Source organism: Astatotilapia calliptera, chromosome 8 (assembly GCF_900246225.1).
Source record: "Astatotilapia calliptera chromosome 8, fAstCal1.2, whole genome shotgun sequence".
NCBI lineage: Eukaryota > Metazoa > Chordata > Actinopteri > Cichliformes > Cichlidae > Astatotilapia > Astatotilapia calliptera.
The window spans coordinates 2675671-2814495 of NC_039309.1; the positions used below are offsets into that span (position 1 = coordinate 2675671).

The 138825-nt window shown below is 41.7% G+C and overlaps 10 protein-coding genes, 21 non-coding genes and 2 pseudogenes across 39 annotated transcripts in view; 16 read left to right on the forward strand and 17 right to left on the reverse strand.

Annotated features, from left to right (window-relative positions):
• Positions 1-4002: 4002 nt before the first annotated feature.
• On the forward strand, positions 4003-7088 carry LOC113027826 (histone-lysine N-methyltransferase SETMAR-like). The gene is made up of 4 exons (XM_026177646.1): positions 4003-4180; positions 4534-4735; positions 5239-5475; positions 5861-7088. Exons 2-4 carry the CDS (start codon positions 4720-4722, stop codon positions 7066-7068), a joined length of 1461 nt encoding a protein of 486 aa, XP_026033431.1. The 5' UTR covers positions 4003-4180; positions 4534-4719; the 3' UTR covers positions 7069-7088.
• Positions 7089-9740: 2652 nt separating this feature from the next.
• Positions 9741-21320, reverse strand: c8h10orf88 (chromosome 8 C10orf88 homolog). Its single transcript, XM_026177842.1, has 9 exons — positions 21265-21320; positions 19848-20032; positions 19492-19689; positions 19301-19370; positions 19028-19219; positions 18671-18799; positions 17731-17854; positions 17385-17592; positions 9741-10804 (listed from the first exon to the last, which is right to left on the reverse strand). The coding sequence occupies exons 2-9, from the start codon at positions 19994-19996 to the stop codon at positions 10582-10584; spliced, it is 1293 nt and encodes a 430-aa protein (XP_026033627.1). The 5' UTR covers positions 19997-20032; positions 21265-21320; the 3' UTR covers positions 9741-10581.
• Positions 21321-21642: 322 nt separating this feature from the next.
• asb3 (ankyrin repeat and SOCS box containing 3) lies at positions 21643-28030 on the forward strand. Its single transcript, XM_026177841.1, has 9 exons — positions 21643-21858; positions 24172-24342; positions 24446-24558; positions 24973-25105; positions 25255-25432; positions 25511-25729; positions 25820-26122; positions 26735-26868; positions 26958-28030. The coding sequence occupies exons 1-9, from the start codon at positions 21657-21659 to the stop codon at positions 27188-27190; spliced, it is 1686 nt and encodes a 561-aa protein (XP_026033626.1). The 5' UTR covers positions 21643-21656; the 3' UTR covers positions 27191-28030.
• A 215-nt stretch (positions 28031-28245) lies between these two features.
• abca5 (ATP-binding cassette, sub-family A (ABC1), member 5) lies at positions 28246-49427 on the forward strand. The gene is made up of 38 exons (XM_026177839.1): positions 28246-28386; positions 29458-29627; positions 30724-30910; positions 31005-31178; positions 32457-32554; positions 32682-32908; positions 32993-33134; positions 33270-33458; positions 33758-33905; positions 34601-34778; positions 35056-35114; positions 35322-35608; positions 36559-36678; positions 36765-36903; positions 37401-37491; positions 37636-37775; positions 38344-38463; positions 38568-38769; positions 39081-39247; positions 39719-39846; positions 40064-40201; positions 40284-40397; positions 40557-40727; positions 40811-40924; positions 41071-41208; positions 41343-41411; positions 41500-41591; positions 41810-41933; positions 42103-42220; positions 42314-42405; positions 42521-42696; positions 42864-42939; positions 43253-43347; positions 43513-43632; positions 43720-43872; positions 44985-45064; positions 45149-45204; positions 45296-49427. The coding sequence occupies exons 1-38, from the start codon at positions 28374-28376 to the stop codon at positions 45434-45436; spliced, it is 5046 nt and encodes a 1681-aa protein (XP_026033624.1). The 5' UTR covers positions 28246-28373; the 3' UTR covers positions 45437-49427.
• A 1727-nt stretch (positions 49428-51154) lies between these two features.
• LOC113027986 (uncharacterized) lies at positions 51155-63404 on the forward strand. 2 transcript variants are annotated; one of them, XM_026177878.1, is made up of 6 exons: positions 51155-51377; positions 58977-59122; positions 59198-59272; positions 61508-62051; positions 62169-62338; positions 62511-63404. In XM_026177878.1, exons 1-6 carry the CDS (start codon positions 51257-51259, stop codon positions 63042-63044), a joined length of 1590 nt encoding a protein of 529 aa, XP_026033663.1. In that variant the 5' UTR covers positions 51155-51256; the 3' UTR covers positions 63045-63404. The 2 variants fall into 2 exon arrangements, with proteins under 2 accessions (XP_026033663.1, XP_026033662.1); XM_026177877.1 differs by having other exon boundaries at positions 58977-59272.
• On the forward strand, positions 59481-60708 carry LOC113027999 (zinc finger protein 429-like; annotated as a pseudogene).
• A 3421-nt stretch (positions 63405-66825) lies between the features above and the next one.
• Positions 66826-75258, forward strand: LOC113027983 (gastrula zinc finger protein XlCGF57.1-like). 3 transcript variants are annotated; one of them, XM_026177862.1, is made up of 5 exons: positions 67239-67299; positions 67880-68060; positions 68795-68881; positions 71702-71841; positions 72278-75258. In XM_026177862.1, the coding sequence occupies exons 3-5, from the start codon at positions 68826-68828 to the stop codon at positions 73726-73728; spliced, it is 1647 nt and encodes a 548-aa protein (XP_026033647.1). In that variant the 5' UTR covers positions 67239-67299; positions 67880-68060; positions 68795-68825; the 3' UTR covers positions 73729-75258. The 3 variants fall into 3 exon arrangements, with proteins under 3 accessions (XP_026033645.1, XP_026033647.1, XP_026033646.1); XM_026177860.1 differs by lacking the exon at positions 67880-68060 and having other exon boundaries at positions 66826-67299; XM_026177861.1 differs by lacking the exon at positions 67239-67299 and having other exon boundaries at positions 67306-68060.
• A 3993-nt stretch (positions 75259-79251) lies between these two features.
• LOC113027976 (zinc finger protein 135-like) lies at positions 79252-87578 on the forward strand (annotated as a pseudogene).
• A 3912-nt stretch (positions 87579-91490) lies between these two features.
• Positions 91491-98322, forward strand: LOC113027981 (gastrula zinc finger protein XlCGF57.1-like). Its single transcript, XM_026177859.1, has 3 exons — positions 91491-91856; positions 93105-93378; positions 94791-98322. The coding sequence occupies exons 2-3, from the start codon at positions 93117-93119 to the stop codon at positions 96395-96397; spliced, it is 1869 nt and encodes a 622-aa protein (XP_026033644.1). The 5' UTR covers positions 91491-91856; positions 93105-93116; the 3' UTR covers positions 96398-98322.
• Positions 98323-100270: 1948 nt separating this feature from the next.
• LOC113027978 (zinc finger protein 271-like) lies at positions 100271-109732 on the forward strand. Its single transcript, XM_026177855.1, has 5 exons — positions 100271-100483; positions 102884-102989; positions 103910-105004; positions 105456-106937; positions 108489-109732. The coding sequence occupies exons 3-5, from the start codon at positions 104017-104019 to the stop codon at positions 108932-108934; spliced, it is 2916 nt and encodes a 971-aa protein (XP_026033640.1). The 5' UTR covers positions 100271-100483; positions 102884-102989; positions 103910-104016; the 3' UTR covers positions 108935-109732.
• A 1037-nt stretch (positions 109733-110769) lies between these two features.
• On the forward strand, positions 110770-114738 carry LOC113027991 (gastrula zinc finger protein XlCGF57.1-like). 4 transcript variants are annotated; one of them, XM_026177888.1, is made up of 3 exons: positions 110770-111432; positions 111676-111809; positions 113286-114738. In XM_026177888.1, exons 2-3 carry the CDS (start codon positions 111707-111709, stop codon positions 114632-114634), a joined length of 1452 nt encoding a protein of 483 aa, XP_026033673.1. In that variant the 5' UTR covers positions 110770-111432; positions 111676-111706; the 3' UTR covers positions 114635-114738. The 4 variants fall into 4 exon arrangements, with proteins under 4 accessions (XP_026033673.1, XP_026033672.1, XP_026033674.1 ...); XM_026177887.1 differs by having other exon boundaries at positions 110771-111432; positions 111525-111809; XM_026177889.1 differs by having other exon boundaries at positions 110771-111284.
• A 3692-nt stretch (positions 114739-118430) lies between these two features.
• On the reverse strand, positions 118431-118503 carry trnav-cac (transfer RNA valine (anticodon CAC)). The gene has a single exon. It is a non-coding gene; the product is annotated as a tRNA-Val (tRNA).
• A 2165-nt stretch (positions 118504-120668) lies between these two features.
• trnav-aac (transfer RNA valine (anticodon AAC)) lies at positions 120669-120741 on the reverse strand. Its single transcript has one exon. It is a non-coding gene; the product is annotated as a tRNA-Val (tRNA).
• A 522-nt stretch (positions 120742-121263) lies between these two features.
• On the reverse strand, positions 121264-121335 carry trnad-guc (transfer RNA aspartic acid (anticodon GUC)). The gene has a single exon. It is a non-coding gene; the product is annotated as a tRNA-Asp (tRNA).
• A 151-nt stretch (positions 121336-121486) lies between these two features.
• Positions 121487-121558, forward strand: trnaq-cug (transfer RNA glutamine (anticodon CUG)). Its single transcript has one exon. It is a non-coding gene; the product is annotated as a tRNA-Gln (tRNA).
• Positions 121559-122032: 474 nt separating this feature from the next.
• On the reverse strand, positions 122033-122105 carry trnav-cac (transfer RNA valine (anticodon CAC)). The gene has a single exon. It is a non-coding gene; the product is annotated as a tRNA-Val (tRNA).
• A 614-nt stretch (positions 122106-122719) lies between these two features.
• trnav-aac (transfer RNA valine (anticodon AAC)) lies at positions 122720-122792 on the reverse strand. Its single transcript has one exon. It is a non-coding gene; the product is annotated as a tRNA-Val (tRNA).
• Positions 122793-123314: 522 nt separating this feature from the next.
• trnad-guc (transfer RNA aspartic acid (anticodon GUC)) lies at positions 123315-123386 on the reverse strand. The gene has a single exon. It is a non-coding gene; the product is annotated as a tRNA-Asp (tRNA).
• A 151-nt stretch (positions 123387-123537) lies between these two features.
• trnaq-cug (transfer RNA glutamine (anticodon CUG)) lies at positions 123538-123609 on the forward strand. Its single transcript has one exon. It is a non-coding gene; the product is annotated as a tRNA-Gln (tRNA).
• A 474-nt stretch (positions 123610-124083) lies between these two features.
• Positions 124084-124156, reverse strand: trnav-cac (transfer RNA valine (anticodon CAC)). Its single transcript has one exon. It is a non-coding gene; the product is annotated as a tRNA-Val (tRNA).
• A 614-nt stretch (positions 124157-124770) lies between these two features.
• trnav-aac (transfer RNA valine (anticodon AAC)) lies at positions 124771-124843 on the reverse strand. Its single transcript has one exon. It is a non-coding gene; the product is annotated as a tRNA-Val (tRNA).
• A 522-nt stretch (positions 124844-125365) lies between these two features.
• trnad-guc (transfer RNA aspartic acid (anticodon GUC)) lies at positions 125366-125437 on the reverse strand. The gene has a single exon. It is a non-coding gene; the product is annotated as a tRNA-Asp (tRNA).
• A 151-nt stretch (positions 125438-125588) lies between these two features.
• trnaq-cug (transfer RNA glutamine (anticodon CUG)) lies at positions 125589-125660 on the forward strand. Its single transcript has one exon. It is a non-coding gene; the product is annotated as a tRNA-Gln (tRNA).
• A 474-nt stretch (positions 125661-126134) lies between these two features.
• Positions 126135-126207, reverse strand: trnav-cac (transfer RNA valine (anticodon CAC)). The gene has a single exon. It is a non-coding gene; the product is annotated as a tRNA-Val (tRNA).
• Positions 126208-126821: 614 nt separating this feature from the next.
• Positions 126822-126894, reverse strand: trnav-aac (transfer RNA valine (anticodon AAC)). Its single transcript has one exon. It is a non-coding gene; the product is annotated as a tRNA-Val (tRNA).
• A 522-nt stretch (positions 126895-127416) lies between these two features.
• trnad-guc (transfer RNA aspartic acid (anticodon GUC)) lies at positions 127417-127488 on the reverse strand. The gene has a single exon. It is a non-coding gene; the product is annotated as a tRNA-Asp (tRNA).
• A 151-nt stretch (positions 127489-127639) lies between these two features.
• On the forward strand, positions 127640-127711 carry trnaq-cug (transfer RNA glutamine (anticodon CUG)). The gene has a single exon. It is a non-coding gene; the product is annotated as a tRNA-Gln (tRNA).
• Positions 127712-128185: 474 nt separating this feature from the next.
• On the reverse strand, positions 128186-128258 carry trnav-cac (transfer RNA valine (anticodon CAC)). The gene has a single exon. It is a non-coding gene; the product is annotated as a tRNA-Val (tRNA).
• A 614-nt stretch (positions 128259-128872) lies between these two features.
• Positions 128873-128945, reverse strand: trnav-aac (transfer RNA valine (anticodon AAC)). The gene has a single exon. It is a non-coding gene; the product is annotated as a tRNA-Val (tRNA).
• Positions 128946-129467: 522 nt separating this feature from the next.
• On the reverse strand, positions 129468-129539 carry trnad-guc (transfer RNA aspartic acid (anticodon GUC)). The gene has a single exon. It is a non-coding gene; the product is annotated as a tRNA-Asp (tRNA).
• Positions 129540-129690: 151 nt separating this feature from the next.
• trnaq-cug (transfer RNA glutamine (anticodon CUG)) lies at positions 129691-129762 on the forward strand. Its single transcript has one exon. It is a non-coding gene; the product is annotated as a tRNA-Gln (tRNA).
• Positions 129763-130236: 474 nt separating this feature from the next.
• On the reverse strand, positions 130237-130310 carry trnav-uac (transfer RNA valine (anticodon UAC)). The gene has a single exon. It is a non-coding gene; the product is annotated as a tRNA-Val (tRNA).
• Positions 130311-131284: 974 nt separating this feature from the next.
• Positions 131285-138825, forward strand: part of LOC113027977 (gastrula zinc finger protein XlCGF57.1-like) — a 16008-nt gene continuing 8467 nt past the window's right edge. For all 3 annotated transcript variants that reach the window (XM_026177852.1, XM_026177853.1, XM_026177854.1), the window contains exon 1: positions 131285-131616. In XM_026177852.1, the coding sequence (XP_026033637.1) occupies positions 131462-131616 (155 nt within the window). In that variant the 5' untranslated portion in view covers positions 131285-131461. The remainder of the gene's footprint in view (positions 131617-138825) is intronic.

Below are 138825 nucleotides of genomic sequence, written 5' to 3' on the forward strand. Positions count from 1 at the left end.
AGAAGACAGAGGGTCTCGTTCACTAATATGGGCAGGTATGTATGACCAGAATATTTATTCTTAACACTGCGTTTGTGTTATTGAATCAGTTTTATTCAAAATCCCCACACTTGTGTCCACTCTTGCATAATGTCATGCACCCAGTTCTATATTTATAAGGAAGAACAAATATCTCACGGTGCATCTGGGAGAAAGTGGTGGAGTTTCTCTGAGAGAGAAGCCCGCACAACTAAACAACAACAGCTGGAAGAAACTCCAACAAGTGTCTGAGAAGGACAGCCTAAAAGGCCAACCTTTCCCGAGCTCTTCCTCCAGAGTGCAGATGGCTTAAAAATCCAACTGACGCCGGACTGTGAACCGAGTTACAAACAAAAGACTGATTTGGAAAAAGAGGTTCGTGAATGAGGCTTTTTATGTTACAACAGTCTAGGAGCCCATCGGCAACTCTGCCTCCCTCTCTCTGGCCTCTGAGGACAAAGGTCAATATTTGAGCATAGGCTGTATATTATACTTGCAGAAAGCTAAAGGGATGCCACATAGTGATCTGTGACGTCCCAAAATAAAGCCATCTCCATTTTGGTGCTTTGAAACCACACATGACAAGTGACCACCCAAAACCACTGGATCCTGCTTTTTGGGTCTAATGAGGAGGCCAATTTACAAAGTCAACTTCTTTGTATATTTAATAAGAATTGTAGCTGTTATTTGAGCTCATAAACTCATAAGGACAGTGTTTACTGATGGCACAGAGTATAGCGTGAAGTGTACAGGTCTACAGTTTCTGCTCAGATTTATTCCTGCAAAACTGACTGAAGATAAAAATCTTCACAATGCAAAAGACAAATAGTAACAATTCCTTTGATGGCGCTGTCACTTGGTGGAAGCCGTGAGTCCACCTGTATTGTAAAGAGGTAGCTGGTATTATTATTTATTTTGTGAATAAAGTCGCTCCGAGACACACCTCTGCTATCCTGACGTTACTGGAAGGTTTGATTGAGATGATTTCAACAGGTCTTACTCTTTGTGTTGTTAAAACTAAATAGTCTCATGTATACTGTTTTTTGGGCAATCATGGCATATGTTTGTTTACTGTTTGCAAATGTTACATATATGATTGAATCTGTTAAGATATAAAGAATTTCCAACGGTAATCATGAGCAGATTAATCGTAGTGTTAACATTACTGCACAGAAATATTGTTGATGCTGGACAGCAGCAGAATTTATTGTAAATAAGGAGACAATCAGAACTGTTATTGTTCCAGGAAGCTGGACCCTGCCCCTCTTATCAGATACCTGCAGGGCGTCCCAGACGACTCAGAGCATTTCACACCTTGACCCAACAAACCCAAAAGGGTGAATGGGTGGGTCAACGACTCTGAGGCATCAGGAGAGGTTAAAAACCTGAGAAGTCATCAGAAGGTCTGCAGATGCTGTGCATTAAAATACTGTGACTGCTGACTTTAACTAATTTAATGTATGTACATGTAAATCTTCTGTGTATTTGTGGTGTGTAAAGATTGTAAACAGTGGTGCGTAAAATGTACTTGATTGATATACATTAAAATGATACCACATTTTCCTTAATGATTAAATAAACCCATTTCAGCTACTCAGATTTGTTGCTTCCTGTTGACTGAGGGTGAAGGATCATTGTTGAGTGTGTGAAACAAACTGCCTTTCACATCAGGACAACATTGGACACTTTTAAAATCTTCCTAAATGTCTTTTACTCGTCTAACTGTGGACGGTTTGGTTAACAGGTGCTGTTTCTTTTAATGTGCTTGAAAGTAAACTTGACTTGGCAACAAAGGAAAACCAGCAGCTGAGGTCAGGACCCAAAACCCCATCTGCACCTGAATGTAGAAACACATCAGAGCACAACAACTGGACCATTATGGCCTGATAAACTTTCACTCATGTGCCTTTAATGTCTCCCACTGCTGTTGGGTGCGTCAGAATTTAACACAAAGGCAAAATGAGAGAATCAACGACTCTCAACGATCCAATCAGATGATTAACTGCCGCCCTGCACCAGCTGTAGAGCCTTTGAGATCTGAGTTGAAAGGCTTCAGAAACTCAAGTCCAGTTGCCTCATTTCAGCACAGTGTAGACCCAAATTCTCAAAATTATTTAACAGATTAATTCAATTATGTTTTTAGAAGCTCTAATCAGCACATGTCAAGTCAAGTTTATTTATAAAGCACATTTAAAAACAACCAAGGCTGACCAAAGTGTTGTACAATAAAATACAAATATAAAATACAATAAAACACAAGTACATAAAACACCTCACTGATAAAACAATAAGTTAAAACAGTAAGTTAAACCTTGCTAAAAGCCAATGAGAAGAGGTGAGTTTTAAGAGCAGTTTTAAAAGTTCCTAGGCTTGTGGAGAATCTGATGTGAGGAGGTAAACTGTTCCACAGTCTGGGTGCAGCCACAGCAAAAGCCCTCTCTCCCCTAGTCTTTAATCTGTACCTGGGAAGATCTAAAAGCTTAAGGTCTGCTGACCTCAAAGATCACCTGGGGCGGTAAATGCTAAGAAGCTCTGCCAGGTAAGGAGGTGCAGTACCGTTAAGAACCTTAAAAACCAGCAGTAAAATTTTAAAATCAATCCTAAAAGCAACTGGAAGCCAGTGGAGAGAGCAGAGGACCGGAGTGATGTGGTCTCTCTTTTTGGAACCGGTCAGCATGCGAGCAGCAGCGTTCTGCACCAGTTGGAGGCGATGCAGACAGGAACGATCTAAACCAGCATAAAGGGAGTTACAGTAGTCCAGCCGTGATGTAATAAAAGCATGGACCACCCTTTCTAGATCGTTCCTGCACAGGTAGGAATTGACTTTAGCTAAAATCCGTAGATGATAAAAAAGATCCCTTGACTACGGAGCTGATTTGTTTATCAAATTTAAAAGTAATGTCAAAAGTAACACCGAGGCTCTTAATGGAGGAACCCCTAACTTTGGAAGTTAGGGGTCCCATAAAATCAAAGGAAAGGTTGGGGTCTTTAGGAAGCCCAAACACAATGACTTCAGTTTTACTTTCATTTAGATGTAGGAAGTTAAGAGCCATCCAAGTCTTAATGTCAGACAAACAGGAGAATAACGGCTGCAAAGAGTCCTTACAGTCTAACCTCAGAGGGAGGTGGATCTGAATGTCATCAGCAAAGGTGTAGAAGGACACATTAAATTTGCGCAGCACATCGCCCAGAGGGAGCAAATACAGAGTAAACAGCAGGGGGCCTAGAATGGATAACAGTATGTTGTGATCGACAGTGTCGAAGGCTGCTGTCAGGTCTAAGGTTACTAGGACAGCAGCACAACCAGAGTCTACAGTTAAAAGCAAATTAAAAACTCTCAATAAGGAGAGGTTAAAAACCTGAGAAGTCACCAGAAGGTCTGCAGATGCTGTGCATTAAAATACTGCAAATCTTCTGTGTATTTGTGGTGTGTAAAGATTGTAAACAGTGGTGCGTAAAATGTACTTGATTGATATACATTAAAATGATACCACATTTTCCTTAATGATTAAATAAACCCATTTCAGCTACTCAGAATTGTTGCTTCCTGTTGACTGAGGGTGAAGGATCATTGTTGAGTGTGTGAAACAAACTGCCTTTCACATCAGGACAACATTGGACACTTTTAAAATCTTCCTAAATGTCTTTTACTCGTCTAACTGTGGACGGTTTGGTTAACGGGTGCTGTTTCTTTTAATGTGCTTGAAAGTAAACTTGACTTGGCAACAAAGGAAAACCAGCAGCTGAGGTCAGGACCCAAAACCCCATCTGCACCTGAATGTAGAAACACATCAGAGCACAACAACTGGACCATTATGGCCTGATAAACTTTCACTCATGTGCCTTTAATGTCTCCCACTGCTGTTGGGTGCGTCAGAATTTAACACAAAGGCAAAATGAGAGAATCAACGACTCTCAACGATCCAATCAGATGATTAACTGCCGCCCTGCACCAGCTGTAGAGCCTTTGAGATCTGAGTTGAAGGGCTTCAGAAACTCAAGTCCAGTTGCCTCATTTCAGCACAGTGTAGACCCAAATTCTCAAAATTATTTAACAGATTAATTCAATTATGTTTTTAGAAGCTCTAATCAGCACATGTGACATCAGGCACCACAAGAGGTTGGTGGTTTTTAAGGTTGACCTGTCGATCAACAGACGATGGTGAGTTTTCATTCATTCTGTTGTCTAAAACAACTTCCTGCTCACATTAACACGTAGCTGAGGAAATGAAATATTGCTTTTGTGTAAATGATTTAATCACATTAGTACTTGGACTAGTTATAGTGGACAGGAAATATTTACATTCAATGTAATGTCCAGTTACGTTCAACCCCCTGCAGATTTGGAAACTAGGACACTGATACAAATGGATTCAACAGCATCTTTAGCAGAAGAACCTTTGTTCCAGTGATTACATTAACATTTAAGTGTTCACCTTCAGTTCACGGCTGTGGTGTGAAAGACGAGTGAAAGAAGTAACGACAGTTATGCTGGAGTAACTGTTATTGTTCCAGGAAGCTGGACCCTGCCCCTCTTATCAGATACCTGCAGGGCATCCCAGACGACTCGGAGCATTTCACACCTTGACCCAACAAACCCAAAAGGGTGAATGGGTGGGTCAACGACTCTGAGGCATCAGGAGAGGTTAAAAACCTGAGAAGTCACCAGAAGTCAGTCTGAACCGCAGGACGAGAGGAAAGATGTCTTCAACCATGGGTAAGTCCTGGCTGCCTGCTTTTTAGCACTTAGATGTTCGCTAAACTAAGTCATTCTTATTACAAATGTACAAAGTGATTCTTTTAATTCTATCACTGCTTTCATCATCATCTATTCCTGACCTAACCTTTCTTCCAAAAAACTTACCAAGTTCAGAAATAACCTTAACATTTATATTGTTCTGAAGGCTTCTTTTTAAAACAAAGTAGAAACATTTTATTTTTAATAGTTGCTGAGATGAAGTGATGCAAACCATCAGCATACACGTGATCTTGTCCTGTATCTTGGTGTTTACCAAAGAAACATCATGCAGGCGGCTTTGCTAATGACAGAAACGTCCAGTTTGAAGCTCCAGTCAGTGTACGAAACGATAACTAACGGCGAGAACTCATTTTCCTAATGAGTAAAGAAACTTTGATTGTGTTTCAGGGCCACACGGAAGAATTTAATTTTGTTTCTCATTGCATTGTTGCTCATACATTTGTGATGCTTGTACCTTTCAGATATTCAGCAGCTGTTACCAATCAAAGAAGAACCAGATGACTGGAGCCCTGATATGGAGCAGCAAGTCTCACAGCTCCTCAGCATAAAGAAGGAAGAGGAGGAGGAAGCTGACATCACTGATTTCCCGCTCGCTGCTGCTGCGGTGAAGAGTGAAAATGAAGAGAAAGTGCACTCACTGTTTCATCATGTTAAAAATGAATACAAGGACGAGGAGGAGACTCAGACCTGCAGCTCAGGTAACAAAAAATTAAATTGAACTATGAAACTGCACCAACATTTTTTCTCTGTGAGGAATCAGGTTTTATATTTTGTCTGCTTCTGTTGTGGCTTTGTTAGTTTCACTTCAGTAATGTTATTAAAATATGGAGGGTATTTTTAGGGCGAGATTTAAGAACAAGTGATGAAATCCATTGAATACAGTCACCTCACTAATTTGATTTGTTTTATTTTAGTTTCTCTTCGTTTTAACTTAGTTGGCTGTGATTCGATTGGATGATGTAACTCTGTGAGATGGGCTTTAGGTTAGAGTCCATTCTGCAGGATACTGGAAACCAGTGTCCCCATACACCCAGCATTTTGGCTTTTTTAAAATATGCTCATCCATCTGTGTGTACCTTGCAGGTGTCCATCATCTGTTTGATATTAAAGAAGAGGTTTCCCATGAACGGAGCCCGATTGAAGACTCGGACTTCTTCCAGGAACGCTGCATTGGCCAGGATGGACTGCAGGAGGATGACACACGTGCAACAGCTCCCAGAACCTTTCCGATGCCAATATTCAGTGTTGCGTCCCGCAATGCATTGCAACGCCTCAAATTTGAACAGAGAGAAAAAATCAAATTCTGCGTGAAAACCAAGATATCTGTGAAGAAAACCTTCAAAATGCTTCAGGAAGTTTACGGCAGCAAAGCAATGAGCCGATCAAGATGCAAGGATTGGTATTTGCGTTTCAAAAATGGCAGAACATCCGTCGATGATGAAATCAGGTCAGGGCGACCCAGCACGAGCACAACTCCCAAGCACATCCGAGAAATCGATCAACTTGTGCGCCAGGATTTCCGGATCTCTCTGAGGGAGATTTCTGCCATTCTCAACGTGTCATTCGGAACGGTCCAGGCGATCCTGACGTCCACTTTGAACCTGCACCAAGTGGCTAACAAGCTTGTGCCCAGGCTACTCACTCCCGAGCTGAAGCAGTATCGTTTACGAGCCTGCGAGGATCTCCGTCAACAGACGCGAGATGACCCAACGTTCATGTCCCGGATCATAACTGGCGATGAAAGCTGGGTGTACGGCTGCAAGCCTGGAAAAGCAAGGAGGGTGAATCCGACAAGGAGCCAGTTCAAGGTCAAGCTCATCGTCTTCTTTGACATTCACGGGGTGGTGCATCGGGAAGTTGTTCCCGACGGTCAGGCGGTTGATGCTCCGTTCTACCTCAGCGTTATGACGCGTCTCAGGAAGAACATCGAGGCCAAACGACCTGAACTGTGGCAGAAAGGCGACTGGCTGCTCCATCACGACGACACACCCGCCCACGACGCACTGAAAGAGTGCCATTATTTCTGCTACACCGACACAAATCTCATTCTTCACCCACAGCACTCACCAGATTTGGCCCCCTGCGACTTCTTCCTCTTCCCCAAAATCAACGCCAAGTTGAGGGGACATTTTTTTGACACAGTGGAAGAGCTCCAGCATGCGTCACTGATAGTACTGGATTCACTGGGAGAAGAGGACTTCCGCAGAGCTTTCAGAGCGTGGCAGCAGCGCTGGGTGTGGTGTGCTGCTGTGCAAGGCAACCGCTTTGCAGCTGATGGTGGCCAGATTTGAATTGAATACATATTTTTGTATATTTGTTTCATATTTTTTGTATTTTTATTTTTTTTTTGCATTAGCATGCATTTTTACTGATGTTTGATCTTGTTACATATAACTTTTTTTATTGTTTAAGTAGAGTGAAAATGGTAGGTGGTACATTGCCGTTGTAAATATGTCAGCATGTGCATATTTACAATTGGATCACTTTATAAAATGTAAATAACAACAGAGCAACAACAAAAAAGAGAAGGATGGGTCTTATTGTCATGATCAGAGCGATCCAATATTAATTCTCCAGATCCTCTGAATCTTTTGATGATAGGTGGTGTTGATGTTTAGATTGGCAAAGTCTTCAGTTTTACATTGATAGTTATTCTGAAACTGTTCCACAACTTTTAGATGTTTCTTGTTGTTTTTTGCAGACTGGTGAACCTTTACTTGAGAAATGTTTTTTTATTCCAGTCATGTTGTTGACCTGTTGCTGTAATTAGTCATGAAAAACTTCCTCCAGCTGTTTATTTTGAGTCCCTCTCGCAGCCTTTTTGAGATGTGCTGCTGCCATAAAAGCCAAACTGAGCGAATGTTTTTCATCTCAGGTCAAACATTTGATGTATTTTGTTGGGTTCTTTTGTGAATAAAAATATGGATTTGTGAGATTTGGAAGTCACTGCATTCAGTCTTTATTTTACACAGCATAGTTTTAGTTTGTAGTTTGCTGGGCTCTGGGAACGTAATAGAATATTAATAGAGGGTAGATTTTGCAAGAAAGTGCCTGCTCCCCTCACACTCTTCTTCCACATAATGAGGAAAAAACTCTCCAAACTGGACTAAAGTAAAAAACATACCGTAACTGAAACATGATGGACCAACACAGAAAGACAACCATTCATTCTCACACTCATATTGGAACTGCCAGGTATTCTAATCCAAGCATGTCTTTTGACTGTGGGATGCCCAGAGCCCACACAAACCCCGGACCCTGTGACTGCGAGGCAGTGCTGTTTACCACCGCTCTAACATGAGAGCCTAAATTACTGTCAGTACTTCTTTTCTGTTTTTTGTACACAAATAAAAATAGCTTTTATATATTATTTGCAAGATGATACTAAATCCTCTAAACTGTGTGAAAAATCATTTAAAAATAAGCAAATGTATCATGTAACCTGGTCTCATGGCAGAAAATACCCATATGTGAACAATCATATGCAGAGATTTTCTTCATGTGGTACCAAATCACAACAACTGTTGCCTCAAGGTCCTTTATATTGTGAGGGAAAGACCTTAAAACAATACAAAGGAAACCCCAACTATCATATGCCCCCTATTAGCAAGCGCACATAGGGGGCAAGGAAAAACTCCCTTTTACAGGAAGAAACCTCCAGTAGCTCAAGCAATCAGCCAACTTTGACACAAATGAATCCCAGCATTTTATATCTGCAGGCCATGTCTCCAGACAATCTGAACAAGGCTACAAGGGAAACAGCTCAGGGAAATAGGACACAGGTGAAGTCAGTCAGGAAAATAATAGAGGGGTAGCAAAAGTCAAAGCCACAAGAGACGACTATCAAAGCAAAAGAGGAAATAACCCAAAAGATAGCAAGAAAGCACAGAGCCCAGAAACTACCGCTGACCACGAAACACTGACGATGCAGGAAGAATAAAGAGAGGATAACTTACAAAACTGAGCGATTAAACACAAAGCAAAACTCAGTATTCCCAGGGATCCACAGCATACTGGAATTTAAAAGGGAACAAATAAACATGAGCCTAAAAATACAATAAACAGAAAAGTGTAAACCTTGAACACTGGAGACGCAGGAAAAACCCCAAAGAAGCTCAAATTCAAACATATAACCAAAAATGTCTAAACTCCAGAGCACAGTGAAACCCAGAGACCTGGTTTGCACCGACTTGCAGACATTTTTTCCCATCATTCTCCACTGCTGACTCAGTGTCTGTCCTCCACATTTCCAAGACAACATCCACACATCATTCTTTACTTTGGCATCCTCCTTATGTAATCTGTGACCCATTTCCCTTCTGCTGACTCAGCTCGCAGCTGCCAGTGGTTTGCTGCATACCTTGGCAGCGTCCGCCCGCCATTTCTTTTCCTTCTCTTTGGGAACCAGACCTTTATATCTGTCCTGGACTGGACCGGCAGCTTTGGTTAGCGTGGAGCCCTTTCAGTGACCTTCATGGTTAGTTTCTTAGCCATTTATGACTCAGCTACTGGAATCGCTGACGGGAAACATCGGCTAATTTGATTTTGTCTTTTGGGAACATCTTGTGCAACATTTTCCTTCAGCTATTGTTGTCAGTAATTTTGGGCGTGTGTTAACAGTTGGAAAATGCACCGCTGGAGCCCAAAGAAACCAAATCAACCACCAAACTGTACTGACTGTAATAGCTACCCCTGTATTCTTCAGTTTCCCCTCATTTTTATATCTGAAACTAGGTGTGTTACTGTCTCATGTCACCGACAGTCTGAAATGATTTATTCACATATATCTCTGGTGGTGGCACCAGAATGAGAGATGTGATCAGAGGGATGCACACTAACACATCTGGAGCTGTGGGCCTGAAGCAGCTCACAGGCCTCGCTCGGTGTCTTGCACGCAGCCTTCTCAGGATTTCATGAGAACTTGTTTGCTTTACCAAATTCTCCAGAAATAAGAGAACCTGCACAACGTTTTAAAAACTTTATTAAGCTGTATAAATACATTTACTAGACTCACATCAGTACAGGTAAACATCACAGGTCAGCACAGCCGTTTTAATAGTTTACAGACATGTACAGTACTTAAAACATTACAGTGCCGTATTAAAGTACAGTTACACGTTCGATTTAGTCTCCTTAACAGGAGCAAGTTTTAAAACAAACTGAGCCGAGCAGGTCAGGCCCGAACAGCCTTCACATCACATCAGTGTCGTTTAGTCGTTTCTAATGTAAACCATGTAATCTTCTCTGACACGTGAACATCTGCTGCTTTTCTGTTTTACTTGTTTGAGACAGCTGATTAGACAAACCGAGACTTTTGAAGATGACTTTGTTTTAGTGCTGTTCAAAGACCAAACCATTAACTGTTTAAATAACTGGTACAATGATGAGTTTCAGTGCATATACAGAGGAGAAAAGAAGAGCAGGGAGAGATAAGTGGGTTGCATTTCAACTGAACACTTCATGTAAGTCAGCTCTGCTGCACATCAACACTTTTTTGAAAGAGTCTCGTCCTCTTCCTGTACACTTCTCATGTTGTTCAAAATGCAGTGCAGCCATTGTAGTCGCGCTGACGAGACAGTCACTTTTTACAGGAGATAACATTTCTACAGAATATGAACTTACAGCAACACTGCTGGTTTTACATGTTAACCTCATATTTCAGGCTTCTAGTTTTATTGCTCCGTCTTTGTTGGCGTTTCTGTCCCGGCCTGCTTCCATCCCACGCTCGGGTCTGGTTTGAGGACGATGAAGAAGAGAATTAAGGCTTCCGGGGTTCAATGTTAGTCTTTTTAGTGCTTCTGGACTCAATGCATGGCTGGCGTCGGGGCGATCTGCTCCGCCGGTCCGGTATCTGCTGCTCCTCGTGCTGAGCTGCTCATGGCTCCGTGGTTAAGGGTGACCAGCGGCAAAGCGCTCAGCAGGGCCTTCTCCAGCTTCTGCTCCAAAGCATCCAAGCGGCGGTCCATGTGCTCCTTCAGCCTCTTCTCCATCTCCTCCAGACGGCGCTCCATAGCTGAGTCCAACTCCCTGAAGGGACATAAAAGAAACAGTAACACTTTTTGAGAAAGTTGGACTTAATAAAATCTGTGTGCATCAGCCGCTGGTGTTGCCGATTTATGAGGAGGTATACAGCTGAAGCCACTGTCAGACAAGTTGAAGTGTGCAAGCTGACACTGAATTAAAATAAAGGGGACTATTTAAGGTCAGTCAAACCTTTGCCTGATCATCACTAATTAGAGATGAAGTTTTTTGACCAGGTCGCTGGTCTGTATGTGTATTTCTACTGTGTGATTCTGACAGAGCGGAGTGACTGTGGGCGATTCTTGAAAATGAAGCCACATCAAGAGACAAAAGCCTAAACATAAGCTAAACCACCCACACAGTCGGTGCTGACCATCATCTTCCTCAGACCTCACAATCCTGCTGCATCCACACTGATTCAGCCAAACCACCAGGAGGAAACTTTCTAAACTGAAAACACTAAAAAGATAAATAAATAATTTTTTTCCACCTTAAATATTTTCAGTCTTTTTGCAACATTTCTGTTTTGGTGGTTTACATGCAGAGTCCAACAGCATTACTATTTTGCCCTCAATGATCCTGAAAAATCCACAAAATCCTCCATTTTTTTCTTTCCTTGATTCAGTCACACCAGTCTGGCAGCTCCAGTAACTAAACCAAGGAAACTCCTGTTCAGTCAGTGAGCGCTGTCTCTGATCCTTGTCTGCACACTGATGGTTACTGTACGACATCCTCACAGGGCACTCTCCTGCTTTATGAAATATCAGAAGGTAAAAGTATGACAGGCTTGATGTACTGCGCTTCCATATCGGTAATGAAGGCCTCAGTCATACAGGCCTAGAGGTCAGTTGCTGACAATTTAGCAACCAGGTGCTGGGAAAAATGAGTATTCCACAACAAGCTGGCAAGTGGTTGCTGGCGATTGCTGTTAAGCTAAAGCCCCTTCACACAGGCTTGGAGACCAGTCAGTCGCCGCCGAACAACTACTCACCACTAGAGAAAAGTGTGTATTCTGTGAGTGATCAGCAAATAGTTACTGGAAGCTTCAGGCAGTCTCTAGAGTGACATCCATTGTAAAGAGATATGCAGAAAACCTCCTTACATTTCTTTGGTCGCTAGCAGAGGGCTGCAGTAACCAGACGTTTGCATGGAAAATGGTAAAATGGTAAATGGCCTGCATTTGTATAGCGCTTTTCTAGTCCCTAAGGACCCCAAAGCGCTTCACACTACATTCAGTCATTCACACACAGGCGATGGCAAGCTACATTGTAGCCACAGTTGCCCTGGGGCGCACTGACAGAGGCGAGGCTGCCGGACTCTGGCGCCACCGGGCCCTCTGACCACCACCAGTAGGCAAACATGGGGTTAGTATCTTGCCCAAGGATATTTGGCATGCAGCCGGGAGGCAACCTGGGATCGAACCACCGACCTTCTGATTAGTGGCTGACCTGCTCTGCCACCTGAGCTACAGTCACCCAAACACCAACTTATCTGCAAAAACTCAAAAACGACTCAACACACAGCAGTGAATCTTTAACACAAACTGGAAATGGAGACAATCCACCTTCAATTTTAAAGCTGGCAATCTAATTATGCATAATGAAGACTAGTTAAAAATGTCTCTGTGAAACTCAGACTAAGACGAGTCTTAGTTTGGAGCAAATAAATGAACCCATCTCAGATTACAGCAGACGTAAAGTCAGATAATCTACAAACAAGCTGTTATAAAAAATGTTATTAACCTTCACGCTGTGATAAAAAGGCAATAAAAAGTAAATGTGCACGTGAACTCCAGACAAACAGCATCAGGGGGAAAGAATAAACAAAGGAAGTGAACACACAGAGAGAAAACACAAGGAGCTAAACTTCAAAATAAAACAGGAAGCAAACAGAAATGGAGACCAGGAATAATCTCACATAAACACAAATAAACACAAACACGTGAGAACAGAGGAAAAACTACAAAAACACAAAGGAGCAGAAAAACTAACAACAGCCAAAGACGATTATAAAAACCGAAACAATTAACATCTACTGTTCAAAGCAAGCAAAGCCTTTAAGTAATCTACACCATTTATTACTTGTCCTCGGTTTTCTGGCATCACGCCTGAAGTCTTAAACTCTTTAAATATTTTAGTCCGACGACTCGTGGGAAAGACGTACCGTCGTGTCGCTGTCCTCGATGTGGAGTCACGCTCTGTCAGCCCACATGTGCTGCACAGATCTGACAGAGAGCCTGATTTATTGTGCAGTTTAACTCACAGAGACATTTTTATTTGAAGAGTGACACTAGGGTCAGCTGGAAAGTTACTCCAGCCACAAATAAATAAATACATAAAGGATTCTGTTTGTTCTGATGCAGCTTTTCAGATATTTTAATGAGTCACACAAACAGCGGTCCTGATAAATGACCTCTATTGTTTCAGTATCAGCCAGCCTCTAACCAACGGCAGCGCCTTCTGCCTACCTGTGCCTGTCAGCTGTTTAACAGCCAGAATGATTTTTGGGAATCACCACAGGAGAGATCCTCCCAGCAGATGTCATGATATCCATGAATATTCCAGCATGTAGGAAATGTTTGGGCGTCTGCTCATTCTTCACTAACACTATCAGCTAGAAATGTGACCTCAGACAATCAAAAGCATTGTTCTGTTGGACAAACGAGTCTCTGTTTAATCCACACGCTCAGAGCCTCAACAACGTGACTGTGCAACAATCACACAGCTGTGGTAACCGAAACACAGCAAACACAAATGCTTACTGTTCCGATAACAACAGCCATACCTCGCAGTTTTATATCATTTACATCAAGGCAAGGCAAGTTTATTTGTATAGCACAATTCAACAGCAAGTGATTCAAAGTGCTTTACAGAGACATTAGAAACAAAAACAAATAAAAAGCATGATTTAAAATTGATTAAAACAAGCAAATAAACTAACTAACTAATTAACAAACAAACAAACAAACAAAACAGATAAAATCAAAACAGATAAAATCAAAACAGATAAAATCAGTAGTTAAATGTAAGTTTTGAAATTTAAGCTTAAAAGTGTGGATTTGGTGCTTTATTCAAATGCAGCTGAGAACAGGTGAGTCTTCAACCTGGATTTAAATAAACTGAGTGTTTCAGCTGATCTGAGGCTTTCTGGGAGTTTGTTCCAGATATAAGGAGCATAAAAGCTGAATGCAGCTTCTCCGTGTCTGGTTCTGACTCTGGGAACTGATAAAAGACTGGATCCAGATGACCTGAGGGATCTGGAAGGTTCATACTGGGTCAGGAGGTCATTGATGTATTTTGGTACTAAACCATTCAGAGCTTTATAGACCAGCATCAGAACTTTAAAGTCTATCCTCTGACGGACAGGCAGCCAGTGTAAAGACCTCAGAGCTGGACTGATGTGGTCCACTTTTTTGGTCTTAGTGAGGACTCGAGCAGCAGAGTTCTGAATGAGCTGTAGTTGTCTGACTGATTTTTTAGGTAGACCTGTAAAGATGCTGTTACAGTAATCAAGCCTACTAAAGATGAATGCATGGACTAGTTTTTCCAGGTCCTGTTGAGACATCAGATCTTTTATCCTTGAAATATTCTTGAGGTGATAGTAAGATGATTTTGTTATTGTCTTAATGTGTTTTTCTAAGTTTAGGTCTGCATCCATCACTACACCCAAATTTCTCGCCTGGTTTGTGGTTTTTAGATGTATAGATTGAAGTTCTCTGGTGACCTGTAATCATTTTTCTTTGGCGCCAAAGACTATTACCTCAGTTTGTTTTTGTTTAGTTGGAGAAAATTGTGGCACAACCAGTCATTAATTTCCTCAATGCATTTACCAAGAGCCTGTACAGGGCCTCGGTCTCCTGGTGACATTGTGATATATATTTGTGTGTCATCTGCATAGCTATGATAGTTTATTTTGTTGTTCTTTATAATCTGTGCCAGTGGGAGCATGTAAATGTTAAACAGAAGGGGTCCCAAGATGGAACCTTGGGGAACTCCACATGTGATACTTGTCTGCTCAGATGTGAAGTTATCTGTTGATACAAAGTATTTCCTGTTTTCTAAGTATGCTTTGAACCAGTTTAGTACAGTTCCTGAAAGACCTGCCCAGTTCTCCAGTTGTTTGAGTAATATGTTGTGGTCAACTGTGTCAAATGCTGCACTGACATCATTAACAAGAAGAAAATTTCACCAAGTGGCTCCACAGTGTGAGGAAAATGTGACAGGCATGTGGTGAGCAAACACAAGTGTGAGTATGTTTAATGACGCCAGATGCAGGAGGAGCTTCTGGGAAGAAAACAATTAAATCAGAAGAAAAGGTCCCAAACACAACAGCAGAAACGGGAACGACTGACAGATCTGTGCATGTGAAAGGCCACAGCTGATAAAGCTGTCCAGAAACACACATGTTAGGTTAGGTGTTTATTCTAAATGAGCTGGGTGAGGTAGACAGAAGTGCGTAAGATAAAGTGCTGTATAAATGAATGTATGGTTGAAGTGTTGAAACAGCTGGTTTAATGTAGGAAAAAGTACAATTATGATGCATTTCTGCATTAAAAAAAGAGTGTCCCTAATATTCCGTCTGTGAAGACTTCTGCAGCATGTACACACAAAAACTGAAAACTGAACACCTAGCAAGGAACGTGCATTGGACTCGTCCAATTTTAAGACACAGCTCCAGTTAAAAGCAGAAATCCTTGAGCCACTAAGAACCAAAGTCTTTAGTATTATGCAAAAAGCTGCTGCAGGATTCCTGTAATGATTCTTCATGATACTTCACCTACAACACCCCCCTCCTCACCCCACACAAAAAAGGATTTCACACCACCTCCTCCCACCACAACTCTTCATATTCATGAAGCAGATGTGAGGAAGCAGTTTAGGAGTCTGAATGCTCGGAAAGCTCCCGGCCCAGACGGTGTGTCTCCTGCCACCCTCAGACACTGTGCAAACGAGCTGGCCCCAGTGTTTTCTGGCATTTTCAACTCCTCACTGCAGGCATGTCATGTGCCTGCCTGCTTCAGGTCCTCCACCATAATCCCTGTCCCCAAGAAACCTAGGATCACTGGACTAAATGACTACAGACCCGTGGCTCTGACATCTGTGGTCATGAAGTCTTTTGAGCGCCTGGTTCTCTCCTATCGCAAGACCCTCACGGCCCCCCTCCTGGACCCCCTGCAGTTTGCATACAGAGCCAACAGGTCTGTAGATGACGCCATCAACATGGCCCTACACTTCATCCTGCAGCATCTGGACTCCCCAGGAACCTACGCCAGGATCCTGTTTGTGGACTTCAGCTCTGCCTTCAACACCATCCTTCCAGATCATCTCCGAGGCAAGCTTTCCCAGATGAATGTGCCTGATCCCATCTGCCGGTGGATCACTGACTTCCTGACGGACAGGAAGCAGCATGTGAGGCTGGGAAAGAATGTCTCGGACTCCCGGACCATCAGCACCGGCTCCCCTCAGGGCTGTGTTCTTTCTCCTCTGCTCTTCTCCCTGTACACCAACTGCTGCACCTCCACCCACCAGTCTGTCAAGCTAATCAAGTTTGCAGATGACACCACCGTTATTGGGCTCATCTCGGACGGGGATGAGTCTGCCTACAGGAGGGAGGTTGAACGTCTGGTGTCCTGGTGCAGCCACAACAACCTGGTGCTGAATGCCCAGAAGACAGTGGAGATTATTGTGGACTTCAGGAAGCACACAGCTCCACTCCCCCCCATCATCCTGACTGACACCCCCATCACCTCTGTGGACTCATTCCGCTTCCTGGGTACCACCATCACCCAGGACCTGAAGTGGGAGCCCACCATCACCTCCGTCATTAAGAAAGCCCAGCAGAGGATGTACTTCCTGAGGCAGCTGAAGAAATTCAACCTGCCAACATGGACGATGATGCAGTTCCACACTGCAATCATCGAGTCCATCCTCACCTCCTCCATCACCGTGTGGTACGCTGGAGCCACTATCAGGGACAAACAGAGACTGCAGCGTGTTGTGCGCTCTGCTGAGAAGGTGATTGGCTGAAGACTCCCATCTCTGCAGGACCTGTACACCTCCAGGACACTGCGGCGTGCAGCTCGGATCTCAGCTGACCCTTCTCACCCTGGACACAGTCTGTTTGACCTGCTCCCCTCAGGCAGGAGGCTCCGGTCCATTCGCACCAGAACCTCTCGCCATAAGAACAGTTTCTTCCCCTCTGCTGTTGGACACATGAACAATAACCGTATGACTGTTCCCACCACTAACACATGACCCTACGCTGTGTTCACTGCATCATTTCATGTCTGGCACTGATCACCACCTGCACTCATGTATATATCATGTATATATCTATCTACTTAGCACTTTTAATTCTTATTCTCATTTTTATTTTCATGTCTATTTAAGCTTAATTTATAACAGTATTTATAACAGTATGTTTGCACTGAAGCACCGCAGCAATTTCCTAATGTTGTAAACCCGCTCAACATTTGGCAATAAAACCCTTTCTGATTTCTGATTCTTTTCTAACACAAGGTGGAGCCAAATCATCTGATTCCAACATGGAGCTGCTGTAGGAAAAGTGCTCGCTACACTCGACTCACCACGTGCCGTTTCTCATCATCTTCTCCTTCTCTGCTGCAGCATCATCCAGTCTCAGCTGGGTCACCTGACCGCAGACGTTCTGGAGCATGGGCAGAAGCTCGGGACCGGAGCCGAACCCCTGGTTGACCCCCTGTTCCTTCAGGAAGTGCGACAGCATCTCTGTCAGCTGAGTGTAGCTCATCGGGCCGCCGTTCTCACTGGGACTCGCTGGAGATGGATAAAAGGTTTTATCGAGGTGTTAGAGAATTACCACAAATAAGTTTTTCTACAAGTAGAAGCCCAAATCCACTCCTTAGTGACTACCATGTTCATGTATGTGACCATAACAGACATGATCATCCTTACTAGTGTTATCAGTGCTGACACTGGACATTGGCAGGTCTACGGAGGAGGGGGTGGAGCCCTCCGACATCACTCCGTTCTGGGTCTGTGAATCTTCATCTGCAGGCCTCAGGAAGCTGTCTGGAGGCTAGCGACATTGAAAAACATCTGACTTACAGAGTGTTTAAACATCTTCTGAACACACATTATATCTGCGTCAAGCTGACAGAAGCATACAGAGATGCAGGTGGATTTGTGTGCATAGTCTCTAAAAGGATATCTGACTTTACTTAACTTTAGTTGTGAATCTGAGCAGCTGGTGGAAGATTACCTGATTCCTTCACTGCTTTAAGCTGAAATACACTCACTGCACATGTGGACAAAACAAGCTAAAGCCAGAATCTGACTTTCAGATGTCTCTCTTATCATACATGTAAACAAGACAAATCTGAAATAATACTGTAGCACAAAACTAGTCGGACTAGCTGAGCTTAGCTAAAGAGCCTCTGATCACAGTGGCTTCTTTTTTTATCTACCTTTAAATCACATTAGAATTTATAGCTGTGGCATCTAAAGGTTCCAAGAAAACATAAAAACCTCTAAACATCAATCAGCTTTCTTCTTTCTGTACAATTATATGCGGACAATTAGAATCACTCAAACATTTCACATAATAGAAAAACACGATCATCACAATCAATGAAGTGGTCCAAGGTTTTTCTTTGAGTTCATCAAACAGGCAGCATTAATGGATTAAAGTTCTGGCAGACACTCCAGACCAAACCTCAGACTCCAGCCAGTTTAGTTTTTCTGAACTTTCTTTGTTAATCCAGGCTTTCTGCTTCAGGCTCTGTTCACACTCACAAAATCACTTCACTGTTTTCTTCTGCACCAAACTGGTGTGGGCCGAGTTTTTAAATGGTCTAATCTAAGAACAAAGAACAGCACAAATGGGTTTTTGTACCTTAAATTCTGCAGGTCGAGGCAGAATATTGCCAGCTCCTGGACACATGCTGACTTCTCTCCCCAAACCAGAGAAAGCTCCACTGCCCATCAGGAGAGGCAGGAAACCAGCCAGAGAGCCGGTCTGATTCTGGAGAGACAAACACCAACACATGCTTCAGTCCCTGTTTCATTCTTTATGTCTGGTTAGTTCTTATGCTTTGGACACTCAGAGAAGCCGTTCCAGTTCCAGTAACAGTAAGATCTGAGACAGAGGCCTGACGAGGTACACAGAAACTCAAATCCATAAGGCATACTCTCATCAGCAGGAAACACCCACATTATAAATGTCAGAGAGAGCATCTCTGAGCTAATTTACCTTCTGCTGGAACTGCACCATTTCCATGAGATTCTGAGCTCCTGGCGACAGGCTTGTTCCCATCTCCTCCATCAGACACTGCACTCGCTGCATGTCTATGCCCGGGTTTGGGGCTGGGCAGGACTGCAGCAGCTGAAGACTCACGATGACTTTAGCCACCATAACACTGCTCCTACCTGCCAGGGAGAGTAACTGGGAGAGAAGCAGCTCGTTAGATTCTCATACAAACACGACTGTGTAACAAACTGCATAAACTAAAATGTTCTGTTTTACCTTCACTTCACAGGCAGAGGATGGCTCCTCAATGATCAGCTGCTTCTTATAGAAAGGCCCTCTGTCAGCACTGTGATTCACAAACAAAAGAAGAAGCATCACTTCTTAACATCAGACAATCAGCAGCGTCTTTATCAGAAGACCGAAGACCCTTTGCTCATTGGCTCTTCTGACCTGTGCAGCCTGTGTACCTGTCTAGCTGGATGCTGTCGTCCTTCGATCCCCGTACAGTCCCACAGTACTCTCCGGTCTGGCTGTAAACCTCCATGGTTCGAGCCTCACTTATAACGAGCAGGCGGCTGATGGTGGCAGGTAAGCTGGGGTTGCAGTGGAACTTCAGGACACAAGGAGACCCTTCCTCCATCTGCTCTAGCAGCACTGGATCACCACTGTGTGTGGCAGATAAGTGGGAAATGTACCATTCACTTAAATAAAAGGAAAATCCACTTCTCATCTTTGCCTTCTGTGCGACTAGACAAAGATTAATTGCAACTGCCTATTGATTATAGCACTAACTGCTTCTTAATATCAGCTAGAAGCTTCTTACCAGTGAGTTTCTTCTCTGTCCAACTCACTGACTTCATCTTCTTCTTTGGCCGTGTTATTGATGTGAACAGGAAGAACGACGTCAGCCAGTTGACGCCCCTGAGTGTGACAGACCCAAGCAGCTTCACTTTTCACAGAGATGTCCACCATAATGCTGCGGCTTGCTGTAACCTTTGAGCCAACGACCTAGGATACAAAATTGGAAACAATTAGGAGAACGGGTTACAGATTCAAGACAAGATTAAAGACTGAATAAAGCCACTGTAAGACAGAAACAATAAGAGTCATGTGCTTTTGTCTTTGGCAAAGATAGTGGATATATTGGAGCTGCAGCTCCAGTATATCCACGATCCTTCCTCTGCACACATCCAAACCATCCCAGCCTCACTCTCTCTGTCTCCAGACCGCTCAGCCTCAGCTGTCCCTCTGATGTACTCATTTCTAATCTTGTCCATCTTTGTCACTTCCAGTGAAAATCTTAGCATGTTTTGCTCGTGTTGTCTTTTTGTCTCCATCTTCTTCTTGTGCACTGTCCGTTGCTTGTATGGTTGACCCTAGGTATTTAAACTCATCCACTCACTCAGCCTCTTCCACCTGTCTCCCTCTCATTCATGCATGTATTCTTTCTCGCTTCTTCCAGCTCCCTCGTCTAACTGCGGATCACAGTGTCGTCTGCAAACATCATAATCGACAAACACTGCTGTCTGACCTCATCTGTCAGCCTGTCCATCACTACTGCAAAGGAGCTCAGAGCAGATCACTGGTGTAATCCCACCCTCAGCCCACCTGTCTCTCTTACCGCACACCTCACCACTGTTCTCTGCCAGAGTGCCAAAGTTCCTCTTTTGACACACTATTTTCCGCTTTCGCTGATCCATAAATAAAGAGTGAAGCTCCTTATGACCTTCTCTATATTTCTCCATCAGTACTCTCAAACATCACATCTCTGGAGTTCTTTCTCAGCATGAAACCATACTGCTGCTCACCGATCATCACGTCGCTGCCTAACCTAGCTTTAACAACTCTGTCCCAAATCTTAAGATATGACTCGTCATTTTGTTTTTACTCTCTGTAAACTTTTATTTCAACTAAAGTTTGCTTTTATGATCATTCTTTTTCTACTTTAAGTAATAGAAATGCTGTGCAGTCCCACACAAAGCGGGACCGCTGGTCTCCCTGGTCCACAGTTAGTCAGGTGGGCCAGATTTCAGATTTAAATGAATATGATGATGAATATGTGATATGTTTGATTTCTGACAGTTTGTTTTAAATTACAGGCACAAATGTTACTCTGAATGACGTGTAGTGCAGGAGTACACACAGTACTGATCGGTTGTATGTTGTCACATCCGATTCTTTGCTACAGCTGCAGTAACTCTGTGAACGTCTCGCCGTGACGGGAAATAAAGCGCGTTTACCTTCAGAGTGCCTCCTGAACCCGCTGAGAAGAAGCTTCCAGGCTCTTCTTCTTCACGTTTCTCCAAACATGTCTGAAAATCTGCTAATTTTAGCAACAATTAACGGCTAAACGATTAGCTGAAGCTACAGCTGACACGCGACGCTGGATCGTAGGATTGTTGTGGTGTGACGTCATCAACAGGCGCCGCTCGGAATGCCGTTGTTCCGTTCCTAACGTCTGTTTGGTAACTAAAGACACGTTTATTTCTTGATTTAAATTAAAAACTTTTCCGGACCCAACAGAAACGTGTACGTCGGGTTGTGCAAAATCATCCAGAGTAACTCTGAGGTTGTGTTTTGACTGTTAATCCTTGTTGAAGTTAAAATAACGAATGTCTCTGTGAACCTGGGCATGGACTTCACTGAGTGCTACCGAGACACGGTGTCCAGTGTGGCCGCTGCTGCTCGCTCAGGCTGCACTAGGCGGCTGAGGACGCTGATTCAGAGAGGCTGCAGTGTGGACTGTCGGGACAACCGAGGCTGGACCCCCCTGCACGAGGCGGCGGCAGCTGGCAGCAAAGTGTGCGTCCAGGAAATCCTGTCAGCTGTCAGAGGTAAGAGAGGCTGCTGCACAGGTATCCAGTACTACTTCCTTTAGGTGTCTCCAAAGGCGGATCATCTGCCTTCCTTCGTCTCACCCTATCCCAGCATCCTCCTCTGTCACACCAACCCTCTTCATGTCCTCCTTCACACGAACCTCCTCTGAGGTCTTCCTCTTTTCTTCCTGCCTGGCACCTCCATCTTCTGCATCCTTTGGCCACTGTCCGTCTTCTGCACATGTCCGAAAGGTCTCAGCCTTGCCTGTCTAACGTTGGATGCAAAGTTAGAAGAGACCCTAGTGTCCAACAGTCCCCATCGCTCCAAACAAGAAGGGGCTCAGAGCCAATCCCGGATCTTATCCCACCCTCACCTTCAACCCATCTGTCACTCCTACCCTCCTCCACCACTGTCTCACTGCCCTCTAATATGTCTTGCACCAGCCTCACATACTTCTCTGCCACTCCTGATGTTCTCATACAGTAACACAATATGTTTGGGCCCATTACAGTCATACTATGTTTGACTGGCAGATGTACCTGGAGCAGCTTCAAAGGGATGCGTGTCTACTCCCGGGATCGAATCAGGGAGCTTTCACTTGATAGAAAGTGAAAACTGAGATTATTTATTGCTTTTTCATAAATACATGCTCATTTTGCATTTTTAGGACAGCAGCATGTTTAGTTCAAAAAACATTTAACAACAACTGCCAAACTTTTGAAAAGCAAAGTGCTTTCACATTGTTGCTCGATGTGGTATTTCAGATGGACGACAGGTCGGGACTACTCAAGTACATTACACAAGTACTTCTTTACTCAAGTAATGGTACAAAAGTACACACTCTGATATGTGCTCAAACTTCCACCTTCCATATTAATATTATAATAAAATATTATTTATACAAACTTTATTTCAACTTAAATTCAAATTCTAATAAATTAACTCAGCTTGAACTCCTGATATGCTGAACAAAAAAAGAAAGGGAATTTAAAAAGCTCTCTTTGCTGCTGACTGCACTTTAGATGTGTGACTTTGTCGTGAAACCCAAACAGTAAGATGACTATAGTGAAAGGTTAAAGTGGGATTTTACAGATTTTGTGCACAGCCTGTCATCAGCCGGCCCGTCCTGCTCCTCTTTATGGATTTATCCAGCAGGATATGAGCTGATGTTACATGAGCTGTCGTTTTATTGATTTACATGGATGCTTCTTTGTGAAAAAGATGTACTTGTACTTGTATTGACAGGCAGAATCTGATACTGTGGAGCCTTTCATTGAGCCAGGTCAGCTTGACACTGAAAAGAGCAGAATCCTAATATTTTCCATTACATGGCGTTCCCATTGACAGCATAAGGCTAGTGCAAAGGTGGAATCCAGTGTATGAATCAGTTTGTGGCTTTGATGATATTTCTTAGAAACATTGCATTTAAAATGTCTATTAGAAAATGTTAGTCTCTCCTCCTCTTCTGTAGCACAAGCCGCAGCTTATGGGCATCTGCACCAAAGAAATACCGTTCCATATCATTTAAGCCAGGAGTGAGGAAGTCCAGGCCTCAAGGGTCGGTGTCCTGCAAGTTTTAGATGTGTCCTTGATCCAACACAGCTGATTTAAATAGCTAAATGACCTCCTCGACATGTCTTGAAGTTCTCCAGAGCCCTGGTAATGAACTAATCATGTGATTCAGGTGTGTTGATCCAGCGTGATATCTAAAACCTGCAGGACACCGGCCCTCGAGGCCTGGAGTTCCCCAAACCTGATTTAAGCCTGATTGAATCCCAGAGTATACTGAATAAATAAATGATGCAAACTGTATTTTTTTTCCTCTCTGATCTCTTCATGTGCGAGCACCGGGGATGGATATTGTTCCTTCTGCTTGGGGTCTGATTAGTTCGATGTCTGGAAAGTACCCAAAGACAGGAAATAGTAGCTCACATATGTTAAACCTAAACAAAATCAGCCTGGTTAGAAAATGTAAGAAGTAGAGATGTTTGTGTTAAAATGAAGAGAGTAAAATTCAAAGTAAATGGCCTGTATTTATATAGCGCTTTACTAGTCCCTAAGGACCCCAAAGCGCTTTACATATCCAGTCATCCACCCTTTCACACACACATTCACACACAAAGTAAAGTAAAGTACAGAAGCACAGTATCTGTACTTCATTACTTCCCACCTCTGAGGGTATTTCTACTCCTTCTACTTCTCTGCTGGACTCCAGATGGATGTGAATGATTAATGGATAAATCAGTCACTTCAGCAGCTGTTTTAAAGTTATATGTGCGTTTCTCTTATTTGCGTTTTGTTCTTCCTCTTTGGTTTCCGCCTGTGTGCAGCACGCTCCTCCAGCTGTAGTCGTGTTTATGTGAACCATCTGACGCATGAGGGTGAGTCTGCCTGTTACCTGGCAGCGCAGTGTGGACACCTGTCAGTGGTCCGACTGCTCCTCAAAGCACACGCTGATATCAACCAGCTCACTAACGACTTGTCCTGTCCTCTTTATGAAGGTATTACAACTGCGCTTCACTGATGTTTAATTTTTTTCTGTTTTTGCTTATCTAACCCTTTAAGCTCCTCTAACCAAATGAATGTCCCAAAATGTGCTTCCAGCTGTTAGCCACGGGCACACAGATGTTGTAGCACTGCTGGTAAGAAAAGGTGCTGAGGTCAACAGAATGCACACAGAGTCCGGCTGGACCTGCCTGCACCAAGCTGCATATAAGGTAGGCATTAGCATTAGCACTCACGCTCTTAAACGAACAGTTTTCATTTAACAGTAGATCATGACTTTTTGGTTTCGGTCAGGAAAGCATGGTCACATCTGTTGGGGATTTTCCCTTATTGCCCTTAAGTTTTCTGACTGGCTGCAAGGCACAGAGAGAGAGAGACTTTGTGCATGTATTAACCTTTTTATTACATTTCACTTATAAATGAACTCATTTTTTACCTTTGAACACCTGCAGAAAATGTGCAAACTGGCACATAAAAGTTCAGCAGAATGCAGGGATGCAGTGATTTCTTGTGATGCTCACTGTGAAGAATGTAGGGCTTAAACGTTCCTGCTCTCTGCTGCCAGCATTAGCTGTGGGGTCCTTGTGTGTTTGCTGATTGTATTTAAGATCATGTTTCTCCCAAAGGGCCACACTGAGATCGTGCGCATTCTTGTTAACAAATGCAACCTGGAGGAAGTAGATGATTACAGGATTTCCCCGTTATTTGTGGCTGCACAGTACGGACAGAGGGGGTGCCTGGAAATACTCGTTAACGCCGGTAAATATGATTTACTTTTAATGGTAGCTGTACATTTGTTTTCCTCCTTGTTAAAGGATCTCATGCTCCATGTCCTCTTGGCCTCTTCTTTAGGAAGTAATTAAGTAAAATAGATTACACAGTTAATTTTTAACCTGCTTTCACTTCAGGTGCCAACGTGAACACGCAGGCAGTTGATCTGAGTACACCTCTGTTCATCGCCTCTCAGGAGGGACACCAGGCCTGTGTGGACTTCCTGTTGGACCACGGGGCTGACCCTAACATGGTCTGCAGTCACGACTGGCCTCAGTTTGCCATTCACGCCGCAGCCCAGTTTGGTCACATCGGGTACTGACACATAAATTAACCTCTTTTAAAATAAGGCTGATTGTGTATTTTTGACATTTTGATATTCTGTCACTCCAGCATCCTCAGGAGCCTCATAGCTGTTACGGATCATGCGTGCGACCGTGGCGAGAGCATGGTGAGTCCGGTGTATGTAGCTATTAACAGCGATCAGACCAAGAGTGTGGAATTGCTGCTGAGGGAAGGTTACAGCCCAGACGCCCAGGACTGCTCACACACCCATGGCCTCCTCTCACCGCTCTCCCTGGCCTTGTATCGCACACCCCAGAAACCTTACAGGTGTGTAAGAATGCCGATTTTACCACCTTGCACATATTTGCAAGATAAACCAGATGGTTTATTTTAGTTTGATATTAAAATCTCTTTCAGTGAGTCGGTGAAACTGCTGATAGCTGCAGGAGCAAGGTTGAATGAGGAAGATTGGATTTATGCTTTGGCCACTGACGAAGCAGACCTGCTGCAGCTGATATTTGAGCACCGGTGGATACCTCGCCCAGAGGCTGTGACCAGCGACGAATCTGTACTGCAGCATGATGGGAAAACTGAGCTGAAGCTGAGAGAACTGAACGAGATGCTCTGTGTGGCTCTAAACCAAGTACATTTTGCTGGCTGCTGGCTTCCTCCTCTCCTGAAGGCAGGACTGGAACCATCTTTACTGCTTCAGCCCCACATGTAAGGCGCCACTCCACCTCTGTCTCCTTAGTTATCAACAAGCTGTAATAGGTTTGTTCCCTGTTCCCTGTTTGGGCCTCTAAAAATCAAAAGCTTGACTTTGTTTAATTTGGCCAGGCACAGTTTCAGGGTCACCCTCTCATGCACAGCTGCTGTTTGGAGAAATCACAGAGGATGTTCTAAGTAAACAGTTCTCTAACTTTCTGATTCGCCCACTTCAGAAGCCAAAATAAGGTCAAACCCCACAGTTAACAGGTTTTATTAGTCAGTGATGTTAAACGAGGATCCCAATTAAATTTTAGTGACATTAAGATTAGCACAGTAGCATTTGCATCAGCCTGTTTTTGCCTGCCAAAATCAAATTCACTCATCTTAATTGCGCTCCTTTTATTTTCCTACCTTCACTCACCAGCAGTGGCCGTTTCCCCCACCAGAAGAGGACTTCGGGGGAATAATCTTAAAAAAAAAAAAAAGCTTCCATATTTAAAGCTGTCTGGATATGCCTGAGAAAATTATTTTAAACAGGAGATCGGCTAAATTTAAGTCAGGATCCAAAGCTGGTTGATCACCCATCATCATTATCTGTTCCTTTGTGTCATCTGTCCTTTGTAGGTTGGAAGAGGCAGACAGCCAGGTGTTAAATTACCTCCTTGAGTTTGTAAACTGGTCGACTTTATCTCCCCATTTGAAACATATTCTGGATCGAAGGGTGGCAGAAAAGTCCTGGGATCCACATCCATGTTTCGGTACAGCAGTAAATATGCACTGCAGAGTTTAAATAACCTGCACGTGGAAACACTGCAGCGATTGATCTTTTCTCTCCACCTTCTTTCAGACTCCGTCCCCTGTCTTTCCCACATCTGCCGGCTGCAGGTCAGAGCACTGCTGGGACCAGATATCCTGATGAGGACCAATGTCGTCCAACAGCTTCCTGTCCCCAACCTGCTTCATGATTTCCTTAAATTCAGGGACATCCCAGAAGCTTCATACCCACACGCGCCACTATTGCCAATTTTACAGCGAATCGAGGAACATCGCAATACACACCAGCACAGACATGTTCTATGACCACATCGGTGTCTTATGTTCAACCCAAGAATCCATATTATTCCATTAAATGCAAATATTCAAGTCTGGTTCATCATTTTATGCACATTCCTATTTGGAGTATGGATGGATTGGAGGTTTAAACAGAAGAATGTCAGGTACAGAAGAGGGACAAATTAACAGAAAAACCAAAAAGCCTCTTACTAAGGTGTTGGACCACCAGAACAGCACTACTGCTCCTTTATGTTTATTCTTGAAATGTCTGGAAAGTCACTGGAGCGCTGGACACTATTCTTCCAAAAGATATTCCCTCATATGTTTTGATGATGTTGGAGAGGACCGTCTAATGGTCAAACATCTCCCACAGGCGTTCATTTGGATTGAAATGTTGAGACTGCACACGTGTGATTCACACCATTTTCATATTCTTCAGTGACCCTTGTGCCCTATGGATGAGGGGAATTCTCACTCTGGAAGAGAGCATACATTAGGATAAAAGCCAATCACATAGACAAACGTTGTATTGATTTGCAGTGATCCCTCCCCTTTTTGTGCAGGAAGTACAGCTAGTGTCAATAAACAGCTCACTAGTGGTTAAAATAACAAAGCAGCCAAGAAATATATATCATACAAATAGATGTAATTATCCAAACTCATTCATATACTTCCTCCGTTTTATTGGCACCAGATCATCAAAAGCTGTACGGGGACGATTAGATGGCTCGTACGAGTCTACGCACTGCAGGCGTGAAGGATTACGGGGTGTTTTTTTCCTTTGTCATCTATCCGTAGCTTACTTCACCTGTTACTTTCTAGAAATTGTATTGTACTTAAGTGATTTGTAATAAATTTTATGGCTAAGCCTTTGGCATTAATGCTATGATTTAATAAAATTATTTTTCTAATTAAAGTGAAAATTTCCCCAAACAAGAGATATTTGTTCGCTTCATTTATCAAACGACATGCTCTGTTTGTGAAATGAAAATAAATGCCTGCTGCTGCATTCTGATTGGCGCAGACTTGCGTCAGCATCACCGAGACCAAATCTGATTGGCCGACATCACATTTCGGGGCGTTGCATCTGACAGAAGGAAGTAGAGACGCAAGAAACCAGCTCGTTTAAGGGGGTGTTTACCTGATACTTACAAAATAAAATCTGTAATGTAATGCCGTTAAATCGCGAGCTGAGGAAGGATATGTCTTAATGTATTTCATACGTGAGTATGCTGTGCTTGTTTTTCTGGAGCGGACGTGTTTTTAGCCCGGCGTACACACGCTGGCAGCTGTAGCCTGTTAGCTCGATGCTGCTCCGTGTGCCTGTGTTGCCATTCAGCGCGTCAGATTAGAAAAATACACTCAATCAGCCGCGGTTAATTCTGTGAAGAGGCTAGCTCACTCAGCTGCCTACACCTGTCCTGTTTTCCGGTCCGGGTGAGGACGAAGCGGCGACGCTAATGTCTGTTGATTTTTTTCTTCTTCTTTAGCATATGGAAATATCAGCAGGTAGCAGGTTAGCGCCAGTTGTAGCTAACATCGGAGCGCTGTTGGCGAAAACAAGGAAAGCGGGTTTAATTTGCTTTATTAGAAACTTCTGACAGGTGTCATAGTACACCTGTATACACCGATACTGGGTCTCGGTTAGTTAACTAATATATAATACTATATATTACTGCAGCAAACTCTAAGCAGAGCGGAAAGTCCTTCAAATGAAAGTTTATTGTATGAATCAGTCAGGGAAAAAATAAATAATTTCCTATAACTATATATTTGTAACCACCAACATGATGCTCTTGTTGTCAGAAATCTTTTGTAAAAGACCCAGATAGGCAGCACTTCAGTCAGCAGTATTTGTGCAGACCAGTAACGTAACGAACACATAAACACCACGTCACTGGATTTTACATTCATAAAGAAAATCAAGAGTTAGATGGTAAAACATCCAAAATGTAAACAAAGTTTGGGAAACCTAAATCATCAGAATATGTTGCAGTTTGAACAGACATCCTTAAAGTAACTGCCTCCAGGTCACATACATGAATCCTCCCCCTGAGAATTTGTTAATATTTTTTGCAGCAGTTTGGAGTCAGAACGAGCTGAAAGTTTAATATTATTCCTTTCATCATCACAAAGCAAAGCAGCCTTTAAGATGCTAGAGGGAAATAAAGCATCAGTTAGTCTGCGGGATAACTGCAGACCTGCTGTATTGATTCACTGTCTTAAGTCCTCCTGCTCGAGTGCATAATGTCCGGGGCTTTTAATTTCTTCTCTGCCATCTATGTCCCTTGCAGCTGAGGCCAGGATTAGTGAGAGGACCTCTCGTCCGTACGTTATCCACATGAGGAATGCTGGGAGCATGCAGCCCATGTACAGAAGAGACGCTGGAGTCTGGAACCAAACGAGAAGTCTTCTCTACAAGAATCTGCTCATCAAATGGAGGACCAAGCAGCAGAGCCTGCAGGTGCAGAAACATTTTATTTAAATGTGGCTGCCATCACCAGTGTGTGAATGTGTGTGTGACTGGATATGTAAAGCGCTTTGGGGTCCTTAGGGACTAGTAAAGCGCTATATAAATACAGGCCATTTACCATAAATCCAATAAATAACTAATGTTTCCAGAGTTTCTGAAACATGCGATTTTTACCATAATCTAGCAGCCTGATGTCGAGGTGTGTTCTGGTTTCTGGGGAAGTCTCGGCTTGTGTCACTAAGTCATTGAAAAGGTCGTGTTTTTACGCCTGTGTGCTAAAAGTCGCTAAAAGTTGAAGCCACTCCATTGCTTCTTTCTGCTTTCTATTTCTGCTTTGTTAGACCATGCATTTTTTATTCGGCTTTAAGTTGCGTCTATGCATTTTTTATGTGCCTGTGTATCAGCTTTTCTTTTGACTTGGAGCTCTCTGGGACCGCCTCCATCTTCAACAGCAGTCAGGGCCGCCCTAAGCTCCGCTGTGAATAATACAGCCTGTTTATTTCACTCACAGACCCGCCGTTACCCCAAAGACTGGATTTGTTCTACATTTTTAGAATCTAGTAATCTGTTGCAGTGTTTTTGTGAGAAGTGTAGTTGTTCAACAGGAAACTTGAGCTTTAGTTGGGAGAAGAAAATGTTGACACCATATTTAGTTTGAGTTTTGTACACAGATGATGCCAAATTACCTAGAACATGCTTCACACTACATAATCATCTCTCTTCTCTGGTACTGTCTACCACAAGCCTCAAACTCTTGACATGCCCCCCTCTGAGTTCAGCCTTACAGGTTGTTTATCAATAGGAATATAATTTTTTTCTTTTTTTATCTCGCGGTTTGGTTTTGCAGTTAGAGCCGCTGCGTGCATGCAGTCATCAGTGAAAGTAATGTCTTTTCTCACTAAAATGTACCTGTAAATTCATTTCCTGTCCCACAGAGCATGAATTTTCACCAACTTTGGGTTGTAATGCTTTGGACATACACAAGAAAACATATTTAAGGGACGATGCTATATCTGATCTGACCTGGGGGATATCAGGGTTTACTGAGCAAACTATTCACATTCCTTCTGTGTCCCTGTCTGTGCAGGAATTGATCCTCCCTCTGCTCCTGTTGGGGCTCCTGATACTCATCAGCACCCTGAATCCTCATGTTTACTATGGCGGCATCAGCACGACAGAGCTGGAGAGTGACAGCCACTTCTTCAAAGGCCTCGGCTACACACCAATCAGTAACATCACCACTTACATCATGGAAGAGGTGGCTCAGAATATGCGTAAGTCTGAAAACCATCTGCGGGGTTCTGTGTCCGTTAGGTTTGTGCAGAGGGTTCGAAAAGAGCAAACCGAGCATTTTTTCCCCTCCTTCAGTTATGCAGGATCGTCTGGAGATGTTCTCCAGTGAGGAGGATCTGGAGAACGCCAGCCTCTATGAGCCCTCCAGCTACGTTGGCGTCGTGTTCATGGACAGCTCGGCCACATCTTACAAACTCCGTTTCCCGCACAACCAGCTGCCTTTACCCAGTGACTACACAGAGTCTATTGGTAAAGCCTAATTATTGAAACTATTATACTTTCTCCCGCTTTATTTTTATGGATTGGCTCAACTTTATTTTAAATGGGTACAAAGTTTCTACACTTCCCTCACAGTGACAGATCAGAAGCTCATTTGTGTTGTAGACTTGCATACATCTTCAGATGTGCTGCTAACTGCCTTTGAAAGAGTCCTTTGGTGTAAAAAAAACCTCCATAATGAATCGTTTAAAGTACTCGTGCTGGTTTAAAAGAAACAGCAGTCAGTGGGGGCATTGCACATGATCTTGGTGGTAAAATCCTTAAATGAGTTATCATTGTAGCCCTGGCAGGGCGCAGCAATGCTCTGCTGTGATTGGTACTTATTCTTTTTTGCCCTGGTGAGTGCGTCTTGCTCTTTCTCCATCTGTAGGTGCCGCCCTTCTACTGCTGGAGTTTTCTTTTTTGTTTTTTTAAGGGTTAAAGGCTGCTTACTCCTGGGCGTTGGTGACTTATTATTTTGTTTAGTGGCCAACTTCTGGGTTTTCCTTTAGTTTTGCCTCCTTTAGCTCCTTTTTTTTTTTTTAAACCCACTTTTTGTTAATCTCCCTGCTTCACCTGGACACTTAGGGGAACGTAACATGGACTAATAATTTGTTATTATGAAGATGTTGAAGGGAAAATAAGCGGGAACTATCAACACTGGATCTGGCTGTCACCCAGAACATCTGAAAGCGTTTCCTCTCCATTAATCAGACATTGAAGGGAAAGAAAAAGTCGATTTAAACCTTAAACATGCTTCAGCTTTCTGGATCCTGACTTGTAGCTCTTTTGGTATGAAGGAATATAAAAAGATGGAAGAACACATGGAGTGGAGGAAGAGATGAACAGAACTGTAAAAGAGATGATTCCCTCTTAGAGCTGATGTGTGACGTGCTGTGGTGTTGTTTTATATTTCATACAGAAATGATCAAATTTAAAACAGAAGTGTTGAAATCTTCAAACTTTTAGCCTGGACTTATATTGATTCTTACACATTTACTTTAGTTTTTTGGACTTAAAGTATATTTATTCTATTTTTACTATATTAGATTTTTAGATCATTTACTTTTGTTTAATCTTTCCTTGTATTATTTTATTGAAAAGCTAGTTTAAATGTTATTTTATTGCTGTGATGTTTCATCTTTCTAATCTACTCTATATTGATGGTCATTGTATATTATTTGTTATGATTTATATTGAATCACCTTTAACAAAGGTCCTTTACAAATACATTTTGATTGATTGCTGTCGTTGCTTCGTCTCCTGCAGCCAGCTGCTTGTCGAGCTCGGTAAACTGCAGGGCTGCAAATTACTGGTACTCCGGCTTCATTCACCTCCAGTCTCTGATCGACGCAGCCATTATTCAGGTGAGACAGGCTGAAGCTCAGCTGCTGTTGAATTTCGGACATTTGAACTGCATTTTTCACACATGGATTTTCTTTGACTACGTTACTGAAAAAAGTTTTAAACTCTTTTATCATCTTTTGTGCTCAGATGCAGACAAAACGTTCGGTGTTGAGCGAGCTCGAACTGAAGGCGGTGATGATGGGTCAGCCCGGCTCTGTGGAGGTTCAGAAGTTCCCCCACGCCCTCATCTCCATCTACCTGGTCCTGGCTTTCACGCCCTTCGTCACCTTCCTCATCGTCAACGTGGCGGCTGAGAAAGAGCATCGTCTCAAAGACACCATGACCATGATGGGGCTTTACGACACAGCCTTCTGGTGAGGAGAAACGGCTTCGGCCGCTGCACATTCGGACACTCGGACCAAAGAAACTCACGTTCATGTGTACGTGTGGTTTGACAGGTTATCATGGGGCCTCCTGTACGCTGCTCTGGTGACCACCATGTCCATCCTGATGGCCATCATCGCGACGTACACAGCGTTGTTTCCTAACAGCAACTTCCTTGTCATCTTTTTCCTCATATTCCTGTATGGAATATCATCAGTGAGTAGAGCTGGGATGGAGGGAAAGCAAAGAAATAAATGAATAACATATAGCTGTGGCTATTTGATTCCAGCCTTTGTGTTGTTAGTAGTGAACGTTCGTTCCTCTCATCCATATCCTGACTCTGTTCCACAGATCTTCTTCTCCTTCATGCTGACTCCGCTGTTTAAGAAGCCCAAGTTTGCCAGCACGGTGGGATCCATGCTGACGGTGGTGTTTGGCTGCTTGTCGCTCTTCACCGTCCTCGTGAAGGATTTCCCACAGCCGCTGGTGTGGCTTCTGTGCCTGCTGTCGCCCAGTGCCTTCTCCATCGGCATTGCACAGGTACAAACACGCTCTGGTCTCCTCTGGAGTACTTTTCTCCTTCTGGAATAAATTAAATAGCAGCTTGTTGCAGTCCTCTCTCACCTCAGTGTTGATCCTGTTTTTGTTAATTGAATTAATTTAGATCATTTTTCTATTAATTGCATCATAAGTGATATTAGGTTCTTTCTGCAGCTTGCTAGAAATGTCAATATAATCTCTGCAGTTTTCCAGCCTTCATTTTTCAGAAAGATGAAGCTTTGTGCAGTAGATGCCACCGAGGCTGATCTCAGTGCGTATTTGTCTAATATCTATTTTAGGTTGTTTACTTGGAGGCACAGGGAGACGGTGCTGTATTTTCTTCTCTGACTAACGGGCCTCATCCTTTGTACGTGCCGTTGCTGATGCTGGTTGTGGACTGCATCCTTTATCTTCTGCTGGCTACCTACCTGGACCAGGTGCTGCCTGGTAAGAGCAAAAATATTTGAACTCAGTGCGGTCAAACACTGGTTTTTGCCAGAACAAATCCAGCAGCTATTAATTTAGTAAAAGTGTGTTTTTTTGTAGTCACCTTTTTTATCTTTTACATAGTAGCAAAACAGCTGAAAATACACAGCGTTTACCCTCTATTCCCCCATGTGTCATAAGGCCCTCCTGGAATTATTTTGGTTGTAAAATTAGCCAAAAATGTAAAATTTTCAGGAACCATTTGAATTTTCTCTTTAGTTCAGGATTGGGGAACTCCAGGCCTCGAGGGCCGGTGTCCTGCAGGTTTCGGACGTGTCCTTGGTCCAACACAGCTGATTTAAATGGTTAAAATGACCTCCTCAACATGTCTTGCGCTACAGATCAGTAGAAGCTTTTGGGCATTGAGGAAAAGAACAAGCTGAGATCCCACAGCAAGTTTGAAAAGCCCTCCAGCGGTGTGCTGTGCAGCGAGTGGGAAATAAACTGTCAGATGTTTCCCTTTTCACCCACTGAGTGTGTGCAGCACTGCTCTGCAGATCCATCTGTACTTCAATTAGCGTTACACCACATTGATCGTGCTGCTTTAATTGACTGCAGCATTAAATCGCCCCACTGCTGGTCGAAGCTGATTGGGTTAGCAGTTCTGTTTGTTTTGTGTTTTCATTTTGTTTTCATGATGATTTTCTGATACGCAGGTGAGTTTGGAATGCGGAGGTCCTTGGTTTACTTCCTGAAGCCGTCCTATTGGTCCAAACACAGAAAGCGCTATGTTGAGGTGAGCTCGGTGTACGACACTGAGCTGAACGGCGCTCCTGGTGGGGACGAGTCTATCGAGCCGGTTTCTCCCGAGTTCAGAGGGAAAGAAGCCATCCGGTAAAAGCCTGAACTTACCAATATTTCATTTTATTCTTATGTCAGGGCTCACAGAGTACCTTTACTAAAAGTATGGATTCAGAGGACTGAGAGATGGAGGCCCTGAGAGCTTCGGGTAGATCAGCGTTAGGCTCAGCTGTAGCATCAGCTGAGGAGAGCCTGGAGGTCCAGCCTGTAACCTGAGAGCTGCTCTTCAACTGACTCTGCTGCTGTGTTTACGCTTCTCTCCTTTCAGTTTCACTGTTTCTTCATTGCTCGCTCGTTTTGTTTCCAACAGCATCAATAACATCCGCAAAGTGTACAAAGAAAAGGACAACGTGGTGGAGGCTCTGAGGGGTGAGTGCTTTTCTATGATTATACATGTTGTTCAAGGTTACAGCATGAGTCATGTGAAGGTGCTGTATAATGTGGGCTAAAGATCCAACCGCAGCAATAAGCAGAAAGCCTGATTTACATGGTTAGATTAGATATTTTTCCACATTCCTACAATGGACTGAAATAACATCCCGTATCTCCTCCTGTTTCTTTACCTCTCCTTCTCAGGTTTGACCTTTGACATCTATGAGGGACAGATTACAGCTCTGCTGGGACACAGCGGGGCTGGAAAGTCCACCCTCATGAACATCCTGTGTGGGATCTGCCCGCCGACGAACGGCACGGCCACCATCTACGGCTCGCCTGTGGCAGAGATTGCCGACGCGTCCGAAATGAAGCAGCTGGTGGGAATCTGCCCTCAGTTCAACATCATCTTTGATGTGCTCACGGTGGAGGAGCACCTGAGGATATTTGCTGCCATCAAAGGGATCCCACGAGCAGACATCGACGCCGAGGTAAATGTGACAATCGAAATGTTCCCGCAGTGCAAAGTCTGAAACATTCTGACATTTATCAAAGTTAAAACATACATTTGAAACATGACATCAAACCTACCGGTGACAACCTTCGACACCAGGGTTGATCGACGTTAAAAGGTGATTTGTAGTTCTTATAAACCAAATGTGCTTAAACTCGACGGCAAGAAGAAACTTGAACAGTGGCTGCGAATCTTGAGAAGAAATCTCTTTTCATCTTTAGCTGATGAAACCTATCACCACAGAGCTAATAACCCACAGAAACCAGGAAACTATCAGCCAATCACGTTGCTGCACTGGCATATGCACAAACACACAGTAGTTTCATTTCCTATAATTTCAGGGTGTGTGGTAGCAAACGTCTTCTTATCATCCTAATCTGTGGTTTCCACAGCAAAGCTGTAGGTAGATTAGAAATGTTCTTTGCTAATCATCAGACTGACATTTGTTCAGTGCTCTGGGGGGTTAGACTGAAGACCCCGAGATTAATTAATGAAGCGCCGATGTAGTTGAAGTATAAGTTAGAAGTATGTATAAGAAAAAGCGCTCTTTGTGAACAAATTTGCCACATTTTGGTGATTCTATTCATACAGTTTAATATATCCAGTAAGTGATGATGCTTTAAATTAGATGGGAACATCAAATTTATTGTAAAGATGACTGCAGAGTTGTGAGACTTGCTTCTAGAAGGTCTTTAAATCCACTGTTTAAAAAGTAAAAATGACACACGGATGGGGTCTGCGTCTATTTTCCTTAAGATTTAGATTTCATAGAAAGTTGTGGAAGGTGGCTAAACTCCAGAGCATGTTGGTGTCATAGTTTTCATGTATGTGCATTAGTGCTTTCAGCAGGAGAATATGTGACATTCTTGAGGTTGTTTAAAAAGCTGTGCTTGTTGAGCCTTAGTGTGATGTTTCCTTCTCTGACAGGTCACAAAGGTGCTGAAGGACCTGGACCTGGAGAAGATCATGACGGCTCAGGCCAAGAATCTGAGCGGAGGCCAGAAGAGGAAACTGTCTGTGGGCATCGCCATCCTAGGAGATCCAAAGGTACCTGTGCGCAATCTTACTTCAATTTTTCGAATCCAGACACCAGTCCTTCTTGGATAACGTGAGTTTGTGGTTGTTTCTGTCAGATCCTGCTCTTAGACGAGCCCACGGCCGGCATGGACCCCTACTCCAGGCACCAGGTGTGGTCTCTGCTGAAGAGTCGCCGGGCCGGCAGAGTCACTGTGCTCAGCACGCACTACATGGACGAGGCAGACATCCTTGCTGGTACGAATGCTCCTTGTTGTGTAAGATACACAAACCCACACTTTGGACTGGAAATATAGACCAGAAATTGTGCTTTATTCTTATCCTGGATGATGGTATCTCAGGATCTTCTAGCTTGATCAATATTTTAATCAGGAGCTGGTGTTGCAGAAAATTTTCCGCCTTTCTTGATGATGTTTAAAATAAAACCGTTTGACCGGATGAACAGTTTTCACTCAGGTTTGTTGTGTATGCATATTTTAAAGTATGCTGCTGACATATGCTCCAGCTTGGTGATGTTATTCATCATGAGGTCAGCGCTGAGTTGCCTTCCTTGCTGCAGGAGAATTTCAAGAGTGAGATTCAAGGTGCAGAGGCGAGCAGAAAACACCAGCACAGCTTTATGTAACCGAGCAGCAGCTCCAGTTTTATACTCGACCCATATGAGAACAAAGGTTTATCTCCGCGCGAGTTGAAAACATGTCTGATTTATTTTTTTTGAATGTTTGTTTCTGCAGATCGCAAAGCTGTGATCTCTCAAGGTCAGCTGAAGTGTGTTGGCTCCTCTCTGTATCTCAAGATCAAGTGCGGTGTGGGCTATCATCTAAGGCAAGGACCCCTTCATTGACTCTTACAAGAACCCAAAAGGAATAATTAATTCGATTGTTTTTGTTATTGCTGAGTTTAGAACGTGTATTAACCACGGGCGTCTTTATCGAACTAGATTTAGATGTTTTTCTTCATCCTTTGCAGAATGTCTATCAGCGAGGCATGTGACGCAGAGAAGATCACGTCTTTGGTTAAGCAGCACGTTCCCAAAGCCAAGTTATCCCGACAGCACGAGGCGGAGCTGACCTTCACTCTGCCCTTCGAGAGCATGGACACGTTCCCAGGTTCGATTCACAGGAACGTCCGTCGGTCACATTTAAAAAAAAATCATGACACGAGTCGACCATACAGAGGTTTCCTTTGTGCGTGTTTGTTTTTTGAGCATTAAATTGTACTGATTATATTTTTAGTTTACAGTCGGGTCACGTTTTTGCACATTTATCCTGACCTGATTCTCTGATAGCTGCCTGCTTTCTGTAGCAACACGCATGCAGCTGTGCACACACATGTACTCCTAAATGTGCCCATCAGCAGTTTTTGGTTTACCTGCCTTGCTTTGACATTGTGCATTGTATAAAAATGTTTTTAAAAATCATAACTCCGAAGCAATCGACTGCAAATAAAGCAATTTCTTGAACCTCTGAATCTGCACTGGGGCAGAGCAGAGTGATACTGGAGCAGTTGTTCCTGCTCAAAGGGGAAAGTTTACTTACTCCTGGCCTTCATGGTTTCTTTAATATCCTTTAAAAATATCCAGACAGTATTTTAAAAATAGAGTATGACTCAGTCATGATTCAGCTTTGACTGTGAGCCACGCAGCGCGCTGAGCGGTCCTGAATTCATCTTTCGTAGGCCTGTTCTCGGAGCTCGACTCTCAACCCAGACTGGGAATAGTCAACTATGGTGTTTCCATGACAACGCTGGAAGATGTTTTTCTACGTTTGGAGGCAGAGGCTGAAGTGGATCAGGCTGGTGAGTGTGTCGCCAAACTGAAGATTGCTGCTGATTTCAGTTTTTCGAATGGAAAAAGTCTGCAGGAGCTCTGGTGTTGAGTAAAAGTCGTTTCATGTCTTCAGACTACAGCGTGTTTAATCGAGAGCAGGCGGACGACGAGTGCGACACCGCCTCCCTGGACGACACGGACCAGAGGCTGCTCACGTTCTCCGACACAAAGTCGGACGTTGTGACGGGTCACGCCCTGTGGCGGCAGCAGTTCAGCACCGTGGCGTGGCTGCACATGCTCAACATGCGCCGGGAGAGGAAGGCCTTCATTTACACGTGAGTGTTCTCCTTATTTTACTTTATTAGCCAATTTCTTTATTTTGAAGATATCATGGGTAATCCGGGCTTCTTATTTATTACCTTAATACAATACATGTTGTTTGTTTTTGTTGTTTGTATGTTAATCTGTCATATGATGGACACACATGCTCCATCTGCTCCTGTAGCTTAGAGTTAAAGAACTGAATGACATCCATAGTTTTCTGCCTCTTTGTCCAGTCACAGAAATAGGGATGTGTTTTGAGGCTTTATTCCTCCCATTTATCGAGACTTTCCTGACTCTAACCTCCCCCTTCCTCCTCTTCCAGTCTGGCCTTGTTCCTGGTGTTTGTGGCTGCAGTCCTGGTTTTGTCGCTGGCCACAGGAAACATCCAGATTCACTCCTCAGACCGCCAATTTCTGCCAATTTACCTCCTGAGGAGGAACCAGGCGCCCCAGAGATACGCCACAAGCCTCCTGGTTCAGAACTCAACTGGTGAGTGTCACAGATACAAACACGGCAGCCTGACGGTTTCTGTGTAACTGAGTTAAAAGGCTTGTTTCACTTTCAGTGGGTTTTTTCCCTGAATAAGACTCGAGATCTCAGCTCTATCACAAAGCACAACATGATGTAAACACTGTGATGAAGCATCGCACTTCTGCACGAGTGTGAAATATCCCACTAACCATAATCATTACAATATGTCCCGTGGGTGTAATTTAACCGACCTCCTTGATGTTGATTTAAATTGTTTTTATTGACACGTATGAGCTTCTACATGATGCAGTTTTATAGTTGCAAGCTGATTAAGCTTCCTCTGAGGGGTGTCTGGGCTCATGCTGAGTGGCAACAAACTCAGATTATGTCGAAGGAGGTCTGCCCATCTCTGCTTGGACCGCTGCCCCTGTGACGCAGCAGAAAATGGTTGTATGGATGATTTTAGCCGTGCCTTTTTCGTACCTACAGGCTCTGATATTTCCGATTTCATCCACAACATCGAGTCTCAGGACATCAAAGTGGAAATGATGAAGCAGAGCGACTACATGGCGGCGGCTCCCCACAGCGCTGCCATCAACGTAACAAGATCCAGCAAGGTCACTTTAATATTGCATAGATTGAATTTAATTACTGATATCAGATTAGATGAAACTGGAGCACCTCCACCTACATTTAATGTGTCACGGTGCTCGTGTTGCAGCCAAAGTGCTCTTTGTTTGAGGGCTGCTGGCTCCTCTAACTGAGAGCTTTCTGTTTAGATGGAGTGCTGAGTTCATGATGCTGTTGACACTTTGTTTCATGTGTTGTTAACAGGGTTTCAGATACAGCGTTGCATTTAACAGCACGACTGTTCACTCCCTGCCCATGACCGTCAATATACTGAGCAATGCTCTCCTAAGAGGTCTGAATGGGACCGGGCAGATCCGAACGTGGACCAAACCCTTTGAATATGTGAGTGCCTTTGACAAATATAGAGTCAGATAACAGAGGTCGTTTCCAAGACACTAAACTTTCCCTTTGTGATGCCCATCAGCAAATCCCTGATGCTACATCCTACGCGCTGGTGTACATAGAGGCGATCATACTGGGAATGCTGGCAGCTGGAATGCCGGCATATTTTGCAATGGACCACACTCGAGACCGAGAGGTAACCAGTTAGTCACAGAGATAAAAACAGATTCATCTTTTCAACAAAAGATTTAGAGGGAAAAAGAAACGTTGTCTGGTACAGTGAGAACATCGGGCCACACAGTCACATTTCTCGTCACTTCTGTGTTTTATTTTGGGGGTTTTGTCCCCTTTGCAGATAAAGTGTCGCTCAACTCTGCGCATCTCTGGTCTCGTACCGTCAGCGTACTGGTGCGGTCAGGCAGCGGTGGACATCCCGTTCTATTACCTCATCCTGTCCTTCATGTCCATCATCCTTTTCTCCTTCCACACCGGAAACCTGCTCAACTCCAGCAACCTCTCTGCGGTGGTGCGTCCAGCTGCTTAAAGACTTTATTCCTCTGTAATACAACACATACGTGACTTCATCTCATGGCTTCTGCCCCGCCTTAGGTTCTCTGCACCGTTGGCTTCAGCCCAGCCATGATTCTCTTCACTTATGTGTCGTCTTTCGGCTTCGCCCGAGTCCAAAGCAACAGGGATTTTTTCTCTGTCATCTCCATGATGGTGAGACTCAAACATGTGATCCTGAACAAGCCTGCTGCTGCTGTTTTTTCTTCTTCTTCTTTCTTCTTCTTTTCTTTGTTCTTCACATGACAACAAAAATGCTTTAGATTGAAACCTTTATTAAAAATAAATTGCTTGTACCTCAGGTGTGCGTCGTGTCAGCCTCGGTGGTTCAGTTGTCCTTCGTAAACAACAATCCAGCTTTGACAAGAACCCTGCACAACGTCTTGTGTTTGTTCAACCCGCTGTACCCTCTCATGGGCTGTCTCAACTGCATCACCAAGGTAGGAGCTCAGGGCAACAGCTGCTTTCTCTGTCAAGCATACAGCTGTGTTTTTCAAATAAATACACGATCATATATCATTGGGGCTGAGGCCGTTATTGGAGTCATGTTTGAGAGCATTTCTCCATTTCTCAGGCCACCTTCCTCCCGACTGTCTACGAGGAGAACTTCCTGTGGAAGAACCTGCTCATTTCAGTTTTAGCTGTATGTATCATATTTCATAACGTGGGGGAAAAATGTGATAAACAAATGTCAGAACTGTATTTAACTGTAACTGTGTGTCTGTGCTCAGCCTTATCTCCAGTGCATCGTTCTGCTTTTCCTGCTTCGCTGGCTGGAGATCCATTCTGGAGGAAGGACGATGAAAAATGATCAGCTCTGCAGGTGATGATCGCTTTCATAACTCTGATTACAGGAACCTCTGGTTTATTTATACTGAGGTTTATTGTTTTGATAAAGGTAGAAAAGTTTGTGAGGCTTTTGGAGTTACCCAGATCCCTGAACAAAATGTGGTCGCAACCGTTTTACTGCAGTAAAAACATATAGGTTTTGATGCCTACATTAAATGCAGCAGACCTAATTTTCTTTTAAAATGTTCACAGGATCTCATCCCAGTCCAAGGCCAAGGTGGAGAGGAACCTAGAAGAAGGCCAGAATGAAGACGAAGATGTCCAGATGGAAAGGGCCAGAGTCAAAGAGGCCCTCAGCTGTCAGTCCTGTGAAGAGGTAAATGTTTACAATACATAAATTAAGAATGCTGTTGAAGTCCCTGGTCCCTGTTGAAGAGTCAAGGTGTAATAAAGATTAATTTAGCCAGGCATCTTTAGTGTTTTGTTTCTCGTCGGTGATCTGAAGGCATTTTGCTCCTTTTTCTGTCTTTTCTGTGTCTGTTTAGAAACCGGTCGTGGTTGTGAGTAACCTGAAGAAGCAGTACAAGGGCAGGAGAGAAGGATTTTCTCTAAGCAAGAAGAGGAAGCTGGCCACAAAGAACGTCTCTTTCTGTGTCCGTAAAGGTACGCTTAGTCTTGCTGCTTTTTCTTATGCTGCGTGGTTCCCAACCGGCCGACTTCACCCACAGTCTGAATCCTACCCTGCTGTTTCCTCAGGTGAAGTTCTTGGACTGTTGGGCCCCAACGGAGCAGGAAAGAGCACCATCATGCACATGTTGGCAGGTGACACTGACCCCACTGCAGGCCAGGTACAGTAGGATGATACTGAAGCATTCCTCGGTCTGTTTATTTAATCATTTCAGTCATGTTACTCATGTGTTTAAACCAAGAAAACACTCTGAATCTTTGCTCGTCTTGGTCCAGGTGCTGCTGGGAGACTACAGCACTGAGTTTCGCTCAGTGGACAATCCTCTGGAGCACGTGGGCTACTGTCCACAGGTGAACCCTCTGTGGCCTCGGGTCACTCTGCAGGAGCATCTGGAGATCTACGCCGCCATTAAAGGCCTGAAAGGAGAGGACGTGCCGGGGATCATCAAACGGTAAAGTCTCGGTCTCATCCTCAGTACCGGTTTCCCCCTGACGTTTGACCACAGTGATTTCTATTTTTAACAGTCAGACAGTCAAAGATGATGTAGATCTTTAAATCTTTTCGAGAGAGAGAGTGTAAAGCTAATAACGGTTGTTGTGTGTCTGCCGTTGCTGTCAGTGTGGTGAATGCTCTGGAGCTGAAGGACCACTTACACAAACAAGCCAAGACTCTGTCTGCAGGACTCAAGCGGAAGGTGAGGAGACCCTCGGCTTGCCTATTAGTCTGCTCGATTATAATGTTAATGCTGTGTTTATCCTGCCTGATAATAAAGTATTTATCAGAAACCTGTTGGCGTTAACAGCAAAATCGACGTTTTACTCCTAACGAGTCAGAATATTTTAGCTTTTTAAGTTTCATTTTATTTTTCGCGGCAGTGACGTTTAAACGTCTCACTTCAAATGTAAAAGCCTTAAATGTATGTTCTGTCATGAAACACATGAGGTACTTCGAATCTTTTCTGTTATAGTTTTACAGTATTTGTATGATATTATTGTGTTTGTCTGCAGTTGTGCTTTGCCTTGAGCATGATCGGGAATCCTCAGATCGTCTTACTGGATGAGCCTTCCTCAGGGATGGATCCAAAGTCCAAACAGCGCATGTGGTGAGACGATGTTTTCCTTACAGAAGCATTTTTCTGCCCTTTTCTTGTTTCAAATGTGAAGCGCTGAAGTTCTCTCAAATAAATGTTTCTTTTCTTTCACTGCCAAATAATGTGTTTAATTTCATAAGCAATGCTACCGTTAAAAGAAGCGTTTCCTTCGTGTAGGAGGGCCATGCGAGCCGCTTTTAAGAACCGTCAGCGCGGAGCCATCCTGACCACTCACTACATGGAGGAAGCCGAGGCTGTGTGCGACCGCGTCGCCATCATGGTTTCTGGGCAGCTGAGGTTCGCTCCACAGTTGCTTTCTTGATAATTTCTCAAACTTCCGAGTCTCGGCATAATGCCTCTTAATGCTTGGTCTCTTTACTGCAGATGTATCGGTTCCATCCAACATTTAAAAGGAAAATATGGCCGCGGTTACAGTTTGGAGGTGAAACTTAGAGAAGAGCTGACGGGGCTCCAGCAGGTGGCGCTGTTGCATAAGGAGATCCTACGAATATTCCCTCACGCCGCTCGGCAGGAGAGGTGAGCCCTGACCTGTCTGTGTCTGTGTGCAGTTCAGGGATGTCAGACTCGTTTTACAGCCCATTTTGATCTTAAGTGAGTTGGATTGGTAAAAATCCTTTTTTCTGTCACATTTAATCCTTGTGCAGTTTCAAGTGTGTCTCAGTGTTTCTGCATGATAAAGAAATGCTGCTGTAGTTAATGAAAGACATCTGTGTGGCCACAATAGAAAAGCATAAATATCTCCAGAGAAGAAAAAAGCTGCAACTTTTCAGTCATTTAACTCTTCATTACTTGAATGGATGGACTTTGGTGCAGTATGAATGAAAGTGGGAAAGGTGTTTATCAGTAGGACAAGCTGTAAAATTCTTTAAAAGGCAGTCCAAAATGTATATCCTCCTATTTTTGATCATAAAGCCAGCGAGCACCGATGGCGGTGAAGAGAGCGGTCACATAACTCCACAGCAGCTAGTCCAGCTGTGAAACCTTCAGTGTTTTCTTCCTGTAGATGGCTTCAGTTGATTAACACCTGTCTTTCTTCCACTTCAGCTACACAGTGATGGACACTTAATGAGTGCCAACAGCACACTGTAAAGGAAAGCAGTGAACCTTATAAAAATGAGAAAGCAAAAATCAAATCCAGAGTAAGAATTTTGTCCTGACTGAAAGACAGAATCGTGCTTGTGATTAAAATATGATTAATGGAACGACCCAGTTTCAGCTGTTCACAAAAACCGTGTCAAACGTTAGAATGAACCGTGGAAGTCGAGCTTTAAGAAGTTAAACACTTCGTAAAGTAAAATAAAATTAACTTTTCCCTTAAAATAACAGTTGGGAGTAGATATCCTGTGCTCAACGTGTGGGTGTTCGAGGTTGTTTTTGGGGTAGAAGTAAATAAAAAGCTTAAATAAAAATGTTAGAAATCAATAAATGAGGCAAAACATGAGCTTTTATATGTATTTTTGTAGCTTATTATACCACTGATTAGATTCAGAGTCAAAACTAAAAGTCAACTAAGAGCGAAAAAAGAGAGGAGGAAGCATTATGGAAAATAGAGCTGTGGAAACACAGACGCGTGCTACTGCTCTGTGTGTCCCAGTTTAATTCTGTATGTATGTGTGCTGTTTTTCCAGCTTTGCTACGCTGATGGTTTACAAGATCCCCATGGAGGACGTCCAATCGCTGGCCAAGTCTTTCTCCCAGTTAGAGAGCGGTGAGTGAGTGCTGACCCGTCGTTTCTCCTCCACAGCTCTGCTCTCTCTCCCGTGTACTTAATCTTCTTTCCTTGTGTCGTCAGCCAAGCAAACCTTCAACTTTGAAGAGTACAACTTCTCCCAGTCCACCTTAGAGCAGGTAGGCTTACATGTCAGGCGGTCAGTTTGTACTTCCACTGGACCTCTGGATTCTTCACTCCAAGCTTTCCTTGTTTCCTTTTGTCCTGCAGGTGTTTATGGAGTTTGCCAAGGAGCAGGAGAACGAGGAGGACGAGGTGGGCTCCCTCAGCACAACTTTCCAGTGGCAGCGGCTGCGCCAGGACGGCTCCGTCTCGGTCAACCACACAGACAGCATCGTGCACCAGCTCTGAACTCCACCCGAGAGGGAGCTGCCCGGTAACTGACCAGAAACCCGAAACTGCCAGGCTTCAGCGCCTGAGGGCTCACGCCAGCACTGCCCCACAAACTGCACGCCCACCGCCTTTAAAATGATCGTCAGACCTGTGTGGGTGGAGGGGGCGGGCCTTGCATACACTGGGATTGACTGTGTGTTTGGGCTGTTGTGGCCTCTTCCTGTGGGAGCGCATGTGTGTGTTGCTGTCGTCCATCGGTGCTTTCTGATTCGCACTGACCGAGGGGCCTGCAGTCTTTCTCAGCACGCTGATGCCACACTTACTCCTCTTTCTAATGTTTTTTATCTTCACAGGGAGTCCGTTAAATGACAAAAAAAAAATTATATATATATATATAAGCTTTGTGATCCTTTCCGTCCGTCCTCCTGAGCAGGAGTGTTACTGTAAATGTGTTTTCTCGTCTCTTTGGGTGTGGTTTTTTTTTTTTTTTTTTGTTTACTACCGTCCATAATCGTAATGGTACCAAAGCAGCACATCTCTGAACCACACCTCCTCACGTATTGGCACTGACGAGTATCTTTGGTTTATTAGTGTTGGTAGCACGTGCAGAAATCGCTCTGTCGTTGATGTGAGCCTGTGAAGTGAACGCCTATCTACTAACATGCCTAAAGAGACATGGTACAGCTCTTTAAACCTTTAAAAAAACCAACAAAAAAATAAACTAACACCGTGTTTGCTTTTTATTCTTCTGAGGCTGAAGAAAAAAGTCCCTTCCCCTCATCTTACAGCAGCATCCTCATCTTAACGCCCCGACCTTGGTTCTCCATAGTGTTTCAGCATGCACGCTCACAAAGAGGAGGCTGGTTATTTTCAGAAGTGGTAGCTGGATTCTTTGGGGCGAGCGATGAGCGTCGCCCGGCAGCAGGATGCAGGAATATAGTGTAGAATATGCACACCAGTACATGTAGCACTCCGCCCTCATCTCATGGCACTAGAGAGACGAACGACCTCCGAGGTGGCGCTAGACGTTGGATCCAGGCGGGGCTCGTTTAGGCGTTCTTTTCGTAACAGATGTTGAATGTACGCTTGGCCTCCGGTGAGAGGAGGGTTCGTAACTCAGTGACCACTCCGTGGAGCTCCTGACAGCACTCGTGTTTCACGTTGGTGCCACTTTGGATCATGCAGCTGTGTTTTGTTAACTCTGTCTAGCTTATTTGATGTGTGTATATTGTGCTGTTTATAGTGTTTGTGCGTGTATTCTAGCACAGGGGTGTCAAACTCATTTTAGATTCTGGGTCCAGTTTTTCTTGATGCTGTTCCTTACAAACGTGTAAAGAAAGCAGATTTTTGCCTTTTTATTTGGTATGAAGAAGTTTAAACTCTTAAAGAAATCAGTCTGTAAAATAAGAAAGTACCAGCTGATCATTGCCTGGACTTTGATCTGTAATGAAAACAGAAACTTTTAGTTAATTCCCAGAATTTTACTTTTTCTTCTTTTTGCACAGTGGAAAAAATGCACATTTTCCCAGGATTCCTCCTGGATCAGAATGGGATTTTTAGGTGGTGACGATGCATGTAAGCACAATTACTCCACATACACTAAAGGCAATAAGAAGTCTATGCTATCTTACTTAACAAATCTCTCTTTCCTTGTTATTTCAGTCATTTCATGAAAAGAGGGGAGGGATTTAAAATATGTTCTTTTTTTTTTAGGGAAAGTGGTGCCAAATTGTTTTATATTTAGGAAAAACCCTCCTTACTTTATAGGCACAGTTTAGTTTGGAGGGGCAGAACTAGCTTTAGGAAGAAGGCGGTAAAGTGACCTCTGGCTCAGAGGAACTGGACGAGTCAGACTCTACTTTCTTAAGCAAAAAACGCAGTCCAAGCTGTAAAGCTTCTTTTAATCTTCACATTATGTTTGACACCTCTGATCTAGTAGATTTGTACTAGGGAGTAACATTGTTGGTGCACTACCTATCAGCAAACCGACAAATTGTAATTCTTTCATGACATTCAGGTGTGAGGATTGTGGCTTAAAGGGAATTTAAGACACTTTTTACGATGTTTGTTTTATTTCTTTAGTGATCATAAATGCAGTCAGGAGGGAGATTTTTCTGCAGATCATGAGTACATGTATTTTTATTTAATTTGAGAGCGTTGCAGAATGATGTGCCGGCACAGGGGTGGATCAGATATCTGGAACAGAAGTGTTGTGCAGCAACATCACAAACTCAGTCCTCACAGTTGGATTATCTGAGCTCACAGAGGATGTGTGGGTGTGTTTGTGTGTTGCTGGCGTGTTGGTGTGGTCCAACTCTGTAGCACAGAGTTATTACCTTTTCTTGGATTTCTTCTAATTTTCAGAAAACAGCCAGCAACATTTATTCCAGCATTTATTCTATTTCCTTTCCTGAGCCCGGTCGTGTGTGTGACTCTGTTTTTGAGGTGTCAGGGATAAGTTACATTTATGTGTTTATGCAGTAGCTGCCATTCATCTGTAAGGCGCTTTTTACTGGAGGTGAGTAGGAGCTCAGTGTCAGAGCTGTGTTTGTAAAGATGTATTACATACAAGAAACATTGAAATATACCTTTGGTGGAGGAAATGAGTGGGATTTCTGCTATTATGTCCTTATTAAATGTGAAAACTGAAGCCCTGTGGGTATGTTTGTGCACACATGTAGCCTTTAGTCCGCAGACTGAGTAGAAACACTGGCTCTGCTTTAAGTTAAATGTGTGTGCTGAGTATCGACAGGTGGGCCTCTCTGGACTGTCCCATATACACTATTGTATAGAAACTCATTTTATATTCATTTTCCCAAGTGCAATGAAGAGTTTGTTTGCATGTGTGTGTTGTGTCTCAGTAACATGTAGCCATCCAGAAACATCTGCTCTCTTTTCACTCCGAGCCCTGCCTCCAGACCGCAGAGCATTTAGTTCAAAACGTTTCGCGTGACGAAAACCAAAATGCTCTCCGGCGGAGCGTTTAGACGACTGGCATCGACATTGGGGCAGGTTTTATTTTATTTTCCTGGTGGTGGTAAAATTGCACTATTTCTGGGAAATTTTATAACCTTTCTTTATATTATGCAATCTTTGTAAGATTATTTGTGCACTGACTTTATTTTTTAAAAGACTGTGGTTTAGCTGTGTGCCGTATTTTCCTCCTATCGCGCCCCTTTGAATGGACACTCGTCCCTCTATGGTCTCTACTCGACCTTTTCATGATTAAATGTTACTGTATAATATTTCTTGGCCTTTTGTTTGTTTTTGGTTTATTTGTAACAGACCATCCAGCCAGAGACAGTTTGGTGGATTGTGGAGATTTTTAGAGCGATGCACCAAAGGCAGACAGTGCGGAGAACTGTGCACGTGTCGAGCAGCTCCTCATTTCTTCATATTTCGCAAACATGTGGAAATATAGTGTACGAGGCAAAAAGAGTTTATACAAGTATAATTAGCTAGAAAATTAATGTGTCACCAGATTTATTCTTTTACAGTCTGAACTCTGAGGCAGCTTTCTGTTGTTTCTTTCTGGAATAATTCTCCAAACTTTAAAGGACATGTGTCTCCTTGGAAGCACAATATAAAGAAATGAGGGTTGGCTCAAGACTTTTGCACATCAGTTTATTTCATAGCAAAAGATCACACACTTGCAACAAAGTTTATAAACTCAGGAGTTCAATTATTCTCTTTTTTTTTTTTTTAGCTATGCACCTGAGTTGGTTTCTTTCACAGCGTCACCAAACAGCAGGTAGCACTGAATCCTGACTGTATCTAAAAGATGGAAGTCGTACCCATGATGTCACTCGCTGTTTTTGGACTCTGCATTTTGAAGCCTAAATATTACTGATTTGGCTGCCACTGAATTAGGGTTCTTGGAGAAGTTATCATATTTAAGTGGTGTGTTAAATTAGCAGCCAGCGGTGGTGTTAATGTACAGACACAGTTACCTGGTGGTTTATTAGCAACAGACTAATAAAATACTATGAATTTCAGTCACCAAAACAGATTAATGAGCTTCTTTTGTGGTTATTATTTGTCTGATAATTCCATTAAAATGCTCCAGAAGGGACCAGCACCACATTTCAGTGAGGTGATGAATAGCAGACAGATGTGTCCTGTCACAGGCAGCTATAGCATAACACTGTCAGACCAGCCATGTCCCCAACTTTGAGTCTCACCATTATCCAGATCAGCACAGGCTGTCTCGCTCCCACCTTCAACACACAGCAGTCTTACCAGAGCAAAGTGGTCCACTGAGGATGCCACAGAACACCAGAGGAGCTCTGAGAGGATGCTTTTTACTGACTATACAGCACTATCATCCTGGACATCCCATCATCACATTTGCCTGTGATACAACGACTGACTCTGCCTACAGAGATTTTGAGATTGGAAAACAAAGGAGCAGCGGTGCAGACCTGGCCCCCTCTGCATCAGTGGTGCCAACCTTCAAATTCCTTGGTACCTTCATCTCCCTCAGCACGGCCAAACGTGTTTTCTGGCAAACGCTACAGACCACTGAGACCAAGAACAGAACACCAGCACCACAGTGACCCTCAAGACGCACCCAGGGACTCTGATCACAACCAAGACCAATATTCTAATTACTGAAACAAAAACCACTGTGAAACACATCATCAGTAATGCTCCTTCGCCTAGCATGATTGCATCTTACATCATTACCTTTATCTATTAGTTCACGCCCATTCATCTTAGAGATGTCACCTAAAGGAACAGTAAAGTATTTTTGTGCAGATATATTAATACTTTTAAACTAAGATTAATTGTGAAATTAATCTGGAATAGAAAAGTTATCCTGTTTAGAACTCGATTATATTACTTATTTAAAATTACAATAATAATAATAACATCGGATTCATGTTTTTGGTTTTTTGTTTTTTACTTTATTTATCACATTTTAGACATACAGTCAAGTAAAACAGGGATCACATAAAAGATGACATTGTGGTAGTACAATGAGGAACAGAAAGAGTGACAAGGACAGTGAGACAAAAGTGAGTACAAAAAATAAAATAAATTAAGGGGAACATAAATAAACAAAAGTTTGCAAGAGCCAAAATCAAGTTAGCAGTTTCAATTGGTTATAGATGTTAACAGTCTTGAGAGCCTTAGTGTTTTTTGATGAGGAGATTGTCCTTATATATTGTGCAAGTTCCATTTTTAATACAAGAAGTTCAGGCTTTCTGCCGAGGACTTTGCTTTTGTGTATATGAAATTTTGCCAAAAATAAAACCTAATTTATAAAGAAGAAAGCATCATTGTCCTTGTCTTTAAAATTATAATAGCCAAAGATAGCATCCTTATAGTACAGTTGAAGATTAGGGAGAACAGAGTCGGTAATAAACTTGTGGAAATCCTTCCAGAATTTACACGTAAATTTACACGACCAAAACAGATGAGAAACTGTTTCAGGTTGCTCTTGACAGAAGGTACAATTTACATTTATTTCAGCCATAAATTTGGACAAATATTGTTTGGTAGGGTAAAACTTATGAATCAACTTAAAGGAAATCTCTTTAATTTTGTTTGTCAAGAAAAACCTTTGTGGTAAAGTCCAAACTTTTTTCCATTTTTTTGCATCCTGAAAGAGAGATCTTAGTTTGGTATTTATAGACTTATGAGAGGAAAAGCAAACATTGCCAAGAGAAGAATGTATCGGATTCATGTTTACACGTCTCCAGTTATAACGCATGATGTCATCTGTAGACGCGGGACCCGAGCAGCAGTGACGTGTAAGTGTGCGACTGTGATCTTTTGTGCTGACTCCGAAGGAGCCTGCAGTTTATTGTGAAGCAGAAAATATCTGCGGACACCATGAATGGAGCGGATTATCTGCAGCAGCACAGCGCCGAGAGTCTGTCCTTCGAAGAGATGCAGCAGATTAACCCGCTCGGAGTCCATCAGCAGCAGAAAGACGAGGGCAGCCAAACCTCCGGTGAGAATAACGACAGATTTAATGTGGAGGAAACGGGCTAGCTGCTAACACACCAGACAGGGATGGCCGTGTGTGGTTTTTTTCTTTTCACTTCATTAAATCAGTTCACATTATCCTGGAACAGCTCGTAGGACACAAGTAACACCGGTGTGAGTTAAGGTTGGTTATGAGGAGGAGTGCAGCGATCCAATCTTTCCCAGTTTCCGATCTGCTTCAGGGTGGAGGGCTGATTCTGCATCTACAGCTGTGGTCACAGGTTTACATCCACTCATCATGGTCACGAATGTCACTGTCATATGGAGTTAGAGCTGGGCGATATGAGATTTTTTCATATCACGATATGTTTTTTTCATTTCAGGCGATAACGATATCTATCACGATATAAGCCAAATAACTATATTTGTAAGATTTAAATGTGCCGTTGCTCACAAGTAAAATGTGAAATAATCAGCAGCTTGTTTTTATTTAAATATTTATTTCCCATAATAAGTTCAACAGGGTAGATGTACTTAAGGAACATGAGACTTTTTCAGATAAATAAAGGCAAATATTGCAAACTACACAAAAGGCAGCCGCTAAAGCGTTTAAGTTTCAAAATAGAACAAACAAAACAGACTAAATTGTCAATTCCACTTAGAAACAAAATATTAATTCTAAAAATAAATCTTAGTTTGTTTTACAGAAGAACAGACAAAACTGACTAACTTTTGTCAATATCAAATAAACTGAGAACTAAAAGGAAATTCTCAATCTCTCCTTGTTGTATAGCTGAGCTTTTCAAACAGTTGTAACAGTTACTTTAGTCTGACAAAAGCCGAATGACGAATTAGCGCTTCCAGTCAGAGACTGAGGCTACGTCCACACGTACACGGGTATTTTTGAAAACGGAGATTTTCCGTTTTCGTTTTAAAAATAATCCCGTCCACACATAAAGGCAGAAATGAAGGAAAACGCTGCTATGAACATGCCAAAGCAGCAGGTGGCGCTAGATTCCTAACCGTGCAGAAATGTTGGCCAATCAGAAGTCTAGAAGCCTCGGTGGGAAAAAGTAAACAAAGCTGGGGCATAGAAGCAGAACCGAGTCGTATGTGTGGAGGGACAGTAACTGTGTGTATATGTAAGCATTTAAACACTGCAGAGAGTAGAATTAACAGTAACAGTATTGTAGAAATTCATTTCACCGAAACAATAACGTGGCGCACAGTGTGACGCATGCACCAGTTTATTGTATTTCCAGACTTGCTTTCGGCACAATTTACAGTGCAGCTACTCTGTTTTTTGTCAGACTTGAAATAGCCGAAATACCTTCACACTACGGAACTTCTATGGCTCTTCCGTTCGACAATCTCTCCGGCGTTGGAACCATCATCTGTTTTCTCTTCGGTCACGCTCGGTTGATTTTTCTAGTCGGCACACTCATTTCCTCCATTACCCGCTGGCTGCTTCCCAAACAAACACACGTGCGGCTTGGCACTTGTGCTGTACGTAACAAGTCACGCGACGTGACGCTGCGGCTGTGATTGGTTCGGCTCTGCGCTACTTAATTTGGATTGGCTGACCTTTTAAAAAAAAAAAAAAAAAAAAAAGAGGACAAGAGCGGCGAGGTCTATCGCGATAGCTTAATTTCTCTATCGAGTAAAAGTTATATCGCGATACATATCGTTATCGTTCTATCGCCCAGCTCTATATGGAGTTTATCTGATCTTTTTGCAGCGTGGAATGATTGTATTTTTAATGCGTGTTTTTTTTCCCCTCTTCATCCACACAGGGTCAAAAATATACATACAGATTCAAATATAAACATAAAATCTAAACTTTTGGTTGGTTAAATGTCCCTTAACAAACTGCACTTCAGCTTTTTGTTGTTTTTGTATCCATCAACAAGCTTCTGGCATAATTCTGACTGAATATTTGACCACTCTTCCTGGCATAACTTTTGTTTTTAAATTGGTTCGTTCCTTGGCACAGATCAGCTCTTAAGTATAGTCCTCAAATAGGGTTGAGGTCGGAGCCACGTAAATCCAGATGTTTAATGCTAGCCTGCTTTATCCATTTCAAAACCAGTGATGTGTTTGGGATCGTTCTCCTGCGGAAACATCCAACCATGTCCAAGCTTGAACCATCAAGCTGTTGATCTGATGTGAAGTTGAGGGATTTGGAGGTAGTTTTCCTTCTTAATTATTCCATTCACGTTGTGTTATATACCAGTACCACTGGCAGGAAATGGGCCACAGCATGTTTGACAGTCAGTCTTCTTAGGTTTGAATTCTTCAGCTCGACTCTTGTATTTGTGACCAAACAGCTCAATCTTTGTGTCGTCTGACCACAAAAGTTTTCTCGAGAAGGCATTTGGCCCGTCCACGTGGGCAGCTGCACATTTCAGTTGAGCTTGAAGGTTTTGATTTTGGAGCAGAGGCTTCTTTGTTGGTCGGTACCCTGTAACCCTGGCTTCACTGTGGACAGTTGTGCTGGTGTTACAGTAGTTTCCAGTTCATGGCAGGTATGAGCCTCGATGTTTCCTGGGCTGTTCCTGAACATCCTAACCATAGTCCTCCTTTCTGAGTCTGACAGTTCTTCAAGACCAAAGTGGTGACACGTCTGAATAATTTGTACTTGTGCGAGTGAATGTGAGTGCGAATGGTTGTCTGTCCCTGTGTGTTGGCCCTGTGACAGACTGGCGACCTGTCCAGGGTGTACCCCGCCTCTCGCCCTATGACAGCTGGGATAGGCTCCAGCGCCCCCCGCGAAGCTGAAAAGGATAAGCGGAAGCGAATGGATGGATCTCTGCAGATCCTTAAACATCCTGGTTTAAGCTGCAGCCTTAGGTCAGCTTCTACAGAGCACTGTTTACAGCAATGGCTTCTTCCTCCAGGCTGGATGGACACTGAAATAACCCACTGTTCAGGCCATGTGCACATTGTACTACACAATTTGCACTTTTAAAATTAATATCTAAGGTTCATCAAGGTTGCACTCACCAGTATACAGACGTTTGTTATAGTTTGTATAGTTTTTTAAGACTTTCTGTTACTTGTATCCTCATATTTATGTTCTCCTTGTGAATATGTTGCTTATTTAAAATGGTTTCTTTTTGTATACAGAGAGCAAAGGGAACCAGAGTCAGATTCCTCATCTGTATGCACAAACTCGGCCAAATAAAGATGACTCTGAATCTGAACAGGCTTTGATCCTGACAACTTAAGACATACATTACAGCATCACTCATTAAAAGGCCAGAATCACCATGGTGTTCATGCCCTTGATGAGTGGATGGAAACTTCTGACCAGAACTGTAACCATAGCAGTGTTTTCTTCTGACTGAACACTCAAATTACTTTTTACTTGCTTTACAAGCCACATTCACACATTTACACACCACTTCTTACTGTGTGCCTTTGTGTGTCTGTGGAGCAGGGCATCAAATTAGCTCCACTTTTAAGGTGCAGCAGTCTAAGCACAGAAGCCCACGCGGTCTCTAAGGGCTGATTTGGATTTCTGTGGGGAGCTGGTGACGTAACCTACATAAGTGGCTGACATTTTTGCTGGCATTTACACTTGTGCTGGTGCATTATGGGTTAGTTGCAGTTTGTCCCGGTGTTTCATATGTAGTGCCAGCCAACAGAAATAAATAAAATACTGGGTCCTCACCTTTGTCAGAAAAACATGTTTTTCCCTCTAGTTTTCCCCCATTCTTTGTAGTTTCAGCATTCTCCTTCCAGGAATCTGCTGGTATTTGTGAGTCGTTATATTGATGCTGTAATTATTATTCCTTGTATCAAGACAGCGATTGTTATTCTCTCACTAATCAACAGTGCTGAACAGAACAACCACATTAGTTGGCAACTTTGACCTGACATGTAGTTACATTCCCCAGGAGGTGCATGTCAGGATTGCACACTTACACAGAGAGCAGAGACATCCTTCAGATGAGTCCTGTTTCTTCTTCTACTTTTATCTGCAGTGTCAATATTTCACTTCTGTCACTGCCCACAGCTCGTTGCCATAGGTGAGGGTAGCAGCATATCATAGGAGTGCACCAAACATAATGAGAAAGACAGGGAAGGTTATGAAAAAACCATTAGCAAATACACAAATAAAAGTTGTTGTTGTTTTGTTTGTTTTTGCAGTTTTCAGTTTACAAGTCAGGTCCATGCCAAATAGCGCTAATGGATATGTAACCATGACAATGTCATACAAAGAAAAAATGGACATGTTTCTCTTGAATTGGACTGAGTTGTAATTTATATGCAGTTTATTTTTCCTAACGTGTGACGTCTGTGTGTTCTTGATGGTTTTGCTTGTTTGTTTAAACTTTTTTTAATATGTAAGTGACCTCATTTCTTATGTTTGTTTGTTTTTATGCCTGTGAAGCTCTTTGAGCCTCTTTATGTGATTATGTATGAGGCAAATAAAAATGAATTGGACTGAATTGGATTTAGTGACCATTTGAATCTGTTTTTTTAAACGCACATATAATGCAAAACTGGGGGGAAAAAAACTAAACTAAACTGAGCAGTTAGCTCAGGTGATGAATACAGTGGGGCAAAAAAGTATTTAGTCAGCCACCGATTGTGCAAGTTCCCCCACCTAAAATGATGACAGAGGTCAGTAATTTGCACCAGAGGTACACTTCAACTGTGAGAGACAGAATGTGAAAAAAAAAAAAAAATCCATGAATCCACATGGTAGGATTTGTAAAGAATTTATTCGTAAATCAGGGTGGAAAATAAGTATTTGGTCAATAACAAAAATACAACTCAATACTTTGTAACATAACCTTTGTTGGCAATAACAGAGGTCAAACGTTTACTATAGGTCTTTACCAGGTTTGCACACACAGTAGCTGGTATTTTGGCCCATTCCTCCATGCAGATCTTCTCGAGAGCAGTGATGTTTTGGGGCTGTCGCCGAGCAACACGGACTTTCAACTCCCGCCACAGATTTTCTATGGGGTTGAGGTCTGGAGACTGGCTAGGCCACTCCAGGACTTTCAAATGCTTCTTACGGAGCCACTCCTTTGTTGCCCGGGCGGTGTGTTTTGGATCGTTGTCATGTTGGAAGACCCAGCCTCGTTTCATCTTCAAAGTTCTCACTGATGGAAGGAGGTTTTGGCTCAAAATCTCACGATACATGGCCCCATTCATTCTGTCCTTAACACGGATCAGTCGTCCTGTCCCCTTGGCAGAAAAACAGCCCCATAGCATGATGTTTCCACCCCCATGCTTCACAGTAGGTATGGTGTTCTTGGGATGCAACTCAGTATTCTTCTTCCTCCAAACACGACGAGTTGAGTTTATACCAAAAAGTTCTACTTTGGTTTCATCTGACCACATGACATTCTCCCAATCCTCTGCTGTATCATCCATGTGCTCTCTGGCAAACTTCAGACGGGCCTGGACATGCACTGGCTTCAGCAGCGGAACACGTCTGGCACTGCGGGATTTGATTCCCTGCCGTTGTAGTGTGTTACTGATGGTGACCTTTGTTACTTTGGTCCCAGCTCTCTGCAGGTCATTCACCAGGTCCCCCCGTGTGGTTCTGGGATCTTTGCTCACCGTTCTCATGGTCATGAGAACGGATGGAGGGAGATTATCAGTGGTCTTGTATGTCTTCCATTTTCTGATGATTGCTCCCACAGTTGATTTTTTCACACCAAGCTGCTTGCCTATTGTAGATTCACTCTTCCCAGTCTGGTGCAGGTCTACAATACTTTTCCTGGTGTCCTTCAAAAGCTCTTTGGTCTTGGCCATGGCGGAGTTTGGAGTCTGACTGTTTGAGGCTGTGGACAGGTGTCTTTTATACAGATGATGAGTTCAAACAGGTGCCATTCATACATGTAACGAGTGGGGGACAGAAAAGCTTCTTACAGAAGACGTTACAGGTCTGTGAGAGCCAGAGATTTTCCTTGTTTGAGGTGACCAAATACTTATTTGCCACCCTGATTTACGAATAAATTCTTTACAAATCCTACCATGTGAATTCATGGATTTTTTTTTCACATTCTGTCTCTCACAGTTGAAGTGTACCTCTGGTGCAAATTACTGACCTCTGTCATCATTTTAAGTGGGGGAACTTGCACAATCGGTGGCTGACTAAATACTTTTTTGCCCCACTGTATGTTAACATTCTTTATGTATTTATATCAGTATGTTAAATATATTTCCTGGGACGGAGTAGATTGCAGTCAGCTGTGTTCTGTCATCTTACCCCTCCCAGTTAAGTGTATAATCCTAGCTATCCGCCTATTAAGTCTGAGGTCATTAGTCATTTTTATTTTATTTAATTTTTATTATTTTTTATTTTAATTTTTTCATTTTTATTTTTATTTATTTTTATTTTATTGTTTTTTAACTTTATTGCGATGTCTGGTTTTATTACTATGTGCATATTAGTATTGTACAGCACTTTGGTCTACCAGGTGTGTTTTTAAAGTGCTATATAAATAAATAATTGATGATGATGATGATTTCCGGGTCCAAACTCCTCTTCAGGTCCCAAACAAACACTGAGAGATAAAAACTGTCTAAATTCTTTCATCTTTAATAAAATGATCTGTGTGGCTGCTCTGCAATAAAGTTTCAAATCCAGGCATCCACGAGAAACAGGATTTATGAAGTTTGAAGTTCTGAAAAATTTCTGAAAAATTAAAAACATACAGCTCTGCTATCCAACATAAATGAAGACAGAAAACGAAACACCAGTGACGTTTGTAGGGTTGCTGAAGTTGGGCTAGCTGGTATATAATGTTGTGGTGGCTAGCTACAGAGCTATGGTTAGCATAATACAAACACACAGTGAAGCTGGAGGATGAACGCCAAATCTTTATCCCATCGATAAAAATTAAGATGAAGGTTCACGATTTTTAGGGACAAATGCAATCACATGGCAGGAGAAAGATGCTCTAATTGGACCAAACGTCACTCAGGAGATAATCCATTCAGAATTAGTCATTAATATACTGCTGCATGGTTTATATTACTCATAATTTAAAAAATCCCGATCCTCAGCTTCATGTACCCATTCAAATCTTTGTTGGCCTCAGAATTATTTTTTTCTAACCTGATCAAATATTTGATGCCTGGCAAACTGTGAGCTGCTGGGCTGTAGTTACACCGTGAGGTTTTAAAAACTGAGCTTTAAAACAAGTAATTTTGTAATGGTTTTGTAATTGATTCATTCTTTGCTGGAAGACATAATTACACATTATTCAATACAATATATATATTTATGAGTATAACATATATATCTAATTCCATGGCCTGTACCTTTTAAATTATTATTTATATGATGGCTTTGAAGCAGGAATTCTCTTATAAACTCTGGTGAAGCAAAGTGAAAAAAACCCCAACTTGTTTCACTTTCACAAACTCCTTCATCCTGACAGCATTTCTTTTAAAACACTCACTGGAAGTACAATGATAAAGCATTTCTTTTATTGCAGGCTAAAAGTCGACTAGAAACACAAGCTTGCTAAAGATTTTCACTCATCTCAGTATAGTTTCATTCTTTCTTCTAATTTCTATCAGATTCCTAGAATACTCCAGTGCTACAATTGCCTTTATAATAATTTAACTCCATGTGTTTTGCTGTTTTCTGCAGAAGTTCAGCAGCTGCTGGAGATGAAAGAGGATCACCCTGAATGGAGCCTCGGTCTGGACCAGCAGGACCGAGAGTCTCTGCAGATAAAGGAGGAACAGGAAGAACTCTGGACCAATCAGGAGGGAGAGCAGCATAATGGATTGAAGGTGACTGATGTCACCACTTTCCCATTCACTATTGTTACTGTAAAGAGTGAAGATGATGATAAAGAGAAGTCTCAGTCTTTGCAGCTTCATCAAAGCCAAACTGAAGACAACAGTGAGATGGAGCCTCTGACCAGCAGCCCAGCTAAACAGGTAAAAACAGAGCCTGATGAAGAGGACTGTGGAGGACCAGAATCAGAAGGGAACCTTGATACACATATTTATTTACAACCAAAAACTGATGTAAAGGCTTCAGACTCTTCTGAGACTGAAGTGAGTAATGATGATGATGACTGGAAGGAGCCTGTATCAGATTCTGGACCTAAAACCAGACACAGTGATGATGTTTGGAAGGTGAGCAGGGAACTTGAGTCAGGCATAAAGAGTCAGGGGGCATTTAACATTTTAAACAAATCCTTTAGCTGCTCAGAGTGTGATAAAGAGTTTCTCCAAAGGCAGTCTCTTCAAAAACACATGACATGTCATTCAAAAATAATTATCCTCCAGCTCCAGCTTGGAAATTAAGAAATCTCATACAGTGAGGAAAAATGTAGAGTCTCAGAGGACAGACCACACCGAAGAGAAACCATTTGGCTGTAATGTTTGTGAAACAACTTTAAGACAGCGGTATAGTCTTGACAGAGACATGAGAGTTCACACAGGAGAGAAACCATTTGGTTGTGATATTTGTAGCAAAAGATTTTCATATTCATGAGATTTGAAAAGACACCAGAGTGTCCATACAGTAGAGAAACAATTTAGTTGTGGTGTTTGTTGTAAAAGATTCAAGCAGAAGATGCATTTCAAGGCTCACAGAAAAGTCCACACAGCAGAGAGGCCATTGGGTTATGAGCCATATAGCTGCGAGGTTTGTGGCAAAAGATTTAACCAAAACACTCATCTTAAGTCTCAAATAAGAATCCACACACGAGAGAAACTTTTCTGTTGTAAGATTTGTACAAAGAAATATAGACATTCTTCTACTTTCAATAAACACATAAAAATTCACACAGGAGAAAAACTGTTTAGATGTGATGTCTTTGGTAAGATATTTACTAATCACGAAAGTTTGAAGATTCATAAGATAGTCCATACTGGAGAGAAACCATATGGCTGTGGTGTTTGTGGCGAAGGATTCAACCGAGGAAGCAATCTGAAGAGACACATGCAACTTCATGTGGGAGAGAAACCATTTGGCTGTGAAGTGTGTGGGAAGAACTTTACATGATCTGAAAAACTGAAAAGACATGTGAAAGTTAATGTAAAAGAGAAACAGTTTGGTAGTGCAGAAATTTTTACGTGACAGGGAAGTCTGAGACACATGGGGACATGTTAATAATGTATCCCCAGTTGTTCACATTTCCATTATTTTGTACAATTAATTGCTACATAAATATAAAACAGTGATACTAGTTGTACTTGGGGTAATATACAATCTATCATTGGTAAATCAGTACTTATAGGTAAGAAATTAGACCTCAGTTAATTTATATCAGGAGAGATAGTTGGAGAAGATCACCTTTAGGACTTTCTGTTAGCTTCCTGGAAGTCATAATGATCAAGAAAGCCACTATAGGCTTTGGTGACTAAATGGGTCCAGGGCTTGCAAAATCGCTAGCCCGACGTCCCGGAGCTAGCGATATCTCCGGTCGGGCCACCAAAATCTTTCTCAGCCCCGACCGTTGGGCTATATGATAACCCAACGGGCGGGGCTGAGACAGATTTTGGTGGCCCGACCGGAGATATCGCTAGCTCCGGGACGTCGGGCTAGCGATTTTGCAAGCCCTGCGGGTCAAAGACAAGACTTTTACAAATTAGAGTGAGCCTTAATCCCACTGTGAAATGTATCTATTTCTGTGTTTACCTTTTAAAAGAATTTGTTTGACATGATTTGAGTTGAAGCAAACTTTCTTGGGAATATAATTTTATTTTGCACACAAACAGTTTTTGGCCTTGGATACTCTGCTATATATAGTTTTAAATAAGGTTTAATGTACTTAAACTTGGAATATAATTTTATTAATTATATGACCAACAATGTGAAACTGTATATAGTTTTTTTTGTTGCCTTATGCCCCTGTTACACAGGCCTAGAGACCAGTTGACTATCATCCTGCCAACCACTGGTCGCTAGGGTAAAATGTGTAATCCCCGACTGCTTGGCAAGTGGTTGCTGGCTGTCACGAGCTAAAATTAATGGCAAAGAGGTGTATAGTGTTGCACCAAAAACCTCATAGCGATTGCTTTGGTTGCTAGCAGATTGTTACCCATAGTTTGCATGGACACAGACACTCTGCAGACACTCAATAACTACTTGCCGAGCGGTCAGCGGGACTGGTTGGTGACCTTGAGAGCTTTTAATCACTTGACCTCTAACTGTAAATGCAGGTGTGCCGACAGCGCCAACAAGTCTACAGCCAGTCACCAAACATGATGCAAAAAAACGTGTCAAGATTCAGCATCCCGCCAATGGAAAGGAGGACTGCACGTAGATCCATGAAAGGAAGAGGGAGATGGCAGAAGTGCCTGCCTGCCAGTTCCAGTTCGGACATCACTCTTGCAACCTCTCAATACCAGAAGGACTCGGACGAAAACAGTGACCCCTCGCTGTCACTCATTGCCAACATGCCACACACAATGCTGGAGCCGGGCTCGTCAGCCAGCCTGCACGGACGTGTTGGCCACAGAGTTGTGACCGGGGAGCCAGAGTTGGAGATAGAGGATGAAAAGCCAATGGTGTCGCATTGGCCCGGGGTCAAGAAGAGGATCCGGATGGAGCCAGAGGCGACTCTCTCGCCCGAACAGGAAGACCACCTCGTAGAGTGGTTTGCAGCTCACCCGTTCTTCTACGACCAGACAGCACGCGACTTCAAGGACAAGCGCAGGCGAGAGCAGCTGCTGGATCAGAAGGCCGAGGAGCTAGGAGTTACCGGTGAGCTATGTCTCTGTAATTTCTGTTGATGCTCAGTATCTTAAAACACTCTAACGTTTTTTATCTTTTTTTAAACGGGACATTTATGTTTGTGTTTTTTTTTCCGACTGTGCTCAGGGAACTTCCTCTGGGGGTGGTTCCGCAACATGCGGACCGTCTATGGTAAACTAAGGAAGAAGAAGAATGAGCAAGCAACACGACCACTGACAGCCAGGCAGCGGTGGACTTCAGATATGTTCAAATTCTTGGACAAGCACATGACCATCCGCAGGAGCAGCCTGGGAAAGGTAGAGTAATATGCCCTTTTGTTTGTTTGTTTTTTTCTCCCTTGTAGCTGCTCTGTTTAATGGCGTTTCAGGGGAAGTAGTTAAGCAAAAGTAAATGTGCTATAAAATGTCTGCACTTGCCTTGTATGCATTTGATATTTATGTTAATGTTTGTTTGCTTGTGTTTAAAAAGCTTCAAGGGGCACAGTCCACCAATACCGGAGTGGAAGAGGAGGAGGAGGAAGAGGAAGAAGAAGAAGGAGACGAAGAGCCTGCGAGGTCATCAAGTCGTCCTGGGTCTCCGTCTCCTGTTCCCTCCAGTCAAACCCCAAAGTTAAAGGGCAAGAAGGCCAAGCTCGCCAGCCGCTGCGTCAACAAGGCAGTTCTTCAAATCCCAAACAGCATGTCCTCACTGCAGACGGCTATGAGGTCCCTGCAGGTAGCTATGGAGTCCCTGCAGGCGGCCGTTGGGGGGTTGAGCAACAACCGAGTCATGTACTGTCAATACCTGAGCACCGAGGTGGGCATGCTCACAGAGGAACAGTGGTCAATGTTTCAGCAGGAGACTATGGGGATGCTTATTCGTTTCCGTACTGCCCGTCAGCAGCGGCAGCAGTCCGCAGTTCCAGTCCTCCTCCCTCCGGGCTCCATGGAGTCGATTCCAGGCCCGAGCAGCACTCTGCTCAGTAGTTCCTATTTCCAGTCCCGGCCAGCACCGCCCCAGTAGCCTCTGTCCCAGCAAATTAATTTTTTTATTGAATTTGTGAACTATTTCACAATTTATTTACTGATCATAGTTGAGTGTTTATGTTAATAAACAATCATGTTTCACTGGTACTTACTTCTTGATTCCTTGTATCACAGTAGTAAAACTTGTGCCTTACAGCTGCAAGACATTTTAATTGGCGCAAATTTTACTTTGAGGCGGAGAGTCTCAGTTTCTTGTCGGTGTTATGTGTAAACTTGAAAAATAGAAAAAGCAGATGTTTCTCATTATATTGTACTTTATACATGGACCATTGTGACCTTTAAATTCTTATATTCTAAATTTGAAATTAAAATTTCAATTTCTTTTCATGTGAGTGAACTATCTTGTATTTTGTATTTATTACACTGGGATATAGGGATACCAAAAAAGCTAAAAATAATTGCCTTATTCATTCAAATCTCTCCACAGCCACAAGTTAGCCTACCAGGTTAGAGCTCCAGCAGTGTTATAGTCATGCTTCAGGTAGACTCGCTGCCTTTTGTCATCATGACTTCCTGCTACGAATATCTTGCATGACTGCCTCGTCTCTCCAGGCTTTGGGGATAATGTGTTTGGCATTTTCCTCATGATCCAGGACTGAACACAACATTTAGACACATGCGGACACAATCAAACTGATGGCATTTGGCATTTGTTGAAGTTCTGTGGAGAGACAACAGAAGCTGTGGCCAAGTATCTCTTTTTTGTTTTCCACTATATTTATGCTTGACGAAAGTTGGTAGCTAAGGATTCTCTGGTGAACTGTCAAGCATTGACTGTCAGTACTCCGCACTCCATCAAGTGCCAAACTTCTTACTCACCTCCTGTCAACTGTCAAGGGTGCCTGGCATAGACGTGACACCATCTTCAGGGTGTCTACAGTGGCACCACAGAACAACACCAGAAATGGCGCTATACTAACCACAGACATAAGACTAGAGTGCGTTAGCTGCTGGTAGTCACCAGGTACTGGGAGGTCGGTGCCATTTTGATGCCAGGTTAAAAGGACAGCTGCAGTTAGAAGATGTCTTTGTCAGGCAGACGATCTGCAGAAGCATGTGATACATGGCAGACTTAATTCTCAGGGATTAAACAAAGACAACCCTCTCCAATTCTGCCATCAAGTTTTCTTATTGAACTACTGAATTCAGCATGTTACCAATGCCTGAGGACAGCCATTACTACATTAAGGATGGAGAGTAAAGAGACATAATGAGATCTGAATTGTCCGGCAAGGTGAGTAGGACTGGAGTTGCTCTGAGGATCCTGCTACATATACCCAGTCTGGGTTGATCTCCCACCCACCAGGTGCTGATCACTGAAGAGTAGTTACCTGCCAATTGGTAGGGGAGGTCCACAACCAGCAACCAATCTGAGTCGATTCAGTTGCACAACCAGTCGCCAACCACCTAGCAAATGAAAATATGAACTTCACTTGATTTAGTGGTTGCTGGAGGTCATGAGTATTTGGGGCTGCCCACAGGTCTCTACACCTGTGTGACTGAAGCATTAATTTATCGGCAGCACTCGTGCTTACCTGCATTGTCAACCACCGAAGACACAATTTAAGAAGGAATATTAAAACACAAACTCGACATATTAGAAAGCCTTTCTGGCAGAAAACCCTCAGGTTTGATTTCTGCAGAAGGCAGCAGCTGTTTTGGGCTAAACCGAACACAGTGAGTGGGATATTTAATAAAGTTTAATAAAAATGCAATACTTGTTTCATTATGGATATAAATCAGCAGCACCTTAGGTAAAGCTTTACCAGTACCAGTATGTTGGATGTATCTGCTGAACCAGTGCTTATTTTGGGCATCAGGTTCACCTGGGAACAGTTTTAAACTCTGAACGACATAGTTTAGTGAGCAGAACTCGATATCAGATTAATTCAGTGGTGTATTTCAATGTTGTTAAAATTTAGTTTATAAAATTTTGATGACATGTTTTTTTTTTTTCATTTTGAAGATTTTTCATGAGCATTGTAATTTAAATGGCAAAAGCAGTGTAATTCCTCCAGCTGACTGAATGTATTTGTTAGCAACTGGGTAATCAGTCATGTATGTGTAATGTCAAAGAGTATGATTATGACTGTGGAGGACCAGAGCTCCCAACAAAAAATAAATAAAAGACTAAAACAAACAACTTAATTTGCCTTTAAAACAAAGAGTGCTAAAATAAAAGTAGGCATGAATTAACACGCAAAATGTGACCAGTTGATATTTCTCTTGTATTTGCTTTTTGTGTTTATTTCTCAGTTTGCTGTCCCTTGCAATGTTCATTTAGATAGATCTGTTTCATTTCTTTGTTTCTTGAAACATTTACGTCTGTCTTCTTTTTGTGATGATGAAATGTAAACTAGACCCATTTAAATTCTTAACTGTTGAGCAACTAAAATTCTTTATGAAGCAAAAATTCAAAATGTGTATGTCATGTTGTTGAATGCATTTTCTTTCATAAAACAACATTAAATACTTGACCTGTGTTTTGTAGTCACCAGTCTTCTTCTTTAATGGCTTTGTTTGTTTGTTAGGAGCTGCTGTATGGAGCTGATAAAAACTCCACAGGATACCTTTCAATAGAAGAGGTAATGCCTCCTTTCCCCCCAGCTGTTTTGAAACAATGTAAACATTTTCAAAAAGCAATGTTACTGATATCAACATTTAATGTGTTTTGTTTTTGAACTAGTTCAAGTTTTGAGGCTTTAAACTCTTTGCAAATGGCCTCATTCTAATTTTATTTACATGTTGTATTCCAACATTTGGAAACAAGTTTAAATAAAAAAAGTGGGTAGAAGAGGAACTGCATACTTTATAAACAGTGTTTCATTATATCTAATTTTATTAAATGGATGCTCAGTATAGTTACATGCACAGACCTGTTACAGGACACATCTTCAGAGGAAGATTTGAATATTTAAGATTAAAAATAGTATCCACCGGATTGTTTTTTTTTTTTAATGCTCAAATTTGTATTTTGAAGAAATAAAACTGCTTCTTTTGGGGTGTTTTTATTCTTTAATAAAGAAAATACATTTTTAAAAGTAATGACTGTGAAAATAAATTACGATTTAAGATAAACCGTTTTATTAAACAGCTAAGGATGCAGCAAAAGTAAAACAATAATTGTTTTTTTTTTACATTATGCATCTTAAATGTGTTCTTGTATTTTTTTGTGCGCTGTGCACATTTCACACAGTGCGTTATACTGTATATAAAAGACAAATAACCACATGTGTTATATAACCATATGTGTTTACTGTATGTTAATAACTGTATTTGCGTTTTTATTGTTCTTAATATGGACGTTAAAATGCTTTGTCCCTGTGTAATGTCTTGTTGTTGTTTTTTACATTAAAAAAACTTTTAAAAAACTGTAAGTGCGAATAACCTTTAATCACGCACAATGTTAAACCACAATTAGAACACATGTGCTGTGTGTGTGCTTAAGTAGTTCCATGTCATACTACTCGATATATTGAAACGACATAATGTATTCTGTATCCACTACATACAAATACATAAAATATTATTCTACAAATGTGTTGTACAGTAAATGGTAAATGGCCTGCTTTTGTATAGCGCTTTACTTAGTCGCTAAGGACCCCAAAGCTCTTAACACTACATTCAGTCACACACTGGTGATGGCAGCTACATTGTAGCCACAGCCACCCTGGGGCGCACTGACGAGGCGAGGCTGCCGGACACTGGCGCCACCGGGCCCCCTGAACTGTACTTGACCATGAAAACATTCCTCTCACCATCGTCTTTTTGATGTGCATCCTCATGCATCCCACTGAGGAAACCGTTTCGCCAGCAGACACTAGGTAGGAACCTTCTGCTGGTTCTCCGGTGTTGCTAGGGGGAACAAAATACAGATCGGGTTGATCATCAAAGAAAGGTCGGCTCTGTGTTCGTGTGGACCCTCCTGATGGAGGGGTTGTGTTGTCCCTGTAGAACCGCCGCTGGAGCTGGATAATCGCTTTGTTTGGAAAGCCGAAGCCTGGAAAACAAACTGAGGATGAAGAATCATTTTTAAGAGGAAGAAAAGCGATGGAGCTGCAGACCTCACCGTCAGAGCAGCGAAAATACAAAGACGCAAAACTAATCCTGGAAAGGACGCCTCAGGGAAGCACCAGGGTAGATCTCGGGCTTGCTTACTCCAGGTGGGCTGCACTGAAGAGGGACAGATGCTTCCAGACTGACGCTGAACTGGCCGCCTTTCTGCTGGACTGGTAATTTAAACTACCTGTGTGATTAAAAATAGGGTGTAGGCATCAAAATAAGATCAACAACAGGATCAAATTAACCGAATAATGTAAAATTAATATCTGCGCGCATTGGTTGGGATTGATTCAATCATCAGTTTATTCAAATTATTTAAATGCTTAAATATTGCACGGAAATGATGAAGCAAAAGTGTCAGCTAGTCCTTTAACACCTGTGCTGCTACATGATTGGACTGATATTTATGTCCCAAACACACATGAATGTGACTGGTTTGCTTGCTGGTTAGAGATGGATAGAAAGGAGCCTGCAGAGGCACGCACACACACACACACACACACACACACACACACACACACACACAGTCACAGTCGCTCACTCAGCCCATCAGTCAAGCTGACCTGCATCCTGCAGCACAGACTGCAGGAGAGCGAAGCATCTGCCCGTATGTTCACATGTAACGCTGGGCCTAAATCTCGGTAGTATGTATGAAAATTTCACACAAATCTATGTGTCATTTCTACTTTATTACCTGAACAACAACCACATCTACGAGTATGCTTTGCTTGCCTGCTCCCTTTTTCTCAGACGGCTGCTCGAGCAGATGGATCCGCATGTTTGATTTACAGCAGATGGCCTCCACGACTCAACCCTCGCCAAGGATTGCTCTCTCCTCCCAGTCTCGAACCTGGAGATTTGCATGTGTTCGCCACAATACTGCTGAGCTGCTCTACACTGTGGATCCTACTGTTCAGAATTATAATTAAAAGTAAATAGATAAAAAGATATTAAATTATATGTAAAACAAACAAAAGAAAAGTACTAACAGTTACATTTTGTTAGAAAATGAGACATATGTGCAGTGATTTATTGAAACATGTGCAAGCATATATAGAAATGCAGGATATGAGGCAGAAACAGTTTACAAGTGAATATTTGGTGTGAGCACCTTTATTCTACAACACAGACTCAGTGTTTCCTTATTTATTAATATAGAAGCAAGGTGTTTCATTTTTTTAATAGTACCAGCTGTCTGCTGCTGCTACACGGAGAATGACCTCCAACTCTGACCGAACTTCTTGAAATAGAAAAGGGTCAGATAAACAAACTGCTGTTTGCAGGGTCGTGCTTGTTATCAGGAGCACTCTTTTCATTTGCCGATGGCCTGAAGGTCATTGTGGCCTGCAGTGATCAGACTATGTGCTGTGGGTGAGGGGCTCAGCGTTGGCACGATGCTGGGTTTGAATTCACCGGCCAGCCGGAGCCTTTCTCTCTATTCTCTTCCTTTGCTTCTCCCCACAGTCCACAGACATGCATGTTAGGTTAACCTCTGATTCTAAATTATGCTCAGGTGTGAATGTAGCCTTGCAACCTGGCAGTCTCTCTAGCACGTATCCCGATTTTCACCCTATTATGGCTGGGTTAGGTCACAGCTGGTATTTCCGTGTTATGCAGATGAGTCGTGTAGCTCTTGAAACTCTTAATTTGCTTTTGTTTTTGCAGTTACGAGAGCAGAGTCACAACATCAAGTTCCATGAATGGAAAACCTCCATCAGTCTCTCAATGTGAGGATTCTAGAGGGACAGAAAGGTGAGTCATCGTTCTGAAATAGCTCCTGTCATGTCACACATGTGTGAAAGCACAACCGTGGGCGATGTGCTTCATTCATAAACTGTGCATATGAATGTCTCACGCACAAATCTCTGGGTCATTAACATGTTTTGGTTTTTTGTGTACCTACAAATGATGCAGGGCTGAGTTTCTCAAACTAAGATTAATAGCAATCATGTTCATTTAGTTGTCTTTACAAGTTTTTAAACAATGTAAACAAGAAAGCTGGGAACAGGATGAATTAAACAAATGACTGAGGTCAACCATTCAAAGGAACAGACGGTGCAAGAGAGGTGAAGAAGACAGGGCAGGCAGGGTGGATTGGGTGGAGACGAGTGTCGGGGTGATTTGTGACAGATGGCAGTGAGATCTGATGGTTTGGAGATGGTGTGTCCTTCAAGCCGGGTAGAAAGAGATTGAAGTGTGCATCATTTTATTGGAGCCTTCTGTCCAGGCCACTAAAATCATCACAGGAGTTAGAAGTGAAACGATCAATAGGGGAGTTACCATTAACAGGTGGGGCTGATAGGATTTGACCTGCAGGGCTACTCAGGTCGCTTCATTTCAGGGTTAGCAGGGAAGACACCTGGACGATTTTGAGGTAGTTAATACTGGACGAGTCCTCTCACCCACATCAGCTGAACTCTGCAATATCTACTGGGTAAGACTCAAAGGATCAGAGATTAGGACTTTTTATTCACAGAACCAAAATCAACTTCCTGTATAAAGGTTTTGTGGGCCTGCGAGGCCGAGCTGATGTTGAGTCCATCAGAGTGACAGTGCAGAGTTAGAGAGGCGAGGCTGAGATGGTTTGGAGAGGTGAAGAGGAGGGAGAGTGGATATTTTGCACAAAGGATGTCAAAAATGGAGCTGCCAGACAAGAAGGAAAAGAGGAAGACCTCAGAGAAGATTTGTGGATGCAGTGAAGGAGCAACATGTTGTGGGTTAGTGAAACAGAAAAAGGATGCTGGCACAGGATGGGATGGAGGCAGATGATGCACTGTGGTGAACCCTAAAGGGAGCAGACAAATTAAGAAGAAGAAATCAAATTAAATATAATGAACTCCGAAGTCTGCTCTTTGTCACATATTCTGAGAGGCAACCCTGTCTCTACCAGAGGAAGAGAGATAAATGGGTTAGCAAAGTATGTCAAGCTTAAAGTCAGAGGATCCACAAAGGTTGCTGTCTCTTTATGTGGCTGGATCACCACGGCAACCTGGTCTGAACGTGTAACTTCCCCTTCAGCAGGTTCAGAGTTTGAGTGTAAAACCATCACGTTTTATTTATAATGTGCTCTAAGTGTAATATACAGTTAGGTTTTAGACAGTGGCACTTTTTAAAATATATATATTGGGGGCTTTTCAGCCTTGATTGCAGTCGGACAGTGGAGAGAGAAAATGGGAAAGTTGGGAGAATGACCGGGGAAGACGCACAGTTAATGGTCTCAGGGTAGATTGGAGATACATCGTCCTCAAAAACCTCACTTTCTTGTGGGTCCCCCAGGGGTCCATTCTTGGCCCAGTCCTTCTTTCAATTTACATGCTCCCTATGGGTTCATTAAAAAAAAAAACATGACATCTCTTTCCATTGTTATGCAGACGACTCACAGGTTTACCAGCCACTGAAACATGAATTTGTGAGTCCTCTGAAGGTTTCACTAGATTGTTTGGAGGACGTTAAGGCTTTAAACTTTCTTAACTTGAATGAACAGAAAACAGAGGTGATTGTGTTTGGTCCCTGTGACCACTACTACACTGGCCCTTTAGAAATTTATTTAAAAAAGAGGAGTGATTTTTGTCTGTAATCTAACGTTTGATAAACAGATTAATGCTGTAATCAAGACGAGTTTCTTTCATCTCCAGCTACTTGCAAAAGTGACGCCATTCCTCTGTTTCAGAGACTTTGAAAGAGATGTCGATGCCTTCATTTCATCTCGCCTCGACTTTTGTAGTAGTCTTTAATCAGTTAGCCGTCTGCAGCTGGTCCAAAACACTGCAGCACAGTTAATAACTGGCACACACAAGCGAGGCCACATATCTCCCATACTAGCATCCTTACACTGGTTGCCAGTTAGATTTCGATTGGATTTTAAGATTTTATTATTTGTTTTTTAAGGCGTTGCACAGGTTAGCACCCTCATACCTTTCTGATCTCTGCGGATCAAATGTTCCTAGCTGTCCCGAGGTCCAGTTTAAAGCACAGAGGAGACCGGGCCTTTGCTGTGACTGCCCCCTTCACATCAGGACCTCCCCAACCTCAGACACTTTCAAAACCCGTCTGAAAACCCACTTTTATTCCTTGGCTTTTACATCAGAATGAGTTTGTACTACTTTTATTTGTCTTATTTACTCAAACGTTCTCATTTTATCCTCCTTTTTCTTGTTTTTATTTCTTTTGATTATCTTAAATGTACGGCACCTTAGTCAACAGTTGTTGTTTTAAATGTGCTACTGTATATAAATACATTTGGCTTTGACTTTGACTTTGATGCAGAGGCTCGAATCTAGTCAGTCTTAGGTCAAGTGAAAGAGAAACTCTTTTTCACTGTTTGACTTAAAATCCGCTCTCTTGGTGTGCAGAAGTACTTATGGACCTAACTGTGGATCTTAAGCTCAGACATATTTAGTCTCTCACAAATAAATCCAGTCAATTGGACATGTGACCCCATTGTACAGAGTTGTGGTACACACTTGTATACTGCATATATATTTTGCACCAGTGATGAGTTAGTTACATTCATGCCTAAGGTTTGCCAATTGTAAGAAATACTAATATTAATGATTGATATTCATGTTTCAGGCAGCTGTATTCAAAAGTACAAAGCGGAGTGTCTGAAATAGAAAATCTTCGCCCTGATGAGCCCAGAGATGACATTTTTGTGTCTCCCACACTGGTCAAATCAGAAGAATCAGCGCAGATACACACCAGGAAAAGTCTGGGTAAAAGACGCACACATTTGTTTGCCTTCATTTTAGACTATAAGCATAGAAAAAATGTACATTTTTGGTAAAACAGTAAAATGTTACAAAACTGCATGAAATTGTAATTAAATTAATCTGTAACTGCATTATCTTTACCCCAGTTTTTCCAGTCGTGATAGTAGATGTGGTCTGGTATACTGACAAAGAAGCAGTCTTTTTACATTCTAGACTGTGGCGAGTAAATGCAGTCCTCCAGCCACAGAGACACCTTAGATACACCTCAGACATTAATAGAGAAAGACGTGTCAGAGTTCATAGTCATTATTGTCTAAATAGCGTAAAGGCAGACAAATGCTTGTCCATGAAATGTTTGCTCCTTAAAATATTATTAAACTCCAGAGAATCTCTGCTAATGTTTTAAATATTAAATGTATGCATGTTTTTGTTGTTTTAGTTTTCCCTTCAGAGGACGAGCAGGTCGAGCAGGACCAGAAGGACTCAGTCCTGCTCCACATTAAGGAGGAACAGGAGGAACTCTTGACCAGTCAGGATGGAGAGCAGCTTAACGGTCTACAGGAGGCTGATAACGCCACACTTCCATTCTCTCATGTTGTTGTGAAGAGTGAAGATGAAGAAGAGAAACCTCCGTGCACACAGCTTCTTCATAGCCAAACCGAAGACAACGCAGAGGCAGAGAGGCGTCAAATCAGCTGCTCAACAAAAATAAAAACAGAAACTGACAGAGAGGACAGTGAAGTAGCAGAGCCAGCTGGGAACCCGGAGTCAAATAACCTGTTACAGCAAAACACCAATGCAAAGACTTTTACCTCTGGTGAAACTGAAGTCAGTATTGGTGCTGATGATGAGGATGATGACACAGATGATTGGCAGGAGCCTTTGTCGGATTCTGGATCTGAAACTGAAGAAAGTGACAGTGACTGTAAGAAGGGCAGGGCCAAAGCCTTCATCTGCTCTGAGTGTGGTAAATGGTTTCAGTACAAGTGGTCTCTTCAGAGACACGTGACACGCCATTCAGGAAAAGCCTCTTTGGGCAGCTTCACCAATAAGAAATGTTTTCCAGTGAAGCAAACTGCAGATTTACAGATCAAAGTCCACACAGGAGAGAAACCATTTGGCTGCAGTCTTTGTGAACAAAGGTTTAGAGATCAGTATAATCTTAAAAGGCACATGAGAATCCACACAGGAGAGAAACCGTTTGGCTGTGGCATTTGTGGTAAAAGATTTAATGGCGAGGGAAATCTGAAAATACACAAAAGAGTTCACACAGGAGAAAAACCATTTGGATGTGGTGTTTGTGGTAGAAAATTTAAGCAGAAGTCACATTTTAAGAAACACATCATGGTTCACACTGAAGAAAGACCTTTTAGTTGTGATGTGTGTGGGAAAGGATTTAAATGGAGGATCCACATGAAGACTCACAGGAGAATCCACACAGATGAGAAACTGTTTGGTTGTGACGTTTGTGGTCGAAGATATAACTGTGAAAGAAATCTTAAGATACACATGAGAGGCCACTCAGACGAAAGACCGTTCGGTTGTGACATTTGTGGTAGGAGGTTTAACTGCAACAGAAATCTTAAGATACACAAGAAGGTCCACACGGGGGAGAGACCATTCGCCTGCGGTGTTTGTGGTAAGAGGTTTTCACAGGTAGGGGCTCGGAACAGGCACAGGAGCGTCCACACTGAAGAGAAACCATTTGCTTGTGATTTGTGTGGACAGAAATTTAACCGAGAGGGTAATCTTGAAAGGCACAAGAGGGTTCATACGGGAGAGAAACCATTTGGCTGTGACATTTGTGGACAAAAATTTACCCGCGAGGGAAGCCTAAAGAGACATATGAGGAACAAGGCAATAAACCATTTGCATACAGTGAAAGATTAACTGTGATCTCATGACTTAATGTTACATTACTAATACACTGCTCAAAAAAACTTAAGGAACAAGGATCAATATTTATACTCATATGAACTATGTAGTGTGTGAGGAATGAAAGAGTGCCTGAAAATCAAAGTGACATAATTTTGCTGCAGCAACTCAAAATGATGCTCAGTCGTTTGTACGTTCCGCACGTGCTTTTATACATGCCAGAGGTCTGTGCGTCCCTCCAGGGATACGCCTCCCCAGACCACCGCTGAACCAGTCATGCTGGACGATGTTACAGGCAGCATAGCGTTCTCCACAGCTTCTCCAGACCCTTTCACATCAGTCACATGTCCTCATGGTGAACCTGCTCTCATCTGTGAAAAGCACAGGGTGTCAGCTGGGTCTTTGTTTGATCAGACATTCACACCTGCTGTGACCTGCTGGAGGTCATTTTGTATCTCTGGCAGTGCTCATCCTGTTTCTCCTTGCACAAAGGAGCAGATCTTATTTCTGTCCCTGTCCAGGTCTCTGTACTGGTAGACACGTATTAATGTGCCATCTTGGAGGAGTTGGAGTACCTGTGCAACTTTTGTAGGATCTAGGTTTTGCCTCATGCTACCAGTAGTGTAAGGGTATTTGTTCACTGTGGTGCGATTTTATTCACCAATTTTTCCCAGTTCTGAATGTCACACCCCTCTGCAGCAGCAGTAATCAGTAACTGTTTGCCCCTAACAAGGTGTGACTAAAGACATGCCTGAGGTTGGCTGTTGGGCTCTCCTGGCTGTCATTTTTTACCAGAGAATATTTAGTCATTTAAAATAAAACCAAAGTTTGTACAAACTCTGGTGTCAGTCTGTTGTGGGCTTGTTTAAAGGCTCTGAGTGGTCATACATCAGCATCATGTTGTTATTATGGATGCATTTTGAATAATGACCTGAGTGTTTTGTACTGTGACCTTTAGTGTTGTGGAGACGTTAGTTCACTTTTGGTGGACCATGTGGTACTGGTATGTAATGTGTGGTATTAATGCTGTTTAAGTGATCTTTGTGGACAAAGGCATAGCTAAGGCTGGCTAGACCCCATCATGCTCTCATTTTAGTCATTAAAAATAAAACCTGGTTGTCGATGGTCTTTATTTATGTGAAGGAAAACATAAAGTATAATGAAGTAAATTGTAAATATGGTTCCACATTTTTATACTCTTGCAGTCTGCACTGTCCTCTTTTGTATCCTGCGTTCGGGAAGGTGACCTCTTTAAATGTCTCTCTTCATATCATAATGAATTTTAATTTTTTTTATAATTTATTAACACCTGGATTTTTGGATGTTCTAATCTGTCTGCACATTCACAACGCGTCGTATATATCTGTGTTTTTGTCAGGAATCGAGTTCAGCTTCATTTTAACTTTAACAGACTGAAAACCAAAAAGGGCGGGCGATGTGACCTCAGGATTAGTCAGTGAACTAGCAACAACACTGCTAAAGACACAAACAGAAATAACTTATTGCTCAGTGTTGTGGAAAAATAAACTGAGAGTTGAAACCAAACTGTCTTTCTGAGATTTATTGATGAAATCTTTGGAAAAGGATAAACACAGCACGAACGCGTTTCATGACAGCTCCTTTGTACTTGCAGTCTTTCCATGTTTACTTGATAAGAAAGCCTCAAAACGTGTATCATGACCTTGAACACAGCTGACTGCAAGTTTCGTTTCATCATTGTATGAACCGGTTAAATAAGATTAAATGCAAAGTTCCCATTACATTTCCATCTTTTTGGATGAAATCACTTCACTCTTTTAGTAATTTTTTTTTTTTAAAGTAAGGTAAGAAACAGTAACATTTAATATTAAAACTTTGAGAAACGATGCTTACATGAGTGAAATAGCCTTACCCATTTTGTAGGGCATAGGTGTTCTAATGGATACTAGAAGCAGATTGATCCAAATATCAGTAGTATCAAAACCATTGGTACTGATATCAGATCAATAGTAGCAATGTAGGATACTTTATTTCCATCCTTCAGGTATTTATTTGGGCCAATGTTCGAACCTCGCTTCGGGAGGAGAAAAAAAGCAACAGAGCACAAATACTGCCAAGGAAGTACAACAAGTTCAGTTTTTATTAAAGAGAGGTAGCCTATCAAACACATCGGTGCTGTCACAGAAACACTCTGAGATTAGTTATTCTAGAAATAAGGAAACTAAAACTGACAAACCTTCCTTGTTCTTGTGTCTAGAGCTGGTGTAGCCTGTTGGAGACCATCAGTTATTTCATCTTGTAGTAAACTTTGTCATCTAAAGGAAAGAATAAAAGCTACAGCTTTGGCCTGGATATAGAATAATAAATTATATACAAAATTGCTTCTAACATATTTGATCATTAGCTCAAATGAAATCTGAATGACCCAGTTAAGTTCAGGGAATTAGTTAAATACACTGTGTCCCTCTGTGACCATCTCAGCAACGGCGCAATACGTAGTCAATGTCACCATCAGCCCTCGATGGAAGAGCTGATCCAGAAACGATGACTGCAATGGTTTGGCCACATCTGCCGCATGAGCAACCATCGCATGCCACTCCGCCCTCTGCTGCAGCAGCGCTCCGCCCACTGGAGAATCAAGCACGATGCGCCCAAGAAGATTTGGATCAAGCAAACTGAAGATGATCTTAAACAACGACGTCTAACCCTCATCCAAGCAAAGGTCAAGGCCACAGATCACAAGGCCTGGAAGTGCATCGTTGACCAAGATGGAAACCCTGTGTTACCCACAGCAACGTATTGGCTTCGTTGACGACCTCACTCGCTGATCACCAGAAGAAGAAGAAGTAAAATACATTGCAGGGCATTTTATTTTCTTATAATCCGAAAGTAGAGAAAGGTATAATCCTTTATGAGAAGTGAATTGAAATACACCCACATTCAAATATCATAAACTTTCACATGCACATCTGTAAGTCTATACTTAAATATTTTACTCATTGTAAACTACATTTTGTTCTATAAAGATAACAAGATGGTAATTTGTGACAGAATCGTGAAGGCTCAAATACTATTGATCTTTCTTATAAAACCCTGTCATCTCTGTTTGGGAAATATGTCAAACCACAGTAATTCATGCAGTTACAGATTTCTACATACGCTGATCGCTGGCTGCTTCAGTCTACGGAAGCACTTTTCATTTCTGAATACTCCTTCTGGTTGTTCATGTGTAATAAAATCAAAAACCTTTCTATTTCTCTTTCTTTCTGCCTGCTCCACTTCCCTCACACATATACACAAACTCAAGGTCACAGCTGCACAGATGCGCACACACACACACACACACACACACACACACACACACACACACACACACACACACACACACACACACACACACACACACACACACACACACACACACACAGTCTGGATTGAAAGATTTAAACATTGCAATTAAATAATTGCAATGATTCTATTCTTATTTAAGTTTATTGATTCTTGATTAGATTTCTGATTTGATTAAAGCAGGAAAAACTATCAGCAAAAGCACACACATAAAAATCACTCTGTGCTCTATTACACCCATAAAGGCTGAATTTTAGGCCTTTTACTTCTGGTTGGAGCTGAGCTGAGGGAGCTCCATCTTCTTGACAGGGATTAATTACTTCTTCTTGTAAGGCTGGCATAGCAACCATTATTCCTGACACTATGCGCTAAACTCAGCCTTAAACCTGTCAAATTGACAGTAATGAAGATGGATGATAAGGTCTGGGAAAAATCCCCAGAAAAGAGCAACTCGAGGGTTAAGATTAGGGTAGAGTAGGCAAGTGTCTGTCTGCTGCTTGTATTCAAGGCTCTACATCCCGGGGTTGCTTAACTTTGTGGCTCTGCTCACTAAACTCAACAAACTACTCAAAAGATCTTTTTGAAAAGTTTGATTTTTGATTGGAGCTAAAAGACGGAATCTACAAGTGATGGATCAGATGGAGTTTATTATTCTGGCTCCAGATTTGCAACCCTGACATCAGGTTGGTGGAGAGATTGGAATGTAAGAAACTGACTCTGTGGACAGGTGTGCTTTATACATATAACACGTTGAGATCAGGAGTATCTGAAATTCATACATTAGTTATAATGTATGTGGCACATGGGCACACAGCCAATCTGTGAAAAGTTCATTTCTTTTTATTGTTTTCTCGATAAAGGTAAACAACTTATAGTGCAAGCTTTTAGACAATATTGAATCTGATGAAGATCTGTGTAACTTGCAGATGTCCAGCAGATATTGCAAATGAAAGAAGAAAGAGGAGTAGCCCTGGAGTCTGGACCGACAGGACCCTCTCCAAAAGAGAGATTTTGACCATTAACTGATGAACCATTTTTATTTATTTATTTTTATCTCTAAAGGTTGTCTTAAAAAATGTGTTTGCTTTTGTAGTCGAAAAAGTTAATGTTAGAAATGTTGACACTGTGATTAATGGTGACACAATATCTAATACAAAAACCACTCAGAGAGCGCAAACCTCTGCAGCTCCCTCCTGTGCAGTGTTTGCGTTTAAGGGAGTAGCATTGTATTTTGTATATATTTATTTTGTTTTCTTTGTTCTTTTTAAATGTAATTTCTAAACTTTGTAGTGAAATAAAAGAAGGGACATCTCAGGCCCTCCATGGTATGGAGGCCTATCTTCCCTGCCAGTGCAAAAACAGGTGTACACACGGGAGCTCACACACACAAACTACACCCTTTTTGGCTCCTACCTCAAAGCACACTGTGCGCTGTTGATCCTACGTGCAGCACAATAATGTTTAATATTTAGTATTTACTGTTATATTCCCATAGATCATCGTCATGTTGTTTATTATATTGCTCTCTCTCTATTTTATTTTTTTGCTTGTTTTCTCTTTTTTCTTTCTCAACAGGTGATCCAGGTGATTGATATATGTATTTTTTGTCTGTTTATTTTTGTTTTTTGCCCTTTATCACCGTTCCTCTTCCCCGCTGTTTTTCTTTCTCCCTTTTCTTTCCCCCAGTCATGTCTGTCCCGTGTGTAGCAAGTGAAAATAAAATACAATAAACAATAAAAGCAAAGGTGAATCAAATAGACCAATACGGCAAGGCCGGGATAGTCCATTTGGTAAAGTAAATCCGTTGGGCATCTTTCTTTGCCTTTAGACAATAATTCTGATGGCAAAAGAACAAAGCAGGACATGAAATTATGTGATAACAGATGTTTTTCTCCAGAAACAAATGCTTTTAAACCTAAAAAGAATCACTGAATTTCATTTATTAATGTCAGATAGGCTCTTTAGACATCCTAAATAAGAAAGATTTTAGTTTACATATTTATTAGGATGGAATTCTTGAACTGGGTCAAAACGGATCCACACCAAACTGTGAAAATATGAAATATGAACAACGTGTAAGACTTAAAGTTATCAATAATTAATGTCGCTTCAGGAATGCTGGAGTTATAAAGTACACGATCACTGCAGCAGGAAACTAAAAAAGGCGTGTGTAGGAACTTTCGGTTTGTTGTACTGTATTGCGAGGGGGAACAAAACAAAGGACGGACGGAGCCACAGAAAAGTGTCGGTCCTTTCGAAGTGTTTTTATTTTTCCACGTTTTACCAACTGCATGCAATACTTCATATTTAACCCACAGAAAAACGACAACTGTGGATATTAAAGGAGCGAAAATAGGAAGAAGCGTCAAACGCAGGAACCAGTGCGGCTCTCCCACAGCTGCACCACAGCTGTTCCCACAGTGACGCGGAAGTTACCTGTTTGCTGCTCAGCAGGTATTTCTACAGTCTGCTATGAGCATAATTAGCGACGAGAGAGAAAATATACAAATATTTGCGCTGAAAATGAAGGAAAAAGACCCGCCGAGGTGTCACTGCTCTGCCCACGGCTATTACTGCAAATAAACCCCACCCAAAATCTCCGTAGCTCAACTCAGCCAAACATGACAGCCAAACGAACAATTACCAGTCCTGTTGCACAAGTGTTTTCAATATCTATTCATATTTCTAATTAATAAATCAAAACAGTCAGGACGGTCGAGAACTCATCTGCAAAGTCTCTCAATATTGTTGGTGAGACAAAATTTCTGGGAATTTCACAGCCAACATTAAAACTCATTTATGCAAATACAGTGCACAAGCCTAAATATGAATGCAACAAAAGTATCTGCATATAAGTACAAAGTAATTGACTAACTTTACTGTTATACTAGATTCGTGTTGGATAATGTGGCAAAGTACATGTACAATATTATAAATTTATTATACACTGTTTGTCAAAGAAATATTGAATATATTCAGCTGTTGATGACAGGGGTGGCAGGGAGGGTGTATTATATAAGGTGCTCTGAAAAAAAAAATCTAAATATTTTAACTGATCATAATTATTAACAGCAAGAAAAAAACATGCTTCCGTCATGCATATAGCTTTCTAACTTTCCAGCTGCCACTCACACACACACACACACACACACACACACACACACACACACACACACACACACACACACACACACACACACACACACACACGATACCACCTCAGGTCCCAGCACATCTTTTACAGGGGAGACATAATCAGCTGTTGGAGCTCAGGTGTGTATCAGCCTCCCCTGACACGGCACCATGAACCAACTGCTCCAGCCGTATGCTGCACCTGAGCCACAAACCACACCCCGCCACAGGATGTTTTACACACAGAGAGCTGACACAGTGTTTTTTATGCAAGTGATCAGTCAGTTATATCTGCACAGATATACAGTTGATATTAAAATACTGATGTCTGTTTAATTACACTTTCAGACATTTGTACCTGAAAACTGTCAGTGGAATAGAGATGCCTCAAAGAAAGAGCCATCAACTGGGTGACCTCCAAGGGCTGCTGTCCCCGATATCTGCACCAACCACATCAGACACGGCACCAACACAAGTTAGGACAGGTCTCGGTAAGACAGATATTTTTTTTCTTTTCTTTTAACACACTACTCTGATATGTAATTCAAATTTTTGTCCTTTCTGGATATCATTTAGGTTTTTTCCAGCACTGGGCACAATGGAATTTGGGAACCTGTTAAAAATGTGTTAATGTCTTCTCTTTTTTTCTTTTCTCCTCAGTTTTGTACATTTCAGTCAAGAGCCAGAGTGAACTACAGTTATCAATAAAGTTTAGTTGCCAAAACATGAAAGAAAAAATATTGTGTACTGGACCATGTGTGACTGCAGTCATGGCTCAAATGCTGAGCTAATTAAGTCTTGAAGGATACTTGGGGGAAGGTGAAAGACACCTCCAGTACAGCGAGGTGATGAATTCATCACAGCATGTAGCTCTCTCCCGATCACAGCTTGTCCTTTGTTGATGAAGAAATTTTAAAACAGGATTCAGGACATCCCTACAGCTGCAACAAGTTACAATTTTTTCTCACTGGAAAAAAAATGAAAAATATTAGTCAAAGATTTAAAAGAATTCTTGTCATACAAAGTGAATAAATTAAAGAGCTCCATGAAGAAATATCTAATAAATAAATAATGCAAATGTTTTTATATGAGGGGGTGGAGTATTTCAGTACCTGTCCTTCTGTTGTCTTCTTCCCTTCAGCCTTTTTTAAATATATTAAAATATTGTTCAGAAATATTGTCAGGCAGGATGATACACCTGTTTTAATGTGAGGTCATAGCTGGATTCATGGACTGGCAATGCGTTCTGTGGTATTAGTGTGTTATAGGATTACTTTTTGGGTAATGAAATCTGAATGGAGATGGAAACGTTTTAGTGATTTTTGATTATTAAATTATTATAAATTCTTTCTAAACGGGTGACAACTTTCAATCATATTTAAGCTGCTGGATAAAAGTGTGAATGTAGTCACATCTATCCATAATATAAATGTGTGTTTCAATGTTGCCTGCAGATGTCCAGCAGATGTTGTTACTTAAAGAAGAGAGCTCAAGTCATGATCAGCAGGATTTGGTCCTCCTCCACATAAAGGAGGAAGAAGAGGAACTCTTGACCAGCCAGGAGGGAGAGCAGTTTCGTGGTCTACAGAAAGCTGATATCACCAGTTTCCCCATCACTGCTGTTTGTGTAAAGAATGAAGATGATGAAGAGAAACCTCACCTCCTACACTTTCATCAAACACCAGCTGAAGACAACAGAGAAGCCGAGCCTTCAACCAGCAGCTCAGTCAAACAGATTAAAGCAGAAGGTGATGGAAAGGACTACAAAGAGCCAGAACCAGCCACAAACCTGAATCCAAATAATAATTTACAACCCAATATTAATGTAAAACGTTCAGACTTGTATGAAGCTGATGATTGGCAGGAACCCCTGACAGAACCTGAACCTGAAAGTGAAGATAGTGAAGAGTCAGGTACAAATAGTGATGCCAAAAAGCCCTTTATCTGTTTTGAGTGTGGTAAGCAGTTTCTCCATGACTGGTCACTTCAGAGACACATCAGACTGAAGTCAGGGAAAAGAGCTTCAAACTGCGATGTCGGTGACAAAAGCTCTGGAGTGAACCAAAATGCAGATTCACAGGGGACAGTTCAAACAGAAGAGAAACCATTTGGCTGTGATGTTTGTGGACAAAGGTTTCAGCTGAATGTGAATCTTAAGGTGCACATGAAAGTCCACACTGGCGAGAAACCATTTAGTTGCAATATCTGTGAAAGAAAGTTTAGACATCAGTGTAACCTTAAGACACATGTGAGAATTCACACCGGAGAGAAACCATTTGGCTGTCGCCTTTGTGATAAAAAGTTTACACAGAGTGTACATTTAAAGACGCACATGAGAAGCCACACGGGAGAGAAGCTATTTTTTTGTGACGTCTGTAGTAAAAGCTTTTCACGACTGAGGATTCTGAAATCGCACAAGAGAGTCCACACAGGAGAGAAACCATTCGACTGTGATGTTTGTCATAAAAGATTTTCACATCTAGGTGATCTAAAGAGACACAAACGCATCCACACGGGAGAGAAACCTTTCAGCTGTAGTGTTTGTGGTAAAAGATTTGCACAGAGGATGCATTTCAAGACACACATGAGAATCCACACAGGAGAGAGACCTTTCGGTTGTGATGTTTGTGGCAAGAGCTTTAACTGTAAGAGAAATCTGAAGACACACATCAGAGTCCACACGGGAGAAAAGCCATTTGGTTGTAATGTTTGTAATAAAAGATTTTCACAGCCAGGAATTTTAAAGAGACACATGAACATCCACACAGAAGTTAGGAAATTTGTACCCGGTAAATCAAGAGGAGTCTATTTGAGGTTGCTCAAATCTAAACCAGCCACATCAGAAATGGAGCAGCTAGCCATCAGAAACAGACAAGGTAAGGGATTAACTTTCCTCATACTCTTGGTTAAATACCATTTAAATAACAATTTCTCCCAGTGCTGTTTCTTTAATGTATGACAGCACTTTCTTCAGGAAGGCTCGGTAATTTTTCCAGTGTCAGTGCCATTTAAGGTTTGGGACTTAGACCTAATTGAATCACAAATCCAAAGGGAATGGATTCATAAGTCAGATTAATGTGGATGTCAATGGAAGCACCAGTGAGACACAGTTTAGAAAAAGGCCAGCAGTGAAAATAATATTAACGATGTGCCTGTGATTCTGTGTGGACCCAGAAACATGTTTTCATAGGAGGAAATGACGTTTCAGTGTTAAGAAACCTTTTGCCAAATTTTAAATATGAGCAAACCCTAATGACAACAACGGCAGCACTTACTCTACAGTAAAATTTACACAGTAAAATTTGCTATGTCTGCCAAACTGATTTCATATTTTAAAATGCACAATAAAACAGAACAGCAGATTTACATTTTTACCTGTAGTCTGAGATGCCTTCGTAGCCTATGTATGTATGTATATTTGTATGATTACAAACACAAACGCATAGTATGCATGTAGCCACACCTGTAAAAGTGCAGAAATATCCATTTTTATATCCATCTAATAATGCAAAGCACCACCCAAAGCACAGCTACATTTAATACATTCATAAAGTGCTTCCCATCTGTGGCCAGGTTATAATCCCCAGTTAACCTAACCTGCGTGGGTTCAGATTTTTTATCCTTCTTTTTCATTTTATTTTGTATCTTGTTCTGAACGCAGCCTTCTGATACTACCAGGTGCAGGTGATGTCCTTAAAACAATTTTTAAAAAGATAGTGGTATTTTCATTTCCAATTTGTATGTTTGCAGATGGCATTGTGATCATTGTGAGAGTAGCTACCAGGCGGAAGAGAGCATGGAGTGGTGGTCTTATGCTCTGAAGAGCAATATAATGAAAGGAATGTGTGAATAAGAAGGAGACATGGAAAAGTGAACCTGCAATGAGCACAGGTATTAAAGATAGATGAGTTTAAATACCTGGGGTCAGCCACCCAAAGGTGAAGACGAGAGTGCAGGCTGGGTGGAGTGGTTGAAGGCAAGTGTCAGGGGTGATTTGTGATGGAAGTATCATTTGGAGATGGTGGGACTGACAAAAAGGTGGTAGACAGTGGAGGGATAGTGGATAAGCTGGACAAAGGATGCTGAAGATGGAGCTGCCAGGCAGGTGCAAAAGAGGAAGACCACAGGGGAGGTGAAGGAGGATGTGCAGAGGGGGTGATGTGACAGAGAAGGATGCTGGGATAGGGTGAGATGATCTTCTATGCACCCCTAAAGGGAGCAGCTGGAAGAAGAAAAAAAAAAGAAAATTGTAATAAAATATTTATTTACAAATGCATTTGATGCTATGTGATCCAAAGTTTGTTATAATTTGTAATCCAACAATGATTACTAGCTAATTAAAAGACAACTGGTGGAACCAGGGTAAAAGACTTCGTCCAGTTTTGTTGTTAAAATCCACAAAATAGATCAGCAACAATTTGTTGTTCATTTTATTTCATATATTAAAGCTGCTGAGGATATGTATACTTACACCAGGTCTCCATAATGTGCATTTGTTTGAATGTGTCCTGCAGCTATCCAGGTTGATGAAGGTGTTTCCTCAAACCCCAGTCTGGAGCAGAAGGACCCAGACCTCCTTCACGTGAAGGAGAAACAAGCGAAACTCATCACCAGTCAAGAAGGAGAGCAGCTTAATGGTTTGAAGGAGGCCAGCCTCTCACAGCTTCATCAAAGACTGACCAAGGACCACTGCGAGGCAGATGTTCCATTCTTTAGCTGCTCTGAGTGTGATAAACAATACCTCTACAAGCGATCTCTTCAGAGGCACAAGAAAAGTCATTCAGCAGAAAACTCTGCCAGCTGTTTGGTTAATAAGAAAGTTTCCAGACTGGAGGAAAATGTAGTTGACACAAGCAAGAAAATATTTGGATGTGATATTTGCGAACAGCGATTTCATCAAAAATCCCATCTTAAGACTCACATGAGAATTCACACAGGAGAGAAACCCTTTAGTTGTAATATTTGTGGAAACATATTTAGACATCAGTACAGTCTCGACAGACACATAAGAGTCCACACAGGAGAGAAACCCTTTGCTTGTGATGTTTGCAGTAAAGGTTTTTCACATCTGTGGGATCTGAAAAGACACAAAAGTGTTCACACAAAGAGCCTTCCACCCGAGGAACCCAAAGATCTTGATAAGGTGGCCCCTATTTCACCATCAGCTATATCAGAATTAGTGCAGACACAAGTCAAGAAGGATGTAGGTAAGTGAGATATTTGTGTTTGCTGGAGATTAAAGAAATGTAAAGTATTTCCACAAAACTGTGTAAAAACTGCTTTGTCTATTCTTGCTGTTACATTACTGGCAAAGATTACAAAGGATTACTAACTTTTGCAAGATTAATTTTTGGATTCCTGCTTCCTGTTGTTATGATAAAATTACCTCCTACTATAAGTCGGAGAACATCTTACCAAACTACCAGTTTAAAAGTGTTAATAAGATCTGTTAAAAACATTTGCAAACTGTGCTGAAAATTAGGCTTAAAAAAAACCCTTTTTTGTATGGAAGTTAAACCTTCTCCTCCCAAAGAGTCATTGGGTGTCTCGCTCTCTTATCTTGTCTATTATTATTTGAAATATTAGAATCTTTAAAAAGTTCTTAAATTATACAGGTGTGTGTAAACAAGTGAATAGCACTTTACACTTAGTAATATTTATACCCTTTATTTATCTGCTTTGTTGTATTGCCAGAATACAGATAATTTCTTCTAAACAATTATGGAAAGATGGGAAGTCTGGGCTTCTCTGCTCAGACTGCTGCCCCTGTGTTCCAAACCAGCAGTGGAAAATGAATGGATAGATATTATACAATATTATATTAGAAAAGAAAAAATAGACATACCAATTATGGTTAACCCAGATGATGACCAATATAAAACTATTAAGATGGAATTAATGAAATTGATTTAAAAGAGCCTAGGGCTCATAAGATCAGAAAAATATTTATTAGGGGTATTTTAAAATGTTCAAACGCATGGTGTCATGTATCGCACACACATTGATAAATATATATTCATATTCCATCCATGCATCCATTTTCTTCCAGTTATCCTTATTTTCCTCAAATATAAAGCTATTGCTTTTGTTATGTGACCCAGTGGTTCAACTTCTATTGTCAAATGTACTCTTAACTGGCTAACTAATAACTGACCTGACTTTAACCAGCAAGTTAGAGTACATTTAATAATAGATCTTGAACTGAGGATGGTTCAAGATGGTTCACTGTTCCCTGCAGATGTCCAGCAGATGTTGCCAGTTAAAGAAGGGCTTCCTTGGACTCCAAGTTTCGACCAGCAGGACCCAGACCCACTCCACATAAAAGAGGAAGAGGTGGGACAGAAGCGTCACAGTCTGGATGAGGCTGATATCATCAAGTTTCCATTCACTGGTGAAGATGATGAGTTTGCGCAGCTTCATCAAAGCACAGGACAAACAGAGTCTCCAACCAGCTTCTCAGCTAAGGAGATTAAAGCAGAAAGTGATGAAGAGGATGGGGGAGGACCAGAACCAGCCTCCTACTTAGAACCAAATGTTAATTTACAAGCAAATGCTACTGGAAAAGCTTTAGACTTTCACCAGACAGAAGTTGATGTTAAATGTCATGTGCCTCTTTTAAATTTTGAATCTAAAACTGAAGATGGTGAAAAGGGTTGGAAGGAGAATGGACCATGTCAATCAGAGGTAAATAGTGATGTGGGATGTAAGGCCGCTGAAAAATCCTTTAGCTGCTCTGAGTGTGATGAGCAGTTTTTCTGCAATCAGTCTCTTCAGCAGCACAGACAATGTCAATCGAGAAAAGGGAATTCCAGCTGTTTGGTTGATAAGAAATGCCTTAAAGTGAAGCAAAATGCAGAAGAGAAACTGTTTTGTTGTGATATTTGTGGACAAACATTCAACAAAAATGCAAATCTTAAGGTCCACATTAGCGTCCACACAGGAGAGAAACCATTTAGTTGTAACATCTGTGAAAAAACATTTGGGTATAATTGTAGTCTTAAGACACACATGAGAGTCCACACAGGAGAAAAACCATTTGGTTGTAGTTTGTGTGATAAAAAATTCTCACAGAGGATACATTTAAAGACGCACATGAGTGTCCACACTGGCACAAGACCGTTTGTTTGTGATGTTTGTAGCAAAGGATTTTCACAGCTCAGGATTCTGAAGTCACATATGAGCATCCACACAGGAGAAAAGCCATTTTACTGTGAAGTTTGTCCTAAAAGATTTTCAAAAACAGGGGATCTAAGGAGACACATGATTGTTCACACTGTGGAGAAACAATTAAAATCTGCTGATTGTGACAAACAATTCACACAGAGGATACATTTCAAGATGCACATGAGCGTCCACACAGCAGTGACACCGTTCAGTTGTGACATCTGTGGTAAAAGATTTAACTGTAAGGGGATTCTTAAGTTGCACAAGCGTGTTCATTCATAAGAAAGGCCATTTGTGATGTTTTTGGCAAAAGATTAAAGTCTAACAGCAATCTTAAGAACCACTTAAGAATTCACACAGGAAAAAGACCATTTGGTTGTGACATTTGTGTTATCAGATTTAATGAAGAGGGAAGTCTGAAGAGACACATGAGATGCCGTCATGTAATTGTGGGGAAAGATTTATGAAATTTCATAGTTCCGGTTTCAAAAGAAAATATGTAGATGATCTAAGCTGTGCAATTTTGGCTTTAGTTAAACTAGGAACTCGTCAGTTAAATAAAGTCTGCAGTAAGAGTATGGAGATGTTGCTTTCATGGTGTTAATCTGCTAGAAAGTCTACGCATCAGGTGGAGTGGCATGAAAAGTAACAGAGTCAAAGCAGGGAGGAATTCATTGTGGATCACTCACAGCATTTTGTTCCAGGAGACTGGGCTCTTTGTGAAACCAAAAAAACAGCATTTTTTTAACTTAATTAATGTATCACTTTCTTTTAAAAGTCTATTTCAAATCTAGGTTTGGATATGTTTTGATAACAAAATCATTTGGTTAGTTTTAGGCAACAAAACCAGGCCAGGTCAGGGTTAAAAATCGACCCATTCACATAATTCTCTGGTAGAAAACTGTAGGAAGCTGTCACTCATATGCATTCTGACCGCATGGCTCCAGTGATTGTATGGATTGGAACAAATTAGTCTACAGATGCTTAATTTGTTATGTCATCCAAAGGTTTGCTTCTTGGTGATGCTGCATGGTCACTCAGTAAACTGTTCTGGAACATAATCTAACAACCAAGACTGTCTGACCAGCACAGTTTTAATAAGTTTAACAGCCTCTGATGGAATAAAGAAAATATCTTGGTCTATAAACTCTGTTTTGTTACTAGAAACATTCACCCATGCACCATTTTACACAACAGTGGCATTTCCTGCTAATGGCAACATCATCTTTGTGAATTTTAAAATAATATTAAAGTGGAACAGTGGATAGACCTGTTGCCTCACAGGAAAAAGTTTCTGGGTTCAAATCTAGGAAAAAGATGGAAACTTTTTGTTCTACCTGGGCCTGCAGGACCTCTGTCCGAATGCTCCCCACCATGGTCCTACAGCAGGGGTGGGGAACTCCAGGCCTCAGGGACCAATGTCCTGCAGGTTTTAGATGTGTCCTTTATCCAACACAGCTGATTTAAACAGCTAAATGACCTCTTCAACATGTCTTGAAGTTCTGCTCAGGCCTGGTAATGAACTAATCATTTGATTCAGGTGTGTTGACCCAAGGTGATTGTGGTGGAATTAAGGCACGGGGGGACCACAGATCTGTGTTTTGAGCCATCTTTATTTAACATTTGTCACACCACCACAACAACCACCAAGCCCTGAGTCCCCGTGTTTTAACACGGTGGGTGTGATTGCGGGTGCCGTGCAGGTGCGTCCGCACGGCACCGCAGAACACGCCACACCACATACCCCCATCGCCCGATTGAGGCGATGTCTTATTCTATGTGATGGATGCAAAGTAGAGCCAGAATTGCTCAATTAGTGAAAGAAAACATGAATCTTGGCACAAGTGTTATTTTAAGTAGACTGAGCCATGGAGCCACCAGGTTCCTTAGCAACAGTTGCTAGGAAACTTAATTATCGTCACAACCTGATGCATCCTATCTGCTCTATTAAAGGTGGTGCTAGGTTACAGAACATCAAACCTTTATGCAGACATGTATTAAAGGAAAACTCGTCAAAAATAAAAACAGATGTTTGCTTTCCTGCTAAAGAAAAAACAATGAATTCATTTATATCACCATCTCCTTTATTAAAACATGTTTATCTTCAAATTAATATTAGAAACCATTTATACACGAGTTCATAATTGTTTTCATAATGTAACAAATTGAAGTTGTCTATTAGCCAAGTTGCCCTAGCAACCAGATTCGTGAAATTGCATAATGTGCAGTGCTGCCGCCTTCCTGATTTCTTACTTTTTTGCATATTTGTTACACTTAGATGTTTCAGATTATTAAGCAACTTTTAATACTAGACCTAGATAACAATTGTAAATACAAAATGCATTTTTTTTAAAATTATGATTTTATTTATTAAGGAAAAAAGCTATCCAAACCTGACCCTATGTGAAAAGGTAATTGGCTCCTTAACCTGATAACTGATTGTGCCACCACTGGCAGCAACGGTGCAGGGTTTTCCATCATGACCTGTTTAAGATCACACCAGAGCGTATGTGATTTAAGTCCAGACTTTATCTAGAATTTCGGGTTCCTTTTGGTCAGCAGTGGTTTTCTCCTTGGAGCTGCCCCATGAATGCCATTTTGCCCAGTCTCTTTCTTTTTCTTGAATCATTAACTGAGGGCAGTAATGAGTAGTAGTTAGGGTCTGGGGATCAGCAGTGAAAAAAAAACTATTCTATTCTATTATAATCTATTTTATTTTATTCTTTAAACAATCAGGAAGATGGCAAATACTTTGACACAGCACTGTATAGTGAAACCTGCACACTTAAGTTGTCCTCTTGTCAATAACAGGTACCATAGTGAAAGAAAATTTGAAACCAATATTTAACAGTATAAATGGGTAACACATTTGCAAAAGCAAATCACTGCTTTGGTTAGGATTGTCTACACAGTACAGTTTTGTAGCCTGCATCAGTTGAACGTAGTATATATCATGATTTACTGTACACTTTTGAGGCTTTATTTAAATATTTTTTTGGCTAATTTACAATCACAGATGTTCCTGATGTGCATGTGTTTGGGAGAAAGCTGGAGTAGCTGAAGGAGACTCCAGGGACAGGAAGAACGTGTAAACTTCTGCTAGGATCTCAACAGGAATCTTGTTGCTGTGAGGCAACACTGCCAGTCCACCTCTGAGCCATCCCATTAACAACTGTTACTTGCTATCAAGATGATAAAGTACACAGGTCACCTACTCAACCCTGTGGTTCGAACCAGTACACTGAAATCAAAAGAATTCATTTGATTAATACAATTTGAATTCATGCATCCCATGTCCTGTTTGCAAAGAAAAACATACTGCTTAGTAATCGTTACTATGCAATAACCAGAAACTCCTGAAATTGTCTATGATGATGATACGGTGAATGCGTGGTTACATATTTTTTGCAGTTGGTTTGACTAAAGTTGAGACTGGAGTGAGATAAACTTGTTTGTGTATGTTTTTTCTTTCTTTTGTGGGTTTCTTTTCAGGAGGTGACACAAACATAGTCTGTTATATCGTATTGTCCAAAGCTTTATTCAGCATTTTTTCTGTTTCTTTTTTACTATGTGCACAATGATGCTTTGCTTGTCCCTTTGAGTAACATTGTTGGTTATCAACAAAATAAAATACAAAAGAAAAAGGAATACAGTATTGGAAAGTAACCAAGTAAATTTAATTAAGTATTATATTTAAGTTCACTTTTTATGTTTTCTTTTTTGGCCGTTTCCTTTAGGATCTTTAGGGTTTCCATGGTCGATCATCTACCTGTCGCACCAACTCTCTGCATGTCCTCCTTCACCACATCCATGAATCTTATTTGAGGTCTTCCTCTTTTCCTCCTGCCTGGCAGCTCCATCTTTAACATCCTTTCTTTACTATCCCTCCTCTGTGCATGCTCAAACCATCTCAGACTCACCTCTCTATTTTTGTCTCAGTCGGGTTTTTATGTGCTTGATGTTATGTATTTCCATGTTAAAATACTGCACCTAACATTTAGTACAAACGTTTAGTTGCTAGTTTAGATTTAAAAGATATGAATGAACAAATTTAAATAGTACCATATTTTTTTATATGTGAAACTATCCAGCAGTATCTAAAATAATCCAGTGCATCACCAAATACAGTAGGAGTGTGGGCTTTAATGAGTCATCGTGACTTGGCAGATTAATATGATTCTAATACTGACTATTTTTATACTTCCACCGTCATAATGCTGGTCATCTTCTATGATGACATAGCACGGGCGTAGGAACAGTCTGTTGTCTGGACTGTGTTGCAGGAGGGAAGAAAATAAAAGCGGGACTTGCTGTCATGTAGTTGGCCTTCTTGCTGCGGGATCGATGCTGCAGATAGATGCAGGAAAATCCTCGTGATTGATTAACACGGAGCAAAGTTTCGGAGCGTCACAAACACAAACCTGGAGAGGCATCCGCCGGAAGCGGCTCGGCCAGGTGGGCGTCAGTGAAGACGGACCGAGGTCAGAGTGACGCTGAAGCTGTCCGGGTCTGCTGCACAGGTAATTTATTCTGTCTGTGTGTGGATGCAGTTTGTTCTTTGGTAGCTGCTCATGTGCACGAGCGAAAAGCTGCAGCAGGCAGCACATGTGCTCAGAGACATAACGTAAGGAGGAGACGTGGCACTCGGGAAATCCTGAGAAGTCTGTGGGCGTGGTCGATTAAGCCAAATAATAATAGTAATAATAATGTCCTACCAATTTTATTAATCGTTCCCTTCGACCTCAGTGAAAAACGTTATGCAGTCCGGGTGTGAAAGAGAAGTCAGATATTAGTGTGAGGGCGGAAGTGGCTCTGCTGAGGTGAAGCTGCAGAAAGAAGCAGCCCAACATGTCTGCAATATGTTGTTTAATGCATGCATCATCACCTCGTTACCAGTTTTATAAATAATAAATAGAAACATACATAAAGTGAAATTTATTACCCTGTAATGTCCTGCTGAAGAGATGATCCAGTTTTCCGCCTTCACTGAGATTTTCTGTGAGTCCGTTCTGTGCTGTTGCATTTTGGCGACATCTTATATTTAATACTGAGGTTAAGTGTCACAGCTAATCAAATAGTGCTGAGTGGATGAAGGGTTTAATTCTGGCATGTTAAACCAATCGTATTGTTGTGTTTGATTGTACTGAGTACTCTGCATATTAGTTTAACCAACTCTAACATACTGTAACTTTCACGTACTAAGACAGACTGGTGAATAGCTGCATTCACAGATATATGTTATGTAACAGTGCTTATTAATGTATAAAGTAAGGCATCTTTCTGTTATGGAGAAACTAAAGAAAGAACGAAACATGAATGCCGCTCTGTGTGCTCACTGCTGAGAAATCGCTGACCTCTGAAAGTCGACATACCTGACACAGACCTTAGAAACTCAGGTTTGAGTGTTTCCTTATTGATAGAGTGGGTGAGTTGACTCTGACTGATTCCAACATGCTGGCAATCTGCCTGCTTTCATGAATTTCATGACAGTTAATTGAAACCTTTCAACAATCTTTGTGAGAGTCATCGCAGTCAGCAAGAATCAGAGCTGGACAGGTTTGGCTTCCAGCAGGCGACGGTAAATACTTACAGTCATTCTCAGATGGCAAAAATGTGTGCAGTGGCAAAAAAAACCAACCCTTTTTTAAAATAATTTTGAGATACAGATATTTGTGTAATTAATTGTGTAATTACAGTTTCAAATCGTTATAGCTGCAATTTATGCACTGAGGACCTGTTTGAATACACAGTGTGCATGTGTGTTTCAGTGTTTCCTGCAGATGTTGCAGTCTGAGGAAGAAGTTCCCTGGAGCATGAGTCTGGACCTCGGCAATATTAAGGAGGAACAGGAGGATCTGCTCAATGACTCGGACGAAGCTGACTACATCAGGTTCTCAGTCACTGATGTTGCTGTGAAGAGTGAAGATGATGAAGACGGACCCCAGTTCTCACAGAGTAATCAGAGCCCAGCTGAAGAGAAAAACGAGGGAGAGCCTCCAGGCTTGTCTTCTTCTTCTGCTGCTGCTGCTTCACAGCTTGCAGGTATCAGGAATTTGGCTCATTTGATCTTGCAAACATTATTTTTGCAGTAAAAAAAATTAAAATAAAATTCCGCTCCCACGTCTGTTGGAGGTCTTTATCCTTCAAGCTCGGGTTCTCTACCAGAGGCCTGGGAGCTTGAGGGTCCTGCGCATAATCTTTGCTGCTGGAGATCTCGGATGTTGTTCCTGGGATTTAAAAAAGAGTCAGTAAGATTTAAAAATTCCTTTGCCATTTGCTTGTCAGGGCAGCACACGCGAATATTGAAGTCCCCAACAATAAGGACATGATCATATTTTGGCATAATTTCAGCCAACAGATCAGAAAAGTCATTTAAGAAGTCCTTATTGTATTTGAGGGGTCTGTAAACCACAGCACAGAGCACTGTGTGAGAGCGCCCTAGCTCAAACACACTCAGTTCAAAGCTACTAGGTGATGTTGAAAAGGACAGTGGTTTACATTTATACTCCTTCTTAAAAACAACCGCTAAACGCTGTTCCTGTGCTGCCATCATTAGTGTCTCTGTGCTGTCTTTCAGTCCAACTTTGCCCAGCCACTGGTAGAATTTCTGGATGTTAGCCACTTCCTCTATCTGCTGGTGGTACATACCGTGTAGGGACCTGTCCTTCCGTGATGGTGCCTCCTCTTCCTCCTCTTTCTTGGGTTTTTGCTGTTTGAGGTGTTGTGGCCATCTTCTCGCCACCTTATGTACTTGTCTCATCCTGGACTTGTCTCATCCTGGACTGTGGTACTGACACTGACCAGTCCCCGGCCTCCTTTCTTCCGCTTAGCGTACTGTCTCTAGGTATTGTACTTGGGGTGAAACCCTCCATGCATGCACAGTCTCATGTCTTTTGAGATCACCTAGTTGTGAAAATCTTTTATGACACACCCTACAACCAAAAGCTTTCTCGTATTGATGTAAATATCTTCATGATTAACTCTTTGAACAGTAGTTCTGATAAGACTTGTATTAGCTCTTTATATGTTTTCAATCATTTCATTTGATCTGTCTCCTGGTCAAATCCCACCCATACATGAATATGAAAAGATATCTGTTCTGAGCTTAATAGTCCTTTTTTTCAATTGTATTTCTTTTTTGTTACTCAATTGAAAGGCTAATATTTGAAGTCTGCGGATATCTTCAGATCAAATGTTATAATCTAAATATCTTACACATTTTATGGAAATGTATAACTTGATCTACATAGTCTTTCATTTTTTTAAAGCCCTTGTCAGTGTTTTGATGACGCAATAAAGGTGAGATGAACATAATTACACAATTATTAATTTTACTCAGTTTCCAAGAAAAGTTGCAAAAAATATTTATATTGCTCTAAATATTAATAAGCGGTCCAAGAAAATGTGTCAGTACACAGTCACAGCTGTGCTTGTGTCTTTATTGCTCCCTGCAGATGTCCAGCAGATCTTGGTGATTAAAGAAGAGGTTCCTTGGAGCTCATGCCATGATGACCTCCTCCACATTAAGGAGGAACAGGAGGAAATCCTACCTGGTTGTGAGGGAGAACAGCTTAATAGGCCAGAAGAGGATAACATCACCAGGTTCCCATTAACTGCTGTTTCCATAAAGAGTGAAGATGATGAAGAAAAACCCAAGTTCTTCCAGGCAGAGCCTCCAACCAGCAGCTCAGCTAAGCAGATAAAAACAGAAACTGATGCAGAAGACTGTGAAGCAGCAGAAACAGCCTGGAACGCAGATCTGAACACTCATATACACTCGAGGGCTGATGGAAAGGCTTCAGACTCTTATGAAACTGAAGTCAGTATTGATGATGACGATGATGAAGACGACGATGATGACTGGCAGGAACATTGGTCGGATTCTGAACTTGAAACAGAAGACAGTGACAGTGGCTGGAAGGAGAGCGGTACTGATGAGTCAGGAGTAAAAAGTGATATGAGAAGGGAGTCAGCAGAAGGGTCTACCAGCTGTTTGGTTAGTAAGAAATGGGTGAAGCAAAATGCAGAGTCACACATGACAGTCCTCACAGGAGAGAAACCGTTTGGCTGCAATGTTTGTAAAAAAAAATTTAGAGATCTCTACAACTTTAATAGACACATGAGAGGCCACACAGGAGAGAAACCGTTTAGCTGTGATGTTTGTGAAAAAAAATTTAGAGATCAGTATTATCTTAAGACACACATGAGAATCCACACTGGAGAGAAGCTTTTCACGTGCAGTGTTTGTGACAAAAGATTCACACAGAGTTTAAATTTCAAGACGCATATGAGAATTCACACGGGAGAGAAACCATTTAGTTGTGAGTCTTGTGGGAAACGGTTTAACCAAGAGGGAAATCTGAAGATGCACAAAAGACTCCACACAGGAGAGAAACCATTTGGTTGTGATTTTTGTGGCAAAAGATTTCACCAAGAGGGAAATCTGAAGATGCACAAAGCACTCCACACGGGGGAGAAACCGTTTGGTTGTGGAGTGTGTCATAAAAGATTTTCACAACTAGGTGATCTCAAAAGACATGAGACTGTGCATTCAGTGGACAAACCATTTAACTGTAGTATTTGTGATATAAATTTTACCCAGAAAAAGTATTTCGAGAGACACATGAATGTCCATTCAGGGGAGAGACCTTTTGGTTGTGATGTTTGTGGTAAAAGATTTAACACTAGGCGAAATCTTGAGATGCACACCAGAGTCCATACAGGAGAGAAACCGTTTGGTTGCGATGTTTGTAGTAAAAGATTTTCACAGATGGGAATTTTAAGGAGGCACATGAAAGTTCACATGGCAGAGAGACCATTTGGTTGTGACATTTGCAATAGAAGATTTAACAATAAGAGGAATTATGAGACACACATGAAAGTCCACACAGGAGACAAACCATTTGTTTGTGAAGTTTGTGGCAATCAGTTTGCACAGCTAGGAATACTGAAGAGACACATGCTAATTCACGCAGGAAAGAAACCATTTGGTTGTGACGTTTGTAAGAAAAGATATTTACGAGTAGAGGATCTAACAAGACACCAGAGTATCCACACATAAGAACATTCAGTTGTTCTTAATATGGTGAAAGATTAAAATGTAAAAAACATTTCAAGACATACCTGAGGGAAATCGTTTTGTTGTGATCATGTTAAATACCACCCTCTGGTTGTGATGAAAGATTAATGAAAATTTGTTGGGGGGTTTTTTAATTGGAAATTTTTACTATGACCAAATCTGTGTTTACTGTATGACAGTTACATATGTTAAATATGCAACATTGTTCAAAGCAAAGCTATAGTGGGAACTGATCTGGAAATACATATAGTATTTATTTTCAGTGTTAACTTTAGAGACTTAATGACCAGAGCCTTTATTAAATCATACTAGAAACCTCTCGCTATAGGTTAACATGAATACACTAAGAGTGTACTCACACTGGGTGATCAGCTAACTTCAATGTGCTCGAGCTGAGATGTTCAGAACAACTGAAATGTGCTTGGACCTGTAGCAAAGCACAGTGTGAGCTCACCGTAAGGCTGTTAGTTCTCAGCATTAATAATGGCAAAGAAGCTCTATTAACATTAAATTTAATGTCGAATCAGTGACTAACATAACAATGTCAAATTGGCCTCGCCTGATTTCACCATGTCCAGATGTCCAGATAAATGTTCGCTTTGTTGGAAACTTTCTGCCTGGTTTGCTTAGAAGAAAATAGCAAATATGACTTTGATTTATGCAGCTGTCACTTTAAAAGCAACAGGACATGTTTGGAAACACCGTTCATGAAAATAAAAGCTCTGTATGGGGGTTGAGGAGCAGAGCAGAGCACAATGAAGAGCTTTTTTTTCAGTTGTGATTTTAAGCATACGACTTTAAACAAAATGTGATGCAAAGTGACTGCTGACTGTCTAAGAAATGTAGAAAAGTGATATAAAATATGAAATACAGAAAGTTAATTGCATGCAGTTGAAGGCAAACATTTGCATTCATAAAATGTACTCTGATATTAATCAAGTCACAGCTATATAAACACATCTAATTAATATAAGACACAAACACTCCTGTAGCAGAAGAACACAAGATGATCACTGATGTATAATGTTTACACATATAAATTGCTGATATGTGATCGTCTTCTTTGTTCTATGTGTAGCAGTCATCTGACTTGTGTATGCACACAGGAGCTGTGAAACATGCTCTCCCTGTGTGCGCTTCTAGGGAGAAGGAGGAGATTCTTCTGTGGTTTGCTTGAGTAAATCGCTAAAGTTTTGTTTGATGATGAATTGCAGACATTGTGCTTTAAACGCTGAGGGTTTCTCTTACTTTGGCCTTTGTTATCAGGCCTTCACAGACCTTGTTCGGTTTCTATCTGATCCCGTTTCAAAGGTTCATTAAATAATATAAAAAATACTTTGGAGACTCAAAGTCTTTTATTTGGTTTCAGCTTTCCACCTCAACATTTATTATTTCTCCACACTGAAAACACAGAGAAGTCAATCAGAGACCAGGTTAGAAAATGTAAGTGAACCACTGCAGCAGTGACTTCTAGAAAAGCCTCTTGTAGACAGACGTTCCAGATTTTCAGAGAAACATAGAAGATCATTTGAAAAAGCTGCAAACCAGCAATTTCAAAAGCAGTCTGGATTTTAATTTAAAATTTTTGGAGTGTCTAAAAGGAACACCTCATGCCTTTTAGAGAAAAACATTTACCACTCTGCTGTTCATAAAATCTGCATGATTAGAATAGGTTTTACTTTGTTACATATCTATTTAGTTTTTTTTAAATCTCATTTTTCTTTTGCTTTTTTTGCTTAAGTTTGACTTGTTTGTTTCTTGCTGAAATCTGATGACAGTATGAGAACTTCAGGTCATAGAGGTAGATAGACAAATGTAGGATGGCAGTGCTGTTGGATTTTTACAGTAAAAGAGAGGCAGCAGAATCTATGACACTGTTCTTTGTCCGTTTCCTTTCCTTGGATGAAACCAACTACATAAATAAATAAATAAAATATTATATTATATTACCTGTGTATAGTACTCGTTCATGGTGCTGCTTTTTTTTTTTTATTTGGACTTTTGAAAGCCACTTCAGTGTCAATACCATTTTCATCAAAGATGCACTCAGGTCTGGGGACTTCAATTCTGTTTGTTTTACACAGCACCAAATCACAAGAACAGTCACCTCAAGGCGCTTTATATTGTAACGTAGACCCTACAATAAGACATACAGAGAAAAGCCAACATTCATATGACCCCTATGAGAAAGCAGTTTGTCGACAGTGGGAAGGAAAAACTCCCTTTTAACAGGAAGAAACCTCCGGCAGAACCAGGCTCAGGGAGGGGGCATCTGATGCTACCAGTTGGGATGAGAGAAGGAAAACAGGATAAAGACATACTGTGGAAGAGAGACAGAGATTAATAACAAGTGTGATTTAATGCAGAGAGGTCTATTAACACATAGTGAGTGAGAAAGATGACTGTAGAAGAAATATTGCAGCATAACTAAGGTAGGATTCAGGGTCAAGCAAGGCAAAAAGGAAAGTTTGAATCCTAATCTTAAAAGTAGAGATAGGGTCCGTCTCCTGAATCCAAACTGGAAGCTGGTTCCACAGAAGAGGGGCCTGAAAACTGAAGGCTCTGCCTCCCATTCTACTTTTAAATACTCTAGGAACAACAAGTAGGCCTGCAGAGCGAGAGCGAAGTGCTCTAGTGGGGTGATATGGTACTACAAGGTCATTAAGATAAGATGGGGCCTGATTATTTGAGACCTTGTATGTGAGGAGCAGGATTTTGAATTCAATTCTGGATTTAACAGGGAGCCAATAATGGGGAGGCAATATAGGAGAAATATGCTCTCTCTTTCTCGTCCCTGTCAGGACTCTGGCTGCAGCATTTTGGATTTACTGAAGGCTTTTAAGGGAGTTTTTAGGACTTCCTGATAATAATGATTTACAGCAGTCCAGCCTAGAAATTATAAATGCATGAGCTAGTTATTCACTCTAATACAGGATATTTCTAATTTTAGAGACATTGCGCAAATGGAAGAAAGCAGATTTTATTGTAAACATAAATGGGGGGCTAGCAAAAAAGCTTGGGAACCACTGATCTCTAAGTGTTTCGTTCACTAGCAAACTGACCGGCCACTTTGTTAGGTTCACCTGTTCTGCTGCTCATTAAAGCAAATATTTAATTAACCAGTCATAAAGCAGCAACTCACTGCATTTAGGCATGTAGACATGGTCAAAATGACCCGCTGCAGATGAACCTGAGCAACAGAATAAAGAAAAGCAGTTTAAGGGATCTTGAAGGTGGTTGTTTGGCTTCTTAGTAACAGCTGGGAGTCAAATGTCACCTACCTGAGTGTTGTTACTGAGCATGTCCATCACCTCATGACCACAGGGTTCCTATCTTCTGATGGCTGCTCCCGACATGACATACACCATGTCACAAGGTTTGAAAAACTCTGACTGGTGAACATGATATTGAGCACTGCACTCAAAATTATAAAAATGTTTCCATCAAGTTTGCCCAACCCAGTACTAACAAGGTGTACCTAATGAAGTGGCCTATATAGGGAGACATACGTGTTGTTCTTTTCTTTTCTTTTCTTTTCTTTCTTAAAAAAATATGAATATTATTTTCAGTATTTGACCACATTGAAGCATAATGCATAAAAACTGTTCAAAATTATAAGAAAATTATCAAAGAAAGTCGAAGAAAAAAAGAGCAGGCATTGATTTTTTTATTTTCTATTTACTATATTTAAATACATTTTAGGATTTCTGGGGAAAATATCTGATTGACTAATAACAACAGCTGAATGTCAGCTGAATGCATTACTATTCAGTAAATTACTGCGGGTGATGACGGGGGTAGGAACCGTCTACTAGGTGCACTGTGTCGGAGGGGAACAAAACAAAGGTCGGACAGACTAGCCGTGTGTTGTGTTTCGCTTGTAGAGGGATTTCTCCTCATTTCCGTGTCACGTATCTTGTGTTTTAGAGGTTTGAGAAGTTACAATCAGAGGAAAGGAGGATCGTAAAGTAAAGGAGCGAAAACACGGAGATCAGAAATGAAACTCGCCCGGGAGGACCCCGCGGAAGACGGGCGGGCTGATGCTGCCTGTTTCCTCCTCCTGTACAGGTAAATGACCCTTCCTGCGAATATCTGACAGCAAACAGGCGTCCCGATTTTACCTGTATGGACCGGTGTTGTGCCTAAAAATGATCGTCTGTAAAAAGATGATTTCTGGTATATCCTTTATTTATCCAGTTAAAAAAAGTCTCATTGACATTAAAATGTCAAAAAACGTCATTTGACCAAGAGGACAGCAGAAATGACAACAAATATAACAATAGTTCTGTAAACATATTTCAAGTTGACAAAAGAGTACCGGATTGGTTATAATGTAAGTACAATAACCCCGAGTTATAAAGATACTTGAAAATCAGTTGTTTTTTTTTTAACATATAACCGCTTTGTAAACCATATTCACCGAAGTCTATTTACCAATATACGTGAAGATGTTACACTTAAAGAAAGCATACAGAAACTTTGGAAATCAGTTTTTGCCATTCGATCACTTTTTGGCACAAGAAAAAGTTTTTTTTTTTGGAATTTATCCTCGTTATTTGTTCTTAAGGGACTCCAAACACAGTTGGTGTGTTTTATGACTAACACATGATCTGGACCCAGGCTTAAACTCGGTCCTGTGTTTGAGCCGAAACAAAGTCTTAGAGGATATTAGGGCAGTTCAGGGCGTTTTATTTCACTCTGTCCTTTTGCACAGATAACCGGCTGTTTATTGAAGAGTGAAAATTAAAGGTTTAATCACAGAAATGCTGCCATTGCATTCATATGCACCATATGAATGCAAATCACAAGCCAGTAACCTCACACTTTATATACGGGGTGGCTGTAGCTCAAGTGGCAGAGCAGGTCAGCCACTAATCAGAAGGTCGGTGGTTTGATCCCAGGCTGCCTCCTGGCTGCCAAATATCCTTGGGCAAGATGCTAACCCCACGTTTGCCTACTGGTGGTGGTCAGAGGGCCCGGTGGCGCCAGTGTCTGCCTCTGTCAGTGCGCCCCAGGGCAGCTGTGGCTACAATGTAGCTGCCATCACCAGTGTGTGAATGGGTGAATGACTGAATGTAGTGTGAAGCGCTTTGGGGTCCTTAGGGACTAGTAAAGCGCTATACAAATGCAGGCCATGTACCATACGCAGAAACACTAGAAATTAACTTTACAAAGTGCTTTGGGTGAGAATTACAGACGTAATTTAAAGGAGATTACTGATTCTGTGAGCCTTATCTGCTCAGCAGGTTCTTTCAAAGTCGAGGTCACCTTTAGATTTTGGACCCGATAGGAGGGCTGGCCCTGAGGATCTGAGGCTGCACGCTGGGTCATCTGGCATCAATGTTTTGTGCTAAATGTGAAAATGATAAGCAAGTTACACAAAAGTCCTGCTGAAAATCTTTCTATTTATTCTTATTGCTCATTAGTATTTGAAAACTCTGCAGAGAGCATCTCCAAAAGTTGATTCTGTTCATCTGGACGTAGCGTTTTGTTTGAGAAACGTTTCGTCACTCATCCAAGTGACTTCTTCAGTCTCAGCTGAACTGATTTTAGTTCATGAGCTGCACACAGACAGATTTGATCTCACGTGTAAAAAGTACCTGATTTATGATGTTTAAGACTTGTAAAGGTATCCATTATTAGACTAGTGACAAACATCTCTGCACGAATTATTCAGTTTCATTAACTTCATGCCATTCAGCATGAGAATGGTTCTGTTTCTACCATTTTCCACTCAACTTAAGAAACTTGTGAACTGTCCTATTTCAAAACATTTTTCACATTGGGTTCTTTTCAAAAGATTAAAAAAGGGAACGTAAACACATTGTAGGCAACTTTAAAGTGAAACTATTTCTTTTGAGGTTTCACAGAAAAATAAAAATGAATGAGCTTGTCTGTGTTTTATTGCATGTATTTAATAAATCTTACTTGACACTTTTAACACTTAAAAGCAAACAGCTGTTTGTTTTTGCACATAAAATTTTTCCATATATACAGGATTGGCACTTAAAAAAAATCGTGTAATTTTTTTTACGATCACTGTTTCTTGTCCAAGTGACAATTTATCTACATGTACACATAGGTTTCTTAGTGGTTATATTAAGATAAGATAAGATAAGATAAGATAAGATAAGATAAGATAAGATAGCCTTTATTAGTCCCACACGTGGGAAATTTGTTTTGTCACAGCAGGAAGTGGACAGTGCAAAAGTTATGAGGCAAAAATTAGAATACAATAAGAATAAATACAGTACACAACTGTACAGAATAGAATAAAATAAAATACTATATACAGTAGAATAAAATAAATATACAATAAGATAAAAATAGAATACAAATACAAATACTATATACAACTGAGTAAAAATACAACGATGACAGAAAGGATTATTGCACTTAGTATTATTGCATAAGTAATTGCATTGAGTAACCGACTTATTATTGAGATTTGTGCAATCATAATTTCAGCCAGCTGTGAGGGGCTCTGCAGTGGGGATGCCTCGAATAAAGAGCCTTCATCCTGATGACCACACACGCTTCAGGTCTGAGTCGGCAAAAGTCAGGAGAGATCTGGGTGAGTGACACCATAATAACATGACTGATTAACACTTAGTTAAGTGTTAATTAAGCATTATTAAAGAGTGAAGTGATAATTAATAATGTATACTTTTCACTAATCATTTTATACAGTAGATTTGTTTATTCTTTTTTTGAAAAGCTTTTCATTATTCATCAGAATTTTTTGAGTTGTTAAAACTCTTATTTTAAATGTAAATCACAAAGTGAGACTGCCTGATTACTACTAAAACTTATCAATGGCCTGATAATATCAGCTGATATTAGCTATTTGCCAGCCAATCAGACTGACAATGGCTGATAAATCAAATGATCCTTGAAAGTTGAACAAGTAAAGAAGAGACAGGAGGAACACAGTTCAAACACTTTATAAGTGTTGCTGTTGCACAGACAGTCCACCAGAGGGCAGTCTGCATTTTTTTTAAATTAATTAATTAATTATTTTTTAATCTTTGTACAGCACTTTGTCCAACATTTTATTGTTATTAAATGTGCTATATAAATAAAGTAAAGTAAAAGCATCTTCCCTGTTTGCAATGCACATGTTTGGAACACCAAAAACACAGCAACCAGCTGATCTGAACAGAGTAGATGAATAACTACGCATAATAAGTGTTAGGAAAAGCTGTTTTGATATCATGTGTCTGAAGAAAATAAAACATCTGATTTTTTTTTAAGTTGCCAAATATTTGTATTGGTGTTATAAATACTCCATCGGCCGAGCTCTAACCAGCACAGTGTCGGTGTCTGTTTTATGGATATCAAAGTCATTCCCCAATGTCCTCCAAAATCACAAATCAATTTCAAATTACATTTAAAAAAAATACTAAAGAAATTACAAATTTGGTATGGCTCTTTGCAACTACGCAAAGTGACAGTTGAGCATAATGTACAGATGTGTTTTAATGCTTCCTGCAGATGTTCAGCAGATGTTGCAGATTGAAAATGAAGTTCCCAGCATCCCTAATCTGGACCAGCAGGACTCAGACCTCCTTCACATAAAGAAGTAACAGGAGGAGCTCTTGATGACTCAGGAGGCAGAGCAGCTAAATGGGTTAGGGGACACTGAAATTACCAAGGTCCCAATCACTGCTGTGATGAGTGAGGGTGATGAAGAGAAACCTCTGTTCTCACAACTTCATCAGGGACCAGCTGAAGCCAGCATAGAGGCAGAGCCTCGAAACAGCAGCTCAGCCAAACAGATAAAAACAGAAACTGTTGGAGGACCAGAATCAACCAGGTACCCAGATGTTTACAGTCATCTACATCCAAGTACTGATGGAAAGCCTTTAGACTCTTATGAGACTGAAGTTTGCATTGATGATGGTTGGCAGGAGGCTTTGTCCAATTCTGGACCTGAAGACAGTGACACTGTAGATTCACAGATGACAGAAAACACAGAAGAGAAACCATTCAGCTGTGATTTCTGTGGACAGAAATTTAAGAGAGACTCAAATCTTAAGACGCACATTAGAGTTCACACAGGAGAGAAACCATTTAGTTGTAAGATTTGTGAACAAAGTTTTAGAAATCAGTATAATCTAAACCGACACATGAGAGTCCACACAGGAGAGCAACCGTTTGGCTGTGATGTTTGTAATAAACGATTTTCCCATCCAGGGTCTCTGAAGAGACACCAGAATGTGCACACAGGAGAGAAACCGTTCAGCTGTAGCATTTGCAATAAGAAATTTAGACAGAGGATTCATTTCAAGAGACATATGAGAGTCCATACAGGAGAGAAACCATTTGGTTGTGATGTTTGTTGTAAGAGATTTAACTGTAAGAGAAATCTGAAGACACACATGAGAGTCCACACAGGAGAGAGACCGTTCGGCTGTGATGTTTGTAAAAAAAGCTTTTCACAGCCAGGAATTTTAAAGAGACACATGAGCGTCCACACAGGAAATAAGAGTCTTCAGCCAGATCAAACCAGAGATCTCCGATTGGCTGGTGCCATATCTGCATGGCCCACATCACAACTGGTTCAGACACAAGACACAAGAGATCTAGGTAAGTGACATACATCAGTCTGTCTATAATATACAACAAATATTTAATATGTGCTTGTGGGGATAGGTTAATTGATTAATCTAAATTGTCACTAGGTGTGAATGTGCGAGTGAATGTGAGTGTGAATGGTTGTCTGTCCCTGTGTGTTAGCCCTGCGACAGACTGGCGACCTGTCCAGGGTGTACCCCGCCTCTCGCCCTATGACAGCTGGGATAGGCTCCAGCGCCCCCCGCGACCCTGAAAAGGATATGCGGAAGCGAATGGATGGATGGATGGATATTTAATATGTAACAATGCCAATTGTTTTCAGTGGAAAACACTTGGTTTTCTGTGTTGTTGTTTTTTTTTTTTCATTTTAAAATTTGTATTAGATTCCAAAATCATTTGTGTAATATTAAAAACTTTAATAGGATTTGTGTCATATGTTTCCATAATTGTGTGTGTGTTTCAGCTACAGCGGCAAGACCTGGACATCTTGCAGATGTCCAGGTCTTGCAGGTTGAAGGAGAGGTTTCCTGCAGCCCTAGTCATGACCAACAGGATCCAGACATCCTCTGTATTAAAGAGGAACAGGAGGAACTGCTGGATGGGCAGGAAGAGGCTGACATCACCAAGGTCCTAATCACAGCTGTTCCTGTGAAAACTGAAGACGATGAAGAGAAGTCACAGTCCTCAGAACTTCATCAGAGATTATCTGAAAACAACACAGAGGGAGAGCCTCCAACCAGTAGCTCAGCAAAACAGATAAAAACAGAAACTGATAACTGTGGATTACCAGAAGCAGACAAGAACCTGGATTTAAATATTAATTTACAACCAAAAACTGATGGAATTGTTTTAGAATCCTATGAGACCGATGTCAGTATTGATGGTGACGAATGGCAGGTGCCTTTGTCAGATTGTGGATGTGGGACTGAAAACAATGAGAAGGGTTTAAAGAAGAAGAAATCACTTGAGTCAGTAGTAAAAGGTAATGTGGACCGTAAAACCGCCAAAAAGAAATTTACCTGCTCTGAGTGTGATAAACAGTTTGTTTACAAGCAGTCTCTTCAGAGGCATGTGGCACGCCGTTCAGCAAAAAAGGCTTCGAACTGTTTGGTTAATAGTGCGTGTTTTAGAGGAAAGCAAAAAACTGCATCACAGGCCAGAAATCAAAGAGAAGCGAACCCACTGAACTGTGATCTCTGTGGACAAAAATGTACCAGTAAAAGAAATCTGAAGGCACACATGAGAATCCACACCGGAGAAAAACCATTTAGTTGTAACGTTTGCGGAAAAAGCTTTCGACATCAGTATACCATCGATAGACACATGCGAATCCATACAGGAGAGAAACCCTTTGGTTGCAGTGATTGTAGTAAACGGTTTGCACAGCTCGGCGATCTTAACCGGCACAAGGCCGTCCACACTGGTTTGAAACCTTTCAGCTGTATTGTCTGTGGTAAAAAATTTAGGCAAAGGAACCATTTTAAGAGACACATGAGAGTCCACACCGGAGAAAAACCATTCATTTGTGATGTTTGCGGCAAAAGCTTTAATTGTAATAGAAATCTTAGGACGCACATCAGAATCCACACAGGAGAGAAACCATATAGCTGTGACGTTTGTGGTAAACGATTTTTAGAGCAAACTATTTTAAAGAGACATGCAAGCATCCACACAGGAGAGAGGCCGTTTGTTTGTGATAAGTGTAATAAAACATTTAAGTGTAAGAGAAATCTTACAGCACACATGAGAGTCCACACAGGAGAGAAACCATTCGGTTGTAATGTTTGCAGTAAAAGGTTTACACAATCTGGGATTTTGAAGAGGCACATGAGCGTCCACACTGGAGAAAAGAGCGTTCGCCTGGTGGAAGCCACCGCCGTGGGTTCAAAGTCCCCAAAACTGGTACCAGCCACGTCTGAAATGGTGCAGATGAAAAGAAGTGTAGGTAAGTGACACACATTTGTGTAAACAATTTTTACTGTACATCAAGTATATTAAATCACTTTGTAATAGCACTGTCTCCAGTATGTTTGGGTGTCATATGGATTTTTTCCAATATTAGCTCTAACTGGAGATGAGAATTGAGGAACCGTTCCAAAATTCTTACATTTCACGAATTTTTAAACTTTTGCATATTGCAGTCAGGCTTCTGAGAGAACTGCATAACATTTGCACTGCCAAGACCTGCTACATGGACATGATGCCACTGGTTGACAAAGTGCTTTAAAAAACGCTTTTACTCATGTCGTGGAGCATAGGTAGCCACTGAGTAAATTCTGAATTTTGAGGTCACATTTAAATTGTAATTGTAAATATTTATTCCTTGATATACATACTAAAATATGAAACATGCAAATACCATCATATTAAATTGTGTTAGATGTGGGAAGCTAGATTTCTTAGGGAAAAAAAGAAATGTATTTCATGTCCAGTACTGTGCAGAAGTCAATTTCTTTATACTTTGCTAGAAAAATTGAACATGTGTGCAGGGGCTTATTGAAATATCTGCGAACATACATGAAAATATGAGACAAAACCAGAGTTTGAACAATTCTTACAGGCTTGAAAGTCAGTACTTGGCGTGACCATCTTTATTCTTTAACACAGCTTGAACTCTCTGAGGCAGCTTTCTGTAATTTCTTTAAGTAGTCTTCAGGAATAGTTCTTCAGGCAAAGAACAGTCAAAGCTTCTTTGCATGTTTCTGGCTTTTGCTCTGTTCTGCTGGGATGATCCCACAGCGCTCCAGTGGTGTTGAGGTCTGGGTAATGGCTGTAATGCAGCTCCAAACCATAGACAGAAGCTTCACCGTGTTTTACAGATGGCTATAGACTCTCACCATTGTACCTCTCTCCTGACCGCCTCTGTATTTTCTGCTGATGATTTGATCAAATTCGAATTCCGTCCATCAGACCTGTTGCCACTAATTTTCAGTCCAGTTCTTGTGTAAATGTTGATACCTCAGCCTCTCCCTGTTTCCCTTCATTAACAATAGCTTCTTGACAGGTTCCCTTCCACAGAGATCATTTCTCATGAGGCTTAATAGAACAGTAGATGGATGTGCTGAAGGGTGTGTCAGCTATTATTTTCTGAAAGACTGGGCCTAAGCAGCATTCTGAAAAACATTTTGACCCAACCAGTTGCGGCAGATGGCCGCCCCTCCCTGAGCCTGGTTCTGCCAGAAGTTTCTTCCTGTTAAAAGGGAGTTTTTCCTTCTCACTGATGGTAAGTTCTTGCTCATAGGAGGTTGTCTGATTGTTGGCATTTTCTCTGTCATTGCCGGGTCTTTACCTTACAGTATGATGTGCCTTAAGGTGACTGTTTGACACTATATAAATAATATAATATAAACTGAATAGAAGTGTACATTAAAATATGCATATTGAAACTTGTTTTCACAGGGTGATAAAATCAGAATTGAATTATGATTTTACCAGTTATTTCCAAACTTCTTGAATTAGTCAATATTTGGTTGTTGTTTGGTTGTTTTTCCTGCAGATGTCGGGCACACAGAAGAGACTCCCTGTATCCAAGAGGACCAGGATCCAGAGCCCCTCCATGTAAAGGAGGAGCAGAAGGAACTTCTGGCTGGTTGCGAAGACAAGAAGTTATATTTGATGGAGGAGGTTAAAATCACCATGTACCCATTTACTGCCGTTCCTGTTACGAGTGAAGATGAGGAGGAGGAGAAATCCAAGTTCTCACAGCTTCATCAAGACAATATTGACACAAAGCCTTCACCCAGTGTCCCAGCTGAACAGAAAACAGATGGGGAGGACTGTGGGGGACCAGAACCAGGCAAAAACACAGATCTCAAAAGTCATTTACAGCCACATAATGCTGGAACTGTCAGTATTGATGATAAATATGAAGATGATGATGATGTTGGTGACTGGCAGGAACCATTGTCAGATTCTGAACCTGAAACCGAAGAAAATGGTTAGCAGGAGATCAGGGCTCCTGAATCTGGGATGTAACACTGCCCAAAAAAATCCTTTTCCTGCTTTCGAGTTTGCTCAACTCAAGATGACAAGTCATGTAGGTGAAAGGGCTTCAAGCTGTTTGGTTTATGTGGATGAGAGTTTAACCAAAATACAAATTTTAAAGCACACCAAGAACCAAAAGCACTCAAATGGTAGTGCTTGCAGTAAAAGATTTGCACAAGAGGAGATTCAGTGTGCTATAGAAAGTCATTAATGTCAGTAATGATGAATTTTTATGTTAGCACATAACTTGCATCTAAATTATTTTTCTTTTTTTTAATCTTAAGTTGTTATTGTGTCCAAATTTGCTTTCATCATGAGTTCGAAAACACTCTCACACTTACCACTAGAGCCACCAAATGGGGTTTATTTTGATCCTTTGGTATTTTAAAAATGGTGTAGGCATGGTGAAGCAGGTACCAGTTCAATCTGCCTCCTCCCCACTATGGTTCTAGTGTTAATCACATCATATAATTTCATGACATTATTTGGAACTAGTCTTAAATATGCAATATTACACTAATTCTGCCGAGGGAACCAGTTTGGAAATGCTTAAGTATAATCTTCTTTCAGTGGTTTTCAGAAAACTGACCACCTGTCGTTATTGGAGGTTCTGGAAGCAGATCGTCTTTCTGTCATTGAAAATTAAATGAAGAAGAAAAGACTCAGTTTAATTTTTAGCTACATGATTGTCTTTTAAATTGCAACTTTTGGAGGAAGTTTGAATGTTCACAAAATAATAAAATGTTCTCAACTGTTCGTATTTGTCCTGATCAGTTATGAACTTGGACCATTAAACCAGTTCTGGTCTGACAGTGTTACAGGTTTACTTACTGCTACAGTTGATGTTTTAGTTGCCAGTGTCTGTTTCTTCATGAGGTGCGTTAGGACCTTTGCTCACCTGCCTCAACCTGAGACCAAAGTTAGAGAACTAATGTTTCCTCAAGGTCAAAGGTTAATTATATCATACTGTGAAGGACATGGATGTAACTGAAGCATATTTCATAATTAGAACATATTTTTTCCACAGTACAAAACATAAATATATAGTTTTAAAAGATTGGCACTTGTCTCCCATGATATATGTTTCAGATGATGAAGCATAAAGGATGGTCCAGTTTATAAAGATAAAGGAGGTAATAAAGGAAGCACTACTCTTTAGTATTTAGAGAATTTCACCCTGTTTTGATGACTGCTGTGCAGACAAAGATTACTTCACTTGCTTAGGAATTTTCCTAAGGAAAATTCAGTCATCCATCCACAATGCCGTTTGATTAGCAAAGATAAAAACTTTTCATTATGAAAGTGAATTCGGTAAAGGTCACATTTGATGAGATGTACACTCAATATAATCTGAGTTTCATGGGTGGAGTCATACATTGCTTTTTTAAAATTTTTTACTGGCTTCAAGATTAAACTGCAATAAAAATGTCAAATTATGTTTTATTTGTACAATAATAAATAAAACTATTCATATTAGCTCCAGGTGCAATATTTAAATATTATACACTTGAAGGGACCATCGGTCATAACCCAACAAATTAAATGTTTGTGATTCTGAAATGGCTTTTTGCATGAGGGTTCAAATAATGATAAAGAGTTAAAGCAAGAGACAAACACAGTTGCCCGATGGCCAGCCAAAGATACTGACGTAACATTTCTTTGTAATGATGTCAAACAGCCTGAAATTGGAAAACTATTCATCAGTTAACTATTTATTTAATATATTTTGTTCAGCTTATATTTAAAGTAGATAAGACACAAAACAGAAAATAAATGAAAAACAGTGAACCTGATCTGGCTGTATGTTGTCCTCAAACTAAAATGACTTCTTAGGATTTCTTTCGCCACAAAGACTGTTTTGCATGAATCGGAACTGGAGGTTAATTTTACTTTTTAAACTTTAACAATTATTTCTTCGTTCATTCCTCAGGAATCTTTTTGCGTCAGGAAAAAAACGGCTCTAGGAACCTTCTATTATACCGTGTTGTAAAGGGGAACAAAAAAAATGTTGGACTGACGGGCAGGAAGCTGTCCGTCCTGAGACTGTGCGGAGCTTCCAGACGAGTTTTCATCCTCTCACCAGGGAAGCCTGCGGTGCCGAATAATAATTAGAATCGTTTTTATGGTATAACGAGGTTTTGAGACACTGAGACGGTAACATTTCTAATTTAGCACAATAAATAAAACCGGGCGTCAGCTATCGCCGCCAAACGAGCAAAAACATGAAGGAGGAAAAGAAATACACGTTGGGGTCACCTCCTCCACCGGGACATAGCTGAAGAGGACTCACTTGTTTTCTGCTGGATAGGTACTTTATTCCCAGTAGAGTCAGCAGCCACACGGTCATGGATACGGCCAGCACAAGAGGGCTTTTACACAAAAATATAGACCTGCTACCTGGACTAGAATTTAATTTTTAAAAGTTAACCTGTCAAAGGACCCAGAGCTGCTCTAAGGTATTGGCAGTAACAGTGATACAGTGAATTCATAACGTTTTGCAACTCTTGCCAGATCATCTCAGTTTAATCTAACATTTGCACTTTGACAGATGCACCAAGAATAACACAGAGTTAATAGTTTGGTGCACAGACCGGAGGAGTCATGGATATATCCATCGAACTTCTGATTGGTAATTGAGCCCCTCTACTGCCTGAGAATGAATGAGTAAATGTTCGGGTGGCTCATTTGTGTCATTGCAGCTTGCACCTGAAAATCACAAGTGGAGTTTCAATGTCTCGATTAAAGATCCTCCAACCGGACGACCCCAAAGGTCTCAGGTTGTGTCCCCTTGTATCTGCATCAGCTACATCAGGTTTGGCAGAAGCACAGGCAGGTGGGTGACCTTCATTTGTTTCATTAACATGTAACTCATTCTCTTGATCAAACAGCAGAAACTAAATTATAAAACACAACAATTAGTGTGTAATGATGCTGTATTCAGGTATTTGGTAACCACTTCAGAGGTTCATGGACAAGAGGATAAAATCTGAAGTTAGTAAAGAAGGTAAAGCTCCAGAAACACTTGGAGCTTGGCTTTATGGTCCATGAAACTGAAATTTATGAGCCAGGATTAGCTGTGTGAGTCCAGTGTGAGTAATTTCTTTACTTAGTGCACTAACACAGTGTGTGAGACGATGTGCTTTGGTTTATGTTCTCGACCACTTCTCACTGAAGAGAATGCATAGTTATAGATAAATAAAGATTTTATTAATGCTACTCTGGGGAAATTCACAGCACTAGGCTCAGAAAGAAAATGTGAATTAGATATACTAGAAAAATAGTGTAAGGAAATTGCACAAAATGCAGTAATGCAGTCGGTAGTAACTGATCATTACTAAATGTGTACAGCGCATTGTGTTCTGCGTCCTGATTGGCTCTAGACCATTGTCAATCAATCTCGTACCGTGTCTCCTGTACCGTACAGAATGCATTCGGCTTGTCAAAGTCTTCGATCAAAAACACAACAATGTAGACAAAATGTTTTTCACCGTCAAAGGCACCCGCGGCTGCCTTTGGTTTCATTCTATAATACTGGACTTATTTTTCTACGAAGGTTTGAACTTTGAGAGTGTTTAAACAAGAGAGAAAAGTGTGAACATGTTCATGCCTGCCTGAGAAAAGTGTATAAAGCGTGTAGTGAGGGGTTTTACAGCCTTAAAAGATCTATACTAATTGTAAAAAAGAAAGTTGGCTACTTCGCAGATTTCACATATCACGGGTTATTTTTTAGAACGTAACTACGGCGATAAACGAGGGACCACTGTACTTTACTGTTTTTGTGCTAACATTGTTTCTACAAGCTGTTGAATCATATAGGATGTAGCTAGTTTTTCCACACACAGCTTAAACACACTGCTTCTGCAGTTTGGCTTAGTTTTTGTTCAGTAAATAATGACATTGTGTCATATGTTAGACGGCTGTGCTTAAATGATTTTAGAACCTTGTAGAGAGCAGATGATTTTTTGTTTTTGTTATGTCTTGATGTGTAATACCGTAGAACAGGGATGTCAAACGTATTTTATATCAGGGGCCACATACAGCCCACTTTTATCCTAAGTAGCCCAGACCTGTGACACTCAGCTTTCTGTCAATAAAGAACTTCTGCATTTAAATGTTTTTTTCACACGATAAAGAAAATTAATAATTGACATATGAAATTATCTTGCGGGCCAGATATAATTGTATCGTGGGCTGGATGTGGTCCATTGGCCGTAAGTTTGACATCCCTGACTTAGAACTAGAATTCTCGAACTAAAAATGCATATCTCCCAGCTTCCTGTGATGCACCTGTAATGTGTGTTTTCTGCAGATGTCCAGCAGATGTTGCCAGTTAAAGAAGAGGTTCCCTCGATCCCCAGTCTGGACCAGCAGGACATAGGCCACATCCACATAAAGGAGGAGCAGGAGGAACTATGGACTGGTCAGGAAGGAGAGCAGCTTAATGGTCTGGGTGCTGTTACTTTGAAGACTGAAGATGAGGAAGAGAAACCTCAAGTCTTAGAGCTTCACCAAGAACCAGCTGAAGATAACAAAGACACACCGACTCCAGCCAGCTGCTCACACAAGCAGATAAAAGGAGAACCTGGTGGAGAGCTCTGTGGAGGACCAGAACCTACCAATACTTCATATCTAAACAGTCTTTTACAACCAAATACTGATGGAAAAGCTTCAGACTATTTCGAGAATGAAGTCACTGTTGATGAGGATGATGATGATTGGCAAGAGCCTTTGTCTGGACCTGAAAGTGAAAGTAGTGATTGGAAGGAGAGCATGAAACATGACTCAGGTGTAAAGAGTGATAATGTGGGACATATCTCTGCCAAACAACCGCTCAGCTGCTCTGAGTGTGGTAAACGCTTTCAGTACAAAGGGTATCTTCAGAGACATTATTCAACACATCATTCAGGAAAAAAAACTTCCAGCCATTTGGTTAATAGAGTGAAGGAAAGTGTTGAATTGCAGACAAAAGTCCACGGTGGAGAGAAACCATTTGGCTGCAGTGTTTGTGGACAAAGATTCAATCAAAATGCAAATCTTAAGACTCACATGAGAGTCCACACAGGGGAAAAACCGTTTACTTGTAGCATTTGTGAAACTAGATTTAGACAGCAGTATAGTCTGGATAGGCACATGAGAATCCACACAGGCGAAAAACCTTTTAGTTGTGGTGTGTGTAGTAAAAGATTTTTACAACTGGGGGATCTGAAGAGACACAGAAGTGTCCATACGGGAGAGAAGCCTTTCGATTGTAATGTTTGTGGTAAAAGATTTACTCAGAGGATTCATTTCAAGACACATCTGAGTGTTCACACGGGTGAGAAGCCATTTGGTTGCGACATTTGTGGTAAAAGATTTAATCGAGTGGGCAATCTGAAGACACACAAAAGAATCCACACAGGAGAGAAACCATTCAGCTGTGAATTTTGTAGTAAAAGGTTTTCACAACAAGGTGTTCTGAAGAGACACAGGAGCATCCACACAGGGCTGAGCCCGTATGCTTGTGATCTTTGTGGTAAACGGTTTAATTATAACAAAAATCTTAACAGGCATATGATAATTCACACAGGAGACAAACCATTTGGCTGTGACATTTGTAATAAAAGATTTTTACAATTAGGGGATTTAAAGAGGCACATGAGAGCACACACAGGAGAATAATTACTTTCATGTTGTGGGGTTAGTGGGAAAGGATTTATCCTAAGAGGGAAATGCAAATCCCCAAAAGTTGATTCTATTCATCTGGACGTAGCGTTTTCAGTGGGAGCAACATTTCGTCACTCATCCAAGTGACTTCTCCAGTCTCAGCTGGCTGCAGGTTTCCCCAACCTTATAAACAGTGCATTTGCACAATGACCGAAACTAGCACCACTGTGAATCCCAAAATACTGAAGAAGTCACTTGGATGAGTGATGAAAAGTTTTGTCCAGATGATCACAATCAACCTTTTGAGATTTACATACCTGGATGACTGAGCATGCATCGAGACAAGAAAATGTGAAGAGACAACAGAGATTGTACTGTACAGTAATCTGATCACAAGATGGAAAATGTATATTAAACAATCCATAGCTTTTGTCCCTCTGATAATTGCAAATAGTAATCATCTGTATCATCTTAGTCCAACATCAGGAATATGTTTTCACATTAACGTATATAGCTTTTTTTCTTTCACCTCCTAGGACCTGGCGTCCACATATGTGGACATCACATTTTGTATTTATACTCAATTTTGCTCTAAAAATGAATATCCTCATATGTGGCTCTTATTTTTCTAAGAAACAAAAATCAGGTAAAAAACATAATCTGGTAATCCTCTGTTTTTACATTCATCGGGTCCCAATCAGCCCAAATATCAAAGAGAAATCAAAAAAGCATGCCATGGAAGAGTTCAGGTCTTAGAAGGTTAAATCTGTCATTATGAGGCTGTTGTGTTCGTATTTTGTAACAGTGTCATTTTTTCTGTCTGTTAGTTTTTAAATTTGTTCCCTGTGAATTTCAATTTGATTGCTGCAACTTGTCAGGAATTTCCCCACACTAAACCAGATTTGGTTTACCACATTGACACTTCAAACTTTGGTGTGGCTCAGGGAGCACAGTGTTTTAGTGCCCTCTATTGTCCAGCAGTCTGTGCATGATAAATAAAATATTTTTAATAGTTTTCTTTGGGTTTTTCTTTCTTTCTATTAATCCAGATGATGTGTCATTTTTATTTGATTGATGATAAAAAGGTTGTAATGACCTGGACCCTGAAAAGTGCACAGGAATGATTATATTGATAAAAGAGGCTTAAGGATTGACACCACAGACTAAACTATGAACACTGATCCGGGAAAAGCAGGACTGATACGTCTGAGAGCGTTTGCAGTTAAATTCCTCCTCTTGTGGGATCAGTGTCTGTTTAGAAAAAAAACAGCTATGGGTAAGAATGAAATGACAGAACTTGACTCTCTCTAACGGCTTGAAAACTTCACAAGAAATACTTAACTTCATTAAAGAAACTTTACTTCTGCATCAACCTTTGGAAAGGTAAGACTTGTGTTGGTGAGATTAAGCCATGTTAACATGGCTTTTACTATTTAATATTCTCTAAAAGAGTAAATTCAATTTTCAGGTTAAGGTCGTAATACATTCTAATGGTTAGCACTCTGGACTCTGAATCCAGCGATCTGAGTTCAATTCTCAGTGGAACCTCATTTGGCTTTCTAGCACTTTGCTCCACAGGTACATTAACACACGCTAGCATCAGAGTTTAGACCAGGGGCCCGTTCTTCGTACCTCGCTAAGTAAGTTAGCTGGATTAGATTGTTGACGATTTCGCGTGATCTTGGATCGTTCGGTTCCCCGAAGCTCATCCGGGACTTGCTGTCATAGCAACAGAGCCGTAAGCGTAAACCTGCTCGGGAGCAGGTTTACTTTATGTAAACAGGATTAGATTGCGGCCACGCAGGTATGTCCGCTTCATTTATACGAAAGCAACAGCGATATTCCACCACTGTTTCACCATAAACAAATAACATCAATGTAACTAAAGATAATGCAGCACTTGATCCTTTTATTGATTTCACACAGATACATACAGGTCATTTCCTAAAAAAGGGAAATGTACTATTAACATTCTATTACATGTATGTGATTATTACAGATGTAATTCATATTTCAGAGTAGTAATTGGAAATCACTTCGTGTAATCAAGATGAGAGACCACGGCTATAAAAGCGAAGGTGGATTTGGGAAGCCTGTCGCAGCCATGTCCTGTCCGTAAACGCGAGCAGCCCATTGCGGAAGGTGCAAGATTGATAAGGAGAGTTTTCAGAATTCAGCGTATATTGCGGGACAGACAGGATCCTTTAGCTCAGCGCGACAGTGTGCTCATAGAGAGATATCGATATTCCCGTGAGGGTATTATTTACTTAACCAACTTGTTGACGAGGGGGTGCAGGACCACCACCTGTCTTTTTTTGCTCTGCCCTTTTCTTGGTTGCTGTTATAAACAAACAGATTATTTCAGGATCTCTTTCCAAGAGACTAAAAGCAATATAAGTGATAAATATTACCATTCTATAGAATATTCTTATATTTCACTTTTACTTGTTCCCATGTTCTAGTGGGTCCTGTTGTGGCTCTAATGTGAAAGGGGATATAATATAACATATTATAATATAATGTAATATAATATTGGATAATATAGTGTGATATGATAAATCTACCCTACCGCCTACTGGTGTTGTCCAGAGGGGCCGATGGCGCGATATGGCAGCCTGGCTTCTGTCAGTCTGCCCCAGGGCAGCTGTGGCTACAACCGTAGCTGCCTCCACCAGTGTGTGAATGTGAGAGTGACTGAATAGTGGCATTGTCATGCGCTTTGGGTGCCTTGAAAAGCGCTACATCAATCCACTCCATTATTATTGTCATCATTAAATTACTTACGAGTTTAATTTGTCAGCAACTTTCTGCCAGCCCTCTCTCCTTGCTTTTGCAGCCTTTGCAGTGTTCCCTTGCATTTTAATTAAAATCTGAAACTCCTGAAATCCCTCACTCAAGAGTTCTTGCTCTGCTGCTGAAAAATACCGAGCGCGCTCCTTCGACATTTTCGCCGACCAATCAGAGGGTTGCCGATCAATGTTTCTACTCTCGATGCGTAGCCCCTGTTGGGCCACCCAGTGATCTCACATTACTTCATCCAGCTATACTAATCGTCAACAACAGGTGTGTTCGGAGAACCGGCTTAGCGAGCTCACGGGTAGCGCGATGATTTGATCTCGGATGTGTCATTTGATCTTGGATGTAGTAAGCGACGTACGAAGAACGGGCCCCAGGAGTGGGCAATCTCAGTCCACGAGGGTCGGTGACCCTGCAGGTTTTAGATGTGTTCTCGAACCAAAACAGCTGACTTAAATGGCTAAATAAGCTCCTCAAAATGTCCTGAAGTTCTCCAGAGGCCTGATAACGAACTAATCATGTGATTCAGGTGTGTTGACCCAAGGTGAGATCTAAAACCTGCAGGGCCCTTGTGTACTGAGATTGCCCAACCCTGGTCTAGAAAGTTAAAGAGCAAGTTAGTGGCCCAGTCAATTCCACTCCTCTTGTGTTGGCTGATCTCATCATCTCAGTGAAACCTCATCTTCATGCTGCACCAAACCTCGCTCATGCTCTTCTGCTGCACTTTCCACTTCAGCTTCCTGCTGTATCTTTCATTATCCACCTTGACTCAAGTCAACTTTTCCTCTTGCACTCTTCCCACTTCTAATCCTGTTGCCACCTCTGAAGGCCCCGATCTTCTTCCTGACAAGCTCTTTGATGTCCTTTGTTTGGCTAGCACACAACCTACAGAAGACAAAACCAAGAGACTTAATTCTCAATAGGGATGCAAGTAAAACAGAGAAAATGCTGGACAAGCAGAGTTGTCTAAAGAGTGAACATCAATTCCCTTGTGACCAAAGAAGGAAAAGACCCATGTTTCCACCCGGTTTCGGACCGGGGACCTTTCGCATGTGAGGCGAACGTGATAACCACTACACTACGGAAACCCCGAAAGACAGCTTCTTTGGCTTTCCAATGTGTCTCACTGAGTAATCTCGCACTGACAAATCTGGTGGCATGTTCCTATCATGGCCTTGAAGTAAAAGGAGCCATGGAGAAGAGACAGACGCACTCTAGCAAGGAGTCTGAACTGTAGTCTCGATGTTAGGCTCACTTAAACTTTGGACATTTAGGAGTTCACTAAAGCAAGCACAGCTCAACATATGCTGCCCTAAGAACCCCAGAACCTCTGGCAGCAGAACTGTTGCCTAAAGCGCCCATTTGTTTCATTGCCTTGTGCATTGGCTGAAAATAGGCCCAAGTCCTGTGCAGGCCACCTAGAGCCAGTCATTTCCAAGAGCTTAGTCTGTGCCTCCATCTTCAGGAAATATAGCGACTGGAGATTTGTTGATTTGTGTGAAGTCTGTGGAGTTTGCAGAAATTTGGGCCATAGACAACTCTTTAGCAAGACGAGCATCCAAAGGTTACAGATGTCAGAGACCTGGGGCCCGTTCTTCGTACGTCGCTTACTACATCCAAGATCAAATGACACATCCAAGATCAAATCATCGCGCTAACTCTGAGCTCGCTATTCCGGTTCCCCGAACACACCTGTTGTTGACGATTAGTATAGCTGGATGAAGTAATGTGAGATCACTGGGTGGCCCAACAGGGGCTACGCATCGATAGTAGAAACATTGATCGGCAACCCTTTGATTGGTCGGCGAAAATGTCGAAGGAGCGCGCTCGGTATTCTTCGGCAGCAGAGCCAGAACTCTTGAGTGAGGGATTTTAGGAGTTTCAGAGTCTAATTAAAACGCAAGGGAACACTGCAAAGGCTGCAAAAGCAAGGAGAGAGGGCTGGCAGAAAGTTGCTGACAAATTAAACTCGTAAGTAATTTAATAATAACAATAATAATGGAGTGGATCTATATAGCGCTCTTCAAGGCACCCAAAGCGTTTTACAATTCCACTATTCAGTCACTCTCACATTCACACACTGGTAGCTGTCACAGCTGCCCTGGGGCAGACTGACAGAAGCCAGGCTGCCATATCGCGCCATCGGCCCCTCTGGCCAACACCAGTAGGTGGTAGGGTAGATTTATCATATCACACTATATTATCCAATATTATATTACATTATATTATATTACATTATGTTATATTATATCCCCTTTCACATTAGAGCCACAACAGGACCCACTAGAACATGGGAACAAGTAAAAGTGAAATATAAGAATATTCTACAGAATGGTAATATTGATCACTTATATTGCTTTTCGTCTCTTGGACAGAGACCCTGAAATAATCTGTTTGTTTGTTTATAACAGCAACCAAGAAAAGGGGCAGCGCAAAAAAAGACAGGTGGTGGTCCTGCACCCCCTCGTCAACAAGTTGGTTAAGTAAATAATACCCTCACGGGAATATCGATATCTCTCTATGAGCACACTGTCGCGCTGAGCTAAAGGATCCTGTCTGTCCCGCAATATACGCTGGATTCTGAGGACTCTCCTTATCAATCTTGCACCTTCCGCAATGGGTGGCTCGCGTAAACGGACAGGACATGGCTGCAACAGACTTCCCAAATCCACCTTCGCTTTTATAGCCGTGGTCTCTCATCTTGATTACACGAAGTAAATTGCAATTACTACTCTGAAATCTGAATTACATCTGTAATAATCACATACATGTAATAGAATGTTAATAGTACATTTCCCTTTTTTAGGAAATGACCTGTATGTATCTGTGTGACATCAATAAAAGGATCAAGTGCTGCATTATCTTTAGTTACATTGATGTTATTTATTTATGGTACAACAGTGGTAAAATATCGCTGTTGCTTTCGTATACATGAAGCGGAAATACCTGAGTGGCCGCGATCTAATCCTGTTTACATAAAGTAAACCTGCTCGGGAGCAGGTTTACGCTTACGGCTCTGTTGCTATGACAGCAAGTCCCGGATGGGCTTCGAAGAACCGAACGATCCAGGATCACGCGAAATCGTCAACAGTCAAATCCGGCTAACTTACTTAGCGAGGTACGAAGAACGGGCCCCAGTACCAGATTTGAGTACTTTCTCTCGTCTGTGTCCCAAACAGCAGTAGAACCCCACAAGTTCAAGCAGTGCCTGCAGTCAGACACTTTTATATCAGGATGCATAAGGAAAGAAGCATGTTTCCGCCCGGTTTCGGACCTGGGACCTTTCGCGTGTTAGGCGAACGTGATAACCACTACACTACGGAAACTGAGCTTGCGTACCCCGTAGTAATTAAAGGAGCATTTCAATGCTTTCTTACATTTGTGGACTTTTATGACAGATCATGTAGGACTATTGAGAAGGAGGGAACTCCCATTTGTGTCATTCTTCAAGCACTCCCCCACTTATGGCTGTATTGACAATGCAAATTGTGATCTCAAGATTGCATCTCTTGTCATGGGAGCTGATCTTCTGGTTGACAAGCTCTTTGATGTCCTTTGTTTGGCTAGCACACAATCTACAGAAGACAAGACCAAGAAACTTATTTGTCAGTAGGGACGCACGTAAAACAGAGAAAATGCTGCACAAGCAGTGTTCTCTTGGACTAGCATCTCTTCTGATGGGAGCTCTTTCTGAGAAGACCTTTTCGACTTGTGAGCGCACAGGTGGAATTCATGTTTCTTCAAGCCCATTATAGGACTAGATTATTAGATTGACTAGGATCTGGTGTGCGATTAAGGTGTGTGTGGTCATTGCAGGTAAAAGGCAGAACAGAGAAGGAAACTGCTCACTCCCCGTCGGGGAATCGAACCCCGGTCTTCCGCGTGACAGGCGGAGATACTGTCCACTATACTAACGAGGACCTCTGAAGCACTGCAATGGTCACGTCAAGCTGCGATTCGCAGCAGGTATGACAGGTAAAATTTGGCTGGCCGTGTAGAAATCCCCATCGGTTTACCAGGAACTACACTTTTATGCCTGTTTGACACAGATCTTTTGTGTGCTTCAGGCAGGGTTCCATGGTGTAATGGTTAGCACTCTGGACTCTGAATCCAGCGATCTGAGTTCAAGTCTCAGTGGAACCTCATTTGGCTTTCTAGCACTTTGCTCCACAGGTACATTAGCATTAGCACACGCTAGCATAAGAATCTAGTCAGTTGAAGAGCAAGTTAGTGGCCCAGTCAGTTCCACTCCTCTTGTGTTGGCTGATCTCATCTGCACATGGTCTTCATGCTGCACCAAACCTCGCTCATGCTCTTCTGCTGCACTTTCCACTTCAGCTTCCTGCTGTATCGTTCATTAGCCACCTTGACTCAAGTCAACTTTTCCTCTTGCACTCTTCCCACTTCCAATCCCTTTGCCACCTCTGAAGGCCCCGATCTTCTTCTTGACAAGCTCTTTGATGTCCTTTGTTTGGCTAGCACACAACCTACAGAAGACAAAACCAAGAGACTTAATTCTCAATAGGGATGCAAGTAAAACAGAGAAAATGCTGGACAAGCAGAGTTGTCTAAAGAGTGAATATCAATTCCCTTGTAACCAAAGAAGGAAAAGACCCATGTTTCCGCCCGGTTTCGGACCGGGGACCTTTCGCGTGTGAGGCGAACGTGATAACCACTACACTACGGAAACCCCGAAAGACAGCTTGTTTGGCTTTCCAATGTGTCTCACTGAGTAATCTCGCACTCTGACAAATTTGGTGACATGTTCCTATCATGGCCTTGAAGTAAAAGGAGCCATGGAGAAGAGACAGACGCACTCTAGCAAGGAGTCTGAACTGTAGTCTCCATGTTAGGCTCACTTAAACTTTGGACATTTAGGAGTTCACTAAAGCAAGCACAGCTCAACATATGCTGCCCTAAGAACCCCAGAACCTCTGGCAGCAGAACTGTTGCCTAAAGCGCCCATTTGTTTCATTGCCTTGGGCATTGGCTGAAAATAGGCCCAAGTCCTGTGCAGGCCACCTAGAGCCAGTCATTTCCAAGAGCTTAGTCTGTGCCTCCATCTTCAGGAAATATAGCGACTGGAGATTTGTTGATTTGTGTGAAGTCTGTGGAGTTTGCAGAAATTTGGGCCATAGACAACTCTTTAGCAAGACGAGCATCCAAAGGTTACAGATGTCAGAGACCTGAACCAGATTTGAGTACTTTCTCTTGTCTGTGTCCCAAACAGCAGTAGAACCCCACAAGTTCAAGCAGTGCCTGCAGTCAGACACTTTTATATCAGGACGCATAAGCAAAGACGCATGCTTCCGCCCGGTTTCGGACCGGGGACCTTTCGCGTGTTAGGCGAACGTGATAACCACTACACTACGGAAACTGAGCTTGCGTACCCCGTAGTAATTAAAGGAGCATTTCAATGCTTTCTTACATTTGTGGACTTTTATGACAGATCATGTAGGACTATTGAGAAGGAGGGAACTCCCATTTGTGTCATTCTTCAAGCACTCCCCCACTTATGGCTGTATTGACAATGCAAATTGTGATCTCAAGATTGCATCTCTTGTCATGGGAGCTGATCTTCTGGTTGACAAGCTCTTTGATGTCCTTTGTTTGGCTAGCACACAATCTACAGAAGACAAGACCAAGAAACTTATTTGTCAGTAGGGACGCACGTAAAACAGAGAAAATGCTGCACAAGCAGTGTTCTCTTGGACTAGCATCTCTTCTGATGGGAGCTCTTTCTGAGAAGACCTTTTCGACTTGTGAGCGCACAGGTGGAATTCATGTTTCTTCAAGCCCATTATAGGACTAGATTATTAGATTGACTAGGATCTGGTGTGCGATTAAGGTGTGTGTGGTCATTGCAGGTAAAAGGCAGAACAGAGAAGGAAACTGCTCACTCCCCGTCGGGGAATCGAACCCCGGTCTTCCGCGTGACAGGCGGAGATACTGTCCACTATACTAACGAGGACCTCTGAAGCACTGCAATGGTCACGTCAAGCTGCGATTCGCAGCAGGTATGACAGGTAAAATTTGGCTGGCCGTGTAGAAATCCCCATCGGTTTACCAGGAACTACACTTTTATGCCTGTTTGACACAGATCTTTTGTGTGCTTCAGGCAGGGTTCCATGGTGTAATGGTTAGCACTCTGGACTCTGAATCCAGCGATCTGAGTTCAAGTCTCAGTGGAACCTCATTTGGCTTTCTAGCACTTTGCTCCACAGGTACATTAGCATTAGCACACGCTAGCATAAGAATCTAGTCAGTTGAAGAGCAAGTTAGTGGCCCAGTCAGTTCCACTCCTCTTGTGTTGGCTGATCTCATCTGCACATGGTCTTCATGCTGCACCAAACCTCGCTCATGCTCTTCTGCTGCACTTTCCACTTCAGCTTCCTGCTGTATCGTTCATTAGCCACCTTGACTCAAGTCAACTTTTCCTCTTGCACTCTTCCCACTTCCAATCCCTTTGCCACCTCTGAAGGCCCCGATCTTCTTCTTGACAAGCTCTTTGATGTCCTTTGTTTGGCTAGCACACAACCTACAGAAGACAAAACCAAGAGACTTAATTCTCAATAGGGATGCAAGTAAAACAGAGAAAATGCTGGACAAGCAGAGTTGTCTAAAGAGTGAATATCAATTCCCTTGTAACCAAAGAAGGAAAAGACCCATGTTTCCGCCCGGTTTCGGACCGGGGACCTTTCGCGTGTGAGGCGAACGTGATAACCACTACACTACGGAAACCCCGAAAGACAGCTTGTTTGGCTTTCCAATGTGTCTCACTGAGTAATCTCGCACTCTGACAAATTTGGTGACATGTTCCTATCATGGCCTTGAAGTAAAAGGAGCCATGGAGAAGAGACAGACGCACTCTAGCAAGGAGTCTGAACTGTAGTCTCCATGTTAGGCTCACTTAAACTTTGGACATTTAGGAGTTCACTAAAGCAAGCACAGCTCAACATATGCTGCCCTAAGAACCCCAGAACCTCTGGCAGCAGAACTGTTGCCTAAAGCGCCCATTTGTTTCATTGCCTTGGGCATTGGCTGAAAATAGGCCCAAGTCCTGTGCAGGCCACCTAGAGCCAGTCATTTCCAAGAGCTTAGTCTGTGCCTCCATCTTCAGGAAATATAGCGACTGGAGATTTGTTGATTTGTGTGAAGTCTGTGGAGTTTGCAGAAATTTGGGCCATAGACAACTCTTTAGCAAGACGAGCATCCAAAGGTTACAGATGTCAGAGACCTGAACCAGATTTGAGTACTTTCTCTTGTCTGTGTCCCAAACAGCAGTAGAACCCCACAAGTTCAAGCAGTGCCTGCAGTCAGACACTTTTATATCAGGACGCATAAGCAAAGACGCATGCTTCCGCCCGGTTTCGGACCGGGGACCTTTCGCGTGTTAGGCGAACGTGATAACCACTACACTACGGAAACTGAGCTTGCGTACCCCGTAGTAATTAAAGGAGCATTTCAATGCTTTCTTACATTTGTGGACTTTTATGACAGATCATGTAGGACTATTGAGAAGGAGGGAACTCCCATTTGTGTCATTCTTCAAGCACTCCCCCACTTATGGCTGTATTGACAATGCAAATTGTGATCTCAAGATTGCATCTCTTGTCATGGGAGCTGATCTTCTGGTTGACAAGCTCTTTGATGTCCTTTGTTTGGCTAGCACACAATCTACAGAAGACAAGACCAAGAAACTTATTTGTCAGTAGGGACGCACGTAAAACAGAGAAAATGCTGCACAAGCAGTGTTCTCTTGGACTAGCATCTCTTCTGATGGGAGCTCTTTCTGAGAAGACCTTTTCGACTTGTGAGCGCACAGGTGGAATTCATGTTTCTTCAAGCCCATTATAGGACTAGATTATTAGATTGACTAGGATCTGGTGTGCGATTAAGGTGTGTGTGGTCATTGCAGGTAAAAGGCAGAACAGAGAAGGAAACTGCTCACTCCCCGTCGGGGAATCGAACCCCGGTCTTCCGCGTGACAGGCGGAGATACTGTCCACTATACTAACGAGGACCTCTGAAGCACTGCAATGGTCACGTCAAGCTGCGATTCGCAGCAGGTATGACAGGTAAAATTTGGCTGGCCGTGTAGAAATCCCCATCGGTTTACCAGGAACTACACTTTTATGCCTGTTTGACACAGATCTTTTGTGTGCTTCAGGCAGGGTTCCATGGTGTAATGGTTAGCACTCTGGACTCTGAATCCAGCGATCTGAGTTCAAGTCTCAGTGGAACCTCATTTGGCTTTCTAGCACTTTGCTCCACAGGTACATTAGCATTAGCACACGCTAGCATAAGAATCTAGTCAGTTGAAGAGCAAGTTAGTGGCCCAGTCAGTTCCACTCCTCTTGTGTTGGCTGATCTCATCTGCACATGGTCTTCATGCTGCACCAAACCTCGCTCATGCTCTTCTGCTGCACTTTCCACTTCAGCTTCCTGCTGTATCGTTCATTAGCCACCTTGACTCAAGTCAACTTTTCCTCTTGCACTCTTCCCACTTCCAATCCCTTTGCCACCTCTGAAGGCCCCGATCTTCTTCTTGACAAGCTCTTTGATGTCCTTTGTTTGGCTAGCACACAACCTACAGAAGACAAAACCAAGAGACTTAATTCTCAATAGGGATGCAAGTAAAACAGAGAAAATGCTGGACAAGCAGAGTTGTCTAAAGAGTGAATATCAATTCCCTTGTAACCAAAGAAGGAAAAGACCCATGTTTCCGCCCGGTTTCGGACCGGGGACCTTTCGCGTGTGAGGCGAACGTGATAACCACTACACTACGGAAACCCCGAAAGACAGCTTGTTTGGCTTTCCAATGTGTCTCACTGAGTAATCTCGCACTCTGACAAATTTGGTGACATGTTCCTATCATGGCCTTGAAGTAAAAGGAGCCATGGAGAAGAGACAGACGCACTCTAGCAAGGAGTCTGAACTGTAGTCTCCATGTTAGGCTCACTTAAACTTTGGACATTTAGGAGTTCACTAAAGCAAGCACAGCTCAACATATGCTGCCCTAAGAACCCCAGAACCTCTGGCAGCAGAACTGTTGCCTAAAGCGCCCATTTGTTTCATTGCCTTGGGCATTGGCTGAAAATAGGCCCAAGTCCTGTGCAGGCCACCTAGAGCCAGTCATTTCCAAGAGCTTAGTCTGTGCCTCCATCTTCAGGAAATATAGCGACTGGAGATTTGTTGATTTGTGTGAAGTCTGTGGAGTTTGCAGAAATTTGGGCCATAGACAACTCTTTAGCAAGACGAGCATCCAAAGGTTACAGATGTCAGAGACCTGAACCAGATTTGAGTACTTTCTCTTGTCTGTGTCCCAAACAGCAGTAGAACCCCACAAGTTCAAGCAGTGCCTGCAGTCAGACACTTTTATATCAGGACGCATAAGCAAAGACGCATGCTTCCGCCCGGTTTCGGACCGGGGACCTTTCGCGTGTTAGGCGAACGTGATAACCACTACACTACGGAAACTGAGCTTGCGTACCCCGTAGTAATTAAAGGAGCATTTCAATGCTTTCTTACATTTGTGGACTTTTATGACAGATCATGTAGGACTATTGAGAAGGAGGGAACTCCCATTTGTGTCATTCTTCAAGCACTCCCCCACTTATGGCTGTATTGACAATGCAAATTGTGATCTCAAGATTGCATCTCTTGTCATGGGAGCTGATCTTCTGGTTGACAAGCTCTTTGATGTCCTTTGTTTGGCTAGCACACAATCTACAGAAGACAAGACCAAGAAACTTATTTGTCAGTAGGGACGCACGTAAAACAGAGAAAATGCTGCACAAGCAGTGTTCTCTTGGACTAGCATCTCTTCTGATGGGAGCTCTTTCTGAGAAGACCTTTTCGACTTGTGAGCGCACAGGTGGAATTCATGTTTCTTCAAGCCCATTATAGGACTAGATTATTAGATTGACTAGGATCTGGTGTGCGATTAAGGTGTGTGTGGTCATTGCAGGTAAAAGGCAGAACAGAGAAGGAAACTGCTCACTCCCCGTCGGGGAATCGAACCCCGGTCTTCCGCGTGACAGGCGGAGATACTGTCCACTATACTAACGAGGACCTCTGAAGCACTGCAATGGTCACGTCAAGCTGCGATTCGCAGCAGGTATGACAGGTAAAATTTGGCTGGCCGTGTAGAAATCCCCATCGGTTTACCAGGAACTACACTTTTATGCCTGTTTGACACAGATCTTTTGTGTGCTTCAGGCAGGGTTCCATGGTGTAATGGTTAGCACTCTGGACTCTGAATCCAGCGATCTGAGTTCAAGTCTCAGTGGAACCTCATTTGGCTTTCTAGCACTTTGCTCCACAGGTACATTAGCATTAGCACACGCTAGCATAAGAATCTAGTCAGTTGAAGAGCAAGTTAGTGGCCCAGTCAGTTCCACTCCTCTTGTGTTGGCTGATCTCATCTGCACATGGTCTTCATGCTGCACCAAACCTCGCTCATGCTCTTCTGCTGCACTTTCCACTTCAGCTTCCTGCTGTATCGTTCATTAGCCACCTTGACTCAAGTCAACTTTTCCTCTTGCACTCTTCCCACTTCCAATCCCTTTGCCACCTCTGAAGGCCCCGATCTTCTTCTTGACAAGCTCTTTGATGTCCTTTGTTTGGCTAGCACACAACCTACAGAAGACAAAACCAAGAGACTTAATTCTCAATAGGGATGCAAGTAAAACAGAGAAAATGCTGGACAAGCAGAGTTGTCTAAAGAGTGAATATCAATTCCCTTGTAACCAAAGAAGGAAAAGACCCATGTTTCCGCCCGGTTTCGGACCGGGGACCTTTCGCGTGTGAGGCGAACGTGATAACCACTACACTACGGAAACCCCGAAAGACAGCTTGTTTGGCTTTCCAATGTGTCTCACTGAGTAATCTCGCACTCTGACAAATTTGGTGACATGTTCCTATCATGGCCTTGAAGTAAAAGGAGCCATGGAGAAGAGACAGACGCACTCTAGCAAGGAGTCTGAACTGTAGTCTCCATGTTAGGCTCACTTAAACTTTGGACATTTAGGAGTTCACTAAAGCAAGCACAGCTCAACATATGCTGCCCTAAGAACCCCAGAACCTCTGGCAGCAGAACTGTTGCCTAAAGCGCCCATTTGTTTCATTGCCTTGGGCATTGGCTGAAAATAGGCCCAAGTCCTGTGCAGGCCACCTAGAGCCAGTCATTTCCAAGAGCTTAGTCTGTGCCTCCATCTTCAGGAAATATAGCGACTGGAGATTTGTTGATTTGTGTGAAGTCTGTGGAGTTTGCAGAAATTTGGGCCATAGACAACTCTTTAGCAAGACGAGCATCCAAAGGTTACAGATGTCAGAGACCTGAACCAGATTTGAGTACTTTCTCTTGTCTGTGTCCCAAACAGCAGTAGAACCCCACAAGTTCAAGCAGTGCCTGCAGTCAGACACTTTTATATCAGGACGCATAAGCAAAGACGCATGCTTCCGCCCGGTTTCGGACCGGGGACCTTTCGCGTGTTAGGCGAACGTGATAACCACTACACTACGGAAACTGAGCTTGCGTACCCCGTAGTAATTAAAGGAGCATTTCAATGCTTTCTTACATTTGTGGACTTTTATGACAGATCATGTAGGACTATTGAGAAGGAGGGAACTCCCATTTGTGTCATTCTTCAAGCACTCCCCCACTTATGGCTGTATTGACAATGCAAATTGTGATCTCAAGATTGCATCTCTTGTCATGGGAGCTGATCTTCTGGTTGACAAGCTCTTTGATGTCCTTTGTTTGGCTAGCACACAATCTACAGAAGACAAGACCAAGAAACTTATTTGTCAGTAGGGACGCACGTAAAACAGAGAAAATGCTGCACAAGCAGTGTTCTCTTGGACTAGCATCTCTTCTGATGGGAGCTCTTTCTGAGAAGACCTTTTCGACTTGTGAGCGCACAGGTGGAATTCATGTTTCTTCAAGCCCATTATAGGACTAGATTATTAGATTGACTAGGATCTGGTGTGCGATTAAGGTGTGTGTGGTCATTGCAGGTAAAAGGCAGAACAGAGAAGGAAACTGCTCACTCCCCGTCGGGGAATCGAACCCCGGTCTTCCGCGTGACAGGCGGAGATACTGTCCACTATACTAACGAGGACCTCTGAAGCACTGCAATGGTCACGTCAAGCTGCGATTCGCAGCAGGTATGACAGGTAAAATTTGGCTGGCCGTGTAGAAATCCCCATCGGTTTACCAGGAACTACACTTTTATGCCTGTTTGACACAGATCTTTTGTGTGCTTCAGACAGGGTTCCATGGTGTAATGGTTAGCACTCTGGACCCTGAATCCAGCGATCTGAGTTCAAGTCTCAGTGGAACCTCATTTGGCTTTCTAGCACTTTGCTCCACAGGTACATTAGCATTAGCACACGCTAACATAAGAATCTAGTCAGTTGAAGAGCAAGTTAGTGGCCCAGTCAGTTCCACTCCTCTTGTGTTGGCTGATCTCATCTGCACATGGTCTTCATGCTGCACCAAACCTCGCTCATGCTCTTCTGCTGCACTTTCCACTTCAGCTTCCTGCTGTATCGTTCATTAGCCACCTTGACTCAAGTCAACTTTTCCTCTTGCACTCTTCCCACTTCCAATCCCTTTGCCACCTCTGAAGGCCCCGATCTTCTTCTTGACAAGCTCTTTGATGTCCTTTGTTTGGCTAGCACACAACCTACAGAAGACAAAACCAAGAGACTTAATTCTCAATAGGGATGCAAGTAAAACAGAGAAAATGCTGGACAAGCAGAGTTGTCTAAAGAGTGAATATCAATTCCCTTGTAACCAAAGAAGGAAAAGACCCATGTTTCCGCCCGGTTTCGGACCGGGGGACCTTTCGCGTGTAAGGCGAATGTGATAACCACTACACTACGGAAACGACGCTTCCTGTGTTAGTATGCTCCGTCAACAAAGCTGCTGTTTTGAGTTTCATTCCTCTCCATATATGAATCCTGCATTTCGGTCCTATTTCCTGCCTGCCTCACAGCGAGAAGGTCAGTTTATCAGATGCATGAAGCTGCTTGAAGAATTTACAAACCGCCAGTTTTTAAGCAGTTTTATATCCTTAATGACACATCACAGCCTGCTTGTGTGTCTACAGTCCCTGTGTGTTCTTTTTGTTAATTTAAAGTAATGTTAATTTAAAGTAATGCTTAATTAAGTAGCTATCCCCTTTAGGGTTAAACATGTTTTTTTTCCTTGCTAATAACTGTTTGTTATCAGTGATTTTTAATTTGCTTATTTTCAGTATTTTTTGTCAGTATGTATGTTCGTAATAAAAATTGTATTCTTATCAACTTAACTACTTTCTTACCCTTCATTGATATTTCTCCACTTAATTAGACTATTTCCAAAATGATTCAACAATGAGAGATTGTATAGAAACACTGAAAATGATGTCTTAAGATACAAAAACAAATTAACTCGGAGGATCCATCCTAGGATAGGTGTTAGCAGAGGATACGACAGAATCTTTTTACTTTTGCCCTATTGGATAGTAATAGTGAAGACACGTAACAAAGGGCTGCAGAACAGACCTGAACCCGGGCCAGCCGCTCTCAGCCATATGGCATATCGTCGGCTACTCAGATCTCTTATCTTGAGCTATATTTAAGCATTTCAAATTATTTCCACCTACAAGATTAAACATCATTAATCCATAACTTTGATTATAATGTTTATTATTCTGTATAATGAGTATGATTGCTTCACGTACTTTAATTATATTTGCCTAAATCTTTAGTACTCTTAATCTATTTCAGTAAGATTGCGGCTTTTACTTAAGTTAAAGTTTAGAGAGAAAAAAGGAGGCTTGAATGTGTAGGAACCTTCGTTTTCTTGTACTGAGTTTCAGGGGGGAACAAAACAAAGATCGGACTCACTGGCATGTAGCTTATGGAGACGATGCCCATCCCTCGGTATGTTTTTTGCGAACCGTGTTGTGTTCTGTGAATTTTGAGGAGCCACAAGCTGACAAATGGAGGATCTCAGCGTTTAATAAACTCACTGGAGCGCGAATCTGAGCCGCCAATGAAGCTAAAACACGAAGATACGGAAGTAAATGTGGAGGGGCTGCCGGAGGAAGGCAGGGTGAACATCGGTGTTACCTTCCCCAGGTGGAAAGCACTGAAGAGGGACAAATGTTTCCAGACTGACGCTGAACTTGCGTGTTTTCTGCTGGACAGGTAACCTCTGCTACCTATGGGGGAAATATCTTAACCCCGTTGGGATACAGATTGTACGTACGATGCTCCAAAAGTTTAAACTCAGACTTGGGGTGTAACAGGTGTAAATGCGTCATGCTGCTTTTCTCGACCGCGGTAAAGTGAGCCGTCATTTGTGAGCCGCGGTCAAGCCAGCCGCCTCGTATCCGCCGCATAAATTTCCTTGCGCTTTTACACCAGTCTTTACGGTAGCGCCTTTTCGCTTTATATCCTGATTGAAAGCCTAGACTCGCGCACACGTGCGCGCGCGCGAACAGTCGCACGCACATGCGCGCACACAAATTACAATGAAACAGCCCGATACAGTCAATACAATTATGGAAATGTCAGAAATTCATGAAAAATCATCCTGAGTAGTTGAGGTCCAACTTTCAACAGATTCCTTCTCTGGGACACCTACTGTACCTGTGTGCCAGGTTTCATCCAGATTTACTGTAGAATTCCTCAGAAATTAAAGGGTACTTGTATCCACTGCAGTCAGCCAATACAATAGAATTATGTCAATTCTCAAAAATTCATGAAAAATCATCCTGGGTAGTTGAGGTCCAACTTTCAACAGATTCCTTCTCTGGGACACCTACTGTACCTGTGTGCCAGGTTTCAGCCAGATTTACTGTAAAATTCCTCAGAAATTAAAGGAAACTTATTTTCAACGCAATCAGCCAATACAATAGAATTATGTCAATTTTCAAAAATTCATGAAAAATCATCCTGAGTAGATGAGGTACAACTTTCAACACATCCCTCCTCTGGGACACCTACTGTACCTGTGTGCCAGGTTTCATCCAGATTTACTGTAGAATTCCTCAGAAATTAAAGGAAACTTATATTCAATTCAATACAGTCAATACAATAGAATTATGTCAATTTTCAAAAATTCATTAAAAATCATCCTGAGTAGTTGAGGTCCAACTTTCAACACATCCCTCCTCTGGGACACCTACTGTACCTGTGTGCCAAGTTTCATCCAGATTTACTGTAGAACTCCTCAGAAATTAAAGGGTACTTGTATCCAATCTAATACAGTCAATACAATAGAATTATGTCAATTTTCAAAAATTCATTAAAAATCACCCTGAGTAGTTGAGGTCCAACTTTCAACACATCCCTCCTCTGGGACACCTACTGTACCTGTGTGCCAAGTTTCATCCAGATTTACTGTAGAATTCCTCAGAAATTAAAGGGTACTTGTATCCAATCTAATACAGTCAATACAATAGAATTATGTCAATTTTCAAAAATTCATTAAAAATCACCCTGAGTAGTTGAGGTCCAACTTTCAACACATCCCTCCTCTGGGACACCTACTGTACCTGTGTGCCAACTTTCATCCAGATTTACTGTAGAATTCCTCAGAAATTAAAGGGTACTTGTATCCAATCTAATACAGTCAATACAATAGAATTATGTCAATTTTCAAAAATTCATTAAAAATCACCCTGAATAGTTGAGGTCCAACTTTCAACACATCCCTCCTCTGGGACACCTACTGTACCTGTGTGCCAAGTTTCATCCAGATTTACTGTAGAATTCCTCAGAAATTAAAGGGTACTTGTATCCACTGCAGTCAGCCAATACAATATAATTATGTCAATTCTCAAAAATTCATGAAAAATCATCCTGAGTAGTTGAGGTCCAACTTTCAACACATTCCTTCTCTGGGACACCTACTGTACCTGTGTGCCAAGTTTCAGCCAGATTTACTGTAAAATTCCTCAGAAATTAAAGGAAACTTATTTTCAACGCAATCAGCCAATACAATAGAATTATGTCAATTTTCAAAAATTCATTAAAAATCATCCTGAGTAGATGAGGTACAACTTTCAACACATCCCTCCTCTGGGACACCTACTGTACCTGTGTGCCAAGTTTCAGCCAGATTTACTGTAATATTCTTCAGAAATTGCAGGGAACTTATGTTCAGTTCAAGAAAGGCTGAAAGACGACCACCACTGAACAAGACACACAAGCTGAAACATCAAGACTGGGCCAAGAAATATCTCAAGACTGGTTTTTCTAAGGTTTCATGGACTGATGAAATGAGAGTGAGTCTTGATGGGCCAGATGGATGGGCCCGTGGCTGGATTGGTAAAGGGCAGAGAGCTCCAGTCCGACTCAGACGCCAGCAAGGTGGAGGTGGAGTACTGGTTTGGGCTGGTATCATCAAAGATGAGCTTGTGGGGCCTTTTCGGGTTGAGGATGGAGTCAAGCTCAACTCCCAGTCCTACTGCCAGTTTCTGGAAGACACCTTCTTCAAGCAGTGGTACAGGAAGAAGTCTGCATCCTTCAAGAAAAACATGATTTTCATGCAGGACAATGCTCCATCACACGCGTCCAAGTACTCCACAGCGTGGCTGGCAAGAAAGGGTATAAAAGAAGACAAACTAATGACATGGCCACCTTGTTCACCTGATCTGAACCCCATTGAGAACCTGTGGTCCATCATCAAATGTGAGATTTAAAGGAGGGAAAACAGTACACCTCTCTGAACAGTGTCTGGGAGGCTGTGGTTGCTGCTGCACGCAATGTTGATGGTGAACAGATCAAAACACTGACAGAATCCATGGATGGCAGGCTTTTGAGTGTTCTTGCAAAGAAAGGTGGCTATATTGGGCGCTGATTTGTTTTTGTTTTGTTTTTGAATGTCAGAAATGTATATTTGTGAATGTGGAGATGTTATATTGGTTTCACTGGTAAAAATAAATAATTGAAATGGGTATATATTTGTTTTTTGTTAAGTTGCCTAATAATTATGCACAGTAATAGTCACCTGCACACACAGATATCCCCCTAAAATAACTAAAACTAAAAACAAACTAAAAACTACTTCCAAAAACATTCAGCTTTGATATTAATGAGTTTTTTGGGTTCATTGAGAACATGGTTGTTGTTCAATAATAAAATTATTCCTCAAAAATACAACTTGCCTAATAATTCTGCACTCCCTGTAGGTCTGTTGACAGAGCTCTGTACAGGTCTGCTCGAGCTGACCTGAAAAGGGGTCCCACCTGTCCAGCAACAACACATGGCATGGAATAATAGACATCATAAACCACAGAGGCAGCACTGTGAAAACAGAAAACCTGAGTGTGCAGCTAGCAGAGGAAATAAACAGCTTCTTCGCCCGCTTTGAAACACCACAACAGCAGCATTCATCTGCCTCAGCCCTGCTCCCATCCTCATCCTCACCTGGTTCCTGCACCGCTCCATTCACTGTAACGGAGCACGATGTCAGATGTGTGTTCCTAGCAGTGAACCCCAGGAAGGCGGCCGGTCCAGACGGAATACGTGGTAAAGTGCTAAGACCATGTGCCCACCAGCTCACCCTCATCTCCACCAGAATCTTCAACCTCTCACTGGATGAAGCAGCCATCCCATCCTGTCTAAAATCAGCCACAATCATCCCAGTACCAAAGAAGTCTCCCATCACCAGCCTGAACTATTATTGCCCTGTGGCCCTCACACCGGTAATCATGAAATGCTTTGAGAGACTAGTCCTTCAGCACACCAAGAATTACCTCCCCCCAGAATTCGACCCCCACCAGTTTGCATACCGTGCAAACAGATTCACAGAAGATGCCATCACCCTCCACTCGGTGCTGAGTCACCTAGAACAGCGGCAGAGCTACGCCAGAATGCTCTTTGTGGACTACAGCTCACCCTTCCACCACTCGCCCATTGAGAGCCTACTAACTTACTGCATCACAGTATGGTACGGCAGCTGCACTAAGGTGGATAGAGCCACCCTCCCAGCATATTTGCAATGAGTAGGAGATGCTCTGTATCTCACTGTACAACTGTATAGTGACAAAGGTATTGGGTTCTTTTCTAAAAATTGCTATAAACAGAGGAACCCAAACTGATGAAAAGTGGCGAATATTTTTTTTCAAATGACTATTTTTAGTGGATGTTTGATATAGAAGCAGAATGACAGAATGTTAAAAGAAGTTACTTTTAGTCATTCTAAGCTGGGCATTGCGTTCTCTGGCTGTTCAAAGCCATGGAACTTTAGACTTTCCAAGCAAATAATGATGGCCATACTGATGTTCTTTTCAGTACATTTTACTTTATGTTCATTTTCATTTTTATGATGTTTCTATTTTTACATAATTCCTCCCACATAGCAAAATTGGTATGGCCTGGATCTGTCCCACACAATGTGCTTACACATGGCCTGCGTACCGCAAAGAATGACGGCCCTATGGTTGCCCAGATCTGGTTTACCAGAGGTGGCCCACACATGAGCCAGCACAAGGCCAGTTGCAGACACACTGCTGGCCCTGTGCTGGCCCAGAACAGTTTCAGCTCTGGCCCCAGATGTCAGCCTAATGTGTACCTTAGCCATGTAAGCCATGTAATAACAGCATGTGCTGGAAGATAATAGTGCAAAAGTAACATGACGAAACTCTGTTCAGACAGTGAATGGACTGATTCTTATACAGCACTTTTTTACTCACCCATATTACTCAAAGTGCTCTATACAACATGTCACATTCACCCAATCAGGCCAAATGTGGCATGCCATCACATAAACAGTGCCATCTTACCATGCCAGAAGTCATCCAGCAGTGCCGGCTTGACACCAGATCCAGGCAAGACCCGTCTGCTATGTGGGATGACTTGTTCTTTTGGCGTTTTAGTTGTGGATTATGTTTGGGCTGTCTCTCTTGCCCTTTCAGTATTGTTTTCTTGTGCTTCTAAGTGTCCCTTTGTTTCTTTTTAGGTTATGTAGTATGGGTTAGAGATATTTTGTATGTTGTTTTTGTTTAATAAATCCGCCTTTTGGATTATTCCCTGATGTGCCTGAGTTCTGTTATTTAGTGTCACTTTGAAAGGACACACATCCAGCATTGACATATAATTGTCCTTTCAATTTTTGATAAACATTACAGTGAATTGAGATGTAACTTGGCCCAGAGGTACGGTAGGACGCCCAGAGTAAGAAAGTGTTGAAAGTTGGACCTCAACTATTATGGATGATTTTTAATGAATTTTTGAAATTTCCATAATTGTAGTGTATTGGCTGTATTGAATTGCATATAAATGTCCTTTAATTTCTGAGTAATTTTACAGTGAATCTGGCTGAAACTTGGCACACAGGTACAGTAGGTGTCCCAGAGGAGGGATGTGTTGAAAGTTGGACCTCAACTACTCAGGATGATTTTTAATGAATTTCTGAAAATTGACATAATTCTATTGTATTGGCTGACTGCAGTGGATACAAGTACCCTTTAATTTCTGAGGAATTCTACAGTAAATCTGGATGAAACTTGGCACACAGGTACAGTAGGTGTCCCAGAGAAGGAATCTGTATTTTAAAAAAGAGTGGACTTCATATTTGAACTATAATGACACTCCCGAAACATCAGCTTCTGTTCTATGGGAAGCAGGGAAAGCTGTGATGAGAGGTAAAATAATTTCTTTCTCATCACATAAAAAGAAAAAAGAAAACAAAAATATTCAGGAATTAGAAAAAAACATCAAATCACTAGAAGAAGCCTACGCGTCCCACCAAGATCAGGAAACATTGAACAAAATACGCAAAACAAAACTAGAATTAAATGAGATAATTGATAAAAAAAACAAAATTCTTAGTACAAAGACTACGCCTACAAAATTATGAACATGGTAATAAATCCGGTCAATTTCTAGCAAACCAGCTAAAAATAAATAAAGAAAAAACAACTATATGTGCTGTTCAAGATTCATCTGGGAACACAATATATGAACCGATACAAATAAACAACATTTTCAGGGATTTCTATAAAACGTTGTATTCACCACAAATAAACCCATCTAAAAAAGAAATTGATCAGTTTTTGGACAACATAACTCTTCCAAAATTATTGGACACTCAAGCAATGGCACTGGATTCACCACTGACACCAGGTGAACTCCAGGAAGCCCTGATAAGTATGCACAATAATAAGGCTCCAGGTCCAGATGGCTTTCCTGCAGAATTCTACAAAGAATTCTGGTCGATTCTAGCACCAGTTTTCTACAGAACGTTGTTGGAAATTAAAGAAAAGGGCAGACTTCCATCAAATATGAATTCTGCAAACATTAATCTCCTGCTAAAACCAGGCAAAGACCCTGTATATCCCTCAAGCTATCGTCCAATATCCCTTATAAATGTAGACCTTAAAATAATCTGCAAAGCTCTCTCAAAGAGACTGGAGAAAATAACCCCCCTCTTAATTCATCCTGACCAAACTGGTTTCATAAAAGGTAGGCACTCATCAACAAATACACGTAGATTACTTAATTTGATAGACTACTCATACAGTAAAAACCTAGAAACTACAATATTCTCTTTAGACGCAGAAAAAGCATTTGACAGAGTTAACTGGAAATTTCTATTTGCAACTTTACACAAATTTGGTTTTGGATCCTCTTTCATAAACTGGTTAAAAATATTATATAATTCCCCAACAGCTTGTGTTAGAACAAATGACCAGACATCCTCCAGCTTCTGTCTCTTGAGGGGCACCAGGCAGGGATGCCCACTCTCCCCTTCACTATTTGCAATTTTTATTGAACCACTAGCAGCAGCAATTAGACAGAATTCAGTAATTAAGGGCATAAAATGCAAGAACGTGGAACATAAAATCAGCCTTTATGCGGATGATGTGTTACTCTTTCTCCAAAATTCACAAACCAATATCTCTGGGGTGATTGAATTGATAAACTCTTTTGCAAGAATATCAGATTACTCAATTAACTGGTCAAAATCTACAGTCCTACCGATTAATTGCTCCTTCCATAATTCCTCTTCTACACCACTGCAATTGGGAAATATAAAATATTTAGGTATTAATGTTTCTCCCAAGCTTGCAGATCTAACTAAATTAAACCATATCCCACTTTTAAAGAAGGTAGAAGATGATCTGGCTAGATGGAAATGTCTACCCATATCACTCATGGGAAGGGTTGCCGCTATAAAAATGATGGTCTTACCAAAAATAAATTATTTATTCTCAATGATCCCAACTAAACCGCCACAAGATTGGTTCAGATCTCTAGATTCATGTATGTCCAAATTCCTTTGGAAAAATAAACCCCCACGTATAAGCTTAAAAACACTACAAAAGACCAAGGATAAAGGAGGACTAGAACTGCCTAACTTTCAGCACTACTTCTTAGCCAACAGGCTTCAGTTTATCTCAGGAT

What these genes read in the sequence shown, in the direction of transcription:
- asb3 (XM_026177841.1), top strand. Translation starts at nt 21,657, where the DNA reads ATGGACTTCACTGAGTGCTACCGAGACACGGTGTCCAGTGTGGCCGCT. An exon ending in GTCCTGTCCTCTTTATGAAG is followed by an intron (nt 24,343 to 24,445) that starts GTATTACAACTG and finishes ATGTGCTTCCAG; the next exon opens with CTGTTAGCCACGGGCACACA. An exon ending in GGAAATACTCGTTAACGCCG is followed by an intron (nt 25,106 to 25,254) that starts GTAAATATGATT and finishes CTTTCACTTCAG; the next exon opens with GTGCCAACGTGAACACGCAG.
- LOC113027986 (XM_026177877.1), top strand. Translation starts at nt 51,257, where the DNA reads ATGAATGGAGCGGATTATCTGCAGCAGCACAGCGCCGAGAGTCTGTCC. An exon ending in CGAGGGCAGCCAAACCTCCG is followed by an intron (nt 51,378 to 58,976) that starts GTGAGAATAACG and finishes TGTTTTCTGCAG; the next exon opens with AAGTTCAGCAGCTGCTGGAG. An exon ending in GCAGGAGCAGCCTGGGAAAG is followed by an intron (nt 62,339 to 62,510) that starts GTAGAGTAATAT and finishes GTGTTTAAAAAG; the next exon opens with CTTCAAGGGGCACAGTCCAC.
- LOC113027991 (XM_026177888.1), top strand. Translation starts at nt 111,707, where the DNA reads ATGTCTCGATTAAAGATCCTCCAACCGGACGACCCCAAAGGTCTCAGG. An exon ending in TTTGGCAGAAGCACAGGCAG is followed by an intron (nt 111,810 to 113,285) that starts GTGGGTGACCTT and finishes TGTTTTCTGCAG; the next exon opens with ATGTCCAGCAGATGTTGCCA.
- LOC113027983 (XM_026177860.1), top strand. Translation starts at nt 67,118, where the DNA reads ATGGAGCTGCAGACCTCACCGTCAGAGCAGCGAAAATACAAAGACGCA. An exon ending in GATTCTAGAGGGACAGAAAG is followed by an intron (nt 68,882 to 71,701) that starts GTGAGTCATCGT and finishes TTCATGTTTCAG; the next exon opens with GCAGCTGTATTCAAAAGTAC. An exon ending in ACACACCAGGAAAAGTCTGG is followed by an intron (nt 71,842 to 72,277) that starts GTAAAAGACGCA and finishes TTGTTGTTTTAG; the next exon opens with TTTTCCCTTCAGAGGACGAG.
- c8h10orf88 (XM_026177842.1), bottom strand. Translation starts at nt 19,996, where the DNA reads ATGGTGGACATCTCTGTGAAAAGTGAAGCTGCTTGGGTCTGTCACACT. An exon ending in GACAGCATCCAGCTAGACAG is followed by an intron (nt 19,371 to 19,491) that starts GTACACAGGCTG and finishes TGTGAATCACAG; the next exon opens with TGCTGACAGAGGGCCTTTCT. An exon ending in TGTCAGCACTGATAACACTA is followed by an intron (nt 17,593 to 17,730) that starts GTAAGGATGATC and finishes ATCCATCTCCAG; the next exon opens with CGAGTCCCAGTGAGAACGGC.
- LOC113027978 (XM_026177855.1), top strand. Translation starts at nt 104,017, where the DNA reads ATGACTCAGGAGGCAGAGCAGCTAAATGGGTTAGGGGACACTGAAATT. An exon ending in ACAAGACACAAGAGATCTAG is followed by an intron (nt 105,005 to 105,455) that starts GTAAGTGACATA and finishes TGTGTGTTTCAG; the next exon opens with CTACAGCGGCAAGACCTGGA. An exon ending in GCAGATGAAAAGAAGTGTAG is followed by an intron (nt 106,938 to 108,488) that starts GTAAGTGACACA and finishes TTTTTCCTGCAG; the next exon opens with ATGTCGGGCACACAGAAGAG.
- abca5 (XM_026177839.1), top strand. An exon ending in ACCACACTCGAGACCGAGAG is followed by an intron (nt 40,398 to 40,556) that starts GTAACCAGTTAG and finishes TCCCCTTTGCAG; the next exon opens with ATAAAGTGTCGCTCAACTCT. An exon ending in CTGCAGGACTCAAGCGGAAG is followed by an intron (nt 42,940 to 43,252) that starts GTGAGGAGACCC and finishes GTTTGTCTGCAG; the next exon opens with TTGTGCTTTGCCTTGAGCAT.
- LOC113027826 (XM_026177646.1), top strand. An exon ending in GACTCAGACCTGCAGCTCAG is followed by an intron (nt 5,476 to 5,860) that starts GTAACAAAAAAT and finishes TGTACCTTGCAG; the next exon opens with GTGTCCATCATCTGTTTGAT.
- LOC113027981 (XM_026177859.1), top strand. Translation starts at nt 93,117, where the DNA reads ATGTTGCAGTCTGAGGAAGAAGTTCCCTGGAGCATGAGTCTGGACCTC. An exon ending in TGCTGCTTCACAGCTTGCAG is followed by an intron (nt 93,379 to 94,790) that starts GTATCAGGAATT and finishes TGCTCCCTGCAG; the next exon opens with ATGTCCAGCAGATCTTGGTG.